This window comes from Arvicola amphibius, chromosome X, assembly GCF_903992535.2.
Source record: "Arvicola amphibius chromosome X, mArvAmp1.2, whole genome shotgun sequence".
In the NCBI taxonomy this organism is placed as follows: domain Eukaryota; kingdom Metazoa; phylum Chordata; class Mammalia; order Rodentia; family Cricetidae; genus Arvicola; species Arvicola amphibius.
Genome location: NC_052065.1, coordinates 71,923,433 through 72,067,611, shown reverse-complemented (window position 1 = coordinate 72,067,611; position 144,179 = coordinate 71,923,433). Strand labels below are relative to the sequence as shown.

The 144,179-nt window shown below is 35.5% G+C and overlaps 2 protein-coding genes across 4 annotated transcripts; one reads left to right on the top strand and one right to left on the bottom strand.

The window, feature by feature from the left end:
- The first annotated feature begins 32,743 nt into the window (after nucleotides 1-32,743).
- Pof1b (POF1B actin binding protein) lies at nucleotides 32,744-102,157 on the top strand. The gene is given in 18 exon segments (XM_038317373.1): nucleotides 32,744-33,028; nucleotides 47,707-47,781; nucleotides 56,422-56,502; nucleotides 65,946-65,959; nucleotides 68,991-69,078; nucleotides 72,574-72,604; nucleotides 72,607-72,660; nucleotides 72,663-72,745; nucleotides 77,598-77,728; nucleotides 80,340-80,367; nucleotides 81,711-81,785; nucleotides 86,477-86,569; nucleotides 87,418-87,531; nucleotides 88,589-88,741; nucleotides 89,028-89,147; nucleotides 91,471-91,599; nucleotides 92,413-92,495; nucleotides 102,019-102,157. Coding segments are annotated over 18 exon segments (1,776 nt in total).
- Nucleotides 102,158-110,286: 8,129 nt separating this feature from the next.
- Znf711 (zinc finger protein 711) lies at nucleotides 110,287-139,551 on the bottom strand. 3 transcript variants are annotated; one of them, XM_038316540.1, is made up of 10 exons: nucleotides 139,434-139,551; nucleotides 137,588-137,710; nucleotides 136,567-136,711; nucleotides 136,005-136,109; nucleotides 127,166-127,711; nucleotides 119,925-120,080; nucleotides 119,140-119,277; nucleotides 115,223-115,267; nucleotides 113,639-113,782; nucleotides 110,287-112,963 (listed from the first exon to the last, which is right to left on the bottom strand). In XM_038316540.1, exons 4-10 carry the CDS (start codon nucleotides 136,081-136,083, stop codon nucleotides 111,786-111,788), a joined length of 2,286 nt encoding a protein of 761 aa, XP_038172468.1. In that variant the 5' UTR covers nucleotides 136,084-136,109; nucleotides 136,567-136,711; nucleotides 137,588-137,710; nucleotides 139,434-139,551; the 3' UTR covers nucleotides 110,287-111,785. The 3 variants fall into 3 exon arrangements, with proteins under 3 accessions (XP_038172468.1, XP_038172467.1, XP_038172469.1); XM_038316539.1 differs by lacking the exon at nucleotides 136,567-136,711; XM_038316541.1 differs by lacking the exons at nucleotides 136,567-136,711; nucleotides 137,588-137,710 and having other exon boundaries at nucleotides 139,434-139,511.
- Between the last annotated feature and the right edge of the window lie 4,628 nt (nucleotides 139,552-144,179).

Below are 144,179 nucleotides of genomic sequence, written 5' to 3'. Positions count from 1 at the left end.
TTCTAGTGGATTCCCTCACAGTCAGCAGTATGTGGACAACACATGTGAGATTCTGTCTGTCAGTTACAAAAAGCAAAAGAAAAAAGAGTACATGAAGTTAAGTGGGGTTGGGAAGTGGGGGTCGGTCTGGGAGAAGTTAGGGGGAAGAATGGGGGTAAATACAATAAAAATGCATTGTAAGAATTTATTGAGGAATTAAAAAAATAGTATATTAAAATAAATACAACAAAAGGGAGAAAGATATTCGACCAGGAAAACTCGTTATTCTCTGCTTCCTGACCACGGATACAACCTAATCAGTTGCTTTCTCTTCATGTTGGAATATACACTCGAACAATGAGGCAAAATAAATTCTTTCTCCTTGATGCTGCTTTAATTGGTATATTTTGTCATAGCAACAAGAAAAGTAACTAAAGATTATGGTTGGAATAAGAACTGTGCCTAGAGGCTCATATATTTGAATGTTTGCTCTCCAGTTAGTGGAACTGTTTGGGAAGGTATGGGATGTATGACCTTGTTGGAGGAGGCATGTCACTGGAGGCAAATTTTGAGGTTTCAAAAGACTCCTGCCAGACCCAGTTCAAATTTGTTTGTTCTCTCTCTCTCTCTCTCTCTCTCTCTCTGCCACTCTCCCTCCCTCCCTCTCCCACTCTCCCTCCCTCCCGCTCCCACTCTCCCTCCCTCCCTCTCCCACTCTCCCTCCCTCCCTCTCCCCTCTCTGCCATGTACTTGCATGTACTTGTAAGAACTTGTATGGTTTGAAAGAAAATGGCCCCCGTGGCACTATTGGAAGGTGAGGCCTTGTTGGAGGAAGTGTCACTGTGGAGGCATCAAATCCCCAGGATCTGAAGTTACAGGTGGTTAAGTGCTGCCTGATAATGAATACTGTGATTTGAATTCTGGACCTCTGGAAGAGGGATAAGCACACTTATTTGATGAGCCATATCTCTACCCTCTCAGATTCTAATTCTTTTTTTAAATTATATAATTTTACAAATTTTCACCTCCTCCCCTCCTCCCATTCCTTTCCCCTCCCTCCATCCCCCCTCCCTGTCCCTCTCCAGTCCAAAGAGCAGTCAGGGTTCCCTGCCCTGTGGGAAGTCCAAGGTCCTCCCCCGTCCATCCAGGTCTAGGAAGGTGAGGATCCAAACAGACTAGGTTCCCACAAAGCCAGTACTTGCAGTAGATCAGATTCTAATTTTTAAAGGCTCTACTACCTCCAAATATTGCCACTTTGTGGACCAAGCTTCCAACACACGTACCTTGGGGGAACACACTTATACCATATCCTGACTGTTGCAATCATGTGTTTTATTTTTATAGGCATTATAATAAGCAGTTTTAGGCTTGCAGAAAACAAATGTGTGGGAGGCAAATACACTTACCATTTCACATACCAATAAAAAGCCTTTCCTTTTATAAACATTCTTCACAAGTATAGCATAATTTCATAAATATTAAAGAATGAACATTGTCTCTCTCTTAGCACCCATTAATCTTCTGTAACTCTTTATCTGGGGTGGCCTTCTAAGAGTTTTCCCATCAACACTGGAACGTTGTAGTGATTAGAATGAGAATTTCCCCTTCCCTGCAAGGCCATATATTAGAATACTTGGTTCCCCAGTTGGTAAACTGTTTGGGAAGAATAAGGAGGTATGGCCTTATAGGAGAAGGCCTATCATGGAGTGGGGTTAGAAGTTGTTTTTAGAAGCTCACACCTACTTGTTAGCTCTCTCTCAGACTTATGGTTGTTGTCTCAACATGTAAGCTTCCAGCTATTGCTCCAGAGACTTCTCTGCCTACCTGATACAATTCTCCATGCCATGCTGGTCATGTAATAACCCTCTGAAATTGTGAGCAAGCCCCAATAAACTCTGTCTTCTATAAGCTGCCTTGGTCATGTTGTCTCTTTACAATAATAGAAAAGTAGTTAAGACAAATGTCATTGTGCCAGTAGTGTTTAGGCAACCAGGTTGTAAAGAGTTCATGACTGCAACTCTATGTCATTTAGATGATATTGTCTTAAAACAGACATTTGTGGATGTTTCCAACTCTTTGGGGTAAATGCCAAGGAATGAAGTTTTTAAGTCCTGCAGTAGTTTGAATTTAAATGTCCCCATGGGTTCATAGGGAGTAGCACTAATGGGAGGTGAGCCTTGTTGGAGGAAGTGTGTCACTGGGAGTGGGCTTTGAGGGTTCAGAAGTTCAAACTACACCTAGTTGTTCACTCTCTCTTCCTGCTACCTATGGTTCCAGATGTAGGTCTCTCACCTTCTCTAGCACCATGTCTGGCTGTGTGCCACCATGCTTCCTGCCATGATGATCATGCACTAAACTTCTGAGCTGTAAGCCAACCCCAAATAAATGTTTTAAAAGAAAGCATTTAATATAAGAGTTGCCATGGTCATGGTGTCTCTTCACAGTAATAAAACCCTAACTAAGACAGTTCTTATGAGAAAAGTATGTTTTGCTTCATAAGAAACTATAAAACTGTTTTCAAACTGCATGTGCTTTTTTTTTTTAAATCAACAAGCATGGGAGTTTCTGTTGCACCACATCTTCACTAGCATTTGGTTTTGTCAGTGCTCCAGATTTTGAACACTCTGAAAATTGTGTAGTAGTGATTCAATATTTTGATTTACATTTTTCTAATGAGATAGATCACTGAGTGTTTGTTCTTAGGCTTGTTTGCCATTTTTATATCTTCTTTGATTTGTCTGTTTGATGAAGCGCCTGTTAAAGCTTTTAGTTAATTTGAGATTTTTTTATTATAGAATTTCAGAATACTTCATTTACTTATGGCTTTTATCAGATATGTCTTTTGAAAATATTTTCTACCAGTCTGTGGGCTGAATCTTCATTTTTTGACAGTATCTTTTGTAGCACAAAAATTTTCTAGTCTAGTCTATCAATTCTGTCTTTGATATTAAATATATGGACTATGCCATTGATATTATATCTAAAATATCACCAAATCCAGGGTCATATACATTTTTTACTCTGCTATAATCTACAAGCTTCATATCTTTGTAATATATATTTAGATGGGTAGTGACTTTTGGAGAACATTTTTGATGTATGTAAAACGTTGGTCTACACTGTTTTTTGCACATGTTTGGATATCAAGTTGCTTCAGTGCCATTTGTTGACTATATAATATTTGCTATAGATCATTTCCTTTTGTTATGATTCATGTATGGAATATGCGCTGTAGGCAACTATGTTGAAGTTTAAGCTCCAGAAATCAGCACCATTTTAAGAGATGGTAGAAATTTTAGCTGCTGGGGCCTAAATGGAAGAAGTAGGTCATTTAAGAGCATGATACAACTCTGATTCTTGGCCATCATAAGGAAATAACTTTCTTTATCCATATGCTTCTTTTCTTACAAGTAGGTTCTCTCATTACATACCCACAGCAAAGGAGCATGTCAACCATGAACTTCACCTTAAAACCCTGATCTAAGCTATTTATGTCAAGTTGGGTTTTGTTGTTTTGCTTGGTCAGAGTGATGAGAAAGAAGGTGACTAATCTACCTTTGCAACTGTGACAAAGTTCATTTGATTATATTGATGTTTTCCACTTTTGGGCTCTTAGTTATACACATTAATCTATTTATCTCTATGTTTACCAATGTCCAATTATTTAGATTAATGTATCTTTTCCTAAGTCTAAATGCTAGATAGTATAGTACTCTAGATTTGCTCATCTTTTTTAGAATTATAACTGCCATTCTACTCTCTTTCCATTTAAATTTAGATTCATTTTGTTAATAGCCAGAAAATAATTTATTAGGTTTTTTGACTAGGATTTTATTGATGTTACACATCAAATTGAGAGATGCTGACATATTGAAAACATTCCATCTTTCAGTCTATGGGGATGAATTTCTCTACATTTCTTTAGTTATTATAATTTATTTCATCAGAAATTTTTTATTTTTCTCATAGAGATTTCATATATTAAAAAAACTAATTATTTCATCTTAGGTATAAAAATGTAAACTTTTTTAATTTCAAATTCCACTATCAATTTCTTTTATATAGTAAAGTGATTAACACTAATTCACACACACACACATATATTCATTGAGAATTTCATACTTTTATATAGTCAAATATGATAATATTTACCCCTCAAATTCTCTTTGCATCTCCTCCCACTTGTCCAATTCCCAACTTTTATTAGTCCATTTAGTGCTGTACCATGACTGCTCCACCACCTCACAGCAGTTACCAACTGCCAGCATCTCCTCAGGACTAGAGCCTTTAGAGTGTCTACATCATTTATACTGAATTCTTTTCTATCTTGCTCTTGTGCTGCTCTTGTGCAGTTAACTACAGTGGCTGTGGGTTCATTGGTCTAATAACCCCTGGAACACAGCATTTCACAGCACTTTGTCCAATTATAAGTCTCAGCATTGACATTTGACTACTGCCAAAAGGAGTTTCTCTGATCAACTAGAATAAAGCAGTTTCTCTGAATACGAGTAACAGCTGTATGCCTGGGGTAGACTGTGGGGCCACTGGCAGAGAGACCAGGATTTATCCCTATTGCTTGTTCTGGCTTTTTGGAACCCATTCTCCCTGGAGAGATGCCTTGCTCAGTCAAGATATAGTGGGAAGGCCCTTGGCTTGTCTCAAAGCAATGTGCTAGACTTTGTTGACTACCCATAGGAAACCTTACCCTTTCTGAGGAGTGGATGGGGGTGGTGTGGTGGAGAAGTAGGAGGGAGCAGGAGGAGAGGAGTGAGTGGGAACTGAGACTGGTATGTAAAATGAGAAAGGATAGTTTGTCTGGGTTTACAATATGAGGCATGAATGTCTTCCAGTGAAGCAGACCTCAAATCGATGCAGAAAGAAGTTCTTTACCCCATAACACTCAGGCCACTTTCTGACCAATCCTGATGGACCAATTAGGAAACTGGTTTTTCTTCTTCTTTTAACTCTTGTCCTGCTAGATTATATTAACTAGAACTTTCAGTAAAAATATTGAAAAGCTGTCAGACAAAAAATCCTTGTGTTGTCCCTGATCTTTTGGTGGGTGAGTTTCCAATTTCTTACCAATGTATATATCATACTTAATCCATTGCTTTTATGTATATTATATTTGTTTTTGCATGACTGAAGTTTCTTGAAAGATATTGATCTATGGTTTTCTTATAATATCATGGTCTGCGTTCGGTATTAAGATATTTTGACCCAATGTAAATATGAATCAAGTACTTATAAGAAGATAATAATTTATTATGACTAAGTTTGACTTACCCCATGTCTTTACATTTAATTTAACATTTTATACAAGCAATAGAAGCTCAGGAGGTAACTAAACTACATAACATGAGAACTGAAGCTCAATCCCCAGCAGCCATACTAAAAAGTTGTGTATAGTAACAGGAGTTTGAAATCTCAGTGCTACAGAACCAGGGAGAAGTGAATCTATGAAGATTTATGTCCAGCCAGCCTAATGTATTTGCACAGCTCCAGGTCATTGAGCATTCCTTTCAGAAAAAACAAGGTAAATGATACTTGGGGAACAACACCAAAGTTTGACTTCTTGATTCTTCATGTACCTATTCAAATGTAGAACACACAAATTCATGTGTAGAATATGAATCAAGTACAATAATTCATAAATTGGCAGCAGGATTTGGCAAACCATGGTTTACTACAAAAACCTGGATTGCTGCACATTTTCACAATCATTTATCCTTAGAGTGAAAGTACCCAGTACATGCTAACCATACACTTTACCTCTTACACCTCCAGCTTGATTTCAATAAAATTTTATTAGAACAGAACCAGAACATGTTTCTTTTTTAAAAACAATGTGTTACCAGGTTCTGGCTATTACAAATAATGCTGTTATAAACATAGTTGAACAGATGCTTTTGTAATATGATTGGGCATCTCTTGGGTAAATTCCCAAGAGTGGGATTGCTGGGTCCTGGGGTAGGTGGATCCCAAATTTCCTGAGAAACCTCCACACTGCTTTCCAAAGCGGTTGCACAAGTTTGCATTCCCACCAGCAATGGATGAGTGTACCCCTTACTTCACATCCTCTCCAGCAAAGGTTATCATTGGTGTTTTTGATTTTAGCCATTCTGACAGGTGTAAGATGGTATCTTAACGTTGTTTTGATTTGCATTTCCCTGATTGCTAAGGAGGTTGAGCATGCCCTTAAGTGTCTTTTGGCCATTCGAACTTCTTCTGTTGATTGGTCTCTACGACATGGATGGGTTCTGTGTGAGCCTTGTCAGTTCGGTTGCTCACCTTCCTGGACCTGGGGGGAGTTGGGAGGACCTTGGACTCAACATAGTGTAGAGAACCCTGATGGCTGTTTGGCCTCAAGAGGGAGGGAGTGGGGGTGTGGGTGGAGGGGAGGGGAGGGAAGGGTGAGGAGGAGGGGAGGAGATGGCAATTTTTAATAAAAAATAAATAAACTGGAAAAAAATGTGTTACTCTGTATCTGAGTAGTAGATAAAGCTTGACTCTGATCTTGGCTCTTCACATAAAAAATAAATGTTGGATAAAAATTACATAGTATTACTGAATTTCCAGGTGTAGCCTTTGCATGTAATTAGCGCAGAAATTGGCACTCTATCTTAGTAGCAAGATAAACTGAAACAAAACAAAACAAAAAGAAAAACAAAAAATCCTGGAAAGTCAGAAATTCTTCATAGATATGTAAAGGAATTGAGGTTATGTGTGTAAGTTATGATACCCCAAACTTGTGGGGCAGATAGGTAGATGCAGAAAATTGCAACTTACCAAAGCAAAAATATGAGTAACAGTATCCGTGCAAATCATAGCCAAAGTGAAAGTCCACTATAATTGATCAGTTCTTGTAGAGTCATTTTATTATTAGTCTGAGAAATAAAACCTCCAAGAGGAATCAATTATATATGGCACTGACAATAGTGTGAATTTTACTAGCTGAAAGTGTACCAAGTTCTCATGATGAATGCCAGAGAATTTGGGGCATAGGAAAATGAATTATGTAAAATAGTCAAAGAATTTAACAGAAAAGACAATATCAGCCTTCTGGTTAAAATTTGACTAACCACAACTTAACCTGCTGTGATTAAAATTAAAACCTTATTTTCCTGTAAGATAGGAAATATCCAACTCCAGATCATTGGACAGTATTAATAGCAGATTGTATATAGTATAAGAAAACACTAAATAATGAGGAAATAACGTGTTAAAATTTTACCTTTTTTATCCTCTGTGTGTGTGTGTGTGTGTGTGCAGGAGCCTGTGTGCCATGATGTGTGTAAGTCAGAGGTTATTATTTCTGAGTTGTTTCTCTTCTATCATCTTGTGGGATTAAGGGCTCAAACTTGAATTGCCAGGCCTGCTTGCAAGGCCCCTTGCCCACTGAACCATTTAACAAGCTCTAATGTGAGCTTCTTTATTTAGCACCTATTCTGTATTCCAAAAACAGAAAAGGATGCATGTAGCAGCAACAGCATTGGAAGGAAAATGATTCTAGTTTTTGAAGATGAATCAAAGCCTGATTTACTAAATCAATACAGCCAATAAATTAGGTGAAGTAAGTTTTTGAAATCTGAATAGTTCAGTGATAGTTCATTTGACTAGCATGTACAAGACCCTGTCTTTGAGTTCCAGTATTTCAAAATTAAATTTAAATTAATAAACACTGAAATATAGCATAGTAAAAGTACAGACAATTGACAAAACAGAAAAAGTCAAATTGACAAGAACATAATTATCTAAAGCAGCACATAAATAGCAACTGATTATCTCTATAACCACAAGACAAAATAAAAACTGCGATTACATTTTCAATATGCTAAGAGATTTACTGTCCATGTGAACTTCTATTCCCAGGGAAAATGCCTTTCACAGATGTGAGAGAGTTATTTCACTAGTATATGTATATATTAAAACAACTCCACAAATTAAGAGCTTAAAATAACTGTCTCTTTCTTTTCTCTTACAGTCTCTGTGTGATATCTAGACATGGCATGCTCATACTGAGCAACCTCTCTACTGTAAGACATCAAAAGAACACTAGAGTGTTAGGGAGGAAGAAAAAAATTAAATATTAAATAATCACAATACAAATTAATAAGCAAATTGAGAAAAGTGAAATATGAACTACTTGAAATAAGTGAAAAGAGTAGGTTGGTGCATTTAAACACAAAATATGGCAATAATTAAATGCACAGATAGTAAATTTCCAGTTAAAAGAGTAGATTGCCTTAACTGTTTAAATATCCAAAAATGTTGTTCATATAAATAATATACTAAATATGAGGATAAAGTTTGACAATAAACATTTGAAAAAAGCTTCCAGTGCATCTCCTAATAGAATAAAGGCTAAAAGTTTTATTTATTTATTTATTTTAATTTAATTTTTAATTAAATTATATAATTTTACAAATTTTCACCTCCTCCCTTCCCCCCATTTCCCTTCCCTTCCCCCTATCCCTCTCCCCCTCTCTCTCCAGTCCAAGGAGCAGTCAGGGTTCCCTGCCCTGTGGGAAGTCCAAGGTCCTCCCCCATCCATCCAGGTCTAGGAAGGTGAGGATCCAAACAGACTAGGTTCCCCACAAAGCCAGTACATACAGTAGAATCAAAACCCAGTGTCATTGTCCTTGGCTTCTCAGTCAGCCCTCCTTGTCAGCCACATTCAGAGAGTCCGGTTTGATCACATGCTCCATCCGTCCCAGTCTAGTTCACCTTGGTGAGCTCCCATTAGATCAGTCCCATTGTCTCGGTGAATGGACGCACACCCCTCGTGGTCCCGACTTCCTTGCTCATGTTCTCCCTCCTTCTGCTCCTCATTTGGGCCTTGGGAGCTCAGTCCAGTGCTCCAACATGGGTCTCTGTCTCTATATCCATCCATCATCAGATGAAGGTTCTATGGTGATATGCAAGATAATCATCAGTGTGGCTATAGTAAAAGGCTAAAGGTTTTAAATAGGGCGTCCTTAGTGTGAATAGAGTCCTGCTTTCAGTTTGGAGTCCAACAATAGAGAAAGAAAGGTAAATTAAATAAAGTGGGTATAAACATGTTAGTATAGGGCAGAATTGATTTGAAAATAAAAAGTATCATTGGAGGGACTGGAGCTAAGGTTATGTCAGGGTTAAGTGTTTGCTTTAAGCAGGAAGACCTGACTTTAACCTTCAGAATCCAGTTTTCAAAAAAGCTAGGCATGTTGATATGCCTTTGTAACCTAAGCACTGGGGAGGTGAACATAAGAGAACACCGTAGGCTCATTGGCCAGATAGTCCAGACTATTTGAGAAGTTTCAGGCTAGTCACAGATATTAAATAAAATAAAATGGTACATGATACACCCAAAGAATGACTTTGAAGTTTATCTCTGCCTTCTATATGATAGCACACATACATGTAAGCGCATGCTTCTACCATATGTTCCTTGTCTTAGTTAGGGTTACTATTGCTGTGACAAAACACCAGGATAAAAAAGCAAGTTGGTTTACACTTCCATATCACTATTTTTCACTGAAAGAAGTCAGGACAAGAACTCAAACAGTGTAGGAATCTGGGGTCAGAAACCAATTCAGATAGAGAGGTGCTGCTTACTGGCTTGCTCCTCATGGCTTGCTCAGCCTGTTTTCTTACAGAACCCAGGACCTCAAGCCCAGGGATGGCACCATCCACAATGTGGTTGGCCCTACCCATCAATCACCAACTGAGAAAATGCCTTACAGCTGGTTCTTATGGAGGCATTTTCTCAATTGAGGTTCCCTCCTTTCAGATAACTCTAGGTTGTGTCAAATTGATAGCCAACACAACTTACCCTTTGTCAACTTGACACACAAACACATCACTATTAATTTACAACTCTTCCTTTCTTATTTGCCCCCAAGATCTCACATTAAAAACACAAATAACATTAAGTCTCACAATCTTAACAAATTCAAACACATTAAAATTTTGGTCCCTTTAAAATAGTCAATTTTTATTTGCATTTATCTGATGGCTAAGGATGTTAAACATTTCCTTAAGGGTTTTTCAGACATTTTACACTTGTCTGTTGAGAGTTCTCTGTTTAGGTCTGTACCTTTTTTATTGGATTATTTGTTCTTTTGATGACAAGTTCCTTTAACATTTTGTATATTTTGGAGATCAGCCCTCTGTATAATGTGGGGTTGGTGAGATCTTTTGCCATATTATATGCTGCTCATTTTGTCTTGTTGACCATGTCCTTTGCTTTACAGAAGCTTCTCACTTTCTGAAGGTCCCATTTATTAATTGTTGTTTTCGACCAAAGAATGGATAAAGAAAATGAGGTATATTTACACAATAGAGTAATATGCAGTGGAAAAAATAATGATATCTTGAAATTTGCAGGCAAATGGACAGATCTAGAAAACATCATATGGAATGAGGTAACCCAGACCCAGAAAGACAAATATAATATGTACTCACACATAAGTGACTTTTAGGCATAAAGCAAAGAAAATCCAATCTACAGTTCACAACCACAGAAAACCTAGACAACAAGGAGGACCCTATGAGAGACACACATAGATCTAATCTACATGGGAAGTAGAAAAAGACAAGCTCTCCTGAGTAAATTGGGAGCGTGGGGATTGTAGTAATGTGCTGCGGGCAGACCTGCTTTTCGTCCTGCCTGGCTCCTGCACGGCTAGCTTATGCCCCGAAATAACAACACACAAATTGTTTTCTTTTAAACACTGCTTGGCCCATTAGCTTCAGCCTCTTACTGCCTAACTCTCACATTTTGATTAACCAATATTTAGTAATGTGTGTAGCACCAAAAAGGGAGGCTTACCGGAAAGATTCTAGCCTACGTCCATCTTGGGTAGGAGCTTCATTGCATCTGCCCGAGGCATCTGCCTCGCTCCCAGCAACCTGTTCTGTCTACTCCACCCACCTATGTTCTGACCTATTGGGCCAAGCAGTTTCTTTATTAATTAACCAATGAAATCACCAGATAGATAGAAGACACACCTACGTCATTTCCCCTTTTTCTGTTTAAACAAAAAAGAAAGGCTTTCACTTTAATATAGTAAAATTACATATAACAAAATAGTTATCAAACAAGAATTACAGTTACAATATTTATATCTATTTTATCTTTTATCATATCTAAGGAAAACCATAACTATCTATTCTTCAGCTCCATCAAAGACTCCAGAAGGATATACTATTACCTAAGTAAACAAGAAATAAGCAACTTCCAAACTCTAGAAATGACAGAGACATCTCGCTGTCTGGACAGTCATCCAAAGTTCTTTTGTACTGTTGGGGCATCCGTCTTCAGCCTTCAGGCCCACAGTATGCAGCAGACTTTTCCATGAAGCAGGAAATTTCAAAGACAGTTCAGTCACTTCCTGCTGTGTCCTGCAGAATGTCTTGCAGACTCTTTCATGAATCAGGAACCCTGAAAGACCATCTCACCTTTAGGCAAGTTCAGCAGTCCTCTCTCTGTGCATTCTCTGTGTCCAGTTTGTGCAACAGTCCAGGCAAGAGCAGTTTCTTGCCCAAATGGCTATCAAACTCCATAAGGAGCCTCTTCGATGCCCATCTTCCTCTTGAAGTAGCTGGTGCTGCCAGGAGCAGATGTGTCCCATTGTCATGAAAAGCCCTAAGTTATTAAAACATTAAATGCCATATTTTGCAGTCTTTGAAAGATATGAAGAATGCCTATCTACCTGAAATATATCTCTATATATCTAGAAAATCTAACATGACTACAAGCTTGACTATTATTGATTATCCATTAGCAACCTATATTTCCTAATTATACAATACATTTTTAAATGAACTACACAATCACAATACCTTAATCAATATCAGAGATACATATACATATAACAAAATTGACCTTAAATTTCTATCAATGCAAATTTTTATATCTATATCATCTCCCCCTTTAAATGTAAAAGAACATTTATAAACAATATTTGGAAACATGGGCGCAGTTATTTCTCTCCAAACTGCTTCCTGCTGAATGGGGGCATTGTTATTTAGGTCTTTCATGGTATAACCTATCTGCTAGGTTCATCTCAGTCTGTAGTTGAGTGAAGTAATTTTTGAGGGTGTTCACAGCAACCTTTCAGGAGGGCATGGTCTATCATACTATACTGGGATAGAAGCAATCCACAGGGTCTCATTTTCTGTAAAAACAAAAGAAGAATCTCTTTTCCAAAGTATCATATCCTTAGATCCAAATTCTGAAGTCAAGGTATTTTCAAAATATCTGTCTTGGATTAGTTCAGCAGCATTTGTAAACAAATATCTTTTAGCAGCTGTTGCTCCTTCCTCAGCATTCAAACAATTCAAAGAGAGCATAATAGCATACTGTATCAAGATTCTCTGTATTTTCCATCTTTGTGCATCTTTGTTTTAACCTCTATTTCTTTTATTTTTACTTTTACTTTTTGAGACAGGTTCTCTGTATATCTTTGTCCTGGAATAACTTTGTAGACCAGGCTGTCCTTGAACTCAGAGATCCTCCTGTCTCTGCCACCCAGGCACTGGGATTAAAGGTGTGTGCTACCACACCTTCAAGTCACAGAGGTCAATCTACCTCTACCTCCCAAGTGTTGGGATTAAAGGTGTGTACTACCACACCCAACTACTTCCTTTTTTTCTTTTTTACTTTTAAGAACTTTAACCTTTAGCCTGCATATATTTTTAACACACCTTAAATCATTTAGAGGTTTTCTTCGACTTTGAATCTTTATTTTACTGTATCTCTCTCTTTTTTTGGCCATGTGAGTCTTTAATTTACCAAGCAATATCGGTAGGACTAAAGCCGTAGCTTTGACAGCTAGATCCAGCCCATTCCTTAGCTTTCTGTGATTCCAGCCTTGTGGCTGAGATACTGGCCAGAGCCATGTTCATTGTCACAACTCTACAGTGTTTCAAGGTCCCTGCCAGCAAGCAAGCTGCAGCATTCTGCTCACAGACCACACTCATTCCGACTGCCTGCCTGAAAGAGTCAGAGTTTGCCCTGGCAGGACGGCCCAGAAAGCCAGCATTTTAAAACAGCGTAGTTTTTTTCCTGCTATGGCTGAAAACCGAAAAGCACATGTTCAGTTTTCATCAACACCATTTAAGTATTTCATGGCAGGACCTCTTAAAAGAACTTCAGGGTTTTGCAGCTAAAGCTGAGTCAGGAAGCCTCTCTTAGATGAGAGTGCTTGCTTGCCTCTAGCAAGCAGAGCAGACCCGAGAAATTGCTGATACCAAGAAAACATGCTTTACTCTAGTCTTTCCCAAGCTTTCTCAGGCTCTCTGTGGATCCAGTTATCCACGTGGTCTCCATTCTGTAGTGATGAGAGCTGTGGGCATGCCTGCTTTTCGCCCTGCCCTTCTCCTGCATGGCTAGCTTTACACCCTAAATAATTACACGGAAACTGTATTCATTTAAACACTGCCTGGCCCATTAGTCTCAGCCTCTTATTAGCTAATTCTCACATTTTGCTTTAACCCATATTTAGTAATCTGTGTAGCACCACGAGGGGTGGCTTACCAGGAGAGATCTTAACCTGCGTCCGTCTCGGAGAGGAGAGGCATGGCGACTGCCTGAGCCATCTGCCTCACTTCCTTCTTCCCAGCATCCTGTTCTGTCTACTTCACCCACCTATGTTCTGACCCATCAGGCCAAGCAGTTTCTTTATTAATTAACCAATAAAATCATCAGATAGATAGAAGACACACCTACATCAGGGGATCATGGGAGAGAGTAAAAGAGATAGGGAAGTAGAAATGAGGGGAGTGGGAAAAATACATAGCTCAATAAAAACTGACCATTACTTTTAAAAACCCATAGTCATTAAAAATTCAAAGTCTCTCAACTGTGGGATCCAGTATAAGAAAAATTAAATTAAATATTTTCTTACTTCAACAGGAAAGAACCAGGGTACAGTCACAATCAAATCAAAGCAGAACCAAACTCCAACTGTCCAATGTTTGGGATCCACTCATGATCTTCTGGGCTCCTCGAAAGGGTTAAGGGTACTTCTCCAACTCTTCCTCTGCTACATATAGAGCTTGTATTCTAGGCTCCAGATGGCTTCACTCCATTGCTGCTGCTGTTCTTGCTGGTCCTTCCACAGCATTGTAATGTAGGTGTGTCTTCTATCTATCTGATAATTTCATTGGTTAATTAATAAAGAAACTGCTTGGCCTCATAGGTTAGAACATAGGTGGGTGGAGTAGACAGAACAGGAAGAAGGAAGTGAGGTAGATGGCTCAGACAATTGCCCTGTCTCTGCTCTCTGAACCAGATGCGATGAAGCCAGCCGCCAGGTCAGACATGCTGAGTCTTTCCCAGTAAGACACCACTCATGGTGTTACACAGATTATTCAATATGGGTTAGTCAAAATGTGAGTAAGAGGCTGAAGCTAATTGGCCAGGCAGTGTTTAAATGATAAAGTTTGTGTGTTATTATTTCGGGGCATAAGCTAGCAGGCGGCCAGGAGCCAGGGCAGGATGATAAGCAGGCCTGCCTGCCACTCCTCACTACAGCATTGGCTTCTCCAAAATGCTGGGTCTCTTGCTGTAACTGGTTTACACTTTTACCAAGACATAGGCTCTCTTCATGGTGACAAGCTTCAACATTTTTGCATATTTTCTTCAGTCCTGGGTCATTGACCTGCACCTTCACCAATGGCCTCTCCTGGCCTCTCACAGTGCCAAATCTAAGCTGCTCTTCTTGACCCCTTCATCCCTTCAAAACCAGTACTACTTAAGGGATGCTTACACCTTCCGAAGTCTGGCTGCCAGCACAGGTACAAACTTAATTATCAGTTATTTCTTCGCTTTGTTTAACAAGCATTGAGTATCATAGCAAAACAAAGTTTCACAATAGTAGTTCTGATATCTTGTTAACCACAGCTGATTCTTCAGCCCTTGTTAACCAGAACTACATTACCTTAATTCAAACTAATAAATGGCCCAGAAGGAGTCATTAAACTTTCTTCTGAAACTTCATAAGTGGGAACTCCATCTTCTGCATTGCCTTCAACATTCTTATCTTCCAAACTCCTACAGAACAGCTCACTGAGCTCTCAACAAAAGGCCAACTTTGTATTCTGTTAAATTCTTTGACTGTTGTAAGGAGGCTGATGTTTTGTTCCAAACTGCTCATCCCCGAAATAATCACATAGAAACTATATTATTAAATCACTGCTTGGACCATTAGCTCTGGCTTCTTATTGGCTATCTCTTATATCTTAATTTAACCCATTTCTAGTAATCTGTGTATTGCCACGAGGCTGTGGCTTACCGGGTAAAGTTCTGGTGTCTGTGTCCAGCATAGCTACATGGCTTCTTCCTGACTCTGCCTCGTTTCTCCCAGCATTCAGTTTAGTTTTCCCTGCCTTTCTAAGTTCTACCCTATCAGACCAAGCCAGTTTCTTTATTAATCAGTGGTATTCACAGCATACAGAGGTGAATCCCACATCATTTGACAGTTCAACCCAATTCATTTTCCTACCTCCTCCACCTCTACAAATTCTCTGGTATTCAGTATTAGAACTTGATACATTTTCAGGTAGTAAAACTCACACTATCACCAGTGCCATTTTAATTTGTTCCTGATTTCTTATAGAACCCAGGACTACCATTCCTGTAATGGCACAACCCACAATGTCTGTGTCTTCCCCCCCCCCCATCAATCACTAATTAAGAAAATTTCTTATGGCTGGATCTTATGGAGGCATTTTTTTTTCATTTGAAATTCCCTCTTTTCATATAATTCTAGCTTGTGTCAATTAGACTTAAGCCTATTTAGCATATACTTGCACCTCTAGACTCACACACACACACACACACACAAACACATCACACATGCACACATGAATGCACACATCTGTGCTCGCACACACAAACATAAAAAGTATTGTTGGAGACACAGAGATAACCATAGTACCAAAACTTTCAGTTCATAGGCAAGATAATATGAAAATCATATGTACTTAATATGCTGGCTAGATTTCATAGTGCTAGAAACTTTTATTCAGGCTGATGTAATAGAAAAGACATCAGTAGTCTTACCCAGAACTGGCCCCTGCATGCTACAATAATGAGCTGCTAGGCAAGTTGTGCTCACTGCTACAATAATGGAAAAATTGTTTATGGGGGTAATCAACCACTCTCTTGATTGGATTTAAGGCTTGAATTTTAAGTTTGCTCTACGGGAGGGAATTCATATTGGTATTGAAACCATATTCAAAACCCATGGCTTGGAAAGCCATAGGCCCTAGGGGAGAATTTACTGACATTGTTTTGCTAAATTATCATGCTGTCAAACCACCTTCTAAATCTTTATATTTATATCTACATTGTTTTTGCTAAGTCTCTACTTTAAGGAAAATTCTTACTGTAGAAGAGAGTGGTTAGTGCTCTGGGACATAACTGTTCTATCTGATGAGACTAAGTGACTGTGAGCACTCAGCTATAAATGGAGAATCTATATTAACCTCCATTTCATGGCTTGGGGAATATTGCCCAAGAGAGAACAGAAGGAATGCAAGAGCTCGAAGATAGAGAGGGATGCTATGAATTGCTGTTTTCTTAGCACGACATAGTTGTGTTTACCTCCACAATACCTCTGCCCAATCAAGAGAGTTAAAAATCCCAGCATGGAGGGCTCCTGAAGAACTAATGGAATTTCATGGTCCCTGAGAGGGGGTAGTCACTTTTCTTTGAGGGAGCAGCAGGCATTGAGAAGTTGCTCATGCCTGAGTGGATGACCTCATATACATGAACTTATGTGTGGGTTATAATTAAAAGAAAAACTGCGAATTTAGAAGGCATAAAGGAGATTTTTGGGTGGAGTGAAGGGGGTTGGAAGGAAGTATTAGAGGATGGATTGACAAAATGCAGTGTTAAAATGCACTTTAAAAGTAAATAAAATACATAAACCAAAAATTAGTGAGTACAAAGTGAAAGTGACAAATGAAAAATCTCCAGACCCAAATTTAAAACCAGATATGTGAGGAAGAAAAGAGCCCAGATATCTATTGTTTGAATAATGTAAATAAGAAACATAACAAATAAATTTATATAAAATAAAAATTAACAAAAAATAAACAAACATAGAATAGTGTCCCCTAAAAGGCCATATATGCACTTTCTTAAACAGCACATAGAATTGTAAAGTATTGATTTTATATTAGGTCATAAAGAAAGTATCAAGGTTTTAAAAATTAAAATCATTTACATCATGTTCTGTAACCACAATACTTTTAAGCTAGAAATCAATAGTAAAAAGTTAAACAAAGTCCATATATTCCCGAAATCAATAATCACATCTATAAATAAACCGACATCAAAGAAAAGAGCATTTAAGAAGCAGACAATTTGGGATGTATATGTAGCTTAATGGTAGAGTGCTTGCCTAGCATGTTCAAGGTCCTGGGTTTGATCTCTATCACCCTCCATCGTCCTCAAAATGGAAGCAATATTTGAACTAAATAATTAAAACATAATCCTCTATATATCACAATTTGCTTTACACCTCAAGTATTACTTACAAGGGTTTTTATGAATCTTTAAGTATCAAAACATAGCCCATATACAGCAATACTCATCATTTACTGGTGTAGCTCCAATGTTTTTGACAAAACAGACTTTTATATCTACTATCAGAGCTGATATTGAAAATTTCCCAAGCATTTTATAATTGCAATCTAATCCTTAAAAACATTAATTTGACTTCTATCTTTTTGATTTTTTATTTTCCAAATGTCATATAAATAAAAACACATATTACATTGATTTTTGACTATGACTTTAACTTAGTGAAGTAAATTTAAGGTTACATTTGCGTATTTAGTATACAAATATTTTATTCATTTTTACTGCTCAATAGAACTGTATTTATTGAATGTTCCAAAGTAGCAAGGCATCTAGACTATTTACAGATTTTAGTAATTATGAATATTCTTCAACAAATATTTAATCACAGACTTTTCAGTGAACATAGTCTAAACATATAAAAGTATGGTTGATTGATCACATACTAAGTAAGTTTAATTCTATAAGAAACTGCCTGTTTTCGGAAGTGGATGTATCCCATTTTGAATTTCTGCCAGCAAATGATACTGAATTCTAGATGCTGTTCATCCTGTCAATACTTGGTAATGTCAAGTTTTCACTATTATTTATTTCTGTATTAATAGGTATTTAATGGATAGATTTGTAGTTGTAAGTGGAATTTCCCTAATGACTCATGATGCTCAATATATTCAATATGCTTACTTAAAACACCCTTATTTATTGTAAATGGCCTGAAAATGAGATTGTTTGCTTTATTGTTGAGATTTGGATTTTTAAGTTTACTTTATTTTGATTTATGTGTATATGTTTGTGTCTATTATTTTGGGGTACACATATGTGCATATATGTGCATGTGTCCATGAAAGCCAAAAGAGGCCATTGAATCCCCTGGAGTTAAAGGAAGCTGTGAGCCACCTGATGTGGGTGCAGAATCTCTGCTCAGATCCTCTGGAATAGTAGGAAGGTTCTCTTAACAGCTAAGCCATCTCTCTGGTCCGTAGAGAGTTTTAAAATCTGTATTCTGTTTTTTTTTTTTTTTTAAAAAAACACTTATGAGTGAGTACATGTGATAATTATCTGTGTCTGGGTTACCTCACTAAAAATGATGTTTTCTAGCTCCATACATTTTCCTGCAAAATTCAAGATGTTATTTTTTTTCTGCTGTGTAGTACTCCATTGTGTAAATGAACCACATTTTCCTTATCCAAAGAAAACCATCCTACAAACCACAATCCCAGAGAATTTAGACAACAATAAGGACACTAAGAGAGACATACATAGATCTAATCTACATGGGAAGTAGAAAAAGACAAGATCTCCTGAGTAAATTGGGATCATGGGTATGTTCGGTGAGGCAAGGAGGGGAACAGAAAAAAATGTAGAGTTTTAAAATGCTGGCTTTCTGGGCCTTCCTGCCAGGGAAAACTCTTGACTCTTTCAAGCAGGTTGGCCAGACTATGGAGCTATGGATACATTGCTGCAGTTTGCTCCCTGGCAAGAAAACACCATAGGAGCTTTTGACTGTTGTTTATAAACACATTATTGCAGCTTGCTTCCTGGAAAGAACCTTAAAACGCCGTAGAGTTGTGTCAAAAAACTTCTCCATATTCCTTAGCAAATTAAACAGGCTAAAGATTAAAGTTCTCAAAAGAGAGAGAGAGAGAGAGAGAGAGAGAGAGAGAGAGAGAGAGAGAGAGAAGCCTGGGAGGCAGAGACAGATGGATCTCTGTGAGTTCAAAGATAGCCTGGTTTACAGAGGAAATTCCAGGACAAAGATATACAGAGAACCTGTCTCAAAAAGCCAAAAGTTAAAAATAAAAATAAAAGAAACAGAGGTTAAAATAAAGCCACATAAAGATGGAAAATACACAGAGAATCTTGATACTATATGTTATTATGCTCTCTTTGAATTGTTTAAATGCTGAGGAAGGAGCAACAGCTGCTAAAAGATATTTGCTTATAAATGCTGCAAAATTAATCCAAGATAGGTATTTTGAAAATACCTTGGCTTCAAAATTAAAGTCAAAAGGCATGTTACTTTGGAGAAGAGATTTTGCTTTTGTTTCCACAGAAAATGAGAGGCTGTGGATTTATTCAGAGTTAAGAAAAATCCAATTTGATCAAGGACGACCACCTGAGAAATCTCCAGCAGAAATAGATGGTCCAGATGTCTGAGTTCTTCATCCAGAACAGGTCTCCATAAGATTATCAGCGCCCCCAACCAGCTGGAAGTAGCCTGAAATACTACGCACACATTCCCAAAAAATGGACCATGGATATTTTCCTTTTTTTTTAAAGAGGGGGAAGTGGCGCAGGAGAATTGTCTGTAACCTGTCAATCATGTTTTAAATAAAATGCTGATTGGCCAGGCAGAAAGTATAGGTGGGAAAGGACGTGGAAATGATGTAATGAGAACAGGTGAACTCTGGGAAGGAGAAAGTTGATTCCTCCCACTTGTGCCCAGACCACCGAAGCAGCAGGATGTGATCTGCTCCACTGAAAAAAGTACTGAGCCACATGGCTAACATAGATCAGAAAAATGGGTTAATCAAAATGTGAGAGTTAGCCAGTGAGAGGCTAGAGCTAAATGGGCCAATCAGCTTTTGTAACTTATAGAGATCTCTGTGTTATTTTTTGGGGGCTTGCCGGCTGTGGGGTACCGGGTGGGACAGAAACCCAAACAAGCAGGCCTGCCCCCCCTGATGTTACAGAGTTCAATAAAAATTAATAAAATAAAAAATAAAATTAAAAAATGTATTCTTGTTGGGGGAAGGGCCCACTTGTTTGTGCTGGCCACCCAGAACTGAAATAACCACACAGAAATTGTATTAATTAAATCACTGCTTGGCCCATTAGCTCTAATTTCTTATTGGCTAACTCTTACATCTTAATTTAACCCACTTCTATTAATCTGTATATCACCATGAGGTCATGGCCTACCAGCAAAGTTCCGTCACATCTATCTCCTGCTGCAGGTCCATGGCGTCTCTCTCCTCCTATCCTTCCCAACGTTCTGTTTTGGTTTCTCCACCTAGCTCTGTTCCCCTATAGCTCTTCTATAGGCTCAAAGCAGTTCCTTTATTAACCAATGAAAGCAACACATAGACAGAAGGACCTCCTACACCATATTCTGTCTGGGAAGTGGTAGGGCACACCTTTAATCCCAGCACTTGGTAGGCAGAGGCAGGCAGATCTTTATGAGTTTGAGGCCAGCCTGGTCCACAAGAACTAGTTCCAGGACAGGCTCCAAAACAGCACAGAGAAACTCTGTTTCGGGGAAAAAAAACCCACTGTATTCTGGATAAAAGTCTTTAATCAAATAATTAGATGTACGATTTGAAAACAGTTCCCACAGTCTTTGGTTTATATTGTTTTTCTACACTGTGCCTTTTTTTTTTTTTTTTTTTTTTTTTTTTTTTCTCATGGTTTATTTTTTTTTTATATTTAAAAATTTCCATCTCCTTCCCTCCTCCTCCCCCCTCCCTCCCCTCCTTCTCCCCTTTCTCTCCCCTCCTTCTCCCCCTTCCCTCCCCTCCCCTCCACCCATACCTCCCCTCCCTCCCTCTCAAGGCCAAGAAGCCATCAGGGTTCCCCACTCTATGCTATACACTGTGCCTTTTGAAGAGAAAAATATTTTTAATATTAATGAAATCCACCTGATTATTTAAACAAACTTTGTTTTGGATGTTCTATATAAGAAACTTTTGTTTAACCCAATATTATGTTTGTTCCTATAAATCAATCCCTGAGTTACATACTTTATGTACTAAGTTTAGGCTCATAATTCATTTTGAACTAATATTTGTGTGGATGTTTTTAAGTTCATCATTTATTAGCTATGAAAATGTAACTATAATTTCCCACTTGTTGAAAGGAATTGCCTTTCCCCATTAAACTGTATTTGTAACTTTGTCAAAAATAAAAGCAAGATTGACCTCATGGTGGGATTATGTCTCACTGGTAAAGTGATTATGTGCCATATAAAAAGTCCTCATGGATTTAATCTCTAGAACCTGAAAAAAATGACCGTATTTGTTTTAATGTATATGTGGGCAATATTCTCTCCCAATTCCACTGATTTGTATTTTTACATTTGCTCTTACTATTAAATATCAGGTATACTACAACTTTGGGAGGCGGGTGCTAGATGTTTAACCAAAGGGTTTGAGCATGCTGAACATTCACTCTGACTCTGAGCTATGCCCTCAAGCTCCTTTTCCTTCACTCTTACACTTTTTAACTTCTAGTTTTTTGAAGTTGGTATGGCTATTCTAAATATATTATCTCTCACACAAATTTCAAAATGTACTTTCAAATAATCTTGTTTTGACTTATGCAGGTACTGATTTAAATTTATCTTATTATAAATACTAAATTTATATTTAGCAAATATAAACCAACTCTAAGAAATTGTCAGCTTAAATATTCTGAATCTTCTAATTCACATACAATGTCTTTCTATTTATTATCTTTTTGTTTCTGTTATTAACATTTTATTGTTTTAGCATAAATATTTTACATGTGTTTTGTTGGTGTATATCTTAATATTTCACTGAAGGGGAATATTCTAAATGTTATTGTTGAATGATTTCTATTCCCAGTTGTTCACTTATGATTATTTCTTGTTTTTCATCTTCTTTCACACCACAATCAACACAGATAACTTTTGTGACATCAAAGGTGGAAAGATTTCACCCCACTAGCAATCAAGCAATCAATTTTATAGTGGACACCAGCTGGGTGTTTGCTAATCCAATTTAATTCTGACACCACCTGAAGATGGTGTCAGATCTTATTGGTTGAGGACTCAATCTCTAAGACTGTTTCTTCCCACTTTTAATGCCAGTTACAAGCCCCGGGCTATTTTTATCTGAATTTGTGACAGACCAGATATACACAACTGGGATTTTTACAATACACTCTTAAGGCTCTATTTATTTTCTAAATCAGCTCAAGTAACAGAGAAATGCACATATTTATTATAAAGAGTATTGTAAAGTACTCTGAAAAAATTAGAAATAGGACAAGTTCTGGAAGAAGAATCACAGACCTTCATGTTGTCTGTGTGTGCGATCCTCCAGGAACCTTCCCCCATGTTCCTCTAGCACAGCATTTCACAACCTGTGCGACATGAACCTTTGAGAATCCAATGACCCTTTTTCAAGGGCTGCATATTAGATATCCTGTATTCAGATAGGTACATTACAATTCATAACAGAAGGAAAATTAGAGTTATGAAGTAGCAATCAAAATAATTTTATGGCTGGGGACACCATGACATGAGGAACTGAATTAAAGGGTCTCAAAGTTGAGAACTACTGCTCTAGCGGGAATCCCACCAAACTGGGCTTTGGGGTTTTATTTCGAGTACATTGTATAGATGTGATTGCTAAGAGACCACTTGGGGAACACAGGAAAATCTCTCTACTTAGATCTGTCTTGGTCTCTCTGTATAGCATTCATCTGCTTGGGTTAGGTCAGTTATGTCCTTTATAGTCAGCTCCAAGGGGGAATGAAAAAAGGACTACAGTTTCTATGATCCACCATAGAGAGTAAGTTACAGGCCAATAATTTTTGTCAAAACATGTCTTATGTCACAATGATAATATATAGAATAACTATAAACATTTGTAAATTCATGTTGTATGTAGAAGTCATTCAAATTATTTGTTATTGATAAGAAGGTTTTGCTGAATCCCTGGTACTTCATATCTAGACAATAATTTTATGTGTAAATAATTTTATGTGTAAACCATCCAGTTGATTTATTTTCATTAATTTCATCATTCTATAGAATTTTACACATGGTATTGAATGGGAGTGGTCACAAAAGAAGTCTTGCTCATTCCTTAATGTAAAATAAAATATTAAATTTTTTATCATTAGGTAGTCAAGATGTCTAATATAGTTTATTTTGAAGGCATAATTTATCAGAATGAGGAATCTCCTTTGTTTTCTCAATTTACAGATTTTTTCAGACATGGACATAGGATTTTGACAAATATATTTAGTCTTCATTGAATAAGAAGACCATAGACTTCTTTATTACCAGTTTGCTAGTCACTGAATTATATTGCTTTTGGAATGTTTAGCCAGTGTTGTATTTCTTAGTGTTTTAGTTGCTTTTCTACTGCTGAGAAGAGACATCATGAACAAAGCAACTTATACAAGAAAACATTTAATTTGGGGTTTTGCTTATAGTTTCGGAGTGAGTTCATAACCACCATGGTGGGGATCATTGCAGAAATCAGGCAGGCAGGCCTGACACTGGGGCAGTAGCTGAGAGGTTAGATATGATCCACAAACTGCAAGCAAAAGGAGAGACTGGGACTGGTTGTGGGCCTTTGAAACCTCAGCCCACCTCTAGTGACTTACCTCCTCCCTTTCTATTGTTGGATTTGACTTCTGAGCTGTTCATCATTCTATACACTTCTTGTATCATTTTCATCTGGTGTTAGCATTGGAATAATGTATTGGGGCATAGCTGATCAAATTGTGAACCCCAAGTTTGCATTTGTATTAATTAAATAAAATTAACCTTGTACCAGAAGTCTGAGTTAGCAACTAGTTAACAATAATCATAGAACATCAAAGAGCATCTGGAAGAAATAGAAAGACATACTGGAAGCAGTAGGGAGGGGTTTGGAGTGGCCAGGCTTTGCTTGTTTGGCAGAGCCAAAGACTCTCTTTGGGAGGCCAGTAAGGAGAGAAGGTTAGCTAGGTGCTACTTTACCTCTCCAATCTAGCAGGTTTTCACCCCAGTCTTTGAATCTTCAGTTTTTGTTATACATAGAATAATAGAGATTTAATTAAAAGTACCTTTAGTGGCAGCGACAGGGTTGATGCCTGTGGTAACAGAATTCCCACCAGGCGGTGGCCTGAGTGGCAGTGCTACTGCTAGAGAAGCAGGCCTGTAACTACAGAGTCACAATTGCTGGCCGAAATAGCAGATTAAAGTGCAGCCACTGTGTCAAAGTGAAAACAACAAGGATGTCTTAAAAAAGCATTCACTCGTAATTTATAGGAAAAAATACGTTCAGATATAAGGGTTTGGGAGCTGTTTAGTAGCAGTAGAATGCTGACGAAGAGTGCTCTTTCTAGCCCATGAAAAGCTCTGGGCTTAACTGAAGGAGAGAAGAAGAGAGGGGAAGAGGGAGGGAAGGAGGGAGGAAGGGAGGGAAGGAGGGAGGGAGGGGAAGAGGGAGGGAAGAAGGGAGGAAGGGAGGGAAGGAAGGAGGGAGGGAGGGAGGGAGGGAGGGAGGGAGGGAGGGAGGGAGGGAGGGAGGGAGGGAAAGAGGAGACAGAAAGACAGACAGACAGAAACAATAGACAGAGATTTTTAAATGTTTAGTGCAATCAGAAGTTTTCTTTGTGGAAAGGTAATAACTGTGATTTCAAACCCTTTTTATACATTTCATTTTGATTAAGTTGTAGTAATAAGTGGTTTCCAAGGAACTGCTCCATTTCATATGATGTACATGAATAGAGTTGCTCAAAGAATACCTGGTTAGCCTTTTGTTTTCTGTGGGGTCAGTATCTCTATGCCCACTTTCATTCTCATTTGCGTTTTCTGTTATTACTATTTTCTTTCTTTTTATGTGTATACCTTACCAGAAGTTTCTAATATATATTGAGTCATTTTTCAAAAGTTATTTCTTTTTGTGTCACACATGTTCTCTATTTTTCTATTTCAAACTCAGAGATTTTAGTTTTAATACTGCTTATCCACTCCCCTTGTTTTAGATACTTTTGAGTGCATATAGTTTAAACTCTCATATTACTTTACAACTGTTCTTACAATTTTTCTGTACCACAATACGGGTATCTACAGCTGATAACATTGGAGTTTACCTTCAACTAAAGATTTACAGTACAAATGACTATCTTTCACTCTATCTTTGATTCATCTATCATATATATATATATATATATATATATATATATATATATATATATATATATAATGACTAGACCCGATCTGTGATAATATCATCTGGAATTTCTCTGATTATTTTGTTTTCCTTTTTTCATATCAGGTTTACATCACATAATACTTTCTACCATAGGCAATTTTATCTGTGAAGATGCAGCAAGCCCTGTTTTCTTTCATCTTAACTCAGACCTAAAATATAATTTTAAGAACTATCATTTGTTGTAGAGCTACAAGTTACTGGACATGATCTAAAATCCTTCATATTTGTTTTATCTACTCTAGTCTTGTCTAGCTTATAAAACAAAAACAAAAACATGCTTTATTGGCCCATGGATCTGTTATATGTTAGAGCAAGAGATTAAATCTAGGTTTGTCTGATTACAAATCTACTCTTTACTACTACATTATACTACTTTTTTATATACTCCAATAGTATCCTCTTTATTTTATTTTTGATGTCAGACCACCTTTAATAGTGGCAAGCAATGTAGTATGTTTGTACTCCCCTGTCATCTCTGTATGTGTAGAACCAATTGACTTTACCCAGAGATAGAGCATACCTCTACTTGCTTACAGATTTTAGTTCTCAACAAATTCTTACAAAGTAAAATTTTTTTAGCTCTCTGCCATTACCATCTCCCTCTTTTTTGCATTACTGCTCCCAATATCATAGTATATGTTGGAGATTTTGTAAACCTTGCTGTGTATCACAGTTATGAAGAATGCTTCATAACTGTGATACTTTTTGGAGCACAACTCTAGAGTTCCTGGCTGGATAAGGATAAGGGATAAGGATTCAATTTTTGCATTAAAAATTTTTCCAGGTGTTGCCGGGTGGTGGTGGCACACACCTTTAATCCCAGCACTCAGGAGTCAGAAGCAGGCAGATCTCTGAGTTCGAGGCCAGCCTGGTCTACAAGACTAGTTCCAGGACAGGCTCCAAAGCAACACAGAGAAACCCTGTTTCAAAAACCCAAAAATTAAAAAAAAATATTTCCAGGTGTTATTGTTTTTGGCTCCACAATCTCTCTTTGAATATGACAGATATGTTGATAGGGATATACAGTCAATCAAATTATCTTTAATATGTCTTCATGATATGATTAGAATTAAAAACCAGATATGGATTCTCATTTACTGTCTGAATCCATCCAAAAAGATACAGAAGAAAAGGTCACACAGAAAAAATATGAAGACTATTCCATAAACAATACATGTATATATATAATATCATATTATATAATATATATTATACAAACATTTCATTGTCAATAAAACTTTGAGAAACATTACACACAGTGGATTCATTTGGAAAAATATGGTCATAATGTATATCATGTTGTAAAATCTATTTATATAGTAATAAAGCTATTCCACAGATTATATTTAACCAACTGTGTAGTAAACCCATTGGGTCATAAAACACTTCTTTATATAGCACCCAGTATAGTTAGTATTGTTCTTGACACACTTTGAGAAAAGCTGCATCCCTAAAAATCTCCCAAAATCTTAAAGCCTATTCCACTGTGATTGCACAAACAAAGAGTTGAGTAATCTGTCCAGAACCCAGGTCTTATTTTCTCTAGCATGTCTTTAGAACACAGAAGTTAGTTAGTTCTGAGCATAAATATACAAGTAGAATATTCTTCAGAAAGAAAAATAAGTGCTTTGATGCAGTGATACAGGTTTTATAAGGGACTATCTGTTCTCCTTTTAGTTATATGTATTATTAGACAGCTGGTATTTTGATATAGAATTTTAATTTGAATTCATTTCAGATTAAATTGACCTGATGATAAACGTTGCCTTTCATTTTTGTTCAAATTAAAGTAAATATCTTTTTCATACGTCATAACCTGAAACCTTGCCCAGTCAAAAATTTCCCAACAGCAGCAAAACAAGTTCAGCGTAAAGTCCTGCCAGCAGGCTGGAATGGAGTTCTGCAGGATCAAATGAATTGGACTCAGTTAATAACACACAGCTGCTTTCATGTAATCATACAATGAACTCACCTACTTGGGATTAACCTCCTTCAGACCAATGCCTGGTGACCTTTTATAGCATGAACATTCTTCTTTTGATCATAGAGACAAGAAAGGAAAAAAGGTTTAAGTAACTTTGTATAAACTCTATCGGTTGTTCTTGTTTCATTAGCCCCAAGCTATGAGCCTGGGCTAGAGATAGATCTAAGCATCATTCTCATAAAACAGAAGATGGAGTAATGGATTAGTATATACATAAAAACTGCCGATGCTGATGAAATATATTAGGTGACAAATTTATAATTACTTTTGCTGTTTAATGGTCGAATATAGTTCTATATGTCAATTTTGATAAATTAATTGGTGCTTTGTTTTATTGTAATTCTTTTAGGCAGCTCAAGTTTCCAAAAATCAGCACCATACTTCACTGGGACATTTAATTTGATTTTCAAATAGACTAATTCACAAAATTACACTGAACTCTATGAACAGTGTATTTTAAAGTCAAATAGCTTGGTAGTATATTGCAGCTAGCAAGCATTTTCATATTTGAGTCTAATGAGTTTATAACATAGATATGATAGTGTTTAAAACAGATACACACACACACACACACACACACACACACACAAACATACACGGTCTGCCTCTTTTCCTGGAATATAATTTCACTTTTTGACATGCTAACTAACTGATTAATCACTGGAAGCCATTAGGTACCTACAAGATGACCGCTGGCTGCTTGAAACACTAAAGTATAGGTAGGGCATCAGGTCTTTCAGACACTCTTGTAGGACTGAGCCCCCAAAGTCAAAATTGAATTAAAATAGAGAGCACTCAGATGGTGTCCATGTAAGAAGCAACTGCTTGTTTAGCATGAAGGAACAGTCCCCTCCCCATACACACGTAACTGTGTTTACATGAGTGGTTTTGTGTTGTAATGAGAGACTCTGAGTTTATTTATTCAATATGCTCTGTAGGGCAAATCAGTACTTTTTAAATGACCCTCAAGACAGTTCAGCCAAAATGCAAATTAATTCTTATTATCTTTAATGTATTTCACTGATGTTTCAACCTTTATATCTGTCATTAATATGGGAATTTCATCTTCTACTTTATTTGTGTATGAATTTTTAACTTTTTTTCTGGTTTAGATTTAAAACATTTTATTTACTGTGTGTGAATCTTTTGCCTGTATGTATGTATATGTACCATGTGCATGTCTGGTGTCCTCAGAGGTCAGGAGAGGGCATTAGTTACCCTGGACTTGGTGTTACAGATGGATGTGAGCCACCATGTGGATGCTAAGAGTGGAATCCTGTACACTGTAAGAGCAGCAAGTGCTCTTAACAGCTTAACCATTACCCCAACACCTTGATTTGAATTCTTAAAGAATAAATTGTTTTATAGCTAGGAAAAGTGAATAAAATTTGTAGTTCTTTTTAATTAAATTATCTTCTTTTTTTTTGTTTTTCGAGACAGGGTTTCCCTGTAGTTTCTAGAGCCTGTCCTGGAACTAGCTCTTGTAGACCAGGCTGGCCTCGAACTCAGAGATCCGCCTGCCTCTGCCTCCCGAGTGCTGGGGTTAAAGGCGTGCACCACCACCGCCTGGCTTAAATTATCTTCTAAGGGAATATCTGTTCTAGTCCCCCAAATCAAACATTTAAATTAGTTTTTGTGCTACCAAATATAAAGTATCTATATTGCACAGAGAAAAAAAATGACTGCTAGAAATATAATCAAGAATTCTCTGAACAAGTCTAGTGCTAAGTATAAGAAAAGAACTCTTAGATCAGCTCCACCGTCTCAGTAGGTGGGCGCACCCCTCCCAGTCCTGACTTCCTTGCTCTTGTTCTCACTCCTTCAGCTCCTCATTTGGGCCTTGGGAGCTCAGTCCTGCATTCCAATGTGGGTCTCTGTCTCTATCTCTATCTCCATCCATCGCCAAATGAAGCTTCTATGGTGATATGCAAGATATTCGTCAGTGTGGCTATAGGAAAGGGCCATTTCAGGCTCCCTCTCCTCAGCTGCCCAAGGAACTAGCTGGGGACATCTCCATGAATACCTTGGAACCCCTCTAGAGTCAAGTCTTTTGCCAACCCTAAAATGGCTCCCTTAATTAAGATATCTTCTTCCCTGCTCCACTATCCACCCTTCCTCCATCCCAACCATCCCATTCCTCCAGGGTCTCCCCATCCTCTGCTCCTCACTTTTCTCTCCCCATCTCCCCATCTCCCCTTACCCCCTTTCTACCCCCACCCCCAAGATCCCAATTTTTGCCTGGCAATCTAGTCTACTTCCAATATCCAGGAGGATAACTATATGTTTTTCTTTGGGTTCACATTATTTAGCTTCTCTAGGATCACGAATTATAGGCTCACTGACCTTTGGGAGCTCACCAAGGCCAGCTCGACTGGGACTGAATAAGCATGGGATCAAACTGGACTCTCTGAACGTGGCGGACAATGAGGGCTGACTGAGAAGCCAAGGACAATGGCACTGGGTTTTGATCCTACTGCATGTACTTGCTTTGAGGGAGACTAGTCTGTTTAGATGCGCACTTTCCTGGACCTGGATAGAGGGGGGAGGACCTTGGACTTCCCACATGGCAGGGAACCCTGACTGCTCTTTGGACTGGAGATGGATTGAGAGGGGAATGGGGGGAAGGGGAGGAAAATGGGAGGTGGGGACGAGGCGGAAATTTTTAATAATAAAAAATTTAAAAGAAGAAATGAACTCTTATTACCCTGTATACCAAAGGTAGGAGAGTACAATCATGAAGCTTCTAGAACACAGTATGAATCCACTGGATTTTCAGCTGTGAAATGTTGTAGGTACATTATTACATAGATAAGGGTATTTATGCTTATTTATCTATAAAATATTATCTATAAAAATAATTGATAATGCTGATCATGGATTCACAAAGTTGTTCTCAGAGAAGGAATAGAATCTTTCTTGAGAATGATTAGGTTGTTGGAAGTGAACGAGGATGATCAGGATCGACTTTGTTAGTCACATGGTGCTTAAGCTCTTTTTTTGTTCTTGACCTTCAAGTTGTAGTCTTTATACCTAGGAATGGGAAACAGTGATGTAAGATTCCTAAAAATTGGAAGAGCATAACAATTTCACACATTAATTATAGCCCAACTACATAAAAATTTACTCCTCCTATTTCTAAGAAACAGAGTGGGCAGATATAGTCAGAATTTTATGGTGACCATACTTTTCACCTCAATTTCTTCTTTACATGCAAGGTTACCTATTGCCTGGCAGCAGACACTAATAGTATCTGTGTGTATGTGTTAAACTCAGATTTCAGTTGGTGTTAACTAGGCGATACCATTTATATCCAGGCCCCATTATCACAAAGTTTATGCGGAATGATTGACGTAGTGATCTGATATTATACCTGGATTCTTGGTACATCATGTTTTTCTAGTTAGTTTTCATTAATTTCTTTATTATTTTTGGATTTTGAGACAAGGTTTCAGTGTGTAGCCTAGCCTGGACCGGAATTAATTGTTTAGCTCTGATTGACTTCCAACTCATGATAAACCTTCTGTCTCAGCCTTACAAGAACTGGGATTATAGTCATGCACCACCACGGCCAGCTAATTTACATTGATTTTTGTGGAACAACATCTAAGCGAACAAGAATTATCTCTGAAAGCTCTGCAAGTAGCAATAAACATGAAATAACAGCAAGTTATTTTAAAGCATTTTAAAGGTTAATTTTGAGGTGATTTGTATAGACCATAACAATTCAGATTACTTGCAAGGACTGTTGTAATGTCATTTTTAATGTCCCCTCCCATCACATAGGAGATTTCTTAGATGACTATGTACTGAACAACTAAAATTTTATTTAACAGTATAATGTAGTTCAACGAAGTTTAGACTCTGATGTGAATCTCTCTATATTCAGATTCCAGCTCCATCTTTAATACTTATTTAACTGTGGGAACTTTTTCAATAATAAAAAATAATCTGTGCCTCAATTTCTTACCAGTAAATCCTTACAGAGTTATACGAGTGTAGCAATTTATCTAGCGTTTGTTGAATGTAATCCAGCACACAATGACTAGTAAATTATTAGCGTTTGTTATTTATCAGAGAAAAGATGGCTACCCAGGTGAAAGACATTATCTCATTTCTCTCTGAAATAGTGGTTCCAAGGTCCATATACAAATAAGGAAGACACCCATTTTGGAAGGAGTCCTCAGGTAGTATTTTATAGTTAAGTTGTGCTGGAGTAACTCGTAAAGCATTACCTGGTTGATAAATATCATTATGATTTGATTCACAAGTGGTTGTAAATAAGCGCTGAACACATTTAAATCTGTTTGTCTCAGAAGGAATCTTAAAGGCTTACAGTTCCTTTAACAATCGGAGATTAAAGAAACAGTGGAACTCTGTGTTTACTAAGGCCCAAAACGTGCAGGGCAAGTTCCTTTGTAAAAATGCAAACCAATAAAAGAAAAAAGCAAAACGCAAAGCATTTTTCTGAGCCATTCCCACCCCCACCCCTTTAATTTCTAGGCAGAAATTCAATCATTTGGATACAATTCTGTCAATATCGTTCAAAACACAGACTATGACTGGAGCCAGATAAACAGGTTCACAAATTAGAGAAATTTTTCTTGGCGTTCTCATGGCAATCTGCATTAGCCGCATTATCATCACCAGGAGTTTGTGAAGAATGCAAACTTATCTCTGAAAGTTAGTTTGTCCCTAGGCTAATACCCTTTAATTTGGACTGAGATACTGAAACGAGTACTTAGGCTGAAACCACCTTTGCTAAGTTTACAAGCCATGGGAAAGTAGCTCTGTTTTCTCAAACAAGTTTGGACACTGGTGTCTTTGTCTTCAGATTTCCAATCCTACGAACTCCAGCCCTGAACTTCTGTCTCTGCCTTTTTCTAGACTCCTTTACCTACTGGGAAGCCTTGTTGCTATCTCTGTGGCAAGGCAGGGCCTCTCCTGGCACGCAAACCTGCCAGGTGAATCCGCCCCTCAGGGGCGTGTCAGTACCATTTCCTGGAGCAATCTCCCAGGGTGGCTCCACTTTTCATTTGAGCTCAAATCCTTTACTGTCTACTCTGCAGCTGCCAGACCTGCTCCTGCTGCTGCTCAGGTAACTCATCTCTCACTGGCACCACCGGGGATAAAAGGTGGTTGATAAAGGCCCTCTTTGCTTGTCCCTGCTTGCCGGCCTGCCCTGTTATCGTTTTTTCTCTGTTTATTCCTTAGGGAGAGCACCCGGGGAAACCCTTTTTGACCACTGAGAAGATGATGAGCTCAAGCTATTGGAGTGAGAGCAGCAGCGGCAGCTGTGGGACCCAGCAGCCCACAGAGGTGCTGCAGTACCAGCCTCAGCATTACCACTGTTACCATCAGTCAAGTCAAGGCCAGCAGCCTCCAGAAAAAAGTGTCGTGTATGAGCGAGTGAGGACCTACAGTGGGCCTATGAACAAGGTGGTGCAGGCCTTGGACCCGCTTGGCTCACGGGAAGTGCTCTCCCCCCTCAAAACTGCCTCATCCTACCAAAATTTAGTTTGGAGTGACCATTCTCAGGTAATAAAAGATAGCTTTTCCAGGTTATTGGGGGAAAAGAAACACATCTTAAACCTCACTTCCCTTTCTGTTTCATTCGCTGTAGTTTAAGGAGAGCTCTTGGTGAATTGCAGTTATGTATGTGTTGGACAGTCTCCCAAATTCTGTCTCTTAGCTATATTTTTTCATTTACTAGTGCCTGTGGTTAGTTGGTTGTCATTCCAATGATTTACATAATCTAACCGGAGCATAGGAAGCCACATTTTTAAAATTGAAGTTGATTGAAAGATGTGTTCTAAGTGGCAAACCATTTTGCCTGTAACGACAAAAGTAGTCATCAACTTAAATGCAAAAAGGTTTATTTTTAGAACAGTTCCCCACTGGTTTGCTTCATATCAGGAGCAAACAGGTGTTTTGTGCCAAGTAGAATGATATAGAGACAATGGCATATATGGAGTGACGTGTAGTTATTTGTGTTCAGCTAATAGTATGCTGATCCTGGCTAAGTGACAGGTGCATATGTCTTAGAATTTTCGTATGTGTCAAAATGACACATTGATTCTTATACATACTAGCTGAATAATTTGTGGAATGTTGGTAGGAGACAGGTTATAGGATTTGAAAAGCAAGAAAAAGGTAAATAAGTATTATATGAAAGCTACAAAAGACAGATCTCTAAGACACTTTTGAAAATGTAATAATTTCTAAGATTTTTATTTGTTTGTTTTGCTTTTAACATCAATATCTGTGCTAATAGTCTGGCAAGCACATGAAAAATAATGTGGAAAGATGATATAAAAGGAGAGAATAATTTCTGTTTTGATTCTATAACTCTATCTTTATATAAATTGTACATATTTTAAGCTTTCTGTGAGCTTCTATCCAAACTGAAATCATATTTACAAAGTATACTATGAAGACCTCATGAAATGATTGCCGGGATCTTATCCTACCTTATATTACTATATCAATTGGAAAGAATACAGATTATTTTTTGAAAGCCCATAATTCAAATAGAATATGAAGCAATATTATTAAAATGTACAATGAAACTTAAAAAAATTTCCTCAAAGATACAGATTGCTTCCAAATCATAGGCACAATAATTTTACTCTTGTTTTATTCAACACAGCATAATTTTAGGGAAAAATACAAAACAAATTTAGGATTTAATACCAATAATTTTCTTTTTCCTTTTTTCCTTTTATTGAAGATAATTTTTTTCATAGAATATGTTCTGTTTAATGCTCCTCCAAGATCCTCCCATCCAAATTCACACCCTTTCTGTCTGTAGAAAGGAAAAGCCGTCATCTGTATTGAGTTCAAGGGGTAGAATATTATCGAAAGTTAAAAAAAATCTCAGGTTGTATAAAGTGACCATAGGGATGCAAACGTACATTCCAATATGCAACATTAGCATGTTAATGAGTAAGAAACTTGGTGTCATCTTAGCTCCTTAATACATTCTAAAGGATGAAGGTTGAAAACAACAATTACTATTATCCTAGGAATGCTGAAGTCATCCTACTTTTCAGTTATTTCAGCCCTCAGCCTTTTTTACATGCTAGTAAAAGAATAATAGATACACACTTAAGAGCAAAATATTAAAAAGAATAAATATTGAGTATAGGACAATTTTGAGAATTGTGTTTTATTGTTTGTTCCTTGTTTCAACTTTCCTTTTTAGTAATAATGTCAGGTCCAAACTAAAATGGTTAAGCTTTTTATAAAACTTTCCATCTTTTATATGGAATTTGCCAAATTAATCCCTCTAATACTATTTCCATCCTGAAACTTAGTTCTTTGTAGAAAAAAAATAGTATAGACCCTTAGGGGCAGAAAGTGTAACCTTAGTAGCTGTGATAAGAGACAGGAATGGATTTCACTGTGATATCTGAGTTATTTATCACTAAAGAGAAATAAAAGTATGGGTGAGTGATGAGGAGGGAGATGAGATTCAAGCTATGTGGTAGAGAGGAAGAAGATTCCCTTGGTAGAAAAGAGAAATTTTGACTATAAAATTTCAAATTGACTTAAATATGAAGTCCAATAAAAGGGACTACAACAAACCAGCTTTTTAAGATAGTTACCACAATGATAATGATTAGGAAGCCCTTCTATTTAGTTTTCCTGCCTTCCTGTTTGTTGGAGGGATGATATTGTGGCATTATGTAAAGTAGTCCTAGATGTGATCTGAAATTACCTTCATGCTGGGAAAATATCCACGCTATAATGGTAACTTTATTATATTCCATCTAGGCACTGGGAAGTAAATATTGTCCAAAACTCCTTTTACGGTTTTAATAAAATTTCTCTTTAAGATGCTGTATTTCAGATGAGTTGATATGTGGCAATTATGCAATGTCAGTCAAAGTGAAGCCAAGATAATGAGGATTAACATTCAATTTCTGGCCATGATGAATTCAATTAAGCTTTTGCTTTGTCTTGGTGAATATATAATATTTAGAGAACTCAGATTTTAAAATAGTTTTTCCAGTAGTAAAATGTTTACTTTGAGAAACAATTTATTCCACATTGTTTTGTTTTATGAATTTTAATCTTAATTTTATACTTAACTAAATGTCATTTACAACTATTTAGTATTTTCTATCCCTGGTGTTTTAGAACATATTTAGTTATTTCTTTTTTTAAGCTACTGTGCTCTTGTGTACTAAAAATACGTTTGTGGATATAAACATTTATATTTCTGTCTATATGATACATAATATTGCTTTAATTTCTTATCTATAATTGATGAGACGTACTTATGGCTCTCTTGGTTATTATTTTGTCTGATTAATAGGGTATTTCTCAAATAAAATTAAATGTAGATACCAGTTGCTACTAAGTTACCTGAATTAATAGAAGAATTTAAATTATTAGGTTTGCCCTCAGGAACAAAAATAATCACACAAAGTCAGAAACACTTTTAAGCCCAATGTGGTCTTACAAATAAATGAATAATGTTCTAAAAGCCACTTAAAGCCAAAGAAAACAACAACAACAAAAGCCTCTAGAATTCAATCCTTAACACTTAAATATTAAACCACCAAAATTAACTCAAAATGGCATACTGTCTTAAATGAACAACACTGATGTGAATTATTCATTGGACTTATATTTTTTCCTTTGGCTAATTTAAGTATTCATGAAGGTCAAGATATTTTCCATGAATACTGAGAAACTGTTTTGAGAAAGAAAAATGGATCAAAATTAAATATTTTAAATTCCAGTCATTCAGTGAACAGATGCTTCTTAAGTGCCTATTTTACAGAAAATTGTGTTATCTGAATAAATACCATTTGCTTGTCAAAGGAAAGTCCACTTTAGGGGCAAATACACAGAGTCTGGACTGTAGGTGGCACATGCCAATGTACAATTTAAAATATTTGTTTATAGGTTGCCACGAGGATTTTATTAAATAAAATATTTGGATTTAATGTATGGGCTAATTTGCCATTGTTTTTTATTTAAAAACTTGTAACAAAGAGTCTGGCCTCAGAGAGCAGCCTAGAGGTAAATGTGAATTTGGAAATGACTGTCGCTGCCAGTTCACCTGGGCAGAGGTCTGTCTGCGTTACTATTTTCCTTTGTCTTTGTTTGCAAAGACCGTGAATGACTTCCCTACTGTGTTAAAATTTCTATTTCCTACCAGAATTTTTTTTTGTTCTGGGTGGAGGGGTGTGTGGCTTTGAGAAATTGTTGTTCAAGGGTGTGGTCAGTAAAGAGAATGATTGTTCAGGGAAGTAGGTTGCCTGAATAATAACGAATGAGGTCATGGGATAAAGGGGCTGGTGTTTTCAGAGTTGGTCATCCCCTTTATGCTCACAATTAAATGAAGGTTTAGAATTTGTTAGTGCAAGTAATTGCTGGGTGAAAATGTTCATGGCAATTGTCTCTTGTTAAAGCAGGTCTGATAAATTTCGGGGCCAGCTTTCAGACAGTGACATTTACAAGCTGTCCTGGGGCCGTAGTAATGGGTAGGGAATGTAGCCAGTGGAAGAGGAGCAAAGCATTTTATCAACTGATCTTTCTTTGCAATTTATGGTGAAACTACTGGGAGATTTGTCATGCTCTTAAGCTTCGTATAAAAACTAAAGCATTTCTAAATAAATAGATTGAAATGGACTCTTTGCATTAGAAGCTATCCCAGTAGAATGTCTTCTTTACATTTGTGAGAGCATATTTCCTAGTAATAGCTAAAGACAGAAAGCATGCACTGAAAAGAACTATATATTCTGATTTTGTTCTCTTTCATTTAATATTACCCTTTAAAAAGACCGAGAGAATAAGAATCAGGAATAACTATCTTAAGTGAGGAATTTGGGCTTGAAAGAAGAAAAAAGTGGAGCTACTTTTTCTTTGCTTTACATTACAACACAATCATAGACTTTTATTCTAAGTAAATGAAGTGTTTGTCTCATCGGGACGGGAAAAAAGGTGCTTATAATTTACATGTTTCTTGTATAAAACATTGAATAACATCTCAACAATAACCTAAGGCAGGTGTTTGACGATGTTACTGACTTTGAAAGGTTCTAACAAAAGCGTTCTTCATACTATTCAGGAACATTATTCAAAAGCCAGTGTGCCTTGGGAAATTCTGTCAGAATAAATGTCAGGTAGATTTAAATATATTATGGTTTCAGATTCTGTGTTTTTATGGGTTGTGGGTTTTTTGTGTGTATTTCTAATGCTTTTTCTTTTTTATTCTCATTTATTACTGTTTTATCTGTTTTCATAAGAGAAAGAGAAAAACGGGACTAGAATTAATTGGATGGGAAGTTGGGGAGATTGGGGGAGTGCGTGAAGAAGAGAAAATTGTGATCAGAATATATTGTATGAAGAAAATTATTTTCAATTTAAAAAGAGCTATAAAATACAAAAAAGAGTCAGGCAGTAGTGGTGCATGTTTTTAATCCTAGCATTTGGGAGGCATACAGGTGAATCTCTGAGTTTGAGGTCAGCCTTGTCTACATAGTGAGTTCTAGGATAGCCAGGGATACAGAGAAACCCTGTCTAGAAAAACCAAAAAAGTTTAAGAAATACTGTTCATTTGAAACTCCTGAGCCTAGACCTAACTCAGTATTAATACTTTCAGTGTTTCTTATAAGTACTGGGACTAACAGGAGGATCCATAATGCTCCCATGATCTTTGTTGGAAAGCATTATATATTAGTCTTTAAGCGAAGACTTAAAGTTCAAGTTAAAAATCATGAAAAAGTTTCATGTTCATTGCAATATACTTTCAAATATATACAGAAAAAATCTTCCACTGTGGATATAATATTCTCTACTACCTAATTTATTTATTTATTCTTTGTTACTTGAATATATTGAACACTTTGACCAGAGACACCAAGAGATAGGTGAAAGCCAGTTAAAGATGCTTGAGAGGTTCAGATTCTGCAGTCCAAAAAGCAGTTACAGATCAAATGCCCACAAAATTGCTCTCTGTGGAATGTCCTAGTGATTGCTGTAGGTAATAAACATTCATGATCTAAATGTTCAGGTACTAAATGTTCAAGTGGATTCTGATAGAACAGAACTCTGAAACAATGTACTTTAGATTTTAAGCTTGAGTTCAATTCCTGGTACAGAAACTCTTTAGCAGTATATGCCATTTTCCTCATCTATAAAGTGGGGAAATCACAACAAGGAATGCATAGGATTATTGTTACAGTCAAATGGGATTATATATAGTGGAAAACTATATATTCAGAGATTACTGAATAAGGTAAATGTGAATTTATCCAGTACAATCTTAGAGATAGTTAGCACTTAATTTATTTAATTCTTTAAAAGTATGGTCAATGAAACCCCTTTGTGACACAAGCAAGAAAATAAACTCAATAACCTCACTACAGTGTAGGCATTCATGTAATATTAGAATGTTCAGTAGATTCATGTGCTTGAAAAGCTTAATAGGACCTGGCCAATTAGGGAAGAACAGGGAGAAAAGTATTATGGCAGTTTTACAAAGTGTATAGTATATAATTAGAAGACTTAAATAGAAACTTGTATTTATAGTGCTTAATGACACAAATATTCTTTAGAGAACATAATTTAGAACTCTTCATGCTCTTAGTTGTTATCTTGAAACTCAACATTTGAGATGAGACTTTAAAATTTATTTTTTTCTTTTTACACCAAGAATTAAAATCTCCTAATGTTTTCCTTAGAAATGTACCCTTAAAATTTGTAATGGGCAGTAAGGGTTCCTTGCCCTGTGGGAAGTCGAGGGAGGGGGAGGTAAATGGGAGGCGGGGAGGAGGCAGAAATTTTAAAAAAATAAAATAAAAACTTATAATACAAAAAAAATTGTAATGGGGATGCTGAAGTTTAGCTCTTCACAGTTGATGGCTTCTTGTGGGGGTGGGGGTGGGAAAGGGTTCAGGTTTCTTTAAGATACTGGGCACTGGGAGTTTGATCATGCTCCAGTGTTGGAGGAGACCAGCTTACCAGGGTAGGGGCATGGGGATTAGAAAAACAGTAAAGCCAATGAAAAAACGAGTGAAAATAATAAAATAGAAAACATAGGATAGTATCAGGACGGAGTTCCAGTTAATACTGAAATTTCTTGCGGTTAATTTTCCATACATTTTTATACCCCAATACAACAGGGGGAAGAAGACAAAAGGCTGCTTTAACATGATACAAAGGACACAAAGGACAACTCGAACAGTTACTTGCTTCAATACTTTGAGCCATTAAGCCATTAATCCATGAGAAAAGCATTCTGTTGTTTAGGCAGTGAACCTACCCTAGACCAAATATTCTATAGGCAGCCATTCCCAAGGTCAAACCGCCTATTTCAAAGAAGGAGCAGAAGTATGCTTGAATATCCTGAACATTGGTCAGGGTAGAGTGGGTCTACCTGTATGGGCCATCTTAATGTCAAAAAGACCAAGTAACCACACCTTAGGTCAGGATGTACAGCCACACTTGTTGTCAGCCACTTTGAACAAGCTAAAACTCTCTGACCTTCAGACAAGGTGGAAATAGGCTCACATTTTTGGGCCTCCACACTTCAGTGAGTATATGAGCAATACAAATTGGACTGGGTGTATGTTTCTTCTTTTGGGGAAGGATAGAGCACAGAGGTGAGGGAGTGGACCTGGGAGAACTAACTGAAAAGTAAATGTGATCAGAGTGCACTATGTGAAATTTTCAAATAATCAATAAAAATATTATTTTGGAAGAAAATAAACAAAATAAATGTATTTTCAGTACAGAAACCATAGCCATCTATTGCTATTAACTTTCATATTTCAATTAGTTAAAACCTAATTCAGTTCTTCAGTCACACCACTGTCATTTTAAGCATTTAGTACCTGAATGTGGCTACTGGTTTGTGTACTAAGCAGTGCAGATACAGAACATGCCCATATACCAGTGTATATCTATAAACTCAAACCATCCATTATCTAAATAAAGAAATGTCTCTAAAGACCATTGATTTTAAAGGAATATTTGAAGGTAAAAATGTATGATCCATGTGAGGCTAATATGTTTGATCAGTGATGATGGATACACATAAATGAAAGAAATAATGAAGTTACAGCCTTCCAGAGTGTGAGTTTACAGTAACTATTTCAAATGTAAAACCCAAACAAAAACTTTACAGACCTAAACAAAATGCATATATTTTAAACATGTATCTTTTGATTTTTTTTCTTTTCAGAATCCCATTGTTTTATAGAGAAAGTTGTTAGGTATTGAAGAAAGATGAAAAGTGTTTCCTATTAATCATAGTGCATTTTCCTGTCTGTTTCATTTGGAAGAAGTTGGACAGTCTCACTATGATAGCCAGGATGGCCTGAAACTCCCAATTTCATGTGATCCTCTTGCCTCAGTCTACCAAGTATTTAGGCCTACAAATACATATCACTATACCCAGGCTTTTTTTCTTTTATACATATGATTTGGATTTCATATCCTCTCTGGAATTGTCTCTTAACTTTTACTCTACAGAACTGTTTTATGAACTTTCGTAAATGAAGTTCTATACCATTCCGATTTTTACAGACTAGGTCCATGAATTATAGAGATGTAATGTAACCTTTGGAATTCCATACAGCTAAAACTGGGCTTTAAACCTAGCAGTTAGTTGCAAGACTATACCTATAACCATTATGCAATATTTTATATTCTTGGCATAAGCATTTGACTTATTTACATTACAAAGCTTGTGCTATCTGATTCATTGTTGCATTTCATCATTATTTTCTTTAACATGTACCCATTATAAACCACCTAAGATAATGTAGATGAACATAAATAAATAAGATAGGATGGACATGGTATAATCTCATCATTCAGGAGGCTGAGGTAGTGGGATCATAATGAATTTGAGACCAGCCTTACATAGTGAATTTGAGGTCATCATAAACTTCCTATGAATATGTAGCATTAATATCATTCTGTCTGAAATATCTTCTCAGGATCAAAAAATTTTGTTGTCATTCAGAATTAATTTTTAAAATATTTTCCATTAATTTTACTGATTATGCTATCAAAACATATGATGACATAATAAATTTATTAATTTTTAGTTATTTCAAATGTCCAAATGCCCTGGGGGTAACTTTAGTGGGAATATTGAAAGAATAAGATCTCTCTGTACCTTGATATGGAATGTTTGATCTTAATGACACACAATGTCCTTGGTGATGTGAAGACCATTTTGGGACCTCTGATTCTGCTTTTGAATCTGTCCCCCATTTATTACATCTTTCCATCTCCTGTTCCAGATATCCATACTGCTGTTTCCTAAACACATTCAGTCTGGCACTCTCCCCACTTCCCTGCCCCCTTAGTTATTTCCATTCCAAGTTCTGTAAATAGCCAATCCTGACTAAGATATCTGTTGATCGTACTTATCCCTCAAAACGCACTTGAAAAGTCATCTTTAAGGTTTTTCTTACCCTACAGATTTTCATCTACAACTACCCTAGATGTGGTCTACTTTTACAACTGATACTAGCTTGCATTAAGTAGAGGGTGACACAAAAAATACTGCTTTGGTCTGTCTTTCTACCCAGGCTTTATACCTCTTAAAGGTTGGCACATTATTTGTAAAATCAAGACTCAAAGGCAAATCAAAATAAATGTTGTGGAAATAAAATATGTAAGCGCTTTCTTTTTCTTTATTCTGCTTTTCTGCTCCTTCCCTTACCCCTTTCCTATTTCATACCTCTGGTTTTTCTTCCTTTTCTATGATTATGGCTTCTCCAAATTCCTGAATATGTTTTTTGTAAAGGCATGGTTATTTACTGGAACTGTCTCAGACTGTTATTCTTCCACAGCCTCTCTTTGAAATTAAACTAGAAAGGTACACATTGCTTCTTTTTAAAAATTGAACAGCACATCACCTTAATAGATATAAGAAAGTCACTCAATGAACCAGTTAGTTTTGTTTTCCAAATCATAGGTCTAATTAAGCATCTGAAATTGACTTGTTTATATTTGGTCTGTTGTTTTGATGGATAAATATTTGTCACAATTGTTTTGGCATATGATGTTAAAGAGCAGGTATTTTGATTGGTCCTCATATCAGTTCCTTGAGCTATTGTTGCTTGTAGCTGTTAATTAGTTTGCTTTTAGATATATTCATGTACTTGCCCTGCAGATGAAATTCTGTCAAAGTGAAGTCCTTTTGTTTATTAAATTTCATTCTATAACCTTCTAATGGTTTGACACATTACTTAGGTGCCCAAAGATTCTCTTGTGAGGACTATTATAACTCTTCAGTACTCATCCACACAGCAAGCTTTATTTGGAACTTTCTAAGAAAATATATTTGCCTCAAACAGTGTTTACTTACCCACTTATCTACTTATGTACGAACTTTAGCTTGGGTGTTATTGTGGCTTGATTTTAAAATGACACTCACAGGCTCATGTTTTAAACATCTATGTCTGAGTTGGTAGCACTGTTTTTGGAGAATCTATAACCTTTCAGGGAACTCTGGCCTCCCTAAAAGAATAAGTTCCCTTTGTGTAGGTCCTTCAGTATATATTGTCCCTGGCCAGTTCCTATATCTCTCTCTCTGTTTCTTGATCTACCATGATGTGATCAGCTGTTCTCCAACACAGGCTTCTGACACCTGTTCTTAATCACATGGGACCAAGCATTTATGAGCTTTCCCTTAGCCCATATTTTTTACTCAATCAAAACTATAGAAAAGTTATTGGATCCAATGTAGATATTCCAATACAAAATTATTTTAAATTACTCACAAAATCAATACACCTATTTTTTTTTCTAGAAAACTTCTCAAGGACTTTGTAAATACTTTATGTCATTCCTCTCCCCATAAAAATTCCAGTGAGATTCAGTGTATAAATTTCTTTTTTTGACTTTTAGATCTGCTTGTGATCTGCTTCCTATGGACATTATTTTGTTGAAATCTTATTCAACCAAATATAAACCTCTGTTCTCAAAATAAGCCCCCAATGTTTACACTTCTCACCAATCTGCACATGACAAAATTGTAGCAAGATGTATTACCCTCCTCTAATATTTCTTTGTAATCCAGTCTTTGGTTATCTGGGGTTAACTTTACCTCTCACCACTTGAAGTTTCTATAGTTAACTCCTTATAGCTCTTACTTCACTTTTATTTGTAAATTTTTATCTGCTAACTGATTGTAACTTTGGTAAGGGTTGAGATTATAGTCTGTTAAATCTTCTATCTCTCTACCCTGTTACATAACAAGTAACATCCATTACACATAGAAAGAGGGCTGGAGATAGAGCTCGGTCGGTAGAGTGGTTGCCTAAAATACATGAATCCCTGTGTGTGATCTCCAGTGCCCACATAAACTGCATGTGGTCATACATGTCTGGCTTAAATAATTTGGGAATCAGAAGTTCAGAGTTATTTTGGCTTACATAGAAATTCAAGACTAGCTTTGGTTATACAAGACTTGGTTTTCAGAGAAAATAAAACAAAAATACAAATTAAAAAATCCAGTGTTCCAACTTCCCCAAGTTAACACAGCTACTTCAATGAATTATGCATCACTGAACTTAGAAACCTTCTTCAAATATTTCCATTATGTTAATTATCTTCTTTAGTTCATTCTAATTAGATAATAAAGTGTCTCACTTTAAACATGTTTGTATATTTATTATAATTAGTCATTTGGTGATAATGCTATTTTTATCACCCTAGAATAGCATAAAAACTTATTAGAGGACAAAAATAGCATTCGTTCTGATTTTTAATTCCATTCTCCAAACAATTCTTAAATTAAGAACATAGGGTATGTTTTGTAGGGTTTTTTATGTCTACATGAGAATAACAGTTTTCCAGCCTCTGACTTTTTTCTTCCCTGCACTGTGATTCTGAAAAGCACTGTTATTAGAGTAAATAACTGAGGAACTTGGCCCATTACACTTCAACTGATTTAACTCTGAAGAAACATAGCTATTTGAACAGTTGAAAATAGATACATTTTTGTGAATAGTGAATTCCCTACTGGAAACCAAAGTTCCTAGCTCTGATGAAGTATGTGCTAAGATCTAGAAAATCATCTTGAGTGGTGTGGCAAAATTCCCTCAAAAAGTCAACTGATTTCAATCCACTCTGATTTTAAAATTGCCAAGGCCATGTCTACTTCATAAAAAGTAAATGAGGAAGAGAAGGAGCAGCACTGTTACAACTTTGTCAAAGCTGAAAATCATTACTGGAGGCAGCACAGGACAAACAGACCTGGATTTTGTACCAATCTCACCTGTGTAATTATGAACATTGATTTCACCAGACTTATGTGTAAAGAAAGTTGACAACAAGGTGATGTTTACCATTTCTGAGCCACAAGGATAGATGACTCAATAATATAGTGTATATTTTATAAGAAAAAGTAGAACTATCCTGAAATATTAAAGGGATTAAATGATGTAGGTGGTAAATAGAACTTCAGTTCTATTTAATTTAGAGCCCCGAGGCTATACTTTGCAAATCTATCATGCAGTCTACAGATACCCTTTATTTAATTTATAACAGCTTAAATTATTTAATCAGGACTGTCTCCTCATGCAATCACTTTTAGATAGGTGTAATATTTTGAAGAATACAAAAGTTGCTTTTGAACCGGGTATGATAATGCACCCCTGTATTTCAAGGAGACTGTGACTAAAGGCAGGGAAATGATGAGGTCAGCCTGAGGTACATACTGAAATGCTGCCACAGAAACAATAGCCAGGATATAGCTCAGCAGTAAAACCCTTTTTCTAGCATGCACAAAGTCTTCAGTTAATTATCCAATATCCAAAAATATAAATGTTACTTTTCACAAGAACTAATTTTAAAGAAGCAAATAAAAATATATTTAGACTCCTAATATACGATCTAATCATAACTTACCTTATAAGTAGATTTTTCAATTTATAAAACAAAGTATAATCAAGCAAGTTATAAATATGGTAATGTAGATTGATTAAATGTGTGATTTCTGGAGCCATGCTACTTTTTTTGAAATTCTAGTACTTAATATTGCCTGTATGACTTTCACCTATTAAATTGAGCTTCTTTATATAACATTACTTGTGAGTATAATAGGGTTGTTCTGGTACCTTTCTTATGAGGTTGTTTTAAGTATTGACTTAGAAAATGCTATATAAGCTGCTTGAAATAGAAAACTTATAATATGTGTTGTTAGTATCATCATCATCAGTAACATCATCATCAAAGAAAAACAAAAATGACAAGCTTAAAAAATTTAAAATTATTTTGTCGATATGGAACCAATATGGTAACATAAGTTTAAAGTGTTAAAAATGATCTTCCTTTGTTTATAGAAATGCCAGAAATAGAACAGAGAGTAAGGATTGTCTAAATCACATTTACACACAACCTCATGTCATTTCCCACACGAGGAAACTGAAGTTCCTAGAAGAGACAAGAATTACCCAATATCACAAATTGTCCAGACCTATAACACGGTTCAAACCCAAGTAGCCTGACTCCAAGCCCAGGCACCTTTCTATTTGTACCATGATAACAAAACACCTCATCTGTGCCTTACTTAATTATCAGGAGTTAATTATCAGGCTGTGGTGCAAAAGGTGTGTGAATCAAAATATCACTGCCCATTGCATTTAATTATTTCAATATAAAGGATCTATATATATGTGCATATATATATATATATATATACATATGCGTGATTTATACAAAATTAAACACTTAGAAAGACTGCTAAAAAAAGAAACCTTATTCCTGTGGTGACCTTTAATTATGACATGCTCTTTATTGATTCATTCACAAACAATTTCTCACTTCTTATGAAACAGGAAATGACTGTTTGCAGGATCAATAAAGGGATAATTATAATCTAACAACATTTTATGCATGTGACTGTCATGATGAAACCATTTACTTTGTATAATTAATATGCTATTAAAATAGCTCACTAGTTTTTTTAAAAAAAGAACAGAAGCATTATGTTCATATAGAATAACTTCTCTTTTTTCCTCATGATCTTTTTTACCAGATCCATTAGCACATGGTTGTATTTTGAATCATTTTTTGAAGTGAAGAATATGTACCTTTTTGCTGTACAGTCTGTAACCTTCTGCATTTACCTGAACAATTTTTAGCTTCTAGCAGGAAATGCAGGAACCTATTCAGAGGTGCCTGAAAATACTGAATCTGTGTTATTGAAGTTGACACAAAGAAGGGCAAGATGAAAATGTAACAAGTTGAAGACAAAATGATAAAAAAAGTGCCAAAGTGTCTAGAACATTCTCCAGTTTGAGCAAATGTTTTAAAAACACATGTTATACTTCCACTGTAGCTTGGCTTCTGATAAACCTGTCAGTGTTTACCTTGTATACCTGTGATGATTTTAATTATCCCTTTCTTAGAAAAACATTGTCTGTTTGTGGGGAAATATCCTGGAGGCATGTCAATCCATTGTAAATTATAGAGAGGTGTGAGAAGCTTGAGTAATGCTATCAACTGTGCAATCTGGAGACAGGGATGGAGCTTAGTGGTAAGCACTTGGGTAACATGTGAAGTCTCAGCTTGGATCCCCAGTACCTGTACACACTAATGAGGCAATGCATATTAACTAACTTGGGGAGAAAGATAAACAATGATAGCATAGTCAAAAGGGTAATCATTTTTGTCTAATCGCTATGAATTCCACACCGCTTTACTTCTATGAATGATTTTGAAGCAACAGTGCTGAGTCCAGAATTAAAGCTGATACCAGAAAAGATTAAGACAGATGGAGCCCACTTGAAAGAATCTAAAAGTAACACTCAAGTTTTCAAAGGTAGTTTCCTCTATTAACTTGATAATTTTTGTTTTGCCCAAAAAGTTTTTTTATCTTATTCACATAAGACATATAATACTATTGTGGTATATAGTTGTACAGTTGTCAAAGAAGAAAAAATTAAAAACTAACGATACAAGACTGGGCTGCTATAAAAGTGCTCTAGAATTTATTTTATTGTTAGGTTACTTTAAAAAGTTGGCCAAGTAATTCAGCAAATGTGCCCTTTGGAAAGATAGACATCATCAAAGAAAGCTATATGCAGTGCTCTTATTTGTAACTAATAAGATTATTATAAAATATAAAGGACACTTCATCCTTTATAATGTATGAGCTAATAATCCCAGTAACTGGAGACTTTCAAAGCGCAGTGCTCTGAAACAATTTCTGAATGTCTTGTTTCTCTCAACAGGAGCTCCATTCTCCAACTCTGAAAATCTCTACTTGCGCACCAAGCACTCTACATATAACACAAAATGCTGAACAGGTAAACAGAATTGTGTGCTACATTAGATTTGTTTTTCTCTTTTTTGTGTAAGTCATGTTCATATGTGTGGACAATCTTTAGATCTTTATAGAACTACACATTCACAAATGGAAGAGAATATTCTCATATATGAAAATAAGTCCTGCTCAGGAAAAGAATGTGCAGCAAGTGCCATGAATTACATTTTTACTTCCATTACTCTCTCATTCAAACTTTCAGTTTAAGCGTAGTTTATTTTTAGCTGAGAATCTTCTGGTGAGTGTGGATATTTTAAGGGTTCTTGGTTTTAGTACAAATAAAACATCTGCATTTTGGGTTGACTGAAGAAACTGCCTTTGCAAGTGGTTATACTTAAAAATTTGTATTTAGAGGTAGACCATTGCAGGACAAGAAATTATGCTCATTATGAGTGTATGATTTCAATGACACACAGACTGTAATTATCTTTCACCTTTATGACCTAATAATCCTAGTTATTGGATTAGGTTTTAATGTAAGTATTGTATATCTAAATGAGATCTGTAATAAAAAAGATTTAGCTAACTGATATGTGCAAAACGTAAGGTCTAAGAAAAAGCATATTAAAGTTGTAGTCACATGGGAGAGGAGCACACAATTTAGGGTGTGTAAACAAGAGAGAAGATGCTATTTTAAGTTTCTGGCCAACACATAGTATTTTGCTGTTGTTAAGCTCTGATTCCTAGTTTGGTTGAATAGTTTGAGGTTTATTAACCACTTTCTTTTCCCTCATATGTTTATTGAGAATTTTGCATATAATGTGTTTTGTTTTTTTTATTTTTTATTAAAAATTTCCATCTCCTCCCCTCCACCCATACCCCCACTCCCTCCCTCTCCAGGCCAAAGAGCAGTCAGGGTTCCTTACACTATGGGAAGTCCAAAGTCCTCCCAACTCCCCCCAGGTCCAGGAAGGTGAGCATCCAAACTGACAAGGCTCACACAGAGCCCGTCCATGCCGTAGAATCAAAGCCCATCGCCATTGTCCTTGGCTTCTCAGTCAGCGTCCACAGTCAGCCACATTCAAAGAGTCCGGTTTGATCGCATGCTCCATCAGTCCCATTCCAACTGGTCTTGGTGATCTCCCGTTAGATCTGTCCCACCGTCTCAGTAGGTGAATGCACCTCTCATGGTCCTGACTTTCTTGCTCATGTTCTCCCTCCTTCTGCTCCTTATCAGGACCTTGGAGCTGGGTTGGGGGGCTGTGCTCTCTTCCTGGACAGTCTTCCCCGGGATAGCACACACTCACCCGCCTGGATGAAACTCCTCAGCACTGAAACCTATAATGTGTTTTGATCAAATCTGTTTCCTATTCCTTATCCACTGATTCCTATCCTTCCCCCACAACACCTTTTTCTCCAGCCTTCATGTGCTTTTATTGATTTTTCAGAGCTCTCTTGGTGTTTCCTGCATAGGTATGGCTGTGAAGTCTCTGTTAGAGAATGAGAGCTTCTCAGGAACACATCCCTGACAAAATCTTACTCCCCATCCCCTAGCAGCTATCAATTCCCAGATGCTCCCTTAGGTAGGGGTGGGAATTCATGATCTTCCTCAACCGTGTTGGTATTTTGACTGGTTTGATCTTGGACAGGTCTTATATATGCAATCACAGTAACTGTGAATTCATGTGTGCAATGATTTCAGATCCAGCAAATAAGGTTTTGCTAGGATGTTCATGATTTCTGGCTCTTACAATCTTCCCAACTTCCCGCGCTTTCTTTCATAATCTCTGAGCATTATTTTATTCAATTGTATATGTATTTGATTACTTCACTGTTAATTTACAGATGTTGTTCTCATTGGTGTAAAACAAGCCTCTTATATTAATAATACTGAGCTTTCTATAAAACATTTCCAATTTTCTTTATTCTAGTGTTTTTTCTTTTTCGGTCTGTCTTTCTTTCTACCCTTTTTATTGAACTTCTGAGACAGTCTAGGTTTGTACACCAGGCTAATCTGCAAAGCTAGATACTCTTGTTCAGCCTCCTAAGTACTTTAATTACAGGCCTGCAGCAATACATACAGGGTTTCTGTCTCTTTTGTCTCTTTTAATATAATCTGTGGCTCTCTTCTTACAACACGATGAATATTTTAAGAGTTATGCTACAATGCCCAGATAAAGCCAAAATTTTAATTGACTAACATTAAGCAGTATCTTTTCTAATTCTGCAGGGATGCATACAGCAAACAAAATACTTTATAAAATCTCACCATGTGTATTTTAAAATTATAGAGAGGCACCTAGTCCCCAAGCTGCTGCTATTGCTTCTGGATTTGTTATTTGTCATACTTGCATAACACATTTCTTTGTGGTCTCCAGTGTACTTTGTGTGGCCACATCAGCTAGCTTTAACTAGAGAATAACCTTAATTTGGAAAGTGACTCCACATCTGAATTGGCTTTCACTCTCCACAAAGAAGTACCAGAGGACTATCTGACCATTGAGCAAGCACCATCAACCCTTCTCCAGAAAGCAAATCAAACAAGAGACCAGGTACTCTCCAATTACAAAATGTTAGATCCAGATCTTTTCTCCCTGATCTATGAAAATTTTAGATTTTCTCAAAGCTGATATCAGTGGGTAGAATACAAATAACCAAGTCATTGTAGAGGTTGCCCAAAGTCCTTACTCTAAAGCATTTAAATATCCATAAATGAAGCGTAAATTAGTCACTCTTATTCCCTAACTTGCTGTGGGAGTCTCTGCAAACACTACAGCCAGCAGAATCTCTCAGTGAGTGGAAAAGAAAGTCTGATTAAACATGACTCAGTAGCAGTGCTAGTTCAAACTTCCAAAGTCTGACACTGGGCAGTTTATTTTTAGACATATGTAAGTATAGCACAATTTGGAAAATATTTTTCTCATGATAATTAACCTAATTATCATGAAAAATTAAACTAATCCCATGTATACAATAAAGTTTAAGACATGATCACATTAAACTCTTGTAAAAATACAGGTGAAAGATAGGTTTATATATAGTAACTAAGAAAGCAGATTCAATGGTAAACAATGCTCATGATAAGGGCTCTGGGGAAGGAAAGTGCTGTAGACTGACTGAGATAAACATAAATCTGGGGTAACTGGTGTTGCCTGGCCATACAGATAGTACAGATGTCATTAGGCTACTAAGCACATCTGTTCTCAGCATTCTAGCCAAAACCAAAACAAAACAAAATGAAAACAAGTTATATTCCTCCTTTTTGAAATGACAACTAGGTGTGCTAAACATTTCTGATCCCCCTAGTGCTTATCTGTAAGCACAAGGACCTATGTGCTTCTTACAGCTTGCCACCCTGATGGCAGAAATCTTTGCCCTTGGTGAGAGAAAAGAGTGGGGACCAGGACTGAAAGGAATGATAATTATTTACATACCATATTAGTTACTTTCCTGTTGCTATGATAAAACACTATGACCCAAAAGTGATTAGGGAAGTGTCTTAATTAAGGTTACCATTACTGTGATAAAGCATCATGACTAAAATTAATTGGGGAGAAAACAGTTTGTTTTTGCTTCCAAATTGCTGTTCATCATTGAAGGAAGTCAGGACAGGAACTCAAACAGGGTAGGAACCTGGAAGTGGGAGCTAATACAGAAGCCATGAGGAGTGCTGCTTACTGACTTGCTCAGCTTGCTCTCTTCAGAAACCCAGGATCACAGGCCTAAGATTGGCCCCAACCTCAATGGGCTGCACCCCTCATCAATCACTAATTAGAAAATGTCCTACAGGCTTGCTTACAGCCTGATCTCATGAAGACAATTTCTCAACTGAGGCTCCCTTCCCTAATGACTCTAATTTGTACCAAGCTGACATAAAACTAGCCAGAGCAACTGACCCCTTGCCAAATAACTCAAAAAAAAAAACCCTCACAGTTAAGCCACAATCTTTTCCTCTCTTCTCCATCCTCAAGATTACACATTAACATTGATAGTACAATATAAAACATTTTATTAAATTAAAAAAATCCAAAAATATTTAAAATTTTAAACACTTAAAATTTCAGTCTCTTTAAAATATCCATTGTCTTTTAAACTCCAATATTTCCCAACTGTGGGCTCCTATAAAATAAAAATACATTAAATACATTCTTACTTAAAAAGGGAAGAAGCAAGGCATAGTAACAATCCGAAAAAAAATCACAAAAACAAAGTCCAGCTGTAAATAACTCAGTATCCAATGTTTGGGAGTCACTCACACTCTTCTGGACTCCTCCAAAGGGCTTGGGCTACTTCTCTGGCTCCACCCAGCTTGTCTTCTAGGATCCTTTTGGCTACATTTCACTGCTGGGCTGTTCTTAGTGGTCATTCCCATGGTCCTGGCATCTCCAAAATGCTGGTGTCTTTGCTACACCTGGGCTGCACTTCACCAATACCCTCCCCATAGGCTCTTTTCATGGTGCCAAGCCTCAAATTCTGGGTCTTCAACTGCCACGAGGCTGCACCTTCACTAATGGCCTCTCACAATGCCAAAAACTCAGGTGCTCTCGGTGATCTCTCATGCTTTCAAAACTAGTACCACCCGGGTGACTCTTAGACATTACCAAGCTCAGCTGCCAACCTAGGCCACCTCTAGAACACAGCTCTGTGTTCTCTCAGGAACCACTTCCTAGAAGACTTCACCCTCAGTGATGATGATCTCTTCTTTTTTTTTTATTTTTTTTTCATGGTTTATTTTTTTTTTATATTTAAAAATTTCCATCTCCTTACATACTCCTACCCCCCCTCCCCTACCGCCTCCTCCTCCCCCTTCCCCTCCCTCCTTCTCTGATCTCTTCTTAATCCCCACTGATTCTTCATCCCAGCTGACCAGCAATGATTGTCACAGCAAGGAAAAGGTTTTACTTCAAGTAGTTCTGGTCTCTTGTTAGTCACAGCCAATTATTCAGCTCCAGCTGATAAGACACCACAGATCCTTCACACAAATGACCTGATAGAGGCTTTACTTCCCTATGGCATGTCACAACCAGGGCTTCATCATCTGTACTGCTATCAACATTCATGACTTCCAGAAGAGATCACTGAGCTCTCAATGTCCAGTGACTTTTCCAGCCCAAAGTTCCAAAGTCTCTCCACAATCCTCCCCAAACAGCATGATCCTGTCTGTCACAACAGTACCCCACTATCCTGATACCAACTTCTGTCTTAGAGTTGTGATTGCTGTGATAAAACACCATGACCAAAAACAACTTGGGGAGGACTGGCTTTATTTAGCTGATGCTTCCACATCACTGTTCATCATTGAAGGGAGTTAGTGAGGACAGGAACTCAGACAGGGTAGGATCGCAGAGACAGGGATTAATGCAGAAGCCTTGGAAGAATGTGATTACTGGCTTTTTCTCCATGGCTTGCTTAGCCTGCTTTCTCATAGAACCCAGGATCACTTGCCAGGGGTCCACCTACAGTAAACTGGGCCCTTCCATATCAATAACTAATCAACAAAGTTGTCTATAGGTTTTCCTGCAGCCTGATTTTATGGAAGCATTTTCTTAATTAAGGCTTCCATCTCTCTAATGACTCTAGCTTGTGTCAAGTTTTCCCTAACACTAAGAAGCACAGGAAGAAAGACTTTATTGGGCTTATAGTTCCAGAAGATGAGTCCATAATGGTAGGTGAACCATACCAAGAGTTGGTGGGAGCAGAAAGCTGAGAGATCACATCTTAACATAAAGATGTCTGTAACAAAAAATATTCTGGAAGTAGAGGTGTCTATAAACTCACAAAGCCCATCTCCAATGAAGTACTTCCTCCAGAAAGATTCCTCCACCTAAAGATTCGACCTTCTACTCAAACAGCACCACCAACTGGCACCAAATGTTCAGCTACCTGACTCCATAGGGAAAACTTATCATTTAACCACCACTCCCCCCAAGATGGGATCCGAATCAGAACAAAAGACTTTTGAAAGCAAAGAACAGCCAAAATATGATCCCAGAGACAGTAAGTGTGGCTGCAAGTTTCTTGTCTGTCTGTAATATCACCTACTGTAATGACAACTCCAAAAACACCAAGTCTGGTGGCAATGCAGTCATTGAAATAAAATCTAGAACAATGGTGATCCAAACAGTCTGTAATAGAAACTAATTTCAAAGGAGCTGGAGGCCCAAGTGTGTTAGACTTTGGAAGCTTCTAACCTTTTGGAAAGGGACACAGATGTGAGTCATGCATGTGCTTGCCAAAAAGTTAAGTTCTTAGTGAAGTAAGCACACAAGGTGGTCAATGTGCTCCCAGCTGCTCCAGCTCCTTCCATGCCAGGATGAATTCCTGCAGCATGAATCTATTAGTGTCTTTGACAATATAAAGCCTGAAAACTTCCTCTGAAGTATGATATGGCAGGGGTGGGGCAAAAAAAGACAATGGAGATATTCAGCTCCATGGTCCAAGATTGCATCTGCTTTATGCTCTTCATAAAGAACATCAAGAGTGGCTGCCTAGTGCTGCTTCCGTGGTGAAAAATCATGCCGGCAGCAAGAAGTAGGTGGAAATTCCCAGGTCTTCTCGGCATCAAGTTCTCCATTGAACCCTCCTACACAGTTCTGATGTGGATTATCTGCAATGTTAACTGAAGCATGTACAAGCAGGCCCAGCTTCTAACAATAGAGAGAAACATATAGAATTCTTTAGGTAATGAGTAAAACAAACAGTTCCAAGAGTCCAGCAAGTAATAAAGAGACTGAGAAGAGAAGGGAGATACCCTTTCTGATTTTTTGGATGCAAACACACTGTGCTATTCTACTGACTGCTCTGCTTATTTTTATATGCATGAGTATTTTTTATTGAGTACATAAAGGATATGTACCAGTTTATAGGGTGTGTCATATAGCGCTATCCTTGGGATGTATGGTGATTATCCATAGCCTATGAAAATATTAATAGTAGCCAGATGGACAGGCCAGATGTGCCAACGGAAAAACAAATAATAAAAATCAGAGCGCCTGGAAGCCATACTGAATTTGATTCACTACTCAGAACCATGTCTTCCAGAAAAATGAAATTGACATCATGTTAAAATTATGAGTAATTTTCTATATAACTTATTTAATATGAATTGAAATTTAAGCTTAACTTTTTATCTAAACGTTTATTGCAACACAGTTCTCTCTGAGAAAGTTTAGAAAGAAAGCATATTAGCAAAATGTACGAAAAGGGAATTTTGCAATGAATTTCTTAAAAATTAATACCCAGTGGAGGACACCTACTTTAAACCAGTTATTTAAATTCAAGTCACTTTGCTAATTTTAAATTTTCCAAATTCTCTTGCCTCAGACTAGGTAGGAGGTACGTGAGATGACTGAGAATTTTTAGGGCAATTTTGAGGCCCTTATTTTAAATAGACTTTAAAATAAAACAGAAAACATAATGCTACAATTCTATTCAATGACTATGAACAGTATTATTCTTTATTATTATTTTTATTGAGCTCTGCATTTTTCTCTGCTCCCCTTCTTTCCTTTCCCCTCCCCTTCAACCCTCTCCCAAGGTTCCCATGTTCCCAGATTACTCAGATCTTGTCTTTTGCTACTTCCTTTGTATAATAGATCTACGTATGTCTTTCTTAAGGTCCTCATTGTTGTCTAGGTTCTCTGGGATTGTGGTTTGTGGGCTGGTTTTCTTTGCTTTACATTTAAAAAAACAATTATGAGTGAGTACATGTGATAATTGTCTTTCTGGGTCTGAGTTACATCACTCAAAATAATGTTTCTAGCTCTATCCATTTGCCTAAAATTTTAAGATGTCATTATTTTTTTCTGCTGTTGTTAGTACTCCATGTAAAATATACCACCATTTTCCTTATGCATTCTTTGGACAAAGGACATTTAGGTTGTTTTCAGTTTCTGGTTATGACAAACAATGATGCTACGAACATAGTTGAACACATGTCCTTGTAGCACAATTGAGCATCCTTTGGGTATATACCCAAAAGTGGTATTACTGGGTCTTGAGAAAGGTTGTTCCCTAATCTCTGAGAAATTGCCAATTCTGTTTGTGTCTTAGATGGTTCAGCATACTGTAGAAAACTCAGACATAAAAACAAGGAGCAGAATTGTTCCAAAATGTGAAGAGAAGCACAATAAAAAGGAAAATAGTGTACCCTATTTAATATATTTCTATCACTATTTATGCAATTTCACTCTACTCCAATATATCTCCAGTATGTAAATATAAAATGAATTAGGATCTGGAGTCTTGGAAATATTCATTTTCATATTTTATGAAAGAATAGTACCTCTATTATTTTATAAAGCATTTATTGTCATTAGGTATTGAGACTTAAGAGGCAGGGTAGAATGTAGAATAAGGATAAATAACTGTTAGTTTTTATAGAACTTTTCACCTTGCCAAACTCTAGCAGAGAAGAATATATAAAAAGAACATAATAAAATGTGAAAAAGTATGGTAAAAATAGAAATTAGTATGATCAACTACTTACAACAGCATTGAGCAAATACTGCTTTGTAAAAGTATTTCCAACACTGAAGTTAAATAAATCATAAAGTCACATAACATTGTTAATGAAAATGACTATATAATGTCACTATGAAAATTGTTCCTTATTATTGATGGCTCCAGGTTACCAAATAATGATACTTATATGTAGTTATATGGATTTCATTTTTTTTTACAGGAAACTTCATTCTCCAACAGTGAAGTTACTACGTATCCACAAACTACCATTCGGAGATACATAGTACAAAACCCTGAACAGGTAAGGTATCATGTGATCTCTTTTTCCAGTGGGTGAGTCAGTTACCAGATCCCTAAATGCAGATCGCTGGCCTATCTTCCAGTTAGAAAGTGCACTTCTAATTATTAATATAAAACTCCATTTTTAATTTCAGGGAGCCGTGCACCAATCTGTTCTGATATAGCAATGCAAAAGTTCCAAGCAGCTTGGCTGTTATAATACTTTCTTTTCTATAGCCCCACCCTGGCAGTGAAAGGGACTTTTGTGCACTTTGAACCAGAGAGAAAAAGAACAAAGGTCTTCACAGGCTTCCCATAAAATCTACCCAACCATAACACCGGGAGCTGGAAGGTTTAGTGTATTTGCATTTGCCTTTCGCCTGTGGCCTAGGAAGAAGATTAAAATCAAAAGCTCAAAAATGTTTTCATGTGCCTTATAGCCTCTGATGTATGAATTATGTACTTAATAATGAGGTATTTAGAAATTTGCATTATTATATTTTTAACTAAGATATATAATCATATTTTTACAAAGTACATAGTTTCCTCTGTCTAATTTGAGAAGAAAATTAAGACAGCATTTTTCCATTGATAATACACCTTCCTTGAGTACACACACCACACACACACACACACATACATATACATGCACACATGCATCTTCTAGTGGCAACAGAACATTTTGGCCTCTTTTTTTTTTTTTTTTTTTTTTTTTTTTTTTTTTTGGTAACAAAAGTTTGCTAGTTGCTTTATTTTTCTTTTTTTAATTTTTTTAATTTTTTTTCTCATGGTTTATTTTTTTTATATATTTAAAAATTTCCATCTCTTTCCCTCCTCCTCCCCCCTCCCTCCCACTCCTTCTCCCTTTCTCTCCCCTCCTTCTCCCCCTTCCCCTCCCCTCCCCTCCACCCATACCTCCCCTCCCTCCCTCTCAAGGCCAAGGAGCCATCAGGGTTCCCCACTATATGCTAAGACCAAGGTCCTCCCAACTCCCCCCAGGTCCAGGAAGGTGATCGACCAAGCTGAGAAGGCTCCCAACAGAGCCCGTCCATGAAGAACAATCAGAGCCCAGAGCCATTGTCCTTTGCTTCTCAGTCAGCCCCCGCTGTTGGCCACACTCAGAGAGACGGGTTTGGTCGCATGATCCATCAGTCCCATTCCAACTGGAGTTGGTGATCTCCCATTAGTTCTGTCCCACCGTCTCCATGAGTGAACGCACCCTCTCGTTCCTGACTTTCTCCCTCATGTTCTCGCTCCTTCTGCCCTCCTCATCGGGACCTTGGGAGCTCAGTCCAGTGCTCCAATGTGGGGCTCAGTCACCTTCCCCAATCTGTCGCCAGCTGGAGGTTCCCTCACGGTCCTGACTTTCTTTCTCATGTTCTCCTCTCCTTCTGCTCCTCATCAGGACCTTGGGAGCTCAGTCCGGTGCTCCAAGGTGGGGCTCTGTCATTTTCTTCATCTATCGTCAGGTGGAGGTTCTATGGTGATATGCAAGAAATTCATAGTATGGCTATAGGAACTGGCCTTTTCAGGCTCCCTCTCCTCAGCTGCCCAAGGAACTAACTGGGGGCGTCTCCCTGGAAACCTGGGAACCCCTCTAGGGTCAAGTCTCTTGACAACCCTCAGGTAGCTCCTTAAATTCAGATATATGCTTCCCTGCTCTCATATCCACCCATTCTATATCCCAAGCACCCCATTCCTTCCGAGCTCCCCCCGCTCTCCCCTTCACACTTTTCTCTCCCCATCTTCCCTTGGCCCAGTCTTGCCCAACCTCAAGTTCCCAATTTTGCCTGGCGATCGTGTCTACTTCCAATATCCAGGAGGATTACTATATCTTTTTTGGGAGTTCACCTTCTTATTATCTTCTCAAGGATCCCAAACTTATAGGCTCGATGTCCTTTAATCATGGCTAGAAACCGAATATGAGTGAGGTACATCCCATGTTCATCTTTATGGGTCTGGGTTACCTCACTCAGAATAGTGTTTTCTATTTCCATCCATTTGCCTGCAAAATTCAAGATGTCATTGTTTTTTACCGCTGAGTAGTATTCTAGCATGTATATATTCCACAGTTTCTTCATCCATTCTTCCAATGAAGGGCATCTAGGCTGTCTCCAGGATCTGGCTATTACAAATAATGCTGCCTTATGAACATAGATGAGCATATGCTTTTGTTGTATGATTGGGCATCTCTTGGGTAGATTCCCAATAGTGGAATTGCTGGGTCTGGGGTAGGTTGATCCCGAATTTCCTGAGAAACCGCCACACTGCTTTCCAAGTGGTTTGCACAAGTTTGCATTCCCCACCAGCAATGGATGAGTGTGCCCCCTTACCCACAACCTCTCCAGCAAAGGGTATTATTGGTGTTTTGGATTTTAGCCAATCTGACAGGTGTAAGATGATATCTCAAGTTGTTTTGATTTGCATTTCCCTGATAGCTAGGGAGGGTTGAGCATGACCTTAAGTGTCTTTGTGGCCATTCGAACTTCTTCTGTTGAGAATTCTCTGTTCAGTTCATCGCCCCATTTTTTAATGGGTTAATTGGCATTTTACCGTCTAGTCTCTTGAGTTCCTTATATATTTTAGAAGATCAGACTTTGTCAGTTGCAGGGTTGGTGAAGATCTTTTCCCAGTCAGTAGGCTGCCTTTGTGTCTTAGTGACAATGTCCTTTGCTTTACAGAAGCTGCTCAACTTCAGAGGTCCCATTTATTCAATGTTGCCCTTACAGTCTGTGCCGCTGGGGTTATGCATAGGAACGGCTTCCCTGTGCCCATTTGTTGTAGAGTACTTCCCACTTTCTCCTCTATCAATCTCATGTGTTCAAATTAATATTGAGGTCTTTAATCCATTTGACTTGAGTTTTGTGCATGGTGATAGATATGGATCTACTTCATTCTTCTACAGGTTGACATCCAGTTATGCCAGCACCATTTGTTGAAGATGCCCTCTTTTTCCATTGTGTACTTTGGCTCCTTTATCAAAAATCAGGTGTCATAGGTTTGTGGTTTAAGATCCGGGTCTTCTATACGATTCCATTGGTCAACTTCTCTGTTCTTATGCAATACCAACCGTTTTCAATACTGTAGCTCTGTAATAGAGTTTGAAGTCAGGGATGGTAATGCCTCCAGAAGTAACTTTATTGTATAAGATTTTTTGGCTATCCTGGGTTTCTTGTTTTTCCATATAAAGTGAGTATTGTCCTCTCAATCTAGGTGAAGAATTTTAATGGGACCTTGATTGGGATTGCATTGAATCTATAGATTGCTTTTGGTAGAATTGCCATTTTTACTATGTTGATCCTCCCAATCCACGAGCAGGGGAGATCCTTCCATTTTCTGGTATCCTCTTCAATTTCTTTCTTCAAAGACTTAAAGTTCTTGTCAAATAAATCCTTCACTTCCTGGTTAGCGATACTCCCAGATATCTTATGCTATTTGTGGCTATTGTGAAGGTGATAACTTCTCTGATTTCCCTCTCTGCTTCATTATCCTTTGTGTATAGGAGGGCGACTGATTTTTGGGTTGATCTTGTATCCTCCACGTTTACTGAAGGAGTTTATCAGCTGTAGGAGTTTTTGGTGAGTTTTTGGGGTCGCTTATGTATACTATCATATCATCTTGCAAATAATGAAAGTTAACTTCTTCCTTTCCAAATTGAATCCCCTTGATTCCCTTATGTTGTCTATTCTATTGCTAGAACTTCAAGCACTATATTGAAGAGATAAGGAGAGAGTGGACAGCCTTGTCGGTTCCTGAATTTAGTGGGATAGCCTGAGTTCTCTCCGTTTAATTTGATGTAGCTGTCGGCTTGCTGTAAATAGCTTTATTATATTTAGGAATGACCCTTGTATCCCTAATCTCTCCAAGACCTTTATCATAAAGGGTGGCTGAATTTGTCAATGCTTTTTCAGCATCTAATGAGATGACCATATGGTTTTTTTTCCTTCAGTTTGTTTATATGATGGATTACATTAATAGATTTTCGTTATGTTGAACCAGCCCTGCATCTCTGGGATGAAGCCTACGGATCGTAATGGATAATTTTTCTAATGTGTTCTTGGATTCGGTTTGCCAGTATTTTATTTGAGAATTTTTGCATCAATGTTCATGAGTGAGATTGGCCTGTAATTCTCTTTCTTGGTTGAGTCTTTGTGTGGTTTAGGTATCAGGGTAACTGTAGCTTCATAGAAGGAATTTGGCATTGACTCTTGTGTTTCTATATTATGAAATACCTAAGGAGTATAGGTATTAGGTCTTCCTTGGAAGTTTTGGTAGAATTCTGCATTGAAACCATCTGGTCCTGGGCTCTTTTTGGTAGGGAGGTTTCTGATAACAGCTCCCACTTATGTAAAAGAACACTTCTAGAACTCAAAGGCAGCCATTAAACCACACACACTAATAGTTGGAGACTCAACACTCATCTCTCACCAATGGACAGGTCAATCAGACAGAAACCTAACAGATAATTGAAAAGACTTAATGGAGGTAATGAACCAAATGGACTTAACAGGCATCTATAGAACAGTCCACCCAAATAGGAAAGAATATACATTCTTCTCTGCGGCTCATGGAACCTTTCGAAAATTGACCATATACTGGTAACAAGCAAACTTCCACAGTTACAAAAAAATATTAGTAACCACCTGTGTCTTATCGGATCACATTGATTAAAATTAGAAATCAACAACAATGCTACCCCCAGAAAGCCCACAAACTCATGGAAACTGAACAGTCAACTACTGACCCACACCTGGGTCAAGGAAGAAATAAAGAAAGAAATTAAAGTCTTTCTTGAATTTAATGAAAACAAAGACACAACATACTCAAACCTATGGGACACAATGAAAGCAGTGCTAAGAGGAAAGTTCATAGCACTAAGTGCCCACTTAAAGAAAACGGAGAAAGCACTCATTGGTGACTTAACAGCACACCTGAAAGCTCTGGAAAAAAAAGAAGCAGACTCACCTAGGAGAAGTAGAAGACTGGAAATAATCAAACTGAGGGCAGAAATCAACAAAATAGAAACACAGAAAACAATCCAAAGAATCAATGAAACAAGAAGCTGGTTCTTGGAGAAAATCAACAAGATTGACAAACCCTTAGCCAAACTAATCAAACGGCAGAGGAGAACACGCAAATTAACAAGATCAGAAATGAAATAGGGGGACATAACCACATGCACAGAGGAAATTCAGAAAATCAATTAGATCTTACTACAAAAGCCTGTATGCCACAAAAATTGGAAAATGTAAAGAAATGGACAGTTTTTTAGATAAATACATATACCAAAGTTTAAACCCAGGACCAGGTAAATGCTCTAAATCGTCCTGTTAGTCGCGAAGAATTAGAAACTGTTATCAGAAACCTCCCTACCAAAACGAGCCCAGGACCAGATGGTTTTCAATGCGGAATTCTACCAGAACTTCCAAGAAGACCTTATACCTATACTCCTTAAGGTATTTCATAATATAGAAACACAAGAGTCACTGCCAAATTCCTTCTATGAAGCTACAGTTACCCTGATACCTAAACCACACAAAGACTCAACCAAGAAAGAGAATACAGGCCAATCTCACTCATGAACATGGACGCAAAAATTCTCATTTTGGCCTCTAAGGCATCAGTCTCCTATAGGAAACACTGGGGTATGAATAGAGGCAAGACATTCTTCCTTTACTCTTTATTTCTCCATTAGAATTAGAAGCAATCTTTCCTAATCTAGATGATGTAGAGGATGTACTTCTGCTATTATCTATTGCACATCGTTTTTTAAATTTACTCATTAAAATCATGTTCTGTGTGTCTCCTTAATTAAGGAAGCTGCTAATTGTGAATGTATGTTTGTGTGAATTTGTATACACACAGGATCTGAATAAGGTGATGATTGCTTTGGATATTTGCTTGAGTTTCATAAATTTGTGTAACATAGAAGAAGGACTTGATTATAGTTAAAGCAGTTTGCCTGCTCTGTCCTTTGCATAATCAATATTTAAGCAACAAGTCTGGAAACAGGGGCAAGGTGGTTGGACTAGGGGCAGTAAAGAGACCCTTAGTGAGAAGAGTATGTTTCCCCTAACCTTTGTCCCTCTACTGTTCAGTTCCCAATCCTGCAATGGGAGTAAAGTGCATACTAGGTGACTATACCTTAATATATTGGCTTCTTACAAAGACAGAATTTCTAGTATGTTCTGTACTTACACACATCTAATCTGCTTTTTTTAAGCCACGTTGTTTCGTGTTCTTATACTTACATAGGTATTTATTCTTGTATATGGTAATATGATGTATATGTATGTTTATGTTTACCTATGTATGTAAGTACATGTAGATATCAGAAAGTAGCATCGTGTGTCCTCTTCAGTCACCGTGTACATTTCTTTTCTTACTGAACCTGGAACTCATAGGTAAGGCTAGCCTGCCAGGTCAGTAAGCTCCAGGTATCTACTTGTTTTTCCTTCCCCAAGGCTAAGTTGTTATGATACCATGAACAGACTTTTCTGAATGCCGGGTATCCAAACTCTGGTTTGTCATGCTTACACAACAAGCACTTATCAACCAAGTCATCTCCCTGTCCTGAACGCACACATTCTGTAAAATGTATTTTTCTTTTTCTTGAGGAATAAGTTCTTAAGTGCTACAAGAACACTGAGTTACAAAGTGATGAAGTTGGAAATGGATTTGAATAATGCATAAGAAAAATAACAGTGAAGGACAACTCATAATAGACCTTAAATGATTATCCAATAAATTATGCAATTACATATTTACTTTTACACCATGTTGTTTAAAAAAGCAGCAAAATTTGACATGTATGTATAAGTAAGGGCATATTAAGAACACTGGGCATGCTCCTATAAGAACTCATTATCTCAGGCCATGCTGAACTGCAAACATTTCCTCAGAAAATCTAACAGAACAGCGGAGAAAATTGGTCCTTTTAAAGATTTTGAACTCTGCCTTTTATTGAGCAATAAAACAAATTTCAAGCCACTTACTTTGTAAACTAAAATAACCCAAACTGGTTTTGCAAAATAGCTTTAACACTCTGTTCGCGCGTGCGTGGTGTGGTGTGTGTGTGTTGTGTGTGTGTGTTGTGTGTATCCCTATTTCCTTTTTTAAGTATATTTTCTTTGGTATTTTTCACTTTTAAAATCTCTCCAGGAGAAGATTTAGTTTAATTGCAATGTTTATAATAAATTGAGGCTCTTAAATGGTAACCTCATCCTCTTTCACCTCCTAGTTTTTCCAAGTTTTATTCCTTGTCCTAGGAATTAAAATAATCCCAAACGACTTGTCTAGTTATGATTCCTTCTGTCTCTTTTCAGACTTTTTATTTGTAGTTTGCTTCTGATTTTTCTATCCTCAATTTGTCATTATAATCATAGGATTTATATATATTGACTTACTTTTTATCTAAAAATGAAAAAAACTCATCCATTAGTGGGTGAAATCTAATGATATTTATCAGGTTTTTTGAAGTTTCTCATTGTGATGCTCCTGATATGGAGAAGATATGCTATAGCAGTGGTCCTCACCTTCCTAATGCTGTGATCTTTAACACAGTTCTGTACTGGTGTATGAGTGTGTCTGCATGTGGGTGGACCCACCTGGACATGAAAGAGGAGCAGTCTCAGTTCCTAAGACCACCAGAAATATGTATTTTCTGTTAATACGAGGTTTCCTGTAGGGGTCGTGACCCACAAGTTGAGAACTACTATTCTATAGCCTTCAACTAGGAATAAGGAAATAAGGCTTTAAAAAAAAAAAAAACAACGTGCTTACATTTTCTTTTAGGGTGAGAAGTAAGGCATGTCCACAAATGCTGTGTAAAATCCTTTGGAAAATGCATGGTGGAGTGAAAGATAACAGTAGAGAAATGCAAATCATCTTAGTTACTTTTCTGTTGACATGACAAAATACCATGCAGATCTAGGCAACCTATAAAATAATTCCTCTGATTGAGGCTTGCTTAAAGTGTTAGAGGGTGAGTTCATGACCATCATGGCAGGGATCTATGGCAACGGCAGGCAGGCACGGTTTTGGAGCAGTAGCTGAGAGCCTACAACTGGGTGGGTTTCTTGCCCTGAGGGTCACTACCCTTTATTACATTTCTCCATATCTTTTATCACAGACTAAGACTTCAATGTTAAAAATCCTAGTGTTCCTTTTTTTACCTCAAACTGTACATTTTGTATTTTTTGCCCTGCTTGCTCTTTTTCATTGTAGATCAGCGTAGTAGTGATCACTCATAGCCAGGCAATACTTGGCTATACCTGAAATCTTCTCTACCAGCAAAACTAGTCTGAAACTCTTCAGTTTTCCTTCCAGCAGGCATATTCTTAGCATAAGGACAAAAAGCAACTACATTCTTTGTGAAAATATTCCAGAATTGTTGTTAGCCCTCGTTTGTTAATACCATTTGCCTCTGAAACCAGTGGATATGAAACAGTATGGTTAGACATGTCACAGCAATAGTCCACACACTAGGACTGACTCCTGTTTTAGTTCCCTTTCTATTGCTGTGATAAAACACTATGACCAAGAAAACATTGAAAGAAAGACTTTAATTTGGTGGTTTATGATTCCAAAGGGTGAGTCCTAGCCATAGTGCCAGGAAGTATGACAACAGGCATACAGCTACAGCACAGGAGGAGTAGGTGAGAACATACAATTCATCCACAAGCACTAGGCAGGAGAGGGAGGAGAGAGAGAGAGAGAGAGAGAGAGAGAGAGAGAGAGATGAGAGAGGAGAAAGAGAGAGAGAATGGTATGAGAGTGGTTGTGGTTTCTGAAACCTTCAAAGCCCCATCCCTAGTGACACACTTCCTCTAACAAGGTCACATGTCCAATCCTTCTCAAAGATTTCCACTAGCTAGAGACCAAGTATTAAAACAGATGGGTATATGGGAGCTATGCTCATTCAAACCACTACACTGCAGTTTGACTTCAGATAACACATTTGCTATTTGTGGAAAATAAGGAAATATTTGTTTTGACATTAATATATTGATACAATTCACAAGATATTAGAAATCATATACTTATAAGGAAACAAATTAAACATATGTACTTGTCCAGGTCTTCAGAAAATCTTCTTCCTTTATGACAGCTAATCTGGGTTAGGCGGGCTGACAGAAGAAAAGTTAAATGTGAGCCTAAAGGCCTGATAGAATGGGGTATTGGGTTATGGTGGCCAATAGAAAAGATTAAGAAGAGGTGGGGAGAATTTTGGTTATTAAAGGGGAATACCATGAGATCTGCTTGAGCCAGTGGGATGTGAGGTTGCTTAATAGAGAGGGTACCTAGTGAATATTCAAAATGACACAGCTAAAGGTCACATGGAGATACAAATAAGAGAGTTGGTATCTAAAGTTTACTGCCAAAGGTAAAGGCATGAGTGTGATTGCTGTGAGGTAGAGAGGGCCAGAACTGGAGAAATATCCACTTCAAGGGAACAGAAAGAAGGACCCAATGTCATAGTAAATGTCTTCTCAGGGAAGGTTGTTAAACAGAACAAGTAAATAGAAAGAATTGAGTAACCATATCAAATAAACATAAAGCTAAACACAATAAAATATGGGAATGAACTTTGACAGTTAAGAAAGTGACAGTGATATTTAAAACAACAGTTTCAATATGCTCATTGGGAGCAAGATCCAGATTCAGGAAGCTAATGGATATACTCTCAATGGGAAGTGGAGGAAGGAAGTAAGTATGGGGATGTCTTCTGAAAAGGATATTGGTCAAAGGCAAAAGAAAAGGTATCACTAGAAGAGAAAGCTGAATCTTGGAAACCCTGGAAAGATTTTGTAGATAGAATGAATCAGTAATGGGAGTGAAGAGTGATGCAACAGAGTAAGAAAGACAAGTGTGGTGAGATTCTGAAGGAGAAAAGAAGGGATACAATTCAGGGCACATCGAGACACAACTTTAGGAAAACAAAGGAATGAATCCTCTTCATGAGCTGGAAGGAAACAGATAGTAAAGGGCACTTTTTTGCAGTGTTGGAGAAACATGGTGATGATGGCATTAACTACATTAAATTTGATTTCTTCTAGAAGGAAAGGGCTAAGGGACATGAGGAACAGGGTTGTGGAGAATAAAAGACTTTTCGAACCACAGTTAAGTTACAGTACTTGATTAATCCAAGTGTGATCATAAAGCTTGGAAGCAATGCGTAAAACTGAGTAACTTGAACTTGTAATGAACAAATTTTATTTTGGTTTTAAAAAAAATGTTCTCTATTATAGCTTTGTGGCCTGGGAACAGTGTGATAGATGTTGGGAATTACTCATACTTTGTTAAATGTGAGAACTACTGCCGGAGGTTTTGAAAGTAACAATTAAAGTTATAACATCAACCATTTTCAAAACACCTGCTAATTTTTAGGGTGGATTTGGCACCAAATCAAATGTAGAGACTAAGGAAAAGAAGATAACAAAGCATTAAACTCTTGCGCTCTCGGCTGTTAAGAACTCCACAATGCCCTATTTAAGGTTTTTAGCTGATTTGTTTTTTCTAGAGTAATTATTCATTAAATATTTTATTTTTACAATCATATAAACTTGGGTAATCATAATCTAAATTTGGATGAGTTTTTATTGTCATTCAACAGGAAAATCAAATATACTCTAAAGAGAATCACTAGTTTATAATCTTAGCTTTTTTTCTTCATGAAAAACAACAATAAAGATTTAAACTAATCTACATTTCATAGAGAAGATAATCTCATATTGTTTTCCTCTTTAAGAAAATTTTAAATCATCAAGGTAAGTTACTGTGCTTCTTATTCAGTCATTGGTTTATCTTACTATCAAAAATGCAGAGTCAATACTTTCTTTAGCTTCAAAACAGTCTATTTGTATAATTAAAATTATTGTCCTAGAAATTTTATAACAAAATTTTCAAAAACATTTTTAATATATTAAAATATATGATACTGCATATTTAAAACAATGTACAAAAAGTTAACATTGATAGTACCTTAAAATGCATTATTTCACTTGATCTAGAATAGTACCCTGTATATTTTATCCTTGCAATAAACACACCGAACTTCAGAGAAAGTTAATTGCCTTTCTTACCTAGTTATCCACTGCATACAGATGATGAAGAAGAGCTGTTAACTCTTATTTTATGACACTATACCTTTCCTTTCCAGTAAGCCTGCTTCCACTGATTTTTAAAGTCAGAGTCAGTGGATTCACAGCAGCTAAAATCTAATCTGCTTTGTGATTCTCAAATGTTGATACATCTGGAGCATTTTTGTGTTCAGTTTTTTGATCTTCCCTTATTTTTTGAGCAATTGTGTGATTATAAGCATCACTTCTAATCTGTTCATTGAGAAATCTGGATCTGGGGACTTGAGCTGCAGAATTTCTTTCCTTCTTAACAATCAGTCTTTTAGCCCAGCTAGTCTACGACCTAAGAGTAATTGCTGTGTTTCCAAACAATAATCCCTCTGCTGTATACTAGCAATTTCATCTACTATAAGTACATTTAAAACAAATGAATACAGTTTTGTTTTTTGACAAATCAATGAATAAAACAACCTCACGACTCAAACTCAAAAGAAGGGAGAAACTGGATGTGGTGGCACTCACCTTTAGTTCCCTTGTACTTGGAAGCAGAGGTAAGCAGAAATTTGTTTTAGGCCAGCAAGATCTACATAGAGATTACCCATGGTAGCCAGGGCTGGTGAGAGACGCTTTCTCAAAAGGTAAAGAGAAAGAAAAAGGAATGCGGATTCACATTACATTTATTTTGAACTCCTTGTCTGATTCATTAGTCTTTCGATCTAAGACATATCACAGGCCTTATTTCATTGACTAACATCTTCTAAGCACTTGGCTAATACTATAGCAATTTAGTTGATTATACAGGTACAGTGACTTTAAAGCTTCTGCTCTCAGTTCTCAAAATATATGTTGTTATGAGAATCGTAGCCTTGATTATCATCACAAATAGGAATTTGCACTTCAATGACATGCAAATTGCATCCTAAAAATACTTTATGCAGTTTACCTACTTTATGTTTAGTAGGACTAATCTATATTAATTCTAAATTTCTCTAGTAATTCCCTTGTGTAGAACAAAACTTGCCTATGACACTCGTTTAAATGATATTGACCTCAAGCTAGACTACCTAGAAGAAACTTTATTGTGTCCTGCCTTAGAGCCAATGGATTCACAGAAGCTCAGAACCCAGTCTGCTTTGTACTTTTCACCTCATTTCTCATCCAGGGAACAAATGTTATCCTTCCTACATCTTTCAATCTCCCACAGAGAATAGGAAAAATAAGGAAATCAAAATGTTCTCATTGATAATGGACTGTTTTTTAAAAATTATTTCTTTCTCCTGGAAAAAATTTATTGATGAATCATTCCATTATCTTCCTAAAATCTGCTACTTCAGAGCCTATAGATACTAGGTATTTGTTGGAGTTCCTATGAAAACTACCTTTCAAATCATACATGCATTTAATCTCTTTTAGGAAACCACTGTCTCCTTTTCTTAAGAGGCGGCCACTTCTTTCCAGGCAAACAATGTAATTTATGAAAAAACATAAGAAAAGTGGAGAAGCTAAATACAGATCAGGTAAGTAATAATTGCTTTAGAACTTGTTCTACAAATTTAAGTTTTTGAATTATGAATATTATAATTAGAACTGAAAATAATACTCAATTATCAAGTACAGGCAGTACCACTGTGAGTTATCCTGTGTCATCATGTCTAGAATTCTTCATGCTATCCTTAATATTTTTATTATTATTTTATTATGAAGGCACATTTTGCTGAAAAGGAACCTGAAGTCACATAAAAGCTATTGTTAGAAACTGAGCTTAATATATATTATGTGTTTTCTTTGTTAAACTAGTTTACAAAAAAGAATTTTAAAGGCTACAATGTTATCTTCATTATTTTGATATGTTCATCCTTCAATGAACAGTATATATAATAGATAAATAAAATTTCTGAAAGATACAGAAACTGAAAGTTAAGTAAAATTTTAGTTGGGTACTTAGAAAAGAAATAATTGTATTGTCTCAAATTCTATAAAGCAGAAATCAAAATATACTGTGTAGAATAAGACCATCATTCTTCTGGAACTCTTAGAGAAGGAACCTTTTTGCTAGTTTAGCTTGTGGCAGCTGAGGCATTCTTTTGATTGCATAATAGCACCCCAACCCCCCTGTTATCACATGGTGCCCTACACAGGCATCTCCACATTTGCATCCCTTCCTTTCTGCCTGGCTGGCTGTCAAATTTCCCATTTTATGAAGACATTGGGCATATTGGCTTAAATCCACTCTAGTGATTGTGTATTACCAGGACTTAGAAACATCACCAGAAATTGGAGTAACAACTCAGTATATAATAGGCAGTTAAATATATAAAATCAGTGTGGATAACAAAATCATTTTTTCATTTATAATAAAACACACTGAAAATGTATTGGATTTTGTTTTTAAACTTCTTGGCATGAGAACACACTCTATTTTTATAAAACACTTATTGGCAGTTCTTAGTAGACTTTTAAGGAATAACATGCTATTCCTTATTTTATGTCCAGTAAAAATGAAATGACATAAGGTTTCAGAATGATAATCATCAAAATGTCTACTTTTTGGTTGCTTGTTAAACTGAATAGTGTCTAACACAAGCATTCCAGAAAGAAGAGCCTAAAAGTATGATATTGAGTAGAAAAAAAATCACTCTTTCTGATCTTCCAAATGATATTTTCTAAACCTATCAATGTACATTTATATTTATCAACTTGTCCGTCAAAAATGATGCTTCACATGTTTTAAGAAGTAAGAAAATGTTTGGGGTACATCATTTAGTGCTGCTTTCAGGTTATCGTTTAATGAGAATGAATTGTTTTTCTGTTGTATAGCCTCTAGAATTACAATGTTGACGTTCTATACATTGTCATTCCACTCATGCAGGTGGAAACAGAAAGAGATACTTTAACAACACTGCTTTTGCTTACTGTTGTAATCATGTTTGGCTGTTCTTACCTTTTATCACTAATAATTTCAATTATTTGCAAGTTTTAGAACTGCTGTGTAAGCTGTCTGAATTAAAATTACCTGTCCAAGTAGAACAAAGTATAAGGTTTGTTCCGTTGTTTCCTCGGTGATAGGGACTATACCATGACATGCTGAACAAACCTAAGGTCCAAACAAAACTATTTACTGGCACTTGTAACTGAATCAAATACAAGTTACTGAAATTAGACCTGTCCAATAAAAAGGAGGCTTTTGTAGTAAAAAGTTGGTAAAGTAGTACCACTTGCAGGATCCTTTCAAAATATTTGTATTTTATATTATTCCTTTTCCCCTCTATCTAAAGAAATCACCTTTGACAGATAACAATAGTTTGATATTTTGTGCTTTAAAGTTTAGATTATGATATACTTCAAAATATGATGTCTATATAAATATTTTTCTTTAAAGCAATAACGTTGATAGTTGACTCTAAGAACTGGAGCTGTAAAACACGTGAGCGTATGAAACTCTGGCTTCTATCTTAACACCAGGACTAATAACAGTAAACACATTTTTTATTAAATTATATAATTTTACAAATTTTCACCTCCTCTCCTCCCCTCCCCTCTTCCCCTTCCCCTCCCTCTCCAGTCCAAGGAGCAGTCAGGGTTCCCGCCCTGATGGGAAGTCCAGTTCCTCCCCCATCCATCCATGCCCAGGAAGGTGAGGATCCCAAACAGACCAGGCTCCCACAAAGCCAGTACATGCAGCAGAACCAAACCCCGTGCCATTGTCCCTGGCCTCATCAGTCAGCCCTCCTTGTCAGCACGCTCAGAGAGTCCAGTTTGATCACAGGTTCCATCAGTCCCAGTCCAGCATTAGATCAATCCCATCGTCTTGTGAATGGACCGCACCCCCTCATTGGTCCTGACCTCCCTGCCCACGTCTCTCCTCCTTCTGCTCCCCCATTGGACCTTGGGAGCTCAGTCGGTGACATTTTATAACATAAAATTACAGATAATATATTTATCTGTCATATTTTTAAGCAAGTTTATTAAAGTATATGGTTAGTTTCTAAAGTGTAAACATCTCAGTGCTATCATACTTATAAAATGAGTTATATTTAAGTCTAGAGAAAGGAAAGCCAAAAACTGACTTAAACTACCAAGGCAGTTTCCATTAATAATATATGCCTCCTCATATATTTTTTCTTCATTTCAAGATAATTTATGCAACTAAAAGCAGTTCATATAGAGTAAAAAGTTTCAGAGTATAAAAAGAATATTAAAAAACAATGCAAATAATATTAATGGTACTTGACTTCTCTACCTGGGCCTTCATATTTCTAGTTTTTTATTTTTTTATAGATAGCCTCTCTTAGAAGTTTATTACTCTATTCATACAAAAGCAGATATATAATATATTTATTAAAATCACATTTGTATGTATATATATGTATATATACATATATGTGTATGTATACATATATATGTATACAATGTAAGACTCTACATATATATACATATACATACATATATATATTACATATATATATAAAGTCTTACATGTATGGATTAACAGCACCAATTAGTGTTTTCATTGTTGAAAATAAATAGCCTCTTCTCCATTTTCATAAGGCTTGACATCATTGCCTCCCCAACATGGATAAAAACATGATTCCTGACCTGAAAATCACTCTATTGTATTATTTTCTAATTTTAAATTCTTTTGCATGTCCATGCATCATAGATGTTATATATAATTAGAAGCTATAGTGCCTGTTGAATCAATCAAAGAAAGATTAATTATTATTCATAATAGTTTTAGGATTAAGTAAAACTGGAATATTAATTTAATTAGGACATGTAATTCTATGGCATATCTAGGTAAGTAGTTTGGTGGTCATAGATACTGATTAAATAAAAGCAAATCAATAAATTTCTCAGTGTGCAAATTAAATAATATATCATAATAACATTACAAGTTCTACCATCTTCTATTATTTTATGAAAGATACATTTGGTTTTCAAATTTGTTTCAAAATTTTCTTGGTTCATAGTAGTTCTGATCTCAGTGTTATTTTGACATGTATATGGTTTAGGAATGTTGTCCTCAAATTCAATGCCATCATCATGCATCCAGCAACCCCAGATCATCCACTCTACGCATTGTCAACAGTCCCATTCTAGCATCAAATCCAATGCGTAACAGAAAATGACTCAAATATTGGGCATGAACTCTGCCATGGTGGCTCAAGCCAGATACATGAGCAGGTAAGAAATTAACTGAATGCTTAGCAAAGGTCTGAAAACATTTCTTACACAAGAATTCTAACATTCATAGTAAATTTCCATCCAAACACTGAGGAAATGTGCCAGTGGTATTTGTGATTTCTTAACTTTCTTCTTATTTATTCTATGGACTTTCACATCATGCATCTTGATTCTATTCATTTTCCCAACCCTTTGCACCTGTCCTTCACCCCTGCAAACTCCCCCTCCAATAAAACAAAATTTAGAGAAAAAGAAAAAAGAAAAAGAGAGAAATCTCATCATGAAAGCTTTCAGTGGGACACACTGAGTCATTGCAGTAAAGCCCTTTGTCCCTATATCTTACTTGCAAATGTTTCATTGCAGAGTCATGGGTCTGGTTTTCAAGGTTCTCTGTTTTCTAAACACTATGTATGTCAGGTCCTCACTGTGACTCTTCTTGGATATCCTGTTGTTGCCCTGTGTTGTTGAGATCCTGTAGCTTTGAGTCTGCGAATCAGACCCCTTCACATGCTCCAGCAGATCATAGATGTTAGTGGATGTGGGGTGGGCCAAGTCCTTAACCCTGGTTCTGGGCCTAGACAGCTGCAGGTTGGCCAACTATGAGTTCTCCTCTGTCCTCACCAACAGGGGTGATTCTCCAGCACTGTCCTGGATAATCACCCCTGGTATTTGTGTTTTACAACATTTTAAGAACTATCCAGACTCCTCTCAAAAGACAAAATAATTCAGGTTTATTAATTAAATGTATGAAGTTATGACTTGATTCATGAATATTTAATTAAAACTAATAACTGGTCCTTAGAAATGAGCCCGACTGTTGTTCAGTGTTACATCATTTTCATGAGATACAATATTCAAATGAACAACAAGTTGCAAATGCTAATCATCTGAGATTATTGTTAATGATATCATTTCACAAGCTGGTAATAGTTGCTGTATATATTCTTCAAGAATACATTATTCTAATTAAAGTCAAAATATACTTATTTTTACTGCATATTATATCAGAATAGGAATCAAAACTTAGTTCTTAAGGAGAAGCCTCCCTGGATACAATCCTGAGTGACTATTTATGTTATGAAGACATAGGAGTCTTGTAGATATCTGCTGCACAAGTGATAATAGGAAAAAAGATTTTCTTCGATCTGGTAAAAAGTAATGATAATGACTGCATTAATGAAGAGTCAGACATCATTTGTACCTTACTCCAATTTCAAATTGACTCTCTCATAGACAACTCTAAAGAGAAGATAAAATAATAAGAAAGAAAATTATTTAAAAAGAAAATTAGCTTCCAATTCAAGAATTGGAACAAAAGAATTGTTTATATTAAATATACATGAGATTATTCCTGATGCTTTGAAATACACACTTTGGCCAGGTGGTTAAAAAAATAACTAGAAATAATTTTAAAATTCGTATTTTTAACACTTTTAAAAATACTTTATTTAGATCAACAATAGATTTCTTTATGATAAGATAAATGTAATGCTGAAGATAAACACCTCAATATAATCCGACCACACTGAACCTGATAGAAGAGAAAGTGGGAAGTAGACTGCAACACATGGACACAGGAGACCACTTCCTGCATATAACCCAGTAGCACAGACTATAAGGGCAAACATTAAATAAATGGGGACCTCCTAAAACTGAGAAGCTTCTGTAAAATTTACTTTTTCTAATATAAAAATGTCTACAATTATCTTTCCTCTGTCTGCATTGAAACATTAGCCTCTAAAGTAGTGTGTGAAATGTCTTATGTTAATGGATTTGTGATAACAAAAAATAACCAAGTTATTAGATTAAATCATTGGAAATTGCTATTTTATATTTCATAATTGATGAAATAGACATGCCTCTGCACAGTTCAATTTAATCTTTAATTTTCGTTCGCCTTGGTTTCCTCTAATAAAGGAAAGTGGAAGCACCTAAAATATTAATGCAAAGCAAAATGTTGGCATCTTCCTTAAAGTAAACAAACAACACATTTCAGGAGAAAAGAAATAAGAAATTACTTTCAACTGGAAGATCAAGGGTGTTTCAGGAGGTGGAATTGACTTTGAAATATGAACAGTATTTCCACATATGTACCATTGTGTTACATGGAGTACAATGGGCAAGGAAGAAAAAAATCCTATGGATAATGTTACAGGTTGGAGAAATATATTTTGTGTTTCCAAATTAAGTTAGTCTTGGGCTGAGGAGGACAGCTCCGTTAGATTATAAAGCATTGTACCATGCAAGCATGAGCACCTGAGTTCAGATTCCCAGAACTGTGAACGCCAGAAACAAGTGTGCACATCTGTAATCTGGTAGCAGGTAGGAGAATACCTTGAAGCAGGTGGGCCAGGTAGACTGGTATATGTAGTGGCCAAGCATGTAAATGATCCTTTTCTCAACACAGAGGAATACATGACTTTACCATTTAGGTTGTGCATTGATGTCTAAATGCATGCATGTGGTGGGCACATATGGGCCACATTCACACATAGGAATACACATATGTATCATACACATGCAGACACAGGCACACACACAGTAAAGAGAACAAACAAGAACAAGACTAGTCCGTTGGTTGATCTGAATAGAATAGAAGGTTCACAACAAGGGTGAAGTATTAGCATGATTCATATAGGCTAGGTCAGAAGTCATAAAATGTTGAGACAAAAACAACTGTAGGCTATAAATGGGTAGTTAGCAAAAATATTAAATAGGAAAGTACCAATAAAAATACTACTTTAGCCTGGGAGGTGTAGTGCATGCTTTTAATTCCCAGCACGTCGGAAGCAAAGGAAGGTGGATCTCGAGTTCGAGGCCAGCCTGGTCTTACAAGAGCAGTTCCAGGACAGGCTCCAAAGCCACAGAGAAAATCTGTCTCAGAAAAGAAAAAAAAACTACTGCATTAGAAGATTAACTATGGACGCTTTGTGCCAAGTATACTAGCACATGTTTAATTTTCTTCTCATAATGGTCATATTAGGAAAGTATTGTTATTGTCCTTTGTTCAAACTAAAGTTTGAAGAGATTAAGTCCCTTTTCTTAAACAAAAAAACAACACAGCAATAAAACCTTCCCAATAGCACTCAATACAGAAAAAAGAAAAAAACCCACCAAACGTAGCAAAACAAAGGCACACAAAAACTGTGGAGTTCACTATATGTTGGAGTTTGACCTATTTTTAAAATGTTTTGTTTGAGATTGTAATTTGGATGTAGCATGGGAAAGAAAAAAGACACGAGCTTTCAATTCAGTTGCTTGAATTGATAAAACATGATGCTACATGACCTTCAGCAGTAAACTTAATCAGGCTTCAATTTCCTCCTTTGGAACAGGGAATCATACTTTCATGTACACTGTATCCTACAAGAAGGAGATTGAAATAAAATCTGTAAGCACCCTGCTTACTGTCAACCCTCTAGCAGATTCTCAAATCAATGTTCAATCACTAGACATTCTACTGCCTGTCTCAGACCTCAGATTTTTAAAGTATCACTGTCAGAAACTGGTTACATTGTAAAACAATTTTTGGTATTTATGGTCAAACTCAAGCTGTTATATATTATAATATATATGAACTCCCAGAGAAAGTGGCAACATTCACAGGGACTGTATAGGTTTACTCCAGGTAGAGAATATCAATGCTGAGAGAAGACAAGGACACAAGCTCCCATCCCTTATCTAGAAGCTATGTTTTATTAATAACCATTCACAGATGAAAAAAATCAGTGTTCAGTCCAGCTGGGGATCCTGCATGGGACTGAACTAGACCCTCTGAATGTGGGTGACAATTACGTGGCTTCATTTGTTGTGGTGGTCTGGCAGTGAGCCAGGACATATCCTGGGTGCATGAACTGGCCTTTTGGAACCCATTTCCTATGGTGGGATACCTTGTTCAGCCTTGATACGGGGGAGAGGTTTGGTTCTGCTTCAATTTGGTATACCAGACTTTGTTGACCCCCCCACCAAGGGAGGCCTTAGCTCCTCTGAGGAGTGGATGGGGGAGAAGGGGGAAAGTGGGAGACAGGAGAAGGGTAGGGAGGGGGAACTGGGGATAATATGCAGAATTAAAAGAATAAAAATAAAGGAAGAAAATCAGTTTTCTAGATGAAGTCTCAATGGGAATACAAACCATTCATAAGTCCAGTCCCCATGCCAAGCAGTAGATGGCCAACACAAAAAAACTCATTAGCATCTTTGGAGGTTCTTGTTGAATAAGGCATTTTGACAGGGCATTTTCTTTTATTTCTTCTTTTTTTTTAACTTTGAATGTCCTTTGTGTATATTATGGCTTCTGGTTTTATGTTTTTTAGGAGAGTCCTATGTGTACAAACAAGTGTTTCTCTTCATCTATGTGTGTATCTTGTGCTTTTTCTTTAGCTTTTTTTTTCTATTTGATTTTTGTCCTTTTCCACTTTGTTAGGTTTTGTTTTACCTTACTTATTTTATTCTTTAGATGCCTGCTTGTTTTCTAAGGAGAGACAGAAAGGGTGCGGATTCCGGTGGGGGGAAACATGAAGGGAATGGAGGATGGAGGAGGGACAACCGTGATCAGAATACTTTCTATGAAAAACACCTATTTTTAATAAAAGGAAAAAATTATTTCACTCCTTTTGTATTCACTAGATCACTTAAAATTGAGTGAAATGATATTTAAAATACTGTCAAAATTAATTTTCCTTGCAATTTCTCCCCTACTAAGAAGAATATACACAACTGATGTATAGAAAATTCAGTGACTTGATTCATGGGATGATTTTAATAGACTTTTATTCTTTAAATTTTCATATCAATATATCTGTGAACTTAGAAAAACAATATTGCTTATAATTGTAATTGATATTTGCTTCAGGTGATAATTCAGGATGATGGCCCTGAAAAATTGGATCCCAAATATTTTGGAGAGTTGCTTGCTGACCTAAGCCGCAAGAATACAGACCTATATCACTGCTTATTAGAACATTTGGAGAGGATTGGAGGAAGGTACTGTAAATGCATTATTTGTCTTGATGTTGCAGTTGTCACATATTTTAGTACATTCTTATAATTTTAAAAATAGATGTTTAAAAATTTTTTATGTGCATGCATTGTGCCTCAGTGAGTTAATGTGCACCACATGTGTTCAGGTGCCCAAACAGTCCAGAGGGAGCTGGAGATCCTGGTATTTGAGTTACATGTAGCTGTGAGATCTCCAGAATTGCTCTATGAATGAAACTTGCATCTTGTCAAAGAGCAGTATGTGATTGCAACCACTGAGTATGTTTCTAGCCCTTAAAATAGCCTTTCTGAAAGAGCAGGTTCAGGTTTACAGCAGAACACTAGTGCTCTTAATGAGTAAATAGAACGATTGTATGAAAAAACTGAGCAAATGTTTCACTTTAAAATAGTCAAGGGGTTTAGAGAGATGGCTCAGAGGTTAAGACCCCTGGCTACTCTTCCCGAGGTTCTGAATTCAAATCCTAGCAACCACATGGTGGCTCACAACCATCTGTAATGAGAACTGTTGCCCTTTTCTGATGTGCAGGTGTATATGCAGGCAGAACACTGTATACAACATTTTTTTAAAAAGGTAGTCAAGCTGATTGTGGTGGCTTCATACCTGTGATGGCAACCTTCAGGAGGCAGAGACTGGAGGACAGTCTTCATTTTGATGCCATCCTGGACCACATAGTTTATCTTTCCAGCTGGTGCTATCTAGCAAGTATATGTCTCAAAAAAGTCAAAACCAAACAAATAAAGGAGAGTTAATGTGTTTTATGAAATTCAGCAGAGATCATTAATTTTAGATCAGTTAAGAATTGTGTATGTTTTCTTTCGTAATGTACTTTGATGGCAAAATTACTACTTGGGAAAGAAAATAAGTAAAATGACTGACATATTAAAAAGACAAAAGATAAATGCTGGTGCAGATGTGAAGAAGAAGAAAATGAATGTTGTGGTGATGTACACTACTCGGTATGGGAAAGAATATGAAAGATTTTCAAAATGAAAACTAGAGCTACCATGCAATCCAGAAATCTGACTATTGGGTACACAATCAAATACAATGAAATGAGTATGTAAAAGACACACCTTCACTTCCCTTTTCATGATACATTACCTGAACTACTCTCTTTTTTCCTATGACCCAAAGAACTACCTCATGCATTCAATTCTTTTTGCACAAGTTTTCTATGTTAATATTTTTATTCCCCTCAATAACCTATTCATTGAGTGATGAGAATGTGCCAGATACTGTATTGCTTATCTGTATTATAAAATTTCAAAACTAACCTCATAAAATTTCAGATGAAGATCTAGGGGACATGTTATTAATTAAGATCACAGAGCTACTGAGGGCTTGAGATATATTCAAATATTTTTGAGTATTTTATTCTCTCACCTATAAACTATGACTCAGTTTTTCTGCAACATACTCCCTAGATCTTGATTAGGTCTAAATGAGCCTCTTTTGGTCTTTATGTTTTCTGTATTTTTCATTTTTCCCTATTCTCTTTCAATATTTCTAAACCAGTACCATATACATGCATGCAAACTTTTGTACATGTATTAGGCATGACTTAGGAATGGGAACGTACATTTATCTTTTGCTGTAATACCTTGTCTATTTTCATTAATGTATGCAAGAGATTTTTAACACTGACCCACTTATCTCTATAAACAACAATTTGCTTATAAGCAATTACACAAGGGATAAAGGGACTAACGTGCTAAAACTTTCTTACCTTAAAATATTATTTCTGTCTTGCTGCCAGAACATATACAACTGCTTTTCTGTTTATTTGACATGTTCACATATGTGTTCATACCTCATTCTTCTACTATGTGCAGAAGAAGCAATTAGACAAAAATAAAGTTTGGTCTGTTGCCCTTGACAACACTATAACTGTATTCTTCCAAATCTTCACAATTCCTGCAGGAGGACATAGCAGACTGGTATAACCACTGACAATACCATAAGATTTGCCTTCCTAATTTGGCTCCACAAACACTCTCTCAACCTCTCTCCAAATACTCATATTTTGTTCAAAATTTTATTATCCAACTAGAATTTTGATCGCTTTGCTTTGTTTGGTGTAGCTTCATATACTGTTGTTACCGCATGTCTTCCTAGTATACATAAATTAAATAAATTCACCCCATCTTTAAAGTTTATGTTTTGGTAAAATGGAATGAAAAGCATAAAAATATTAATAGATTGAAACTAAACTCAAAATTGAAAGTGAAAACCAGAGTGAGAAAAGGGAGGTAGAACTCGAGAAAATCTATAATTGTTTCATTCACCCAAGTACCATTTGCTGTCAAGCACTTCTAGTTCTGCCCTCAGATAGACTGGTAAAAATGGACGATGTCCTAACTAATTCTGCATATTTTATTATTTATATGATACTCATTTTTAGTAGGTCAGATAGTTCCAGGAAAATTATTTTAGTCAAAATAAGGGAACGTTCCATGTTTGATATTTAAATTATTTTATTTGTGATTCTAACTTAAGCCAGTACTATTATGATATACAAAACAAGTAGAACAAGCATTTTTATTTATGATTACTGAATCTATTGTTTCTAAAGTTGTGTTTTTGTTATTCTTACAGCAAACAAGACTTTGAGACTGCAGATGCAGTAAGTCCAAAAATCATTATAATTAAAGAGACAAAAAAGTATATTGTGATTGTGATACCAATAATATCATTTTATTTAGTGTATTTATTAGACTGGAAACACAGGTTAGAAAAATAATGTTTATATCTTTGTAATGACCGCAAATAAAATAATTACAAAGAATAGTTTTATGACTGTCACTAGAATTTAAGATGTCATTGTTGAATGTACAATTAAAATTTACCTGATTACAAAACTGTATTTAGAAGACATAAATCTATACAATAAAAATCAATTTTTTCTAATATGCTTCTAATAGTGTGTGACATCAACTTGAAGTGAAAAACCTTTAAGTATCAATTTCATTACATTGTAATTATGTAAAAAATCATTTTAAGTTAACAAGCAATCAAACAGTTTATTTTAGCACAATAAAAAGAAAACTCACCTCTTGTGCTTTAATTTTTTTAAATTTTATCATTATTTCCAGTATTATCACTATTCTCTCTCCATTCACTAAAGTAATTCTATATATCTTAAATTGCCTTGTAAAAGTATCCTTTTTTTTTAGCTTTCCTCTTAAATTTAGTTGAAGCTTACAAATGTTGCTGTGGCAACACTGCAATCTCTCAAAAGTCACCATCGCCTAAAGCAAATTTTCTTTGAATCCTATAATATCTATAATTTTATATCACAGTTTTCATAATTTAAAAATTAAGCTTATCAAACATATCTAACACCCAACATAACTTAGTTTTGGAGGATACAGTGATGCTATTTTCAGTGGAATTTGAATTTTTGTATTATTGTTATTATCTCCATCATCATTATTATTTGCTTTTATGAGACAGAATCTGGCTATATATCATGCGTAGCCTTGAACTTATTATGTAACACAAGCTAGCCTTGTTTCTCTTGCCTCAGACACTTGGGTCCTGAGAATATTCGCATATACAACCACAAGCAGATAAGTCATCATTTTGTTTCAAATGACTTTTCCTTACCCCTTTGGTTTTGGGGTTCAAAGCCAGGACCTTATAATACATTGCAGGCACTGTATCACTGAGCCCTAGCCTTAAACTGATCTTTTAAAGCAGAAATGGAATCTTTGGCTGGTTGCCCAAATCTTTTCTCTAACAATCTCTGGAATTTAGTATTATGTTGAAGTATGTGTAATATAACTGAGTATTTAAAAGTGAGAATTGGTAAAACTGTGAATGGTATTCATAGAAACTATTATTTAAAAGGTAATTTAATCTTCTGCTATCCTCCTAAATATGCTTTTTTATACAAAAACCTATGAACCGCAGCCCATAAGATTAAAATATTGATGCTTTCAATGGATAAATTCCATTTTCTTACAGTCAGAAGACATTGAGTCATTGATTCCTAAAGGACTGTCAGAGTTTACAAAACAGCAAATTCGTTATATTCTGCAGGTAAGATGGGATCACAGTGTCCAACTTTGCAAATAAAATCTTATTATATTTTATTTTGTTATGTTTGGTTGTCATCTCTAAGAAGTCTGTCCTTTTCTAATGTGAGACAGAAAGGAAGTAGTTCCAGAAAGGAGTGGAAATCTGGAGAACTGGGAGAAGTGGATGGAGGGGAACGTATAATCAGGATATATTCTGTGAGGAAAAAAAAATCCATTTTCAGTTAAAAAAAAAAAGAAACTTTAGATCAACTTATACAAATAACTTTTAAAAAAATTCTTAATAAACTTAAAGTGTGGGTGTGTGTGTTTATGTGTGTGTGGGTGTGTTTTAAGAGATCAACTCTAGGAAACTGCTGCCAAGCATGATTCTCATAAAAATCGTCTCAAGTAAAAACTGTGTTCCACAAGAGTTGACTATAGTTTAATTAGATAGGATCACATTAGAGCTAGTCTGATCAGTATGATCAGATACTAGGATGTCTAGTGCTCAGGAAATAAATCTAGAAATATTATTACTTTCTGTAAACTGTTTTATCCACTCATCCATGGCTTAGTACCACCTGATTCCAAATCATGGTCTTTTCCTTCTCTTCCCTGCACCCATTTCACACTACAAGTCCCCCCTCCCCACAATTCCAAGTTCTGCCAGTGAAAGATGCAAAAGCATGGCGTTACATTTCCTGTGTTATATAAGGGCTGAATCCAAATGGCGCAGGAAATGCTCCTGTAATGAAGGGGAATCCATAAATCAAAATAGAAGCTAAGGAAATAAGACTGAAAGTAGCATGAATTAAGAAAATAAAAAAATGATATCCAGAAGAAAAGGAACCATTATATATATCTTATGGGAAAGCAAATTAATCCAGACACTATAGAAATCACTGTGTTGGGTCTAAAAGTAAAAAAAAAAAAAAAAAAGAAACCTAAAAGTAGAATTGCTGCTGTAGTTATGGTTTCTATTACTGGGATAAGGATTTATTTCACCTTACACTTCCGGTCGTCTATCAGTGTGGGAAGTCAGGGCAGGTACTAAAGAAGAGGCCTTGCAGGAATGCTGCTTATTGGCTTACTTCCCTGATCTGCTCAGTCTACTTTTTTATACCACTCAGGATCACCTTCCCAAGGGTGGCACTGCCCACGGAGACCTGGGCCCTCTCACATCAATCATCAATCAAAGCAATATCCCACAGACTTTCATTCTTTGTTCTTAGTTCTGCTTCAATATCAAATACATAGTATTTTAGAATTTCATTTTGATTTGCTATTATTTTGGGGGTGCATATTTTTCAGTGGTTTCTCTCACTATCAAATTATATATTCATGACTTAATCCAGTGTGTGGATTTGAACATTTTCCCAGTTTTAGAAAATTACAGAAAGCTTTGGGGTTTTTATGTCTCTTTATCCTATATTTATAATATTATTCTGAAACATTTCGTCTCCTTTCATAAACAACATCTTAGTATTATAATTTTGTTTCAACTACCAAACATAAATAAGAAGGCTCAACGTAATTATAGCCTGTCATGTTTACCCATATGATTTTTCCTTCTTAATGTCCAACATTTCTTGACTTAGAATTTTATTCTATTTAGAAAAATTCCTTTAGCTAGTCTTTAAAAGTAGGTCTAATAGTGACTTATTTCCATTTTCCAAGGCCTGAAAAATATCATGATTTGATTTCTACATTTGAAAAGAAGCTCTTTTTCATTGGACATAAAATTTATAGTTGATATTTCTGTTCTTTTAGCATTTGAAAAAATATTGTATCAGTTTTTCCTTTCTCTGTGATTTCTAGGAGAATTCTGCTATTCTTTTATCCGGTTTTCCTAGTAGCTAAGGTTACTCTTGTGCCTTTCAAAATCTTCTCTCTCTCTCTCTCTCTCTCTCTCTCTCTCTCTCTCTCTCTCTCTCTCTCTCTCTCTCTCTCTCTCCTCTTTCCTCTCTCCCTCTTTCTCTCTCTCTCTTTCCATTCCTGGATTAATGTATGGAAGAGTCTGATAGACAAAGGTGGTTACTCCGATTTTTTTTTTTTGTATCTGTGGATGTTTGCTTGTTACCGAGTATGTGATCAATTTAAAGAAGGTTCCATGAGGTGCTGAGAAGGTATATTTCTTTCCTGTTTGGGTGGAATATTCTATAGATTTCTGTTAAGTCCATTTGATTCATTACTTCTGTTAGTTCTCTTATTCTCTGTTAAGTTTCTGTCTGGTTGATATGTCCATTGGCGAGAGAGGAGTGTTGAAATCTCCTACTATAGTTGTGGGGTTTTGATGTGTGATTTGAGTTTTAGTAATGTTCTTTTACATATGTGGGTGCTTTTATATTAGGGGCTATCTATATTCAGGATTGAGCTTCAATAAGCAAATAAGACTAATTTCTCTCGTGGAAAGTCCAAAGCCCCTCCTTACTACATCCAGATTGAGCAAGGGTGCTTGTACTCTCTAAAATTGGAGGGGAGGCAGGGAAAGGGTTGTGGAAGGAGTGAGAGGAGGGGAAGAAGTGGGGAATTTGGATTGGTATTTTTTAAAGTAATAAAAAAGTGAGAACAAAAGAGTTTTTTCTCTTTCAAATGAGTCAGTTCCATCTATCTTTCAACACTAGAGGTTTATTAGTATTTGTGAGCATGTTAAAAATATTGACAAAGGCCATAGAACTTTGCATGTATTTCCATAATTTCATGGATTTTTGATTAATAATAAATTCATATTTATGTCAGTAAGTTGGCTATACATCAACATTTACTCCTGATGGCTGTTGGAAATGGCAATTCTTTTATTCAAGTCTTACTAATATTGACACTCATCTTATACATTTCATGTTACACAATGACAAATAGGATAAAGAATTGCTAAGAAACCATTAAAGAGACTACAGGATTCAAAGAAGTTTTCGTAAAAGCCAGAACAGTACACTCATACAAATGCTATAGGAGCCATTGGAGGTAGTTAGGTAAGACATTTAGGAACCCTATCCTGAAGGAATTTTGCAAGACAAAAATCTCTTCAAGACAAACTTGGTCCAAGGGTAGTCCACATGCAGTCAACTCATCTAATGTCAATTCTAGTTAGCCATGGCAGGAAGGTAGGACCATCATGAGATGCAGTTCTGGGGTCAGAGCTGAAAATTTCTCACTTGTTGATCCCATGATGCATGTACCACAAGATCTGATGATAAGAAAATAAGTCTCCACACATCAGTGTTAGGGTTATCTCCTTTTTAATGAATGTTTTATCATTTATTTTTCTGGTGTGTATGATAAACTTTTTGGAATTGGTTTTTGCTTTATATGGTTTTGATATGCCCATATTCCCATGTGATCGCCTTTTAATTTAACTACAGAAGTTCAGAGAAGGTAAGAGTTAAATTGCCTAAACAGATTATTGTTTTAGTCTGTGTCCCATGGTTCTTACTGTGTTATTCATTTCCAGTAAATAAAACAGGAAGTCATTCTGCCTCGGGATTTGTATTCAAAACTCAGCATTTTGTTCTTAGTTCTGTTCCTTCATCTGTCTCAACAGTCCTTTGTGATTTTTGAAGGGCTGGGCAGATGAATCATTGTTTGCCCTAGTGGAGAACCAGGTTTGATGTCTCAGCATGCACACAAAGTTAACATTCAGTAACTCCACCTTCAAGACATGTGATGCCCTCTTCTTGCCTTCCTAGGCATCAGGTACTCATGTGATGCCTATCTATACATACAGGCAAAACACTCCAACACATGACATAAAATGAACACACCTTTGAAAGAAGTAGCAAATGGCCTCTGGGGCAGGGGATGGAAATAGAATCACTCGGTGCAGGGTACTGCCTGAAAACACCAATTGCAATAGCTTAGAGCAGAGCACACTGTACTCCACATAATACTTTCTTCTTCCCACCATGGGCAGAACCCATGCACTTCACAGCACACTTAGGCAAGTTCATTTCATGGCTTGAAAATTAAGTGTCTCTTCTCTAAACATTTAAGCAAAGAATGAAAAGAAAAGCAAAATTTAATGATAGAATTGTGCTGTGTGAAGAAGATGATGCTTTGTTCATACAAAAGAGAAAAGGGAAATAAAGCTCCCAAAGGCATAGTTGAAATCTTTTGAGGAATACTGCTTGGCCTGCTTAAGAGCGCTGTTCAGAAAGTTCTTTTTGTTTCTGAGAGTGAGGGGGAATGGGAGGGATTACAACGAGAGTATAGGGGGGCGGTGTCTGGAGGGTGGAAAAGGAAGGAAAATGGTGATATAATTGTATTTTAATTAAAAATATGTGTAAGATTCTGGGTATGGTGGCACAGGCCTTTAATCCCAGAATTTGGGAAGCAGAAGCTGGTAGATCTCTGGGAGTTCAAGACCAACCTGCTCTATCTAGAAAGCAAGCTCCATGACAGTCAGGGCTACATAGTGAGCAACTTTCTCATTAAAAAAGGTATTAAAATATAATTTTTCCATTTTTTGAGATAGGATTTCTTTGTAGCTTTGTAGCCTGTCCTGGAACTTGCTCTGTAGACCAGGCTGGCCTCGAACTCACAGAGACCTGCCAGTTTCTGCCTCCCGAGTGCTGGGATTAAAGGCATGTATCACCACCTCCTGGCTAAAAATAAAAGTTTTTAAGTGTTTTGTAGGAACAGAAAAAAGTATGTTTGCTTGTATTGCCTATTTTGAGACATTAGCAAAATAAACCATTAACTGCTTTCTTCCCACAGATGAGGGGTATGTCTGATAAGTCACTGAGACTAGTGTTGTCCACATTTAGCAACATACGGGAAGAACTTGGACATCTTCAAAATGACTTGACAGTAAGATTTGTTTCAAGATTTCTTTCCAAAATGTTTCTGATTCTTAGTTTCCTAACAGAAATGAAAATATTCAATATACTTTTAAAATGTATTACAATATTACAATATTACACCTACCTAGACATAAATTATTTGTGAAATAGCTAATTAGCATTGAAAGATGACAAAAGAACTTCCCCACAAGTGCATGAGTATATATTGACATGCACCTATCATTTAATTTACCACTAACATAATTTAGTGCTTAAAGCCAGAGTTGCCTACAAAATTAGAACAACCATAGTCATTTAATAAAAATTCCCTTCTTTACTGTAATAATAAAGCATACTTTGAATTTCTCTTTAAATAAAACAACATGAAAACCCCTTCCTGCCAATACATAAACTTTCATATTTTTTTATTTTAATTGTACTTTTGGTGCCATCAGATAGAACATTCTGAATGCTCTCTTCACAGTGAAAAATACCTTGAGGACTTTGGAGAGCTTTTTTCCTAATTTTCTGGTTTGTTTCTGCATTCTCATGAGTGTAGTTGAACATTAATTTGAAAATTGTCCACCTGCTGGGATTAAGAAGTCTTTGTAGATTGAAGTAAGACATAAAAATGATTGAACACTTTCTGCTTCATTGCACTTAGCAGTAGCCAATCTATCAAAACAGCCCTTCTAATACATGTTTTCAAAGCTTGGGTTTTTCTGTCTTAGCTTTTGCTTGACTTTGAAGAATTCTACATTTTTAAGCAGTTACAGATGAAACAAGTTTTTATTTAAATTTTGCAACATAAACAAGACTTTGCCTGTTAACAATTTTATATAACTCTGATTCCTAATAAATAATTTATGCCTTTAGTCTCTGGAAAATGACAAGATAAGACTTGAGAAGGACTTGGCATTCAAAGAAAATCAAATAAAAGAGTATGAAGAACTCTTGGCATCAGTGAGAGCAAATAATCGCCAACAGCAAGTAAGTTAATGTCTTTTGTAGTTGATACTCTAGATTGACAGCTTTCCATATGCACAGTTACTGGCATACTGAAGTTCTAAGATACAGTCCAGAGAGTCTTAGTGTGGTGGAACAATTTGTTCACCTAAGAATTCAACAGCTATGCATATTTTCTTTTTTGTGTGTTTTTTGTTTTTTGTTTTTTGGTTTTTTTATGGGGAAGATTTGAGACAAGGTTTCTCTGTAGCTTTGGTGTCTGTCCTGGAACTAGCTCTTGTAGACCAGGCTGGCCTTGAACTCACAGAGATCTGCCTGCCTCTGCCTCCAGAGTTCTGGGATTAAAGGCATGCAACACCACCACCTGGCTAGCTTTGCATATTTTCAACATCTGAATGTCCTCTCAAAACACAGACACAGACACACACACACACACACACACACACACACACACACAAAACAAAACCTGGCAACGTTATGTGTTATATAGTATACTCAGCACACAGTTCTCTGTACTTTGGATCAACAGGAATTGTTGCTGAAAGTCTATGTTTACTCATTCTTTTAATCTAATGCTATGTTAATGGAAAAAGAAGCTTTGTAGATCTTGTTTGTTTACTGAATAAACAAGGGAATGAATTCTATGCACTTTTACACTTGACTGAGCAGAGATAAATCTAACCAAGCTCTAATGATGCCCAAGAGTTTGTTCTCTCTTTTTGTTTCTCATGGCTTTCCCAAAGATTTTATAAAGTTGATATTTTTTTTTACCACGATCAAGGGCATGATTATTTTAGTGATTATTAGTATACTATGATGTGGTCAGACTATCATGAATATAATAATAAATTGGGACACTGGAAATTTTATATAAATGTTGTTTCTTTTTACTCAAGTTAGGCAAATGAGATTATGGACAATCTTAATGTTTAGTATGATGTTTAAAATATCATCAAGGGCAAGAATCTCAAAAAATTTAGTTTGAAACATTTGCTTTATTTTTCTCAATAAATCACTTAAAAGGCCATTTCCTCTTTAAAATCAAAATGCATTTTCATATGGACTTGTGTCTTCTTTGCAGCAAGGACTTCAAGACTCAAGCTCAAAATGTCAGACATTGGAAGAAAATAACCTTTCTCTTCGACATACACTATCAGACATGGAATACAGACTAAAAGAACTAGAATATTGTAAACGTAATTTAGAGCAAGAGAATAAAAACCTTAGAATACAGGTACTAATCTTTATTATTGTCCTAGTTAACTAATTATAAAGCTATCATTGTTAACAGAATATACACACTTCACCTTGTGAAGTACATTGACTCCATTCTGTTGACCTTTAATGAAAGTTTTATCATGGTGACACTTGAACTTTGTCAAATGACCTCTCAAGGTCATTTTAATTATTTTAATGTATTATTTAATCACATGGTATTCATGTCATAATAAATATTGAAACCTAATATATATTTCCTTCTTAACAATCCAATTACAGACAGTTATTTTGGTTTTGTACAGGTGTCTGAGACTTGCACAGGCCCAATACTACAGGCTAAAATGGATGAGATTGGCAACCATTATATGGAGATGGTAAAAAACTTAAGAATTGAGAAAGACAGAGAAATCAGCAAGCTAAGGGTATGTTGATCCTACATTGAATAAATATACATGTCTATAGAAACTTTTTTCAACAAAAGTGATGCTTGGACCTTGACAGGTAACTGAGACATTAAAAACACTTGCTATTCAATCATGAGGAGCAGAGTTTGGGTCTGATCACCAATATAAGAAGCCAGTAAGTCTTCAGATGCCTGTAACTACAGCTCTCCAAGATCTAGCTCCCTCCTCTGGCCTCCTTACACATGCATGAAAAGATAATTTTTTTAAAGAAAATGATTTTCATCACCATCAGCACCACTCCCCCACCCTATCACCATTAAAAAGAAAAATAAATATGATTGTTTTAATTTTAAATCTACAAAGAAAAATATGTAAGTTAAAGAATTTTAATGTCTTCTAAAACCTTTTCTTATAATTATATTTCTGAATATTATAAGCAATGAAATTTATAAAGTGCTATCGTAAATTAAATTATTTTCTACTGTAGGTAAATTTTTCTTCTCACATGTTAAAGAGATATTAATTTCATTACCTTGATTTTTGAAATATTTAACAATTTATGTTTAGGATATGGGTGGAGGACCCTTCATAAAATTGCATGTTTACTCAGAATAGAGTAATATTTAAAAATATACAGCTAAGAGCCATAGTTTATCTGAGTGATTATAAATATTTTAGTTAACTTTTTTTAATTAAATAATTACACACCGGCCAGTGGTGGCGCACTCCTTTAATCCCAGCACTCAGGAGGCAGAGGCAGGCGGATTTCTGTGAGTTCTTGAGATCAACCTGGTCTACAACAGCTAGTTCCAGGACAGGCACCAAAGCTACAGAGGAACCTTGTCTCAAAAAAAAGCAAAATAAAAAAATAATAATTATACCGTTTCCTCCTTCTCATTCCTCCCTCTAATTCCTTCTGTATATATACCCGTCCTTTGCTTTCTCTAGATAGCCTGGCCTCTTTTACTTTAAATGTTACTATTATGTATTTTTTACAAATGCCTAAATACATAAATACAACCTGCTCAACCCATTTAGTGTTACTTATATGTATATAATTTTAAAGTTAAACATTTGGTATTGAATAGCCAATTAAAGAATTTATCCCTAAGGAAACTTATTTCTCCCACTCTCTGCATTCTGTAGTTGCCTGCAATTCTTTGTCTATGGGTTCAGCCTGGTGATATCTTCCCCTTCTGTGTTAGCATGTCTATTGGGGTTATACTTCTTCATGTCTTGTTTAGGCAGCCATATTGTTGAGGCACCATGGGTGAAATTTCCCAGTCATTTCTAGAAGGTCAATCTCACAGCAGATTTACTGGTTCTCTGGCTTTTAGAATCTTCCTGCCCCCACCCCCTATTCCTTCCATGATGTTCCCTGAGACTTAGGTTGAAGAATTGTGTTTTAGATGTATCAATTGGGGCTCCTCATGATCATTTGCTCTCTGTATTTTAATAAATTATACATATTAAGGACTTTGTCATTCATGGTGAGTTATGCTGGATTTCGTCTATCTATATTTTACATCAAAATTAGGACATTTGCAAGAATACAGTATGTTGCCTTATAATTTCATGCTGAATTGATTTAACTAACCCTTAATTTATTGTGTTCTAAATGTAGTCAGATACATTTAAATATTTTAATGAACAAAATGGCCAATGATTTTTCTCATCTTATATCGGTGAAGTTTTTTTTTTCTAAAATCAATTAAATGAAACTTAATTAGTTAATAGATCTACTGATCATTCTGAAATTTCTTCCACTGGTTTCCTCTTTTCCAACTTAATGTTATTACTAGCACTTTAACTAAGCAGCTTCTATTCCCATATATGTGGAAGTGAGTAAGAAAATTTGTACTTTGTATTTGAGCATCTTTTCTTTTGAGTTGCAGCCACTATTATGTTATTCTGGATTCCTTCGGGGATTCATTTAACTCTTTTGAAAATAATGCTTATCTCTCTGGGATTCTGTGAAAATTCATTTAAGACATGCATCACGAATCATTTTGTGCACTGAGAGTTACAGTGTAACATTAAGATTGAAGGTGCCTTAATTAGTGTTTGAAGAAATCTGAAATGTCTATATTTTAGCTTTATTTTATTGTTATGGCCTAAAGCAATTGCTTGTACTTTAATTGTAAATATCAAACACAAATTTTTAAAATGAGAAATTTCTAACTGATATTTCAGATTATATTTTATATCAATAAAATTAGCTACACATTTATGGAAATTGATACAGTATTTTTCACTCGATGACTTGGCATAACTATACTTCACTGGAATTATATGTTTTTTAAAAAGCATTATAATAAAATTCTTATTTCTAAATCCTTAGTCTCAATTAAACCAGTACCAAAAAGATGTTTCCAAAAGAGAAGGAAGTTGCAGTGACTTCCAATTCAAGCTTCATGAACTGACAAGCTTGCTGGAAGAAAAGGATTCTCTTATAAAGCGTCAATCAGAGGTAAGAAGAAAGGAAAACATATGGTGGAGAAGAATGTTACAATAGGTTCTGTAGAGTAAATACTTTCCATGGATTAAAAAAGAAGACGTTAAACTGCAGGAGTGGTTCAGTTGTGAAAGGCTAGACACTTAGAACATCAAGGAAAGGACACCTTACCAGGACATACTTTACTACACATGAGAGGACATATATGAATAGTAAGATTTCCACTTGAAAAATAATTCAACTGAAAGCAAAATTGAAGTTAAAGGAAAAAGACTGGTGGTGTACTTTTACTATTTCTAAGATATTTAATTTATATTTCATTAGCAGTGAAATTCCCCAAAGCCCGAGATCTCATTCCTAGGTCATGAACTAATCTTTCATTAAGGTACTATATTATATCAGCAGCAAGTAGCCCAAAATCTGTCATACAGTAAGTACTAAAGGAACTATTAAAAACAATGGGCTAATATTTTATTTCTGTTATTTAAAAATGGCACTTGCAGTTTTCTGTTTGGACTCTGCATCCACTTCCTTATTGAAATTTCACCATCATCATCATTATTAATTAGCCTAACTTTAAACTGTTCAGAACAAAATTACATTCTCATACTGAGAAAAGCATGTCCAATCAATTGTTGATATCCTACCTCAGTTAGTGGGGTTCTTCAAAGGCATGTATAGCATTTTGGCTACTGTGGATCAAGATTAGTAGGATTAGAACATTTTACATAAAAACAAAGCAAGAGAAGTGGTGGGGGTTATTCTTAGTAATCACATTAGTTCATGTTTATATTTCTATTTAAAGAATCATTGTGTTTTCTTTGTAAGGAACTCTCAAAGTTGAGGCAGGAAATATATTCATCTCATAACCAACCCTCCAGTGTTGGAAGGACAACAATCACCACAAAAAAGTAATGTACTTTAAAATGGCATTTGAATATGTGAAGTTATTATAAAATTTAAGTTGTTATTCTCTTAGTTGATGTGTAGATCACTATAAAGAGGTTGATTTTTACTCATAAGCAATTATACTGAAGAATGGATGTTCAGAAAAGGCATTACTATCATAGTTAGGATAATTGTGTATTGTAGCATAATTAATAAAAACACAGAGACAGAAATGGGGTTCAACCTGAAGGTCAGAAAAGCAAAACAGTCAGCCACTGGCTCTTACCTCTACCTCATTCCAAAAATGGCGATCCTGCCTCCAGGAATTTCAGACTGAGACTGTGTGCGAGAGCTGTCTCCTCCTGTTTTATATTCCACTCTAGGGCTGGGATTAAAGGCATGCACCCCTGTTGCTCGGTTTCTGTGACAAACTAGTGTGACTCCTGGGATTCAAGGTGTGTGTCACCACTGCCTGGTCTGTAAGGCTAATCAGTGCAGCTGTTTTACTCTCTGAACTTCAGGCAAGCTTTATTTATTAAAATACAAATGAAATATCACTACAGTGTATAATTTATAGAATGTACTAGAGAAGTAAAAATAAATAATTGGTTATTATGTATGATTATATGTATATAACATTATATATATCATAGTGCATGTATACACACACACACACACACATATATATATATATATATATATATATATATATGAAATCCATATATTCTTTAAATAGATTTCTATTAAATTCCTTTCCCCCTTTCAGTTGGCTAGTTTTTATGGTAGAATATTAATTTTATTCCACTGATCTGTCTGCATTTATGTCACTGTCACACTATTATTCCTATAGGTTTCAGTAAGTTTAAAGCAGGAGTACTACTCTTCAAATCATTCTTGCCTACATTATTTTTTTTTTACTAGTGGACTCTTGCTTTTTTATATATGAATGTTAGGACATGTTTGTAGAATTATATAAAACACAATGTATTTGTACCTTGTTAATTCTCATTACATTTCATATATATATATATATATATATATATATATATTTCTTATTAACATCTTAAAAATAGTAACTATTGTTACATGTGTATGGGAACTTTTAGAGTTAAACTCTATCTTTAATTCATTATTTCCTATCCAAATTCTTTATTCTTTTGTTTGGAGTATGTGCAGATCTTGTGCATATTGTCACCTTCTTTGTGACTTCATATGTATACGTGCCCTGTTGTTTCTGGAAAATACTTTTCCTTGATGTTATTGACCACCTCTGATTCCAAAGTCAATTCTTTTTTGTCTTTTTTTTCTAAATATATATTTTATTTGTTTTACAACCCAACCACGGTTTCCTCTCCTTCGTCTCATCCCTAATTCATCCCCTCATTTCCTCTCTGCTCCCCCATCTGCCCCTTCCCACCTCATCCTTTGTCTCTATTAGGGCAGGGCTCCCATTGTTATCAATCAAATATGGCATACCAAATCGATGAGGCAACCCAGTATGAGTATGAGAGTCCCAAAGGCTGACAAAATAGTCAAAGATAGCCCCTGCTCCCAATGTTAGGAACCCCACAAGAAGACCAAATTACAAATTATAATATATAATCAGAGGGTCTAGTTAACTTCCATGGAGGCACCCTGTTTGCCGGTTCAGACTCGGTGAGCTCCTATGAGCCCAGGTAGTTGAATCTGTGGGGTTTTTTTGTGGTGTTTTTGACCCCTCTGGCTCCCACAGTTCTTCCTATTTTCAGCAGGATTCTCCCCAATGTTTATGTCTAATGTTTGACTGTGGCTCTTTGCATCTGTTTCCGTGAGTTGCTACATGAAGCATCTCTAATGATGATTGGGCTAGGCACTAATCTATGAGTATAGCAGAATATCATTAAGAATTATTTCATTGCTTTTTTCCAGTTGTTTTTGGTTTTATCCTAGGTCTCTGGGTTATATAGCATCTTGTTCCTGGCCCACCAGGTAGTATCATAGGTGGGATCTCTCTTGTGGCATGGATCTAAACTGGACCAGCCATTGGTTGGCCACTCCCATAATTTTTGAGCCACCCATACCTCAACACATCTTGTAAGCAAGACAATTTGTAGATTGAAAGTTATGTGACTGCATTGGTGTCCCGATCCTTTCACTGGATGTCTTGCCTGGTGACAGGAGATGGCTGGTTCAGAGTCCATATTCTCCACTACTAGGAGTCTAGAAGGTATCAAAAGATGGAAAGATCTCCCATGCTCATGGATTAGTAGGATTAGCATAGTAAAAATGGTGATTTTACCAAAAGCAAGATTGATTCAATGCAATCCCCATAAGAATTCTAACATAATTCTTTACAGACATTGAAAGAAAAATACTCACTTTATATAGAAAAACAACAAACCAAGGTAGATAAAAATAGTCCTGTACAATAAAAGAACTTTCGTAGTTATCACCATCCCTGATTTCAAGCTCCACTACAGAGCTATAGCAATAAAAACTGCATGGTGTTGGCATAAAAGCAGACAGGTGGATCAATGGAATTGGATGAAAGTTTCAGATGTAAATTCATACACCTATGTACATCTGATGTTCGATAAAGAAGCCTAAGTAAAATAATGGAGGAAAGAAAGCATCTTCAATAAATTGTGCTAGTCTAAGTGGATGTCAGCTTATAAAGAAAGCAAAGAAATCCATATCTATCACTCTGCACAAAACTCAAGTCCAAATGGATCAAAGGCCTCAACATACAACCAGATACACTGAATCTGTCAGAAGAGAAGGTGGAGAATAGCCCTAAACACATTGGCACAAGATACAACTTTCTGAACAGAATATCAATAATGCAGGCACTAAGATTGATAATTAATAACTGGGACCTCATGGAACTGAAAAACTTCTATAAGGAAGGACACCATCAATAGGGCAAAATGGCAGCTTTAGACTGGAAAAAAATTTTCTTCAAGACCACATAGAGGGCTGATATCCAAAATATATAAAGAACTCAAGAAACTAGACATCATCAAACCAAATAATCCAATTAAAAATGGGATGCAGTTTCTAAACAGAGAATTCTTAACAGAGGAATCTCAAATGGCTGAGAAACACTTAAGAGATGTTCAACATTCTTAGCCATCAGGGAAATGCAAATCAAAACAATTCTGAGATTCCATCTTACACCTGTCAGAATGGCTAAGATTAAAACACAAGAAACAGCTCATACTGCTGAGGATGTGAAGCAAGGGGAACAACACTCCACTGCTGGTGGGAATGCAAACTAGTAGAACCACTTTGGAAATCAGTATGTGATTTCTCAGAAAATTGGGAATTGATCTACCTCAAGACCCAGCTTATAAAATTTCTGGGAATATAGCTAAATGACGCTCCATCCTACCAAAAGGACACTTGCTCAATTATGTACATAGCACCATTATTTGTAATAGCCAGAAACTGGAAACAACCTAGATGTCCCTCCACCAAAGAATGGATAAAGAAATTGTGGTCCATTTACACAATGGAGTGTTATTCACTGTTAAAAACAATGACATCATGAAATTTGAAGGCAAATGAATGGTCCTAGAAAAAAATCATCCTAAGTGAGGTAACCCAGGCCCAGAAAGGCAAACATGATATGTACTCACTTATGAGCGAATATTAGCTGTAAAGGACAATCCCACTACAATCCACAGACCCAGAGAGACTCAACCACAAGAATTGCTCAAGGGTAGACACATGGATCTCCATGGGAAGGGGAAGTAAAAAAAATCTTATGGGTGGACTCAGGTGGGTAGGTATGTGAACATAAAGAATCAGATGGAGGGAGAGAGTACTGAGAGAGACAACAGAAATTGGGGGATATCTTGAGGATGAGATAGAAACCTAGCACAACAGAAATTTCCAGAAATCTATGAGGTTGAGCCTAGCTAAGCGAGCAATTCTTTTCATTTTAAGAGATGCTCTTACTATGCACCCCTGGTGTTGTATATACTTTTCTGTTGCTGTGAAGTGACACCATGACCAAAGTAAAATATAATAAAAGAGTTTTCTTGAGGGTTTGCTTACAGTTTCAGAAGGTGAGTCCTTGATCATCAGAGTAGGAAGCATGGTAGGTAGGCAGGATGGCATGGCACTGGTAGGAAGCATGGTAGTTAGGCAGGATGGCATGGCACTGGAAGAGTAGCTGAGAGTTACCTCTGGTCCACAATCTCGGGGAAGAATTGGGGAGAGAGAGAAAGAAAAGAAAGAGGAGGAAAGAGAGAGACTGAGAGGAAGGACTAGACCTGGGATTTTGAAGCCCACCCCTAGTCACACACCTCCTCCCACAAGATCACACCTTCTAATCCTTCCCAAGACAGTTACACTAATTAGGGACCAAACATTCACATGTATGATCCCATGAGGGGCATCCCCATTTAAGCCCCATACCTGGTTGGCCTGGAATTCTTGGTTGACCAGGCTGACCTCCAAACCACAGAAATGCACTTGCCTCTGTCTCCCAACTGCTGGGATTAAAGGTGTACACCACCATGCCCAGTTGCCTTTCAGTTAATGAAACAGTAATTTGTAGTTTTCAAATTATAAATCTTACATTCTTTGCTATGTTCTGTCCTAAGTATTTTTAATGATACTGTCAGTATATTTTCTTTAAAGAATCTTATACTATATAAATCTTAAACTTCTTTGCTACATTTATTTGTAAGTATTGGAGTTTTGTTTTCATGTTATTGTTAGTCCAATTATTTTCTTTCTTTCTTAAGGGAAAAAGCTTCATGTGTATGGTGTTTTGCCTGCATGTGTGTCTGTGTCCTGTATACATATCTGGGTGAATGGGAAGTCCAGAAGAGGGCATTGGATCTCCCAAAACCAGGTCGTAGATGGTTTTAAGCCAGAGTCCTCTGAAAGAGCAGCCAGTGCTCTGAACCTCCGAGCCATCTCTCTAACTCCTAAAATTGTTGTCTTAACTTTATTTTCATATTACTCATTATAAAGATATAGGATCACAGTTGGTAGTGTGTGTATTCATTTTATATTCCTCAAAGTTAAAGATATAATAGTTTGTTTTTTGCTGAATTCATCAAAATTATCTTATGAGATCATTTCATTTGCAAATAATTTCTTCATTTTCATTCTACGTACATTTTACTTCCTTTTTAAATTGCCTTGATACTTCCAATACAATACAATGTTAAATAGAAATAAGAAAGGGAATTTTTTTCATTTTACTGTTCTTGGTTAGTGGGTGGGTGAAATTTACTCAGTACTTTTAAAATATGTTAGCTGTGAGTTTTCATCTAATTGAAGATGTTCACTTCTGTTCTTTATAAAGTTCTTTTTCAAGTTATGACAGTGCTAGAAAATTTATATTAGATGATCAAAAGAGTACATGCATGGGTCTGTAAATAATATATTACATTAAGTGATTTCTAAGATGTTACAATCTCATATTGTTTGAATCAAATGCTCTTTTTCATGTTACACAATTATTGTGTATGTTATTAGATTTGATTTACACAATTATTTTTATATGTTATTAGATTTGATTTACTAGCATTTTGTTGAGAATTTTTACTTCTACATTCCCAAATGATATTAATCTGTTTTTGTCCTTTACTCTTGTGATGTATTTCTTGTTATGGTAGCAGGGTACAACTTACTTTAGAAAATGAAATCAAAATTGTTTGTGTGTGTGTGTGTGTGTGTGTGTGTGTGTGTGTGTGAGTGTGTTTAATCTAAATCTTTGGGAGAGTTTCCAAGGACTAGCATTAATTCTTTGAGTTCCTGATACACTATACTTGTTGCAAATATTTGAGAATTGTTTTTCCTTTGTGGGAAGTTAGTTTCTGCTTGCTTTGTTTTTCATAGTTTTTCTGTTTGTTCCTGTGAGATTTGCTCTTGGTATTCTCCCAAGAATGTATACATTTCATCTGTGTTATGTAGTCTTTCAACATAGAGATTTTCATAGAACTTCTATGTTATGATTTTTATTTTTTCAAAGTCAGTAATAGTGATTTTCCCTTTTCCTTATATGATTTTAGTAATTTGAGTTCTTTCCTTTTTCTTGGTCAATCTGTATTAACATTTTGCTTTTCATTTATACTTATTTTTATTGATTAAATTTGTTCTTTATAAAATTCAATTTCACACAGGTACACAATGAACTCTATCTATTCTCACTTCCCATTGTTTATTTCCCTCATCTGTCATCTACCCCTCTTCCCTACAAATTCCTTCCCCATATCCATGGCTTTTTTTTCTTCAAAGTCAATAATAGTGACCTTCTATTATTATACCTGTGCAATTTTAGCAATTTGAGACCTTTCTCTTTTTCTTGGTCAATCAATGTTAATGATTTAGAAATAATTTTGATTTCAGTGATCTCTGTTTACCTCCAATTTAATCTTTATTTTTTGGACTTTTGATACAAGTTTTCTTTGTAGCTTTCGAGCCCATCCTGGAACTTTCTCTTGTAGACCAGGCTGGTCTTGAACTCACAGAGATGCACCTGCCTTTGCCTCCTGAGTGCTGGGAATAAAGGCATGTGCCACCACTGCCCGGTTAAAATTTTATTTTATACTAGGGTGTGTGTGTGTTTTTTAAAAATGGTCTCTAAGAGGGGCTGGAGAGATGGTTCAGAGTTTAAAGAGCACTGGCTGCTCTTCCAGAGGTCTGGAGTTCAATTCCCAGCAACCACATTGTGGCTCACAACCACCTGTAATAAGATCTGGCGCCCTTCTCTGGCATGCAGGCATACATGGAGGCAGAATGCTGTATACATAATAAATAAATCTTTAAAAAATGGTCTCTAAGATACAAACCTATGTGATTGGGATTGTTATTTTCTTATAAAAGAGGCAATATAACTAATATTTTTCTTGAGCCTTGCTTTATTTATTGTTTAAAAATAACACTTAACTTACAAATATTTGAGAATTTCTGAAGGTATTCACTTTTATTTCTGATTTTACTTCATTTTAACTGGAACATACACTGTTCTTAAAGTTGTTGACTTGTTTCATAGTCTAACAGTCTATCCCACACAAAATTCCATATATATTAAAATACATATTTTAATTCATTTAGGTAGAAAATACTATTGATATCTTCTAGGTATGGTTGTAAAGTGTTATTCAAGCCTATTTCCATGTTCACATACTGTCCAGTCTATTATGTGTAGAAAGCGGTTACTGAAACCATGTTCATTTCTGCCCAGTTTTAGTTCATGCAGTTTTGAATTCTATTATTAGGTTTATATATGTATATTATTTATAATGACTTTTGAAACATCCTACAGAATTTCTTTTTTAAGTGCATTTATTTATTTTGAATATGGATGCCACGGCAAACATATGTTGATTACAGGACCACTTGTGGGACTTGATTTTCCTATTCCATCAAGTACATTCTGATGGTTGAACTCTGGTCATCAAGCTCAGAAGAAAGGGTTAGCAATGTTCTGGCCTTCAGTGTAATGCAAAAGTCTTTAAACTCTCAAAGACTGGTTCCAATGACCTATTTCTTCCATCAAGGCCAGACCTCCTAAATGTCCCCAGACAACTCTACCAACTAGGGACGGGACATTCAAATTTCTGAGATTGTGGCAGACAGCTCATTCAGACCACCACACAGAAGTTTCAGTCCATGGTTGTTTGCTCTTGCTACCTTTATTTAGCCTACGGTAACACACAACTTCTTAGCAGTGAACACATGACAGAAGTAGTTGTTTGTCACATGACAGTCAAGAAGTAAAGAAGATGAGAGGTCCGGCTATTATCTCAACATCTTCTATGTCATACCTCCAATGACCTTAGTTTAGTTACTTTCACTTGACCTCATCTCCTAAAGGTCATGTCACTTTCTAGTAGTGCTACAGATTAGTAACCACATTCGCTTTTCAAAAACTTACTTACCTACATTATAGCAGAATTTTCTGCTATATAGTATATATAATATAATTGTTTTTTCTAAGGCTTTTTTTAAATTTAGAGAATTACTTTTTGTTTGCTTATTTTTAAATAGCATAAGTAGCTGGTTCTTTATATAATTGAACAATTTACAGTTAGAAAGCATATTAAAAACCATTATACTTACTGCAACTATCTACAAGGTGTGTTGAAATCTACCATCTTGCTAGATGCTTGCTGTTTGTTCAACATTCTTATTGTTCCTTCTTTTCCCATCTTTTATTTAGAATTTTTCATGATTATATATAATCTATGTTATTTGTTTATATGTGTATTTATTTTCATTATTTTATAGTTTATAATAAATAGCATAATTTAGCCTATCAATCTACCTTCAAACACTATTATACTCTATTATATGAAGCACATTTCTATCTCTTCTTTATGATCTTTTTTCTATTTTTACCATATGTACTTTCTCATATACATAATGAAAAAAGTTACTTTTAAAAGTTAACTACTTTTTAAAACATATTGAGAATAACAAAACAATTATTTTTTAATTTTAAGACATAATTGTCTTTTCTGATTCTATTAATTCTTTATCCTGGGTCCAAATTTTTATTCAGTATCACCTTTTCTCTGCCTGCATTTTTGTGCTGCTCTTCTAGCAAACAATTCAATCGGCTTTTTAAGTTGGAAAGCAGTCTTTATCTTGCCTACATTATTCAAAGTGAGAATAGTAACCTTCTATGTGACAGGTATATGCTCCTAATCACACTACATATCTGACACCCTGAAAAGTATAAACCCTTATATAAACTTTGTCTTTTCTTATTTTATTTTAAAAACAGATGTTATCAATATCAGCATATAATTTTTCCTTTATTGAGTACAGATGTTTTACCTAGTCGCTTAAAGAATGTATATATCTGACTATTCAGCATCACTAACCTTGTGCTTTAGGAAAATAAAATGGTGATGTGTGGTATCATTGGTTGATCTGGTAATAAAGAAAGCTGAGTTACTGTAAGTGAGTGGCATTTATGGCATGGATATATTAGGTAAAGCAATAGTTCACATGGCGAATAAGGTACAACAGAACAAGATTTTATTACCCTACTAAGAATGGTGCAATATTTATAATTTAAGAATTATTTCATGTTGACATTTTTATCTAGTATTTTGGAACATATTTGACAAGGAGTATCGAGAACTGTCATAGTGAGAGGTGGAGCACGATACTGCTTTTTTCTTTGTATAGAATAGCACTAGAGAGGTCTGCCCTTCAAGATAGGGCAGCGGCATACATTATTGTGTTACTTTAACTTGATAAGATTTCTGAAATCCATTTGTTTTTCCTTTTTCTATACTATAAACATGAAAAACTGTCTAAGGAGTGAGCTCATTACTTATGGCTCTTATTTTTATCTTTTCTCTGTATCATTATCCTGTGCTAACAATGATCCAACATGGACAGTGGCAAAGTTTCTCCCCTTTATTAAACATAAAAATAGTGACAGTTTTTCTTTTATATTTGAGAGGGCATTTCATTTGAAATTAGTAAGAAGTCATTCAGGGATAAATTGATTTAAATAGGGGACTGGAAATAGGAGTGGCTACAAATGACAGTTATTTTGTAATATGTGTACATGTTTTTTGCGTATAGGTACAGGACACAATATCCAATCCTAGGTCTCCTGTACGATGACTATGAATATATACCACCAGGAAGTGACACACAGACTATCGTGATCGAGAAAACTGAAGATAAATGGACTCATGTAAGTTTATTTGGGCGTTTCTAGGCTGTTTTAATTAATTATATACTTACAGATTTCAAAACTTAGATACTAAGTATCAAATGCAGTAGACAACTTGAAAGGCAATGGAGCATGAATGTCATGTATCAATAGAATCTGTCTTCTATTCTTGAATGTAAATACTTATTAACTTTTATTGCTTTAAAATTTGAAAAGAGAGTTGTGTCTGTTTTCTCTCTAGATTGTAAGATCCTCCAGCTTTAAATTCTGGAGTTTAATGTAAGGCTGAATACCCGTGCAAATGACATGCATATTTACTATCTATAACTCCCTTCAACATAACCAGACAACATAGATATCAACACCATTCTAAGTAATTCAAGCCATTGTTAAGGGGGTGATTATTTTAAAATCTCTTTCTTATAAATACAGCGACTTTCTTAAGACTTTTACTGCTTTCTTTGTTAACTTTTATAGTAGTGATTGTCAAAGAGGAAATAGACATTCCCTAGCACAGTGGTTCTCTCCAGTGGCATCCATCTCTAAACTCCAGAGCATTTAGTGTCTTTATGCAGTTTCAGTTTTCATTAGTGGTTAACTATATTGGCATCTACTGGGTATAGACCACAGGTGCTCCCATGTCACCTATGGTGTGCAGGACCACTCCATTACAAAAGAATTTTCTATTCCCAAAATTTTAAAAGTGCTGAGCTTCAGCAAACTTGCTAGTATTAAAAAAAGAGCTCTGGAGTTTTTCTTAATTATATACTTCTACAGTTTTACATGATATTTAATAGTAAATCACTGATCATGAGCACAGGAATGTGTAACATTTCTCAGGTACAATGGGCAGAAAAAAGTTTCAGAGTCTCACCTTTCAAACCATACATGACCTTATTTAAAACTGTGTGGAAAGGAACTACTGTGTTATGTTAATATTTAATTTTCAAATGACTTATATACTAAAAACAGACAAAGCAAATCCACGCTTAGTAAACTCAAGAAGTGGTTAATCAGGGAAAGTAGGGCTGATTGCAAGAGAGCATAAGAAGGGCATACAGTTTATGAATAATGTTTTGTTTTCTGAGTTGTGTGGTATTGAGTATATGTGTGCAATTTGGAAACTGAGGTTTAATATATGTATTTTTACTGTCCTTTGGTAATGATGTAATGACAAACAATAAGTTTTAAGTCTTAAAATAATACTTCTCTAATGCTGTTACTAAAATTAAAAGTTGTTAAGTAATGCACTAAAATATATATCTTATAGTCAAATAAGCCCAAACACTTCCGTAATAATAAAAAACTCATGATGATTTTAGTTCTAATGGTCTTTCACACAGTACGAAAGCACCAATCTTTTAAGTTACTAGTGCAAGTAAGCCGTATTTAGTAAATCTCCAGCAAAAATAAAAATACATGCAAAGTTTAATCTTTCAAAGTCATTTTTCTTAGGTCATTAACTAATTGAGAACTGTTACTATCAAGTGATAAAGAGAATTTGATAACTCAAAAACCAGTTATTAACAAAAGTGGTCTGTACAGGGCACATAATTTTCATTTAAGGATAATTTGATGCTGAAAGTTAAGACTCAGAAACAATTGCTAGACTAACTACATGTGCCTCAGAGGTGACAATAGAGTGAGAACCTGTGGAATAAAGAGTCTAGTGTAGTAGCCATTTCTGTGTCACCAGTGAAATAGTTAAGGTCTGAAAGGGTTATAGAAGAATATGTTTATATAAGTTCACAGATGATAGATCTTTATTAATTATCAGAGATGTTTCAGCATATACTTAACCTCTAAATATGACAATAAGAAGAAAATACAACTGATCTCCCTTCTTCTGGCTTGCAGCCATTTAAAACACATGCCTTAAGTCAAAGAGATTATAATTTTATTGAGCATTGTATAAAAGAGTATATTCTGTTAGCAGTATACATACCCAACTGAATAATTTGGGGAACTATGTACATGTAATAATAGCAGCATTTTAAAATAATTGTGAACCAATTTTAAGATACATTTTTTTCTTTTCTAGCCATGAATGGATCCACTTTGCAGGACTACAATTCAAAAGAAATTTTCTGTCTGCATCAGTATTTTAATAGTTATTTTTCTATTGCTAAAGCACAATCAAATTGTGAACCATGGTCCTATCCCAATCAATCTAATGGGATGATTTAATTATGAAGATGAATTCCCCAGCCATTTAGGAGACCTGAATCCTTTTGTGCACATTGAAATATTTGATACAACACTGTACAAATAGGAAAAAAAAACTTTGTTTCAACTCTTGCTGCAGACATTGTAGAACCTAACCTGCTACTTTTATATAAGGTGCTTCATATATGTTGAACTTATTCATAAGCATAGATTCTTTACAACTTATTCTTCTATGTTAAATGTGCAGTTTAGCTACAAGATTCAATGCTATTTTTCAGAAAACAGAGGCAAAGGACAATTAAATTAAAAAATAGGTTAACTAGAGCATGAAATAAACAGCCTAAATGTACATTTCTCATATTGAGTTTGTGAGTAAACAAGAGTGTGGCAATGCTAACATGCCTTGGAAATAGCTCAGTCAGAGGTGGAGGTTAATGTTAATCAAGGAAATGGGCTAATGTCTTTTAAAATAACTACATTAATTAAATTATACATTGTGCAACTTGTTCTAAGTACATATTAGTACCTGGGAAAAATCTGTTCTTTCAAAACATGTTTTCTCCAAGTAATCCCATTCACTTTCTTAAAAACATATAGTACTATAATGTAGTAGTGGGGCAATAAGAATGTAGAAGTTTTCATAGTGATATAGCTATAACATTGAAATATTGCATAATCATAAAAACTTAAGTAATAAAAATAATAAAAGATATTTGATAACTATCATACATGAAGAATATTTTATAGTAGAGTCTTTAATGTATTTAGAAGTTTCTTAGTTGAATTGTAATGACTTTACAGTAAGATACAAGTATTTGTTAAATAAATTACAATAATAAATTTTATAGTATAGCCTAATTAAAACATACATTTTTTTCCATCAAAGTTAGAATTAACATAACAAATATATTCAGGTTACATGTCTAGTACATAGTTTTGTACTAAAATATTTACACAAACCTTTATAAAAATTTTCAATTTATATTGAAAATATATTCTAAAAATTATTCATTATACTAAGAAGCAGTTAAGATAGGCATGGCTGTGGCACTATACTAACTGGACCTATGGCTGAGAAATATTTAAAAAGTCTTGATATGAAATTAAGAGTCTTATTTATATTATCATAACATTTGAGCTAGACATTAAGTTCTGAAACATGAATAAAATTTGTTTTATCAATACAGTGATCCTCTATTTTATGAAAAGATATTTCTCCTCTGTTAGCTACTCATATATGTAACTGTGGCAAAAGTGTAGTATATTTTCTATCCATTAAAAAAGTTGTAAGAGGATGTTTTAATTACCTTGGCAGAAAGCTGCATAATTAGTTTGAAAATGAGAATAAGTAAGACTGTTTCAAAACTACTAAACACTATTCATATCCAAAATTATAGAGCAATTAAGATGACAGCCCATTTGATCACGGATGGTGAGTTAGAGTCATCTAAAAGTTTCTCATTATAGTTACCAACTTTTTTTAAAGAAAAAAACCCTCTTACAAAACTTAATGGCAGAGAGATTTTTCTCTGCATTTGAAAATAAGATCAATAGAATTAAGACAAACTAAATTGACGTATTTTCCTTTCACCAATTCCATGAAGTTTCTCAATGATGTCAGGTGAGGATGCCTGTTTATCTCATTTCTATTTCTATGTTTTCACTTCATATTTGTCAAATAAAATGAAGACTAAAGTCTGGCATGCAAATTTGTGTATATGTCTAAATAAAAAGATGTTAAGCATCTATATGGTCTTTGTGAAATTTCAAATTGGAGATATATAAGAACGATTTTTAGCTTATCTTCATATATTGGCAGGAAGTTTTTATCATTCGAATGTTTATACAGGAGGTTAGAAGCAATACTGTAAAACGAAAACAAAAAACTCTTTTTGATGTTGCCTACTGAAGGTGGAACTTTAACAAAAGTTTGACAACCAACTGATACAAAGTACAATATCATAATACCTTTGCTTACAAATTTATTTTCTAAGCCCAAAAATGGTTTGCTAAGACATTTCTTCCCATCTTTATACTGGTGTTTTAGCCATATTAATTTTTTTCAAACTTGAACACTATAAAAGAAGGGCAATTTAAAAATATATTTAACCATCAAATTTACATCAATTTAACAAAAATCTCTTTGCATTTCTTTCTCATTATTGCAATTTATAAATATTACACTTATTTGGAAAACAGAAATTCTTTTCAAAGTAACTATTTTCAAATAATTTCCTCAAATCGCCCATTTTCACCATGACACACCATTACAAAATGTACTTTATTTTGTGGGATTTTTTTGTTTAACTGAAAAGCACATAGTGTTCAATACTTACTCTAGGATGAATAGTAAACAAGGTATTTCAGTAAAGACTATAATAAGCATATCTTTTATTAATAAAAATACCTAATATTTACTCCAGAATAAGACCTACCTCTTTTTATTATACAAATGAATAATAAAATTGTTATGTGACACAAGTACAATTATCTTTATCTTATAAAGAATGTGTTTATACAAAGCTGGTCGTGGTGGCACACACCTTTAATCTCAGCACTCCACTCAGGAACTAGAGCAGGTGGATCTTTGAGTTTGAGGCCAGCCTGGTATGCAAAGTAAGTTCCAAGACAGCCACAGAGAAACCCTTCCTCAAAAAAACAAATCGTGTTTGTAAACTTTGGTTTCCCATCCCAGCAGTGTTTTTTTCTTATATTTTATTTATTTATTTATTTATTTATTTATTTATTTATTTATTCTGCCTCCTCCCATCCTCCCATTTCCCTCCTACTTCCCCTTCCCCCTCCCCCTCGCTCTCCAGTTCTAAGAGAAGTCACAGTGTCCTGCCTTGTGGGAAGTCCAAGCCCCCCCCCCCCTCCATCCAGGTCTAGGAAGGTGTGCATACAAACAGACTAGGCACCCAAAAAGCCAGTACATGCAGTAGAATCAAAACCCAGTGCCATTATAATTGGCTTCTCAGTCAGCCCTCCTTGTCAGCCACATTCAGAGTCCAGTTTGATCACATGCTCCTTAAGACCCAGTCCAGCTGGCCTTGGTGAGCTCCTATTAGATCAGTCCCATTGTCTCCGTGGGTGGACGCACCCTTCGAGGTCCTGACTTTCTTGCTCATGTTCTCCCTCCTTTTGCTCTTCATCTGGGCTTTGGGAGCTCAGTCCAGTGCTCCAGTGTGGGTCTCTGTCTCTATCTCCATCCCTTGCCAGATGAAGGTTCTATGGTGATATGCAATATATTCATGTGTGGCTATGGGAGAAGGCCAGTTCAGGCACCCTCTCCTCTGCTGCCCACGGACCTAGCTCTGCTGCCCACGGAAATCCCCTTGGACACCTGGGAACCCCTCTAGAGCCAAGACTTTTGCCAACCCTAAAATGGCTCCCTTAGTTAAGGTATCTTCTTCCCTGCTCCCATATCCACCCTTCCTCCATCTCAATTATCCCATTCCCCCAAGCTCTCCCCAATCCTCCCCTTTTCCCTTCTCTCTCCCCATCTCCCCTTCTCCCAACCTACTCCCACCCCCCTGCTCCCAACTTTTGCCCGGCGATCTTGTCTACTTCCAATATCCAGGAAAATAACTATATACTTTTCTTTGGGTTCACCTTCGTATTTAGCTTCTCTAGGATCACGAACTATAGGCTCAATGCCCAGCAGTGTTTTTTGTTTGAAATACATGCTACAGAAATCCTTTAAGGGGCAGACCTTAAAACAAAACGCTTTAGTTATATACTTTGCTAATACCATCAGTGTTGAATACTTTTTGTATGAATCACAACCCAACAAAACCAATTTATTTAAATGAGCCAATATATACATATTTTATGTAGTTTCCTAAAGGAGTCTAGTGAGACATACTGAGGAAAATATCTGTTCCTAGGATGACAGTGATTGTAAATCAGATGGGAGGTAACTTAAGACATTAAGGAATGTATGAGGCAGTATTAATACTGCCAATTGGTTCAGGTTTTAAAATAAAAGACAATTCTCTTTGGGGTAGTTACTTGAAAAATGTACCAATATAAAGGCATAATAGTTGGAAGAGGCAGGCATCTAGGATCAGTTTGTATGCAACCTAATAGGTTTCAGGTGTACAGGGTTATGCTTTAGAAGGGTAGAGTTCACCTACACGAAATTGAGAAATAAGATTCTTTAAACTAATGATATTCTATAGTTATAACATAGCCCTATACAAGCATGTTCTTCTAAACAAACATTAACTCAAAAAATTAAAGAAAAAAACTTAATTGGATAGAGTCCCAGGTTTAGTCGGCTATGATTCTATGGTTCCTCTGCCTTCATAAATGAGCAAATTCTATCATCTACCAAAAATTCTTTAAACAGTTTCTGGGTTTCCCTTCAAATTAAACCACTGGGGAAGGGAGGCATCAAATAACCAATTATTAAGTGAATAAAGAGAATAAAAAGAATATAAATGAAACAAGCTTTGTAATGTAATGTTAATCATTGAAGATTCGTGATGGGTACATAGAATTTAATATTATTCCTGAATTTGTGTATATAAAAAAATCTTTTCAAGAGCAGTGCAAGATTGATATTGGTGGTTTTCCTGCTTGGGACATGAGTTGATTCTGAGAATTCTATCTGGGAAGAAATTCCTGATACTTTGTGTCAAGCCATAGATCATTTTAAAGTAGTTGAACATTAAAAGTAGTTGAACAAATCCATCAGCACATGATGGCTATGAACTATTCTGTAATAAGGACTTTTCAGTAATTTCCATATAGGCACACATGGCAGTCCTGTGCCAAGAAAACGTGTTCTTTAAATGACTCTCTTTAATTTGTAATGTGAGCTGAATTTTGATTCTGTCTGGACTGAAGCTTTTAAGGGACAATTTATAAGAGACCTATTTTTTTTTAGTCCCACTGTAATCACGAACAATCTCTTTATATGGCACCTTGCTTCCCTCAGCAACTCTGTGATATAGTCCTTATAGTCTCCAAAATGATCATCAAATATAAACTAAAAGGAAAAAATGAAAGAAAGGAAGAGAGAGAAACAGAAGAAATAGGTAGGGAGGAAGAGAAATAAAGAAAAAGAAAGTAAGAAAACTGTACTCCGTTCTTTCAAACCCACAGTGGTTTCCTACCAGAAATTTCTCACAGGTCCCATCTCTCTATCAGTCCTACTTGCTCACCATTGCTTGTCAGTTTTTTTTTTTCATATCAGATTATTTGTATTTACAGGTTTATTTTTCTTGCTCTTAATGCCATGTCCTCGATATGGGTTCTCTTTATCCATTTACCCAGTTATTTAAGCAAGAGCACAGTATATTCTAGAATTACACTGGATGCTTTTTATCAGCTTAATACTCCCAGGATGACAACACAGGTGAACGTGCTAGAAATATATAACTGCAGTCACTACAATTGAATCTGAATGTGCATTTCAATAAGATCCCTATGTGAATGTGTGAATTACTGGATTTGTGGGGTACTGGTCTAATACATGAAGTTAACAAATTTCTCCTGCTGCTGATGGGCTTTAAAGAATAATCACTCAGTTGGCAGAATTTTAACTTATAGTGACATATATGTATATTAGCAATATGAATTCTGTTAAATAATAACTATTGGAGAATAGCACATTAGTGTATGCTTGTTTTAAGAAACATTTCCCAAATGATAAAATCAATGATTTGTCTTCTGAATGTATATTGGGAAAATTACTAGATATACTCATTTCTCAGAACTAGGTCAGTTTAAGAATTTTTAGTTTCCTTTCTTATAGTCAATCTCAGGTCTTAAAATGAGTACTTTTATTTAAAGCATTTCATCATGATTTTATCAAATAACACCTATTTTTGAAGAATAAACATGTCACAATCATTAACTGTTAACCCTAACTCATGTTAATTAATATACAAAATTGAATAAGATTATTCTTAAAAGATCAAACTACCTAAGAGAAAGTTTAAGCGAGAAGTCTTTAATAAATAGATGGCATTATAACACAACTTTAAATAAACTTAGAAAACTTTGAAGTGCAATAAATGCTTTTTATTGTATGCTCATTTCAATGAGTAACATTTAGAAATAATAAGTACACATAACAGTAACAATCTTATTTTACAGCGTGTACATCATTTACAGCCACATAACACACAAGTTTAGTAGATTTTCCAAATTTAGTTTTCTGAAGTTAAGAAAGATAAAAAATTTGTTTTCAAGTAACTGATTCTTATCTGGTGCAAAACAGAAAGGTAAATATTACTTAAAACACAAGGCCACAATATAGCATGAAGAAAAATTACATTTTAGTTATGCTGAACAGCTGAATATAAACTAAATTAAGCCAACTAAAACTTAAAAGTACACATCATATGCATTACATTTATGAACAGGATTTTCATTAAAATTCCCTACACCAGTTTTTAATATTAAGTGCCATTTTGATTTGCAGCATGCTAACACAAAGTGTTGTTAAACGGATGCATATTTTAAATTTATACACTGTAAACTGAATATCCACCTCCAAACACTATTGGCAGTATATTGTTCTGTTAAATACTGCATAAATACCGCCTCATTGAAAATTTATATTAAGAATATGGTATATAGATTGTAAAAACCAAACTTTTCAATAATGGCATAAAATTGCACCTTTAAACATTAGCGCAAGTAAGACTTAAATAGTCATACTTACTAAAACTGTCCTAAAAATTCTAAATATTTTAATATTTAAGAAAACTGTTTTCTCAATTTAATATTTAGATTATAAGAAACATAATGCTGACTTTGTAACATAGTTGTATCCATTTTAGAAAGCCACATTTGACTCAAATACACCTTTATCATATATGCCATACTGAATCTACTTGAACACCAAAACTGGAACTTTATTTCTTATATTTCACTTCAGATTTCAGCACAGAATACTGTCTTAAACATCCTATCCTGTGATAAAATATTGGCAACTCTTAAGTTCTCTTTTTTTACTAGCACTGAATTAATATAACTTATTTTCTCAGTGAGATTCTTTGTAACGAATACACAAAACATTTGCCATTTCTGGAATCCAATGTCCAGGTACAATATAAAAGGCTCAATGACTAAGTGACTGATGGATGACTGCATTTTCTTTGCCCACCCCATTTCTAAAATTGCATAAAAGTGAGGCTGCTTGCTACAGCAAAGCATTTCTAAATCGATTATGTATTCTTCTTTCAAAAACTTATCTCTAGTGTGACCAATGAAATAAGGTGTCTTAACTTTCCCCTCTGTAGTTTAGTTATGCATATAATACTGTTAATACACAGTTAAGTTTCTCTGCAACCATCCTATGGTGCGTCTTAAATTCATTAAGTAATTTTCAAAGGGCTATGAGATCCCCCTTCTAATCCAAACATTTTAAGATCTTTAATACAAAGAATGTAAAGGTATGACTTAATATCAAGCTTTGAAACCAGATAAAACAGTGTGATTCTCCTCCCAAATAGCATCTTATTTTGTAAATAACTTCCTTATATTGATCTTACTATATAAGAGTCTCCTTGTGGTGCCTCATTATATGCTGGTTTTTTTCTGATGGCCTTCGGAATCCCTTCTTGCAGAATTCACACCTGTGTGGATAGTCTTTCGTATGTATGGAAATCACATGTCGTTTAAAGCCAGATGCATCTGTGGTACTGTATTCACAATATTCACATTGGTAAATCTTCCTTCCAGTATGCGACTTCATGTGCTTTTTGAGCTCATTCTGTTGTCTGAACCCTCTCTTGCACCGTTTACACTTCAATGACTGATCTTTAGTATGAACTGAAAGGATATGACCACTAAGAATAAATGGATCTGATGTTTTAAAGTCACAGTGCCTACACTGATGAATCTTTCTACCCTTATGAATATCACTATGTTTTTTAAGCTCTGAAGGACGATGAAAACCTTTATCACAGACTTCACATTTGTGAGGGAAGTCCTTGGTATGGACAGATATGATGTGCCGCTTAAGGTCACTTGAGTTGGTGCTCTTATGATCACAATGAGGACATTGGTGTGTTTTATGTCCTTGAAACAAATCCAGATGGCGCTGAAGTTCTCTTTCATCACCAAATGCTTGAGGACAATGCTCGCATTTATACGGCAAGTTGTTACCATGCTTAGACTTAATGTGAGTTTTCAGATTTGACTGATCTGCACACCTGAAGACACAATACTGACACTGATATGGCTTCTCACCGGTATGGGTTCTCATATGTTTCTTGAGTTCAGAGGGATGACGAAAACCCTTTCCACACTCAACACAAACATGAGGGAAATTCTTGCTGTGAACAGCCAGCAAATGTCTGTTTAACAGTCCTTGTTCGGCAGTTTCATAGTCACAGTACTTGCACTTGTGCATCTTCGGCTCCTTGTCTCTTAAGATGAGTTTATTTGAACTCAGTGGACTAGCTTCTCTGTATCTTCGAGTGTATTCTGTAAATTCATGGGTTTTATCAACTTTGTTTATGAGCTTATGGCTTTCTAAGTGGTTATGGAAACTAACTTTCTTGTTAGTTGTAAAGTCACAATCTGTACACTGATATTTCTTTCTCATCAAATGATCAGGATGATTCTTCATGTGTCTTTTTAAGAATCCCCTGGATTTAAACTTTTTTGTGCAAATATGGCAGGGGTATACTGTCAAGGGCTGTCCATCAGGGCCTATTATAACAGCTGGATGGAGAAAAAAAGGAAATTGTGACATTTGATCATACTGCTTAAAATAATTTACAAAACAGCTCCTGAAACTAGCTAAAATTCACTATGTGGAAATACTAAGTTGAATAAAAGCCTTAGAAGATAAAAATGCATTTTATAAAATTTTTGTAGTAATGTTGCTTACTGAGTAATGAGTACTGTGTAATAGACTATGCATCTATGGCATGAAATATGAAAAATAGGAATAAATCACCTTTATAATTAAAGCATATGAAATTTGCCTTTAGATATCTTAAATAGGAAGAAATAAACATTTTTAGAGCTCCAATCATATACTGCTAAATGTAATATCAGAGCTGGAGAAATAGCCTAGCTGTTGAGAGCACTGCTGCTCTTGCAGAGGATCTTAGTTTAGTTCTCAGCACTCATATCAGGTATCTCATAACTACATCTAACTGAAGTTCCAGAGGATACAACATTGTCTTCTGCCCTCCATAAACACCTGCGCACATGTGGTTCACACACACACACACACACACCAAATTAAAATAAATCTTAATATATATGTAGTTATCTATAAAATATACAGGGCTATGTGAGGCATAACTTGTCAACATTGATTTACCTCCTTGTATTACATAAAATTGTACATCTCTAATTGCTATATTCATAAAAACAGATATATCTTACCTGTTTGCCATTGCCTTGTTTCCCCCCTTCTCCTCTTCTTGATTTTTTGTTTAAGTACTTTATTTGTGTTAATGCTATCACAAATTTGAAGGTACTGTGCTGCTGTAGTGTTTCTGTTTTCTAATGCTGAGTCAAAAGTGTTTCCTGAGAACAAAAATGTAAACTGTTTGATTGCATATATTTATAGTTTTAGGGCTTTGTTAAGTAAATTGCTTGATGTGACATAGTACTAAGTTATGACATAAAATCCAGAAAGTATACACATGTTCTCATTCTTCTAAGTTTAATTCATATCCTCTTTTGTACATGCAAGCACATTGAGTAAGACAGCACAAAAATTTAAGTTATTTCAACATGACCACCCTCTTAAGGAATAACATACAAAATTATGACATCAGATTAACTTATTAATAGAACCTGACAATATTAAAGAGATTCAGAAAAGAACATACATATAACTAAGTGAACCAATATAGTCACTGTAGTTATATGTAAAATAGATGCTACATGTAAATTTTACGGTGTGAAAATTATTATTTAGACTGACTTCAGGAATTAAAATAGACTTAGCAGATAATTTGCTGCAATTTAATTATGTTAATGCATACAAAATTGTGATGGTTTGAATGAGTATAGTCCCCATAGGCACATATGTTTGAGTATTTGGTTCCCAGTTAGTGGAACAGTTTGGGAAGGACTGGGAGCTGTGGACTTGTTGGAGACAGTGTGCCCTTGTAGTAGAAGGTGGGATGGGCTTTGAGGTTTCAAAACCCTACCCTAAGCACAGTATCTCTTTCTGCTGGCCTGCCTACCTATTGATCAGGATGTAAGTTCTCATCCCAAGCCTGCCTGCCTGTTTGCCTACTGTCATGCTTCCCGACATGGTGATAATGGACTGAATCACTGAAACTGTAAGCAAGACACCAATTAAATGCTTTCTTTAATAAAAGCTGCCTTGGTAACAGCTCTTAACAGCAATAGAACAATAACTAAGAAATACACTAAAATTTTAAATCACAAAACTGTCAGACTAGCATATATGCTGATATATATGTCTTCTATTGATTTCTATTAAACCTATATTAAAATTTAGAGTCAAATTCTGCCCAGGGGGAAAAATTGAATAATTATATACTCTGTCATTAGAAAAAGTCTCCCTTAGATAAAGAAACTGATCCATCATGAAATAACACCAAATACAGTGTATTAAACTAGGATATGAATTTATGATATATTCATATTAGATGTTTGCCATAGAAATTAAGAAGGCAGTCTCACTCCAAGAATAACATTGACAAATGGTTGATATGAACAATTGTTCTTTTACTCTTCAAGTAATTTGTGTAATTTTTCTAAGGCGACCTTTTACAACCTATGTGGTAAGCTAATACTTGTATCATCAGGGAAATCTAAAATGGATTTCATTCATAACTTAATACACATTGTATTTATATATGTTGGTTGTTAAAGAGGCAAATCCCTATATAACTTCAATAATAGGTGAAGTCCAACAAATATGACTACTGACATAAGCTAAATTTTTACTTATCAAGCAGTATATAAAACAAAACAGTACTGTCTCACCTGTTGCTTGACAATCTTCATATCTTCTGGAAACTCTTCTTTCATCTATAAAAAAGGACTAATTATAAACTAATAAACTACCTACAGAAATTATTTACCAGATCACATTTTAACCTATAAAATTTTACCTTTGCCCAAATTTATCAATGAAATATACTTGTTATTGAAATTTTACGTAAGTTAGACAATATTCTCCACTCTGAAAATAAAGACTACTGTCTGCCTGAATTGATAACATCTTGAACAGTTTTTCATTTTAAGTGAAAACTGAGAAACTGAGTAGCTATTTCTGCAGCGTACACTTAGCAATAAAGATATTCAATACATGAAACAATGAAATGAATGAAACTTGGAAAAAAACAACTTTGGATAAATTAATGTATTGTACATCAGAAGCTTTTAATGTATACATTATAAAAATGAGACTAACAAAAGACAAAATGGGCTAAGAAAAAACTTGATAAATGAACATATATTCTAGAGAATTTGCTTTTTTCAGAACCTCAGTTTTATTGTTTGTGTGTCAACAACTGAAATACATTTTTTGAAAAAGGGGAAGGATTAATTTTAAAATGGTACTCCTATTTAGGAAAAACATTTTTTTTTTTTTTTTTTGGTTTTTCAAGACAGGGTTTCTCTGCGGCTTTGGAGCCTGTCCTGGAACTAGCTCTTGTAGACCAGGCTGGTCTCGAACTCACAGAGATCCGCCTGCCTCTGCCTCCCGAGTGCTGGGATTAAAGGCGTGCGCCACCACCACCCGGCTAGGAAAAACATTTTATGGTGCTCACATATACAGGTAGAATTTAGAAGAGCTCCTAACAAAAATGCAGTAAACAAGGTTTAACAGTGATAGAAAAATCATGTAAAATAACTGGAGATGAATAAATTCACAGCAGAATATTTCATTCTATTTGTAATGATTGTTTTGTCTCTTTAAGAGACAAGCCACACACCCTCCCCCATCTCCTGAGACAGGCTGATCTTCAGCTTCCAGCCCGAGCTCTCTCTTTTCTATCTTCCTCTAGGAGAGGCAGCTTCCATCTCTCCCTTCTCTCCCTTCTCCTCTCTCCTCCCTCCCTCCCTCCCTCCCTCTCTACTCTCCTCCCCTTCTCCCCTCCCTTCCATAACCCACTTAATAAATATCCGACCTTACTCTGCATGGCGTGCCTATCTGTCTGTCTCTCCCTGTCACTGCATGGCTCGCTCCCTGCCCAGGACCAGCCACCTTCAGAGATCTGTGGCATGGTCTCCTGTGCAGTCCCTGCCTAGGACTGGCTGCTCTCGGGACCCCCTGCCCACTGCCTGCAGCCACATGGCCTGCTGCCTGCTGCTGCCAGGGATCCTGCAGCATTTTTAAGAATCCATTTCACTATCAGCCAGCACATAGTGGCATTATAGCACAGAATATTAAATTGCTCAAAGGCGTGGTAAATACATACTTTATGTACTTAGGTAAAAATACTAGTATCCTACCATATGATGCAGGATAGACAACAGGGAAACCTGCATTATTAACATCAGTGTTCTCAAGCTGAATCTCAAGGACTGTTTCTTCCTCTTCCCCTATAGTGATTTCCATGTATGGTTCATTTGATATTTCAGCATAACCTAAATTTTAGAAATAATTGCTTGTTTACAATCTCAAGTATTTAATAAATGGGCAAAAATATTTTCAAACAAGTTTAAAAAGTTTTCAAAGTTTCACCTTAGTTTACTGTAAAATGTATAAATTTAAATGTAGTTTATATTAGGTATTTTGATAGCTAATTCTTCTAGAAGACAATTGTTTACCAAAAGTATTATCTTTCTGTATTAGAAACAAGTTCTATGAAAATGGCTTCTTTATTTTTCATTCTGAGACAAGGTATTGCTTTGCAGCCAAAAGTTGGTCTAAAATGTGCAGTCCTACTGCTTCAGCCTTCTGTGTCATGGGATTACAGCCATGAACCATCATACCTAACTCTGAAAATGACTTTTACACAAAACATGTGTGCTTGGACAGGGTATTACAATCCATAAGACACTGGAAATTTATAATCAGGGAGTTATTCTATCAATCTTCCTGAGAGCTTTTTGGAACTCAGAATACATTTTCCATGAAAATATTGCTACAGAGTAATTTATGCTTTCCTGCATTATTTTGATAAAACCATATGTATAATGAATAATAATCAATATACTAATCACTAAATAAACTTTTAAAAATAATTAAAATTACATATGTATATATATGCATATATAAATATAAATATGAAATGCTGTTGCTCAAGAATTAGTAGACCCTCTTCAAGAAGCATGAAATTTAAGTACACTACTGAGAGAAAAAACAGACATTTAAAAATATTATTGGAGTTAAAAAATTTAAACCTAAAGAGAAAATTTACATGCCTTCTGCGAAAACTGATCTCTATTTAATGTCATAAATGCATCATTGAATTCAATATATGCTTTCCCTATGATTAAAAAACTTGGATCTTCTATTTACTATAGAAGAAATGTGTAAACACAGTAGAGTGAAAGGTATCCTCCAGTTTCTCCTCTTTAATAATCACAAAATACTGGTCTAAGTCTTCCAAATTCCCAGGGAATTCTGGCATTAGCTAAACCTATGCCTCAGTTTCCCATCTCCTACCATGCCTCTTACTTAATCAGTGAGTAAAAAAATAATATGATTTAGAGATGAAACAAAGGTTATTTCAATAAACGTTTTTGTTCCCTATTCAAATACTCTCCACCAGCTGTGAAAGGGAGGTAGAATTCAGCCCTCTATGGTTGATAGGGAAAGACTTTAGTAGTAGCTATTAGAGTGCGGCATAAATAGAACATAAACTATCATGGTCTTTATGTGAAAAGGAGGCTCTTGCCCTTCTATGATAAAACAAAATAGTGTTTTGTCAGCATGGCAACAAGACAAATGTAGCCTTAGCAAAAAACTGCATAATGACATAAAGACAATGGAGAATAAAATACCTTCATGAAAAATAAACAAACAACATAAAGAGTGAAACATGACAAAAGAAAGCAAATCTGAATAAGATTTCTACCCTGTGGTCCTCAGTCCTCAGTCCCAAGAAACTCTAATAACAGTTATTCATGAACAGCATAACAAATTGAGACCCTGGCAGAATAACTTGTATAATTACTTACCCACCTAACTTCTCAATGATAGGATATGAACCAGTTAACCCTTCCACTGTTAAATCCAAATAATCCAAAAGTGCTTACTGCCATGTGAAGGAAACAGTGGCAGTAAAGTTAAACAAGAATTCAAATTTTAGTATCATAAAGGTCTTGGGCAAGTTATTTTCTCTGAGCCTTTATTGTCTTATAAAAGAAAATTATTTTCCACCTCAGAGTAAGATAAATGAAATTAAACAGATCTAAAAATGTTTATTTTCTTAAATGTATATGTGTATTACAATGTGAGCTTATGTGAACTACATGTGTGCATGTACCCATGTAAGCCAGAAGAGGGTGTTGGATCCCCTGGAACTAGAGTTACAGGTGGTTATAATTTGCCAAACATAGGAATTGAAACTGAACCTGGGTCTTTTGCAAGAGCAGTAAGTGCTTTTAACTACTGAGCCACCTCTCTAGCCCCAATTAAACAGATGCAATTATATAAACAAAATGTGTACTATATAATTCAATTTCTATATATCTGTAAACTTCATTACATCAAAAACGATAAACTCTTCATCTCTTTGTAACATATTATTTGAAATGTAGAATTCATGTATCCCTATCTGAGTAATACATTGGTGCAAGAATGCCTAAAAGAACCCTTTTAAAAAATATTTGCAAGAAATTGCTTATTTTTTAAACTTTGTTCTTATTTAGTAATCTACTGTTGTTATCAATGCTTTAAAGTTTTATCACTGCTTCTTATAAGTCATTGCAGGGCCATTTTATCTTACTGATATCATCTTCTTCTTGGGAAGAATCTTTGACTGCCATATAAACCATTTTCTCTCGCTGCATTCGGCTCTGGTCAAGCACTCCAGCTACAGAATGTCCACTGGTATATTCACTCTCTGTGACAATTTCTGTCCCACCTTAAAAATTAAAACGCATGTAAACTATAAACATATCATGAAATGAATCCCTGAATTAATGAAGAGGATATAGAGAACATATAAAAATTCTAACAAACTTCAAAGTACATTAAAATATTCATGTAAATTATACTTTGAACACATCCCTCGTTTCAGGTGTTAACATTTATGTCATACTTACATGCCAAGCACTATAAAAATTACATATAATTATACACACACACACACACACACACACACACACACACCACTTTTTTCTCATAAAAACTCTATTAGGTAGTCACAATCATTATGGCCATCATTAAGAAACAAGGCAGAGATCATACAAGTCATTGAAGGTTTCTCAGTTAAGCGCTAGAAGTAGTTTTAAAATCCAAAATACCTGTCTCTATTATCAATGCTCTTTAACACTCATTATAATCCTTATTCTAATTCCAATTATTTTCATTTGTTTTACAATTTTATGCCATAATAGTTTCATTTAAGAATCGTCCTCACTCCACTTTATATGTAGATATTCATACACAGTTTTAGAAATACAGTAAGAAGCCTATGAATATTTTTGTCTTTGAGAACTTTAGAATAATCCCCATAAAAGGTAAGAATTCTAATGTCTCTTATATCATGGAATTAAAAGAGTTCTGTACCTATTTCAACATCATCTTCAGCCTCTGCTTTAAATATATACACTTTTATCACTTCTGAACCAAATCCATCTTCTTTAACATCTTCTTGTGAGCCATCACTACCGATTTTTAATGGTGTATTCCCCATATGTTCTAACTTCTCCCCCACATCATCCACTGCAAAATATAAAGGAAACTATTTCAGTCAAAAATTACACCTGACATTTAATGAGTGGTAAGCATAATGGCAAAATTAAAATATTTTAACCACCTACCCACCATAGGCCCTTAGTGACCTATTATGCAGCCACTAAAAATGCTGTTTCATGAAAACAATACTCAAGATCAGAATTACCTAAAAAACAAATTTAAATTAAATCATATTACCCAAACCATGTCTCTGTATAAGACTATTAAAATTTAAAAAAGCAAACACGTATTTAGGTAGGCCATATTTCTTGAATAGGACTTATGATTTTGGCAGTTCACTTACGCACTACAGTTCACATATAGGGCTCCTGTGATATTAATATTATCCTTAAAACTACAGAGAATACAATTTTAACATAAATAAGTGGCGACATCAAAAACTGTGCCTTTGCCTTTTCATATATAATGTTTTTATATTTACTGAAGCATCAAGCTTTAGATGAGAAAAGAGGGGTATTATCTACTTAGGTATTCATTTTACATGTAATTACGAAATAAAGCATAGACTGTATTTTATGTAAAATCCTACCACTAAAATCTGTAACAGAAAAACATATAACTCATAAATTCACATAAACAAATCCTGAATTAAAAAGCAGTTCTTTCTAAAAACAACTAATTTATAAAATCTATTATTTTAAAAGATGAAATAAAACATACCCAAATGATTTTAGTAAAAAGAACTTTTCATTACTCATCATGAATTATTATCTAAGAGTTCAAATTTCTGTTGACACATTTGAAACAAATTTCAAAACACAAATTTTGTGTATGTGTAAGCATATGCTTTCTTTTAAAATCAGAAACACAGATAATACGTAACTGCATGGTACTTTTTCCTCATAAAAAACCTGATGCTTCAGAGTGCATGAATAAAAGTCATATAGTAAGGTAAAGCAACCATATTTGAGACTATTACTAAAGATTTTCAATATGCATATACAATTTTATTCTGTTCTACAGTTTCTGAGAAGAACACAGCATATCACTATGAAATATATATTCTATTAACAATCTAATAACAACTATAAGTCATATTCAAGCAATATATTTTCTATAAGTATGTCCCTACCACTTTACTTCCAATACTGTTCCTATAAAAACTAAAGCATAATTGAAACCAAAATTGTGCCATTACATATTTCAGAATACCACATATGAAACATAAAAGACTGAAGCCCTAGTATTTATCTAATATCTAACAATTTCAGAACTATGAAAAATAGAATAAAATGCATTAAAGAGCTATAATCTTGGTACTTCTTAAAAAGTCAAGCAAATCTCAATGAGTCAAAAATCTACATTTTTCCCTAGTTCAGTTTCAAGTTTGGTATGTCATCATAAATGCTGTTTTGTCCATATGAAATGGAAAACAATGAAAGCACTTCACAAGTTATTTTAACACTGAAAAGTTATTTTATCTTTTGTTTAAATATAAATGATTCCATTCCATTTAAAAGTTTAAATATACTATTGCCAATAAAAGCTAGCACTCAAACGACACAAGAATGATCTAAATATTTCTATTCCACTAAAGCTCCTAATCATATTACTTTTTTTTTTTTACCAATTCTGGGGTGACAATTTCATAAATTAGGATGAAGAGCTACATATATTGCTTAAAAGTTTTTCTTACTAATAACTAAAATGATGAGATCATAAAAATATTTTTTAAAAAGTTAATTTTTAAGGAACAAGCACTTGCTCATTCATGATTTGAAAGCAGAATTCATAGAACACATTTTTAAAGACCCAAAATACAAATTTGGGAGGTTGGAATATTTTTAAATTGATAATAAAATACACTCAATTGATAAATATGTCATTATTACACATAAATTAAGTGACTATATTTCCTTCTAGAATACAGTAATTTAAAATACTTGAAAAAAAAGTTATAAAAGTTATAAAAGTTTTTTGTAATGAAATATTTTGGCTAGTTCTAAACTATATATCTTAATTTTACCTGTAAATATTGAAATTATAGTTGATATGCCCTAATCACTTTTTCTGTTGGTGTTCTTTCTGATTTTACTTCTACTTAAAAAAAGCTTCATACTTTTAATATTTAATGTACCTATTGTTTTCTGATTAGATTAAGCATCTCAGAATGAACAATTTTGAAACGTATGAAGCGACTGATTTTGTTCTGTATTTTTAGCTCATAAATGATAGTTATTTTTAAAGCTGGTGTGAACTTTGAAGAGTTTAGCTATCAGCTTTACCAATATTTATTCTATATTCTTAGCTACAGAAAATACAACATTAACAAAGTTTTACTAGGAAACAAAATGACTTAAATAAATTTTCACATATTTTTCTTACTAATTAATTTTAGGACATAGAACTGCTGGCCTGCAGCTTGCCAGCTTACTGCCTTAGCTCTCCAGTACTGAAATTATAGGAATGGATCACTACTTGCCTTTCAGTGACTGTTCTTAATATAGATAAAAATTAAATACTTAAAAGATTCAAGCTTATTTTTTTTTTTTTGCTTCTTTTAAGCCATACACCACACTATAGTTTCTGGACCCACTTTCTAGGTGAGCAATATAACACATCCACAAAATTCTATTAGCATTAAAGACAAGGACAAAAGTAAGGTACATTGTTTGCTTGAAAAGGCTGGAAGTATTCAATATTCTTTTGTAGACCACTGGTACAATCTGATTAAAATTCCATTTTATTGCAATATATAGGGTAATAATCATTCTTAAAAAATGGATTAAAATATAATTACATCATTTCCCTCGTCTCTCTCATGTCTCCCATGCCCACCTCACTCATCCCCAAATTGATGGCCTTCTTTTTAAAGCCACAAGGGCTTTTGAGTTTGCCACTGTTGTAGTATATCAAAAAATAATGGTGTGTCTATTATATAACTATACAATATACTAATATAACATTGTGATTAAACAATGAGCAAAGGATCTCTTTTATAATGTAGAAAAAAAGGAAAAGAAAGAAGTCACATTTAAATTTCAATAGTATGCCATGCTCAAGTATATATCCAAAAGAAATGAAAGCATTTACCCCAACAAAACTTGTACACATTTTTCCTATCATCCTTATTCATAATAGTTAAAAAGTAGAAACCATGAAAGTGTCCATCAATGATGGATGGGTAAGCAAAATTAGTATATATGTATAATGGAATACCACTTGGTAATAAAAAATGAATGTTACAATGGTAAGTGCTATCATATTGATGACCTTTGAGAAACACTAAGACAGAAAGGAAAGGTCTCATATTACACAATTCCATTCATATCAAACATGTAAATAAAGCAAAATTTATGAACCAAATTTACTGCTGCCTGGAAGTAATAGAGTGGGGAGTAACTTTAAGAGCTTATCAGGTTTAATTTTGGTATAATTAAAACTTTTTAAATTGATTGACATGATGGTGGTTCTACTGTTAATATATGAACAAAATTAATTTAAATACTATCTGAATTTTGTACTATAAATTATATCTTGCTAATCTAGTTATATTTTTAATGTTGAAAAGCTGTAAACATTTTTCTTCTACTCTTAAAATTGGTGATGTTTAAATGCATTTTCCTATATAAATTCAATTTCATACATAAAGTCTTAGTTACACTGCAATGTGTCATTTATAAAGGAGATTCCTCATTCCAGTGAAGCTTTTCACAAGGGAAATAATCACCCATAAATTTCTTGAATATATTAGGGTTTTTAAAAAGAGTTCATCTGGAACATTAGACCAACATAGTTACTGTATATTAATTTCAAAGTTACTTAGCACGAGTGGACAATGTTATTCATCTGGCAGGATAAAGAACTTGTGAGGTTTGAACATGGATTAAATTCAGATGCACCTCAAAATGACAGAAAACAAATTCTCTAACTCTAAAGTCCGGCTACTTGATAAGATTTTCTTATAGGAATAGTTAGGGAAGATAGAGTCTGTTTAAAGTCTTCAACTGCAGCCCGTAACTATTTTGGAAAGTCTATATTTGGAGGCAAAAAAGTAAAGAATCTCTTAATTTAAAATGGAGTTTTTAAAGGCAATTTGTGCTATAATTCTTGACTGAATAGCCACCAGACATCAAAAGGTAATTAAGATTAAAAAGATGAAGAGAATAAAAATAAACTTTTAAGAGTAAACAGTTCAAATATGAATATAACTATTAAAAATAGTAAAAAATGTGGGAACATTCTGAGTAGTCAGTCACAGCTTACAAAAATATTTTCTATGATTTGTCTGTAAAAATTTTCATGATAAAATTTCTAAATTGGACTTAGTAAAACATGCCTAGAGTTCCTGCACTTGGGAGAATGGGTAGGAAAATTAGAGTTCATGGATAATATAAGAAAGTATTTGATTTTGTGTATATATATATCTCTATATAGTACTATTTTATTAGCATATACTACTTGTACAACGATCTATTTCATTATGACATTTCCGTGTACGTATATAATGTACCTTGATCGTATTTACACCCTCTATCACTTTGTTATCTTTCCTGCTCTCTTCTCACTTTTCCCTTCTAGTTCCAGATCCCTAATACTTTATTTTCATTTCCTCTAACCCACATTTCCTCTAGCCCACTCACCCCAGTAGATTCCATATAGGAGAAAAAAAAAACCCACACAATGCTTGCCTTTGTGAGATTGGATTATTCACTGTACGTGATTAAGTTCTAAAGGAAGTTTTTAAACTGTTGCTGCTTTTCTCTCACAAATAATTAAGAAGTAATCCATCTCTAGCTTAAGGTCACCCTAAAACTAAATCACTGTTGTTTCAATAACATGCTAATAATAGAATCTTCTCTTTAATTTTCAGTTAAATTCTATCAGCCCAAAAGGGAAGAAATCTCTTCATTTGTCATTATGGGATTCCTGGATACGCAAATAAGTGACTTTCTGATTCTTGTACATTCTCTTGGGCTTTTTTCCTTAAGTTTGTCTTCTTCAACTCTGATGTGTTAGTTTTTGTTTTATCTTATATTTTATTATTTAAAATAAAAAATTTTCTAACTTAAATCGTCTAAAAAAAATAATGACTCTTTCTGATGATCCTCCTGTCTCTCTACATCCAGATTACAGGCACACACCATGGTACCAAACATAGAATTGTCTTTATCTTAAAAAAAATTAAAAACAAAGTATAATGTGTAGCCCAGGCTGGCCTTAAACTTGTGATGCTCCTGACTTCATTTAGCAAATCCTACCAGCATGGGCCACCAAAAGGCGCTCTCAATATGGTCAACAGTTGTGTGACTTTGGCAGTTTGTGGGGGGGCCCTGGCAATGAGACCAGTATTTATCCTTAGTGCATGAACTGGCTTTTTGGAGCCCATTCCCTATGGAGGAATACCTTCCTCAGCCTAGATACAGGGGGAGGGGCTCGGTCCTGCCTCAACTTAATATGCCAGACTTTGTTGTTGACTCCCTATGGGAGACATTACCCTATATAAGGAAGGGATTGGGGTTGGTAGGAGAGGAGCAGGTGGAGGGGAGAGAGGAGGTACTGTGGTTGGTATGTAAAATGAAAAAAAAACTAACTTTAAATAATAAAAAAGCAAAAACAAATATTAAGTTATGATTACCTATAAAACATGTCTAAACTTTCTAGCACTTTCATACTAGTTTAATTTAATGAATAACTTTTGAATGCATATTGCAGTTATTTTAATATAGAGACACTAATAAATTTTGCTATAACATCTTATCTGATAGTCATAGCTTTTAGTGTCAAGTTAGTATGTAAATATGGGGTTGTCCCAGCAAGACACATACATGTAAGAATAGGTAATAACATTCCCCAAATCTTTTAGTAGTGCACCTAATTCTCTTGAAGAAAATGTAAATATTTACTGGCAAATTATTTCCAGGCTGTGCATAATGGCACATGACTACAATCCTAGTGGTCTAGATATAGAAAAGAGTTCATAGAACCAGAAGTTCAAGGTTAGTCTTGGGTACCTAATAACTTTGAGGCCAGCTTGCACTATGTAAGACTCCGTCTCAATAAACAAGCGCTTGCGAAAGAAAGGCTAACATAATAGACTTTATAATTATGTTTAAAAATTAAATAAATCTAGTTTGTGGTTTTATTTTTAAAATCACCAACATATTTATAACACAGAATCATTGTATAAACACACAGGCACACATACACAGACTTTCTGCAGAGTGATTCCCTTCCCTGTGTTTCATTTTTAAAAGGAAAAAATATGTCTGAAAAAGTTAAAAGCCTTTATCTACTTTTTGCTATTTGAAGCATGATACCTTCAAAATTTATAAAGAATATACCCACTCTTTTTACACAGACCTGTGTGCATGCATGTGCATTCATGTGTGTGTGTGTGCTAGGGATTGAACATAGGAGTTTTTGCATTCAAGGCAAATATGCAACCATTTTATAAACACCATCAAAAACATATCATGGGATATATTTGATGGTTGGTCTCACAAATCTGTCACCCAAAGTGAAAATAAAATAGTTCTATCTTCCTTCAGACAGAGTGCTGTAAGTAGTCTGAAACTAATGTATTAGTTTTCCATAGACCACATATGAATGCATATAATCATTCAATCAAAATAAAACATAATCTAGAAAGAATGGCAGGACACGAAGTTTATGTTTTGATTGAAAAAATTATAAATTCATATAACCTATCTAAACATATTATGCTTATGTTCTTAAGTAAAAGTTTATTAACAATGCCAGCATGCTATGTTTTTAAGAAGTTTTAACATAATTTACTGCTCATTTTGAAATATATATATATTTATCATTGAAATTTCATATCAATATTTCTATCAAGCCTTTCAAATACATATTTCTATTCTAAGACATAATTGGCCTTTTCATTTTACTTTGGTTTGCAATTTCAGAGTATATTAAAAATATATGTAAGCTCAAAAAGCACACTTTTGAAAGCTCAACACCACAGCTTTGAAATTATTTTATAAAAAAGATTCCTTCTATTGCTTTTATGAAATATATCCTTGGTCCCAGATTACACTTCTAAATTATAGAAATTAATCTCCCAATTAAATACTTTATGTTTCACTTACAAGATATCATTAAGTAGTCTTCAGAAGTGCTCTTGACATCATCATCGTCATCATCATCTTCAGTTTTTATTGTAACAGTAGAACCAGGAACACCACCAGCTGCTTGAATCACAGTTTCTGTATCTGAATTAGTTACAAGAACTTCTTCTGATACCATTGTGGGAGAGTCAACACCTGAAACACAATCTTGAACCACATGTTCCAAATGTCCATCTGGACCAGTAACAAGATCAGCTACAAAAACCTGCTCTGGTACCCTAACGGTTTCTGTAATTAGTTCAGAAGTCAAAATATGATCTCCATCATCTTCTTCTAAATCTTCTTCAATGGCAACATCAGCTTCAAGTACAGCTTCAGGAACAATCACACCTTCTGTTACTACATCAGTCTCTGTAATAATATCAGGCCCATGGACAACTTCGGCTGCAAGGCCATGATCAAGAGTTATCCCATCATCTGTGACAACATCAGAAACTAATACAGCTTCAGGAACTGAAACAACAATATGGTCTCCATCGATATGTGCAGTACCAGCCATTCCAGCCACTACAATACAAACAATTATTCAAAAAAGGGTAAAGTTATTTTATTAATAAATATTATATTCAATAAATATCTACTTCTATAAAAAATTTAAGTATGTACTAGATATCTGGATGAATATAATATATACATATATATAAAACTTAAAAAGCATTGTTGATAATTTAACTGTAATAAAAAATCATCACTAATTAGGAATTGGGTTAGAGATCAGTGTAAATAAACCAAAAAATATGTAAGTTAAGTTCTTAAAAGTAATTTATTGTCATTTAAAAGCAAAAAAGCCGTAATAAAACATCACCACACTGTAATTAAAATAAGTAAAATAAAAAACACAGCTGCTGAAGATAGAGAAAAATGTATCTTTTATATGTTTGGGTGAATGTAAAATATTAAGTCATTCAGCGAAAAACAGTTTGGCAGTTTCTGACAAAACTAAACATTCATTTTCTAAACAAAGCAACAATTGCCCTCTAGGAAATTTCTCCACAGAAAATGTAAAACATGTTTACACAGAAACTATACTTAAATGTTCAAAACAGTTCATAGTAGCTTTATTCATAATAGTAAAAAATAAACACTTTCCAAATATCAGTCCATCAGCAGATAAATGTTTAGCTAAATCAAGGCTGGCAATCCTTATCACAGAGTAACAGTTAGTCATAAAGAGGAATAAGGGTACTGATAGAACCAACAACCAGAATAAATCTATGGAAATTTATCTTGACATGGATCTACTACACAAAATGAAGAAAATAAATGACAGATGTGGGTCTATCCTTAAACAATTTACTTAAATCACCCCTTCAAAGGCTAAAAGAAAATTAAAGAAGATGTGGTGGGAGAGTTAAAGATGTATGTAAAACCTAAAGATAAGGTGAAGAGTTAGAAATGGCATTCCCTAGAATACTGTTATCTTTACTCACATAACTGTAGTTACTTGCACTTCCCCCACAAGATAAATCCTATCAACAATCAGTCAAAGAATGCAAAATAACTCACAGGGATCAATCCTTTACCTGTGAACTGCTAGCTATATGGGAAAAAGGGAAAGGGAGAAAGGGAAATCACTGTCTTTACTTGTATAACCTCTGCTGAGTCCACCAGGTTCCAAAGAATAGCTCTACACCCCATTGCACAATGGCCCAGGATAATCTATGTGGGTCATAGAGTGAAAGAGAGAGATGGACATTAAAAAAAATTGTTGGGGAGAAGAGTGAACAAACAGGGCTGGTACAAAGTAGGAGGCAAGAGTAGTCAGAATGCAAGGGGATATATATGTGAAATTGTAAAAAAGTACAAATAAAAAATTTAAAATCCACAAGCCAATGTATGTCCAAACGATAGAAAAAGAACAAGGTATATGGTTTTAGATAAGAAAAATTACCTAAAACTTTAATTTTCTGGGTTTGATATTGTACTATTGTTAAATAGGATACCAGCATTGAGGAAAATAAATAAGTATATAAGACCTTAACTATACTAATTTTTCCTACTTTCAATGACTATATAGTTGTGAAAAATGAAAGCAAAATGAGAAAAACAAAGGGATACTGTTATGAGTTAATATAACATCATATCACAAAACATAGCCATAAAATTCCCAAGAAATTCTTTAAAGAAATTGCTATATCCAAAACCTTAGAATCTTTTAATACCTGATTTTGGAGAAATGAATCTTAACTCATATCAGACTAAGACTTAGCTTGATAATATTAATAAGTTTGACAGGTAGAAAATTTTAATTTTTCTCTTGAGAAGCATGGTAAGCACCAGCTCCCACTTCCATTGTAAATACTGTAAGAGAATAGATTCTCTTCACAAGGAATTTTAAGTTCTGCTGCCCTAAGGTGGTACAATAAATTAAGAGTTTGTGGGTCTACTTCTAATGCATTATTTATATAAAATGCACCAGTACATAGCCTGCACATAAACACTAGGACATGTACATATACACCAATACATATACATAATGATTACTTTCTTATAAAGTACTATCTGGAAATACGTAAAGTAAGGCACTACTAGAGATACACAATGCTCACTATTTATAATCAATTCATCAGGATGTTAGTGCAAGCTGGAAACCAGTTTGTACCATTAATGATAAAAGCTAAGAATGAAAAGAAAACTGATTTTTCAGAGGTCTTGGGAATCATTACTATTATTGTACTGATTTTTGAGACAGGGCCTCATGCAGTTTAAGCTGGCCTCAAACTGGTTATGTAGTCAAGGGTGACCTGGAACTCATATTTGACCTGACTCTGCCTCAGGAGTTCTGGAATTACAGGCAAATGCCAACACACCCATCCTCCCTTTCAACTATTCTAAATTCTTCTCAACATTCTTCTGTTTTCACATAAATCCTAAATTATGTCAAAAGAACATAACAACAGACATGCCAAAATAGACACAAGGCTTCAAACCTACACAAGGAGCTACCTTAAATTAAAAAAAAAAAATGTTCAAAGTGGGAGAGATAGTCTTCCTCAAGAAATGGCACTCCCCACTGCTTATCCAATACCAAACAGTCAGGCCTGAAAATATATATACAAGTAGTATTATACAGACTAAGCAGGTTATACACACACACGCACACACACACACACACATATATATATAATATATATATATATATTATATATATATATATGTATAAAAAAATTATCAATATACATCAATGAGAAAAGAGGCCATAAATTTTAAATAAAGTAAGCAGGGATCTAGGAGAGGGGTCTGGAGAGAAGAAAGAGAAGGGAGAAATTATATATTATCTCAAAAATAAAAGAAAAAAGAACATAACCACAATCCTACAAAACTGGTAGACAAACAGAATATGAATTTTAAAAGTATTTTTTGTCATTTTTTACTCCAGAAAATTAAGAGATGAGGACAGAGTAGAGTTTCAAGTTCCACATTTATCCAGACTAGAAATAATAGCTTTAGCAAAGAAAATTAAATATTAAGCCTATTAAATTCCTAATAATGGGATTCTATATATGTAAATGTTAAGATTACTATTTCATAAAACTGTTTTTACAGATCAATAATTTAATACTCAGGAAATCCTAATTATTTCAAAGTATTCTTGGAGATTAATTTCATTTATGATTAGATAGTGGGAAAAGATGGAAGACTAGAATAATGCTAGTGCTGTGCCTATGCTCAGATTAAACTGGCTAAGCTGATTCTAAGAAAATAAATGATTCGAAGTTCACCTAGCCTAGAATAGGTCAAAATCCATCAAACTTAAACCAAAATGAAGCTAAATATACTTGTTTACCCTGATTGTACTTCTTTAAACTGAACCAAAAACCTTAAAGAATCTAGACCAAGAACTAATGAGTACTGCAAAATAACATCAAATTACTCAGACTAAAAAGATCCATAATTTTGCTTTCTTATCAGTTCATCTGTTACATTTCATTAAATTCCAAAACCAAATTCATTTACTCAGCTATAAATGAGCTGTACTTCCTTAAAAATGTCATTTATTCAGATACACACAGGTAATATTTATTATTCGCTAACAATGCATTAAGCAACCTTATACTATATATGTGTGAGAGAGACAGAGCATATACACACATATACATAAATCTTTTAATTCTCAAAATAAGTGAGTGTTTTCTCCATTTTTATGAAGAAATATATTTTTCTTTAAAAATGTGTTTATTACTGCTGTGCATATAAAATACAGGTAGAACCCCAAAGGACAACTTTGTGGAGTTGCTTCTCTCCATTAACCTGTAATTATCAGGTTGTTGTTGAACTTTCATGGTAAGTACTTCACCTGGTGAACCATCTCGCTAGCCACCCAAAATTATATTTTAGAGAGGTTAGCTGTACTCATCCTGACTCAGGGTTGTAGTATTATTTTCTTCTTCTTCTACTCTCCTAAGAGGAAAAGTTGTGTTTCTTATCCTAGATAAGTTTTAAAAGAGAGATTTATAAAATTAAGCAAATAGGACACTACTACAGTAATATTTTGAGAAGAATTAAAAGATCTAGCACATAGAAAGCCATTTAAATATTATTTTAAAATTTATTTAGTAGTACCTAATGGCATGAAGAATTTATCTACTAGTTAAAAAATTACATATGATTCTTTCAGATGTGAATCAATGAGATAAACATGCAACAACAAATGGTAAATTATGACAAAGTACTTTCCATTTTGTGAGGATTTCTTCAAATGTTATCTGGCACCACATTGGAGTGACAGCAAAAAAAATTCTTAACAGTCTGTCTTTGGCTAGTATCTAAGGCTATTTTGCTTTGTAAGTTTCAAAGCAACATTTACCTTTCTAACACTAAAATCTTAAACAACTATTAAACTCAATGCCGCTGACTGTAAGGTCTGAACTCAAACGCCAGCAAAAATATTATATGACATAATATTATAAACTTTTAAATCTTAACAATTATTTAAAAGAAATTTGATGTGGGAGGGTCTTCTGTTTTGTGTTGATTTCATTGGTTAATAAAGAAATTGCTTTGGCCATTTGATAGGCCAGCCCTTAGGTGGGTGGAGTAGACAGAACAGAATGCTGGGAGGAAGTGGGAAGTGAGGAAATCGCCATGACTCTCCTCTCTGGGTCAGACGCCATGGATCCAGCCACCAGGTCAGACATGCTGAATCTTTCCTGGTAAGCTACCACCTCGTGGTGCTACACACATTAATAGAAATGGGTTAATCAAGATGTGAGAGTTAGCCAATAAGAGGCTGAAACTAATGGACCAGGCAGTATTTAAATGAATACAATTTGTGTGTTGTTATTTCGGGTGTAAAGCTAGCTGTGTAGGATCCAGGCGGGATGAAAAGCAGGCCTGCTAGCCTTCATCACTACAGAAATTGGTTTAGTAACTTGTAAATTAATTCTTACAATTTTCTATACAATATTCATCTCATAGTCTCAAATGAGAACCTTACAGAATTTGGAGACCTTGTGACATATAGCTGTATAACTTCAAAATTTCAAAATCTATTTACTAAGGACAAATGGAAACCTAACATTTTCTAGAACAGCACAATCACAAACCATAAATCAATAAATGAGTAGACATTACTCATATTAGCAATTCTTGATTTCACTATAATTAAGAATAACAGTATTATCACAATATAGAAATTCAGTAGGGATTGATTTGCCCAGTTCAATTTAAAAGATCATGAAAACAGAATTTAAAATAACTTATCATTTAAAAACACAGCTAAGCAGTTAAATCATGAATAGGTTTATAACAAAAAAACAGTAGCTCTCTAATTTTTTTCTGACATGAAACATTTACTTCATTAGTTCACTTTAGAGAAGACTTATATAACTATGACAATGCCAACTAAAATTGGAAGTAGTTCGCAAACCTTCCCATTTTCTCACTCCTTCCTTATACAACATGGAATGTATCAAATGAAATCATTTCTTCCAGCTATAATGTGATCACCTATAATACAGAATTTGGTAATAAAAGAGTTATGTGTTGATTGTGTAATAACATAAATATCACATGAAAATGGTTTAAGTAAAAGAAGCCATGCATTAAAGGCCATATATTACATGATTGTATTTATAGGAATTTTTCAGAATAGGTAAATCCATAAATTGAATTACTGGTTAAGAACTGGTGGAAAAAGGAGGGATAGGCAGTAACTGCTAACAAGTATGAGGAATTTTGTTTCATTTTTATATTTTTAAAATTTTGAGATTATAATTTTTAGTATAATATATATCTGAAAAGTGGCTGGGCTGGGCGGTGGTGGTACATGCCTTTAACTCCAACACTCGGGAAGCAGAGGCAGGCGGATCTCTGAGTTTGAGGCCAGCCTCTTCTACAAGAACTACTTCCAAGACAGGCTACAAAGCCACAGAGAAACCCTGTTTTGAAAAACAAAACAAAACAAACAAACAAAAAACTAAAAACCAAAAAAAAAGTTGGCTGGTAATCACTGCAGAATTCTCAAAGTGTACTAAAATGCAGAATTATAAGCTTTAAATTAGGGTCTGAAGAGATGGTTCAGCAGTTAAGAATGCCTGCTGCTCTTCCTTAAGGCCCGAGTTCAGTCCCAGCCCTCATCAGGTGGCTCCAAGGGATCTGACACCCTCTTCTGACTTTCACAGGTACCAACATGCATGTGACAAACATGCATATACAATACATATAGCTACAAATAACTACTTTAAATATAAAATTTAAAAGGGGTTAATGGTATGACATATGAATTATTCTCAATGAAAAAGAAAAAAATTGTATGAAAGTAATTCAATATGTAGCTCCTATTTCCCAAGCAACTAAAAGTAAATAAAGTACTACATACAGGAAAAACTCAAGATACTGAGGAGCTTACAAAGTTGACATTGAAAATGAAAATTTGTTTAGCATGTTGAAATTCAAATATCCCTCTGGTCTATAACCTAAATTGAAACATAAGTGGTTTTAGCATTTTAAAGTTTATAAACTCCCCAGACAAGTATTTTAAGAACTAAAAAATAAATCTGTATATTTAACCTTGTTTCCTTTCATCTATAGTTCTTCCTATGTCACTTTTATCATTACTGTGATTTAAACATGAGAGGAGATTTTTAAGGATTCATTTTGGCTCACCGTTTCAGAGATTTCCACCTGTTTCCATTGTTAAGGGACTGAAGTGAGAGAGGCTGAACATCACAGCAAGGAGCATGTAGTAGAGCTAACCTCATGGAGAAAAGGAAACAGGAGATTTTGCCTGTGATAGCAGGCATTCTCCTATTTTATTGCATCTAGGTCCCCAGTCTGTTAGATTGTGATGGCTACTTATAAGGTAAGTGTTAAAAATACCCAAACATGGGCTTTAGTAACTATTTAAAATCCTCTCACACCAATCAAGTCACCAACCAAGATTAACTATTACAATTCTTGTACTTTTTTTAGCCATCCTAAATCATTTCTAAATCATTCATAAACATGAAAGCCCACTCATCTTTTAGAAGAATAAATCAATGACTTCTTTATATGTCACCTTAACAATCATCTCAATCCTTACTAAATTCAACCTTGAGGTACCAAGATGTATTTATCTGACAAATGTCAAAGAATCACAGAACTCAAGAGAACCTCAACTTCCTCATTATAAAAGTGGATCAGTAATTCAGTCAAGTTCATAACCTAGATAACATCACTATCAAGACTAGAATACAGTTCCTCTAATCCTTAAAACAGGTCTTTAAAATAGGGCAGCAAATAGCATATTAAATCACACTGAGAATAGTAGCAGCATTTTCTTAAGCAAGCAAAGTTATCACTAGTTCTACTTGCCCATCACTGATTTCAACTTTATTAATTCCACATGACCCTATAGGTTCTGTGTCTTTCTTACAACTGTTTATCATTTCTGTTTTCTACTTTAAATCCTACCTCATCTTCAATTCTTTAGATCCGACCCTTGTCTCTTTTAATTTGGACACCACTACCTCCTTTAAAATTCAGACCAATCTTCCCAAAATTTAGTTTCTTTCTAGAGAATCAATGTAGTTTTAACATATTCATCAAAATTATTACTGTTTTAAGGCCACTGAAAAAATTGGGCATAGAAGTAAGGAATCTCTTATTAGGGCAAAAAAGGGAAAAGGTGGTGGGTTCTAAAAATTGCTCAATGGTTAATTAAGAGTATTTGCTGCCCTCTTAGAGGACCTGCTTTCAGTTCCAAACACCCATGTCAGACAGCTTACAGCCACCCATAACTCTGGTACCAGGAGAGCCAATGCCTACTTTAGGAGTATGTTGTGGACACCTACACACATGTGGCACATATGTGCACACACACACACAGACACATGTGTGAATCTTTTTAAAAAGAAGTGTTATTTTGTTGGTGTAACTTTGAGGAAATGATATCTGAACATAATTACCAAATCTATGATTTGCCTTTATCTCTTTATAATCATCTTAATCCTTTGTATTGATATAAGCACATCCCTTTCTAGCTTCATGAACAATGCAACTTGAAGCACATTTTAGACAGCTGATCTAACATTTTCTACATCTGAAAACTATTATATACTATCACATGATACAAATAAGCACTTAAGCATAGAGTTTTTCACTTCTCATAAAATACTATCTTTATATACCAAGTTTCTTTATCTCAAACTTCTTACAAATTATATGATCTTAAATATACTATTTACATATGCCTTTATTAAAATTAGCTGTACAATTTTCCTAGTAAATGAATATTTCAGTATAGTTCTATTTCCTTGTTTATTTTTAATACATTCTTACTTTATAATCATAAGATACAACAAAGAAAATGCTTTACCAAAATCCTGCATAATCATGGTATGGGCCATCCTAGCATCTGAAGTGTGCAATCCAAGACTTCCACCACCTGAATCCATACTTAGCAAAGTTCATTCACAAATATCTGTAAAATAAATGGTTTGAAAAACAGTTTAAATACATTTACCTCCAAATAAGTTGTTTTGAGAAAAATAGAAAATATGCCTTACAACCAGATATGCAAGGTTCATTATAAAAGAAAAGAAAAACCCCAAATTGCTTTATGTGAGAACTATACACAAAAGAGGTAAGTGGAAGTAAAGCCAAGCTAATGGAAAATGAGGCACAGTGATGGCGATGATCCATAGGAACGTGATAAAAAAACAAGGAAAAGAACAAAACTGCAAGACTGAGGTCCAGTTAAAATATACATAATAAAGAAAAAGAATAAGATGAGGACAGATTACTAGTTGGTATGTTTGTTTATACATTACTAGAGGAATCAGATGTCTAGTATTAGTGAATTTCATCCAGTAGCTCTCATCCATTTCTTCCAGACCCAGATCAGCCCTGCAGCGGAGCTCTGCAGATATTGTATTCACCTCTGGCTCCGGGGCTCTACTTATAATGCAAAATGTTCTATCACAAGTTTCCCAGGAGTTCTTTGAACCAGTAAGGACTTCTGGCCTCACTCTACTACAGTCTCTTGTCTCACAGTTTTGAGGAATCATGAAACATGACTGCTTCCTAAATATGGAAAGTATAAATCAATCACATACAAACATTTAGCATTGCTTCTTTCATTTGTTTGCAATGGTACAACTGATATTTTCCAGTAATGATTAATAAAATCATGCTATTATATGGAAGTTTTTAAAGCAATAGCTCAACCTGTTTCATTCTCTATATTAAGACAATCAGACATATTGGAACAGAAAGCCAGATGTTGCCACTCAATATAATACTTATAATTGCATATGTGCATTGCCTCAGAAAAAAAGGTTCTAACCAAAAAACCAAAATTGTGTTAATTTTAAAAGGTATTTGTTATTTTCAGAAGTGTTTGTTAAATTGAGACATATCACAAGAGGGCTATGTCCTTAATAAAAATTTTAGAATGATGCCACCCAAAGTAAGTACTGGGGTATGGCTAAGCTTTTTCCCCTGCTGTGATGTTCTCTAGCTACCCAACAGGCAGAATAATAGTGAGGACACATTGCCATATTAAACGTCTGAGTTGTATACTTTCTACACAAAAATAATCTTTATCAGGGGCTAATTATTTCTATGTATCAAAATAATTAGGTAAATTATGTAGGGACAAAAGTAGTTATTTGAGAGGACTTTTAGGTCTATTTTGCCTTTACTTTCCAATTAGTATGCTGTCATCCAAGATAAGGACAAAAGGCTAAACGAGTTCACCATAAATTACCTGTATAGCCATACATTTAAGTAAAAATGCCGTAAGGATTTATTTTTCACACTTAAAAGTACTATGCGGTCTTCCATTTTAACATTTGATTTCTTTATCATATAACTAATACAATAAACAATTACAAATGTTATTCTATGGTTTTTAAATAGTAATTAGTAAAGAAAAAGATAAGTAATTTTGCTAATCACCTTTGCCCAATTGAGTTGAAGACACTGTAGATTTCCTTACAGACTGAAAAGTGAACTTTGCAAAATTTCTTTTTATTTTGTTCCTTCAAAACAATGCATTTTCTCTGGGGAAATGTTCTTTACCTATTATGAAAATACAAATTAGATGCGTCAAGACATATTTAACCAAATCTCTATTACACAACTTAAGAATGTTTTTCTCTACTCTTCAAACTTGTAAGGTGAGGTTGTGAAAGCTCACCTATTCAAATCTGTGTTTATCTAAAAAGCAGCCAAGACACCACCAGATTCCCCCCCAAAAAAATACAGTATAAAAATATCACACTTAGATTCGACCTGCTTAAGGCAAAATCTTCTTTACTTCGGATTTTTTAAAACACCTTCACTTGGAAAGTAAAGAACAACTAAGGGCAAGGTGTATTTTTTGCCAAATCCATATAGAAAAATCTGCTCTAACACTCAATAAAGTGTGAAAATTACAACATACAGGGCAAATATTATGGAAGTGCCACACTGTATAAATAGCACAGAGATAAAGTGCAATACTTTTTCACCCTATAGGAAGTTTCAATAAGATCAATACTAAACAATGTAAGGGAACAGCAGTATGGTGGTTAATAACCCAATAGGCAGGTAAGCTGCTCAGTCTTCTCAAGAGTGTATGTACTCAACAAGGTTATCGAACCGAGAACAACCAAGCAACTATGCTTCAAGTAAACATCCCCTCTATCAATACACGCGAACAGAAAACACAACACACACACACACACACACAAATCAAATTTACTCTTCTAAAAGCTTGTTCAGGGGCAAGCTGCTCCGTGATGTCAACAGGGCGAGGGACAGAAGAGAAATGGTAAGGCGGCTGAGCGAGAGAATGGGAAAGTAGTATTTGCAGAGATAGACAAAGGAGCCCTGGCAAGTAGCAATATTGCAGCTTTGGACGCAGCACTCTTCCCGCAGAAGTCTCCCTTTCCCACGACCGTGCCAAGTTTCAATCATTTCCAGCAGAAGGCACACACGTGCCCTCTCCGGTGTCGCCCAGCCGACTGATGTTCAAGCGAGCGAGAACAAGAGAGCCTTGGCAGCGGAGAGGCGAGTGCCGGCCGAGGAAGAGTCCCCCGCGTCGCCCCTCCGGCTCTCCGCGGCGCAGCGGTACCTGCGGGCGCTTGCCCCCCACCCCGCCGCCCGTCGCCCCTCGCTCCCGCGGCCCCGCCGTACGTGGGAGCCCGGCGCCAAGCAAAATGGTGGTGTTGGAGGCAGCCGCGGCGACGGCTGCGGCACACAACACCCCCCACCCAGCCGGGCTCTGACGGCTCCGGATCCCCGCTCCCTCCCACGCCCGGCCCCGGGCCACTTCCCTGGCCGTGCCCCGTAAGCCCTCGGGCGTGCCTAAGGCTCCCGGCAACCGCCGTCGCCGCCAGCGGGCGAGCCGGCGCGGCGACACGGGGCGCGGGCGAGGGGATCATGGAGGGGGGTCGCTAAGGAAAAATGCTGAGGGGACGCCGCACTCTCCACCGTTTTGTTTTCCGCCATTTTCCTGTCACCCTAAACCACCGACGGCCAAAACGACGGCTCTCGCTCCCCCGGGAGGCTCCAGTCTAGAGGAGGAGGGAGCTGCCGGGGATGAGACCCTCACTCCCCCCAACGCGTTCTCGACCCTCCGTTGGCGGCGGAGGAGGAAGCGGGGACTCCGGCGGCAGTGGGGAAAGCTCGGGGACTAGACGCCACTTCCATTGTTCCCTTCGCCCTCCCGAGACGCTGGGTGGGAGCCTCTCCCCTCGCGGAGACACGCGGAGCGTGGCAGAGCGGACGCTCCTGAGTTTCTCCTCAGGAGTCTCCTTACCTGTCACCGCCGCCGCCGCGGGACCGCTACCGCCACCGCCTTCGCCGCCGCCGCCAGTCAGACTGAGGCCACGCTCGCCGCTGCCGCGGGGGGCAGCAGCTGTGGACCTGGAAGGTCCTAGCTTTCGGGTTTCCGAGGTTCCGCAGCCCGAACCAATCACAAGCTACTCTGCGTCTGGGAGGCGCGCCGCCTTGTCCTGCTTTATAGCGCCGCTACATGCTGAGGTTGCATTACGTCACGCAACCCTTGCTGCAGGGTAGGGGGCCAAAGGGAGAAGGCGCGCACGCGCGCGCCGCGCCGCCCTCCCACCCGCCCGCTTGCCTACAGAGGAGCCCGCGCTGGGTTTGTGTTCGGAGACCCCGCGGACTCGCCGCAAAGGCTGCACCGCCGCTGGAGGAGTCAAGAGTGCGCAAGCTCGGATCTTGGGACGTCCCTGAAGAGTTTCCGTGGGAAGATTTTGTTTTCTAGGTTTCCTAAAGGAGGCGAAGAGAAGGAGGGAAAAAGCAGAATGACTACTCGCTGAATGTCCAATAGATGGGGGCTTGCCATTTAAAAAGCGTGTGTGGGGGGAGGAGGTGGTGGTGATGGTGTGTGGACGTACGTGTATATTCTACCCTGGAGGATCGGACAAATTAAGGTTGACCACGGAGATAATGCCTCTCCAGCAATAAAACCTATATGTTTTACAAGTTTCCTCCACCCTCCCCTCCATCCTTTTATAATAAAGATAATTTGAGGAAGAAAGTAAAACATTTTTAAAAATTAAAAATGCAGTTTTCAAATGGAAGAAAAGGTAACACAAAAACTAAATGAAACGAACACCTAATAATTTCTGAATGTGACATTGCATTCTCCATTCCATCCTTTTCATAACGGAGATAATTTGTGGAAGAAAGTAAAATAAAATTTAAAAAAAATTAAAAGACAGTTTTAAAAGGGGAAAAGGGGTAGACACAATAACTAAATGAAATGAACACTAAATAATTCCTGAAATGTGACATTTTTAGCTTCTGTTCTGCAGAAAGGTGAAAAATCCGACTGGTATGCAAGAAAAAGTGATGAAATGTGACAGAAAAGGAGATAAGAACAGTTGTAATTTTAACAAGTCTTCTGTTCTGAGAAAGAAGCCTTAATTGTAGGTTCATTCAGAATCTATAGCACTATTTAAAGAGGGAGAAGACAGGTTCTTTGTGGGGGAGGAAAGGGTAACTTTTTATTGAGTAAATAATCCGAATATTTAAAACAAAGATGTTATTGTTCTAGATCATTTATCCAGGTATCTAGAACTATATACCCTATATAGATCTTTTTTAACGTCTAAAGTACTACCTGACCAGGAGGCAATAGTCTCTCCCTGAAAGGTACTAGGTACTAAATATTTTAGTTGTGAAAATAAATAGTAATAAATATTTTCCCGTGGTCCCGGGGGATCAACCCAGTACCTCATAGACTAAAAAAAAGCACTTTACTGCTGAACTACATACCCAAACCAAGGAAATATTTCAGGGGGGTGGGTGTGAAGCCTGTATCACAACTTCTCAACTCTCCTACTTGTGGCCCAAAAGCAGCCGTAACTTGTACACAGTGGGCACCATTGTTTTCTATTAGAATTTTATATGCTTTGACATTTGAATTGTGTTTCATTTAATGTGTTTTGAAATCATTCTTTTGGAGATTTCAAATATAAGTCCCCTATCATTGCAGAATATATATAAAAGAAAATGGTACTTGTTCCAGATTTGGCCGGTGGGCCATGGTTTGTTAATTTTTTTCTGCTGTCATTTCTTTACACTTCTATTTTCTTCTTAGATGAAGAAAGGTGTTTTTTATGAGTGTATATGGTGACATATTTCTATACTTAATACTTGGTCAAATGCTGCTTACTGCTCTCTTCCTGTGACAATTCCAACTGAATACTTAGAAGAAACTTGAAAAAGAAGGGTTTTTGTATGTTTGGTTGGTTTGGTTTGGTTTTTGTTTTGTTTTTAATTTTTTGCTGTGTGTACACAAGTGTGCATGCGTTGTTTGTGTGTGTGTGGTGTGTGTGTGCGTGCGTGCATGTATGTGTGTGTGTTGTGTGTGTGTGTGTGTGTAGAAAGAAGTCCGTATAGTGAATGGCAGCAGTGTAGTACATAATTTTGAAAAACCCAAAATTCATCCTTGCTTTTCTTCCTTAAACATATGGCCAAGCAAAATGTCATGAGAATTTACCTCCTTAACATCTGTGGAATAACCAAACTTGGACCATTTCTAACATCACCCTTTGTTCACCATTTCTTCTTAGTTACATTACTACAGCACTATGCTAAGCAACACTTTTGTGATCTTTCGTCATGAAATCCAAAAATAGCACATCTCCAAGCCAGAAAAGTAGAATGGAATGGAGTTGCCACCTCCATTCTTTCTTCACTTGAATCTCCAGCAAGAGACTGGCCACTGTAGTGCTCTTCTGACTCCGTTCTCTTCCATACAACCTATTTACTGAAAGAGAAAAATTTCAATCTAATCAAATCAAAACAGAAAAGATACATATTTAAGGGAGGCAACTGGCTACCATATGGAAGAAAAAACATAATTTCAAGTTTTGTGATGTTTTTAAATAATAATAATAATAACTGTTATTTTATATGTGATTTTTGGCGACTCTTCTGTTTCTTACTAGCTACAGGACCAATAATATTAATTAGGTTCTATAAATTTTATAATTTGTAGCATGCTATTTTTATAGCTTGTCCTTTGACTTCCTCAGGAACCTCAGCTAACTAATAGTGGATTGCTATAGTACATTTAGAAACCAAATATTGCTGTCTCTTTTTTCTTCAATGATTCTACAGTCACAGTTTGTCATCATCTATATTCTCTTTAAACTGAATTTCATGTATGAACTGTATTCCTCTTCTTTCTTTAAACTGTAACCTAGGCAACTCCCATGGAATAATACAAAATGAATGAATGTAAGCATATTCTGGGTCACCTAGAAGAACACTTTATAAATATATACTGTTATGTACTGTCAACATTCATATTATATTTCTATTTACAAACATGTTGACACTAGCTAATTGCTGTTTTAATTGTTCTGGGATGATATGAAACAAGAGTCAGATTTCATTTGTAAATTATATGGTACTACCTGGTGTGCTGTGCACAAAAAATATCTTGTTGTTAGAGTAATGGGTGGAGTGAGTCATCTCGTAGCATACAGTAGAGGAGCACATTCAATATGACACTGCAGTCATATTCATCTATCCGTTACAATTTAGTTTCATCCAAATATAATGTGTAATATTAAATTAATACTATTACTTCATGGGACTTGTTGTTTGTTTTCTGAATGACACTCACACACACAAAAGAACAAAAAATGTATTTCTATACTGCTGGGTTTTTCATGTTTAAACTGACATAATAAATTAATAACATTGAATAATACCATAATACCATTTTCCTTCAAAATAACCTAGAATAAAAACTACAAATTACCACCAAAGTCTAAATAACTGTCCTCCACAACCAGGACCAGGAAACCTTGGGGGAAATGACTAACTCCATATTTCAAATAGGAATGATAAGATGAGACTTTTCATTTTGTTCTAACAAAGAGGAAACTTTCAAAAACTGTGTTCATGCCAAAACTACACAAAAGCTTCCAAAGATAAACAGTAGCTGTTAATGATAGAAACATATTAAATACAAAAATTTCTAAGTCAAGTCAGGATCTTAAAAGAGATCTCCCAAACAAAAGCTTCAATGGAAGCTATTTTTCTTGCATCCATAGAATACCGACTTAAATACTCTGAATTAACAAAGAAAAAGAAAATCAACTATTTTACATTTTCCATAGAAACTATTTCAGCACAACAAACTATCCTTAGTAGAAGATCAAAATTTTTAAAATCTCAAATGTAGCAACAGACCCAAGCAACAGCACTGGATGTGGAACATGAGATGAAATACTGAAATAAAATTTTTCAGGCTGGTTATCAAACCCAAACATCTTGTTTCACCTATCAGTATCTTCACCAGAATTTGATGGTATCACTATTCTGTAGTTTACATTATCTAGTGGATAGAAAATGGTATCTTATTAGATCCTAAACTTGCACTCACTTCTCTGGTACCTAATAATGGTAAATGCCTTTTAAGAGTAGCTCTCAAGACCCAACTATACCACTTCTATATAACTTTGGGTATATATTCAAAGGATGCTCTATCCTAACCACAAAGACACTTGCTCAGTTATATTCATAGCAGTTTTATTCTACTAGCCAGAAACTGGAAAAACTTAGATGTCCCTCAACCAAAGGAATGAATAAAAGAAAATGTGGTATATTTACACAATGGTTTATTATTCAGCTGCTAAAAAAATACCATCATGAAATAATTTAAAACAAATGGATGGAACTAGAAAAACATTGTCCTGAGTGAGGTAATCCATAGTCCTTTCTAATTAGACAATACTTATTTCAGCTCTTTTTAAATTACTGAATTCTCTTTTGTGACACAATATATGGTCTATTATGTAAAATGTTTTTTATGCACTTGAATCAAATGTACAGTCTGTCCCTCTTAGGTACGATGTTCTGTATCTATCTGTTTCACTATTATGTCTAGGTAGTTTGCTACTACTGAAAGTGTGATATACGTCTTCTATAATAATATTACTATTTTTCTTTTGCTGCCAATATTTTAAATATATTTAGGTTCTTTAATGCATGATAAATTTATATTTACTTTATTTTGATT

Excerpts from the sequence above, each read along its gene's own strand:
- Znf711 (XM_038316540.1), bottom strand. The coding sequence starts at position 136,083 with ATGGATTCAGGTGGTGGAAGTCTTGGATTGCACACTTCAGATGCTAGG. Across the intron at positions 115,268-119,139 it reads CCAAGAAGAAGATGATATCA|ATGAAAGAAGAGTTTCCAGA; the intron begins GTAAGATAAAAT and ends CCTTTTTTATAG. Across the intron at positions 112,964-113,638 it reads AACAAGGCAATGGCAAACAG|CTGTTATAATAGGCCCTGAT; the intron begins GTAAGATATATC and ends TTCTCCATCCAG.